General features: G+C 33.4%; 3 protein-coding genes across 4 annotated transcripts; 1 reads left to right on the forward strand and 2 right to left on the reverse strand.

Annotated features, from left to right (window-relative positions):
* Positions 1-314: 314 nt before the first annotated feature.
* On the forward strand, positions 315-55,127 carry LOC114324460 (aromatic-L-amino-acid decarboxylase-like). The gene is made up of 8 exons (XM_028272318.2): positions 315-582; positions 19,362-19,443; positions 21,024-21,144; positions 24,930-25,043; positions 42,879-43,128; positions 46,304-46,452; positions 47,852-47,991; positions 51,267-55,127. The coding sequence occupies exons 2-8, from the start codon at positions 19,364-19,366 to the stop codon at positions 51,844-51,846; spliced, it is 1,434 nt and encodes a 477-aa protein (XP_028128119.1). The 5' UTR covers positions 315-582; positions 19,362-19,363; the 3' UTR covers positions 51,847-55,127.
* On the reverse strand, positions 54,976-69,382 carry LOC114324461 (peroxisomal N(1)-acetyl-spermine/spermidine oxidase-like). The gene is made up of 7 exons (XM_028272319.2): positions 69,216-69,382; positions 68,933-69,160; positions 67,111-67,415; positions 64,475-64,657; positions 64,160-64,423; positions 62,469-62,909; positions 54,976-55,266 (listed from the first exon to the last, which is right to left on the reverse strand). The coding sequence occupies exons 1-7, from the start codon at positions 69,269-69,271 to the stop codon at positions 55,139-55,141; spliced, it is 1,605 nt and encodes a 534-aa protein (XP_028128120.1). The 5' UTR covers positions 69,272-69,382; the 3' UTR covers positions 54,976-55,138.
* Positions 69,383-70,661: 1,279 nt separating this feature from the next.
* Positions 70,662-90,029, reverse strand: LOC114324462 (aromatic-L-amino-acid decarboxylase-like). 2 transcript variants are annotated; one of them, XM_028272320.2, is made up of 5 exons: positions 89,705-90,029; positions 85,610-85,856; positions 76,229-76,348; positions 72,373-72,805; positions 70,662-71,528 (listed from the first exon to the last, which is right to left on the reverse strand). In XM_028272320.2, exons 1-5 carry the CDS (start codon positions 89,782-89,784, stop codon positions 70,861-70,863), a joined length of 1,548 nt encoding a protein of 515 aa, XP_028128121.1. In that variant the 5' UTR covers positions 89,785-90,029; the 3' UTR covers positions 70,662-70,860. The 2 variants fall into 2 exon arrangements, with proteins under 2 accessions (XP_028128121.1, XP_028128123.1); XM_028272322.2 differs by having other exon boundaries at positions 85,622-85,856; positions 89,705-90,028.
* Positions 90,030-113,799: the final 23,770 nt, after the last annotated feature.

Below are 113,799 nucleotides of genomic sequence, written 5' to 3' on the forward strand. Positions count from 1 at the left end.
ATTTTCCGTTCATTTGCTGGGCTACATGTCGTACCTATATTTTTAAACGATACAATATTATGCGATTCAAAAAATTAATAAGATTTAGATTTAACTTCAGTGTTGGTGTTTACTGGTTCTCTTCAAAAATTATAATTTTTTTATTGTTTATTTAATTTAACCAAATTATTGAATGATTTGAACAAATTTGTTAATTCTGAAAAGAGTTCTATAGATAATGAGAACCACTTAGTAATGAATTCGATTAACTACCAAAATTCCCAATTTCGTCTATTATTATTATGGGTGAGCCCAGAGCCCATTGACGGACATTCCAGTGGACCAGCACAGATTGAAAACGGTGGTTTAGCTTGTGATCGATATCAAGAGCACACTTCTCAGAGTAAGAGTTGAATGCTGCTGGCCCCACTCTCCGCGATTTACCGTCAGATTTAAAGCTACTGCCACTAGCAGGAGGACTACTGTTTTTGGCGAGAAACGCGGTAAAACGCAGGGGTAGCACCATAAATTTTAACAAGTGACAAAAGTGACAAGTGGTGGTTTAGAATTTTTTTGGATTAATTCTTATAAACAAATTAAACAGTAAGTTATTCCTTTTAAATTTCACTTATTTTGCGTTTTAAATTAAGAACAAATTAATAACTTTTTCAAAATTTATGATATAAGTATAGTTTTTTAATATAATGTAATAGTCTGTATACTATAAATGTATACTCATAGTCAAAAACATTGCATATTTTATTTTGAGTGTTTTTTGAAGTATATTTTTTTAATTTTTTGAAAATTTTGTACTTTTCATTGTTAAATAAGTTGTGCTGGATTATTCTACATATTTTACTTGTCAAGAAACTTGCACATTGAAGAACTACAACAAATTTGTAGAGAAAATAATAAAATAATCTAATTTTGCTTAGAACATTTAATTAAAAAGTGAAACCATAACGCCAATAGAAAACTTTTGCGGCAGCATTGTCACAATTTAGTGCTTAGTATTTCTTCCTCTAACTCTAGTAATAGCCTGCATCCTTCCAGGCATATTTCGTAGAAAGTCTTGGATGGTTTCCTCTGTCGATTCAATTTCTGCTGTGCAGCAAATTTTTAATTCTGAAATTGAGTGTGGAGCTGGAGTTCTTGCTCGTATACGTCATTTTAGTACGTTCCATATATTTATGTTCTATGGGATTTGCATCAGGACTCATTGGTGGCCAGTCTAGAGCCTCAATCCCAAAATCCTCCAGATATATGACTGTGAATTATCATGCATTGACACAAAGTTATTCGTTCTCCTGGCCAGGGCAACTTTATCCATTAGGCAATATAGGCAGTTGCCTAGGGCGGCACATTATGAGAGGGTGGCAAAAATACTGTACAAAAAATATTTGTACATAAAAATGATTGATCTGGGTTCTGTCATTAAGGAAAATGAAGCTCTTTCAAATTACTTTACCGCAAAGAAGCCAAAAAATTGTACCCAAATAAAACAAAAGAAAAAAGAAATAAAAAAGAGAAAAAGGAAAATTCAATTTGACGAGGGGGCCGATGATGAACTAACCTTTTCAGCTAGTGATGAGGTGAAAATCCACACATTCTATATTATAATCGACACTCTGATAAGAGACCTGAATATACGTCTGGAATCTTATCGACTTATTTATCAACGTTTTCGTGTTATTAACAGATTTGCCAAAATTAAGCAATAAAGAAATTATTACCTAAAGAAGCTGAAAATCTGATATCTACAAAATAAAGACGACCAAGATACATTATTCATACATAAAAGCATTCACTTAAAGGGTCATTTGGATACCACAATAATATCACCAATTGACATATCTTAATATTTAAAGAAGAGTTAGTGCAGTCACTGAAGGTGGATATGAGCTATTACCTCCGATTTCGTTGAACCTCCATCGATTTGCATGAAAATTGGTTAGAGGATTAGGATTGGTTAGAGTGGTTAGAGGATATCTCAAGGAACAAAGGTGACATGGCGTCAACTTGCGCTTTTACCCTGGGGGTGGATGCCATCCCTTCTCGTGGGTGAAAATTATTTTATTAAAAATATCCCCAGAATTCGATAGAGGGACAAATTCTAAGCAATATTTGTTGCATAAAGTTATTAAAAGAAATCAAAACTTTTTGAGTTATCAAAGATCAAAAATTTTAACTTTTCGTTAGAAAAATGCATGTTCTTAACCGATTTTCAATAAATAACTCAAAAACTCTAAGATTTTACAAAAAAGTTATTATTACCAAAATTAAAGCTAATAAAAAATGAAATAAACTTTACTGGAAACACATTTTAATGTTATCTAAAAATGAGTTGTAGGTAATTGAATGTATATTTTTTTCTGCGAGTACCCAAATCTAAGTGTTCAAGTTTAACCCTTACCTAAGTAATAACATCTTAAATCAATGACGTAAACACTAACTAACCGCCTGATAGACGAGTTTAACATTTTAGTGGTAATTTTTGTTTTTGTTAAATATTTTAATGCAAAAAAAATAAAGTATTGATTATCTAAAAAATACAGTAATTAATCTAGTTTTTCTGTATTTATTAAAATAAAAAATATAACAAGAATGGAAGGATTGTTTGTGTACCTCTTCTAATGGCGTATGTTTTATATTTCACTTTTTCCTAAAAAGTTCTAAAGGGTTCTCTTATTTTCATCATAACCTGCTTAATTGTGATGCTATTAACTTCTACTGGAGCTCATTTGATAGGTACTCCGAAGTTCTTTGACAAGTCCTTAGCAGGTATATTTTATAAAATGCATCGTTTTCCCGTTATTAGGGCTTGAATACTTAGATTTGAGTATTCGTCGAAAAATATATACATTCAATTACTCATAACTCACTTTGAATTAACATTAGTTTAGTTCTTAAAGTGAGGAGTGTATTCAGATTTTTATTACCTTCAATTTTGGTAATAATAACTTTTTGTTAAAGCTTATAGTTTTTGAGTAATACGTGAAAACAGCCTTAAAACATGCATTTTTTTATCAAAAAATAAAATCTTTGATATTTAATAACTCAAAAAGTATTGATTTATATTAACTTTATATAACAAATTTTGTTTAGAATTTGTCTCTCTATCGATTTACGGTATTATTTAAAAAAAATTTCACCCTCGAGAAGGGGGGGTGGTATCCACCAGCACGGTAAAAGCTCAAGTTGGCATCATGTCACCTTTGGTTCTTGAGGTATCCTCTAAATACTTACCAATTTTCATGAAAATCGATGGAGGTTCAACGAAATCGAAGGTGAAAACCTTCAGTGACTGCACTAAATGGATTGAAAGATATTTTCCCTAATTTTGACATTGCTTTGCACATTTACTTGTGCATCTCAGTTGCCAACGTGTCCGCTGAAAGGTCATTTTCGAAAATGTCAAGAATTAAAAATAATTTCCCATCAAGTATGACGCAAGAACGTGTTAACAATTTGTCGATTTTGTCAAGAAAAAAAATTTTTTTGAAAAGTTTTTTTTTTGGAAAGAAGTCTCTGATGAGATCGAACTGGAATGACAATTTTTTCTGTTATAGGTATATAAACATCGTAGTTTATATCCATTTTAGTGTATTTTTATTTAAATAAAACTTTCTGCAATTTTTTTTCGCAAAAATGGTACATGTTTGAAGGGCGGCTACCAGAGAATTGCCTAGGGCGTCAATTGACCTAAACGCGGCCCTGCTCCTGGCTCTCGTTCTTTCGCTCCCAAAAAACATGCTCTTCGAGGATGTTGTGCATGTACCAGTCAGCAATCATTCGATGATTCGCCTCAATAAGCTCCGTACGACTCTCTCAACTAATGCCACCCAATAGCATAATAATATTACATTCTGCGAAACCTTCCTTAGACCTTCTGTATAATTGATCATGTCCATCTGGCTTCCATAATTGTATGCTTGTTTTATCTATGAAAATAACTCTTCTGTATTGACCTCCGTTTCAGTTAATATGGGCTACTGCCACCTGCAGAGGGCCTACTGTGCGGCGTTTTCTAGATTATCCTAGCGAGCTCTAATTTTTCTTTTAAGCATGTCCCACAAATACTCTCTAGGGTTCAGGTCGGGTAAGCCAGCAGGTCATTCTAGAACAGTGATATCTTCTGTTCAAGGAAGTCTGTAGTCACTCTGCTAGTGAGTGTATGTGCATTATCATGTACTAAAATGATATTTTCCCCCCTTGCAACTCTCCAGAGCCCAACTATAGGTTTTACAACCAAACCTATAGGTTTAGTTGATTGGATGAAAATTAAACAAGTTTTTCACTCTTCCTCCTTTATATCTGTGAACATATCTGGCAGTTTCCGTTCTTGCTTGTCTTCCTTGTCCTCTAAGTATACGAATTCGTCTATCATTTTCTTCTTCTTAAAGTTCCATCTCCTATCGGAGGTTGGATATCATAATGGCTATGGTCACTTTGTTGGCTGCTGCTCTGAACAGTTATGAACAGTTCTGAACAGTAATGAACTACAGTTAAACCATTCTCTAAGGTTCCTCAGCCAGGAGATGCTTCTTCATCCTATGCTTCTTCTTCCTTGGATCCTTCCTTGCGCAATAATTCTCAGCAACTCATATTTTTCTCCTCTGGTAATGTGACACAAATATTCCAGTTTTCTTGTTTTTATGCTGTTCATAATACTGTCTATCATCTGATTTTACACAAATCCTGGTTTTGTATGAAAATTTCACATTTTACCAGTTCCCAATGTTTCAGTTTTGGTGTTGAAGACATCCATTTAGGCGATCAATCTTGTGCTGCCTGTCTCCTACTTGATAATCCTTGGACACGATCTATTTTCTTACAAATGAAATACTTACACCTGTAACTTCCAAGAGCTGCCTTTGGAGCTCTAGGTGAGAAATGGTTGGGTCTTTTATAGCTCCTTAGACAATGAAACGATCATCGTGGCAAGCCGTTGTTACTTTGTGGCGACTTTATCTTGCTCTTATTCCGAGGATATCAATGTTTAACGTGTTCATTTCTTGGATGGTGTTATGAATTTTGTGTGTCTTAGCTCTCTTTGCGGAGACTCTTAGCACACTCTGAGCATCTAACGTCTGCCGCAGACTGGGAGCCAAGTGTGTGATTATACTTTGCGTAGTCATTGTTCTTGGGAGAGAGTGTAGTAGTTTCCCCTTGATTTTTACACCGCAGTTTTATAGCCGTTGGAATCGATATTTGACTACCGTCTAGGAATCTCTGATATCAAACCTGTGAAGATTATTTTCTTCTGAGTTTAATTGCACCTATCTATTTTAGTATTAAATTTCTCTCGAATTCCTGCTTTTTGTTTCTAACTTTCTGCTTCCACCTATCTTATGTGCCTGCTTTATTTTTTCCAACTACATATTATGTTGTGACCCTCTCTTTTTCTTTCCTTCTTCGAAATCCATGAATTATTTTAGAATTATCTTTTTGAATTTTTGAATTACATTAATGAAATTAACTTAAAAATATATAAGAGATAATTTTCTGTTTATGATTAATGATTAAGCTCTAGAGTTTTTTAGTTTCTTTCTGTATTGCATAATAAATAATCTATATTTTTTTTATTAAAAGCCTGCATTTGGGAATAATCATGGATAGTAAGTATTACTCCTGTAAATATTATTTTATTTTCAATTTTTTGAATTTTTGAAGGAAAATATATTCACTGTATATTTTCAGATGCTAAAACTGTCAACCAATATTTGACAACAGAGTAACCTATATTGAACTTATTTAATGCATTCTTGTTGTATCTTTTTGAATTGTACGAGAGTATGCACTGATCCGTTCCTTCCGTTCTTTCAAATTTTCCGGTTGAATAACATTCACTTTACTTTTAATAAGCCCTACAGAAAAAAGTTTAAGGGCGTAAGATCTGGGCGTAGATTCCGTGCACTGTAGATATCTACAGTCGCTTTCTGTCGATGGCAATTTTCATAAAAATATTTGAATTTTTAGTTTTAATTCAAATATTTTCTTGTTTTACTAAGTGTCACTTCAGCATCAATTAGGGTATAACCTAGCAAAACTAGAAAATAATTCAATTAAAGCTAAAAATTCAAATATTTTCATGACACGTGACATCGATAGAAGGCGACTGTAGATATCTACAGTGCACGGAATCCAGGACCTGGTGGCTTCGCTGGTGAAAACATCAGTTCTTTTCGTCAGATCCAAGAATTAGGAAACAAATAATTTAAATATGTACTGGTGCACTTGAATTGCATAATGTAATGGAGCTCTATCTTGTTGGAACTATAAACAACATTATCGCAAGAACGAAACAGCGGGAAGTTCAATAACATTGCTAATATAAATCAAGGTAAAGATCTAATACGTCATACACGATTTGGCATACGTCATACAGTTATTTATTAGAGAAAAATGTTTTTATTTGTGCCAGTTAGACCATCAATTTCTGCTTATGTGTTCCTTTAGTATTTGACTAAGAGATGGTGCTACATTAGTGCCTAGATTTTTCTGCAATTGTAAATTCGACTTTATATAGGCGGGAAAACGTGATTATATCATAAACGCTGTTTGGCCTCTTGTAGTAAAGTTGTTTGTGTTACGCTCTATTTTCATCTTTACTATTTTATTAGACATGAATAAATTTTAAAAAAATTGGCTACGTCTGGAAATGACAATAATAAAAGGAAAAACAAATTATTTTTTTGATCAGATTGTTGTTATTTTGGGAAACCACAGTGGTCCTCAAAAGTAGGTATATACTTCGGCATTTAAATAGCAAACCTGCAGAAAAAAAAAGGGAAGTCTGTAGAATTCCTTGATAGAAAGCTAAGTTTTCTTCAAATCGACAAGCTCAATATAATATATGTATACAAATAAAATATAAATAAAGCATTGTGTGCCATTGAGTCATAACTTTTTCAAATATTGGTGATAGGCTGACCTAGTTATATATCTCCAATTGCACTAGAAGTGCAATCTGGTGCAACTTAACGTATTATTTATATTTAAATTAATAAATGTTGATAAGAAAAAAATATCAATACAAATATCATTTCTCCTTTTATCATTATTTAATACACGATTTATCTGGGTTTGTTTAAGTATTGAGGGATGCAAAAAGTAAACTTACAAGATTATGGTTTATGAAAATATGTATATGAATATCTGCAAAGACTGTCCAAATTGGTTCACACTACAATTATTATCAATAGCACGAACTTCGAAGTTTTGTAGTGCAAATCCAAGACATATAAATTGTGCTATAAAGCAAAAGACAGCGCAATTTGCATCCAAAAGCTCAGCTATCGAAATGGAGAAAAAAGGAGACAACAAAAATATAACGAAACGCATACCAACTTGGTATTATACACATATATCGCAATCCACATTTAAAACATGAAAAACATAAAGACAACAGTCCTAGTCATTTGCTTCTTCTTCTTATTGTGCCGTCTTCTAACGAAGGTTTCTATCACTCTCTTACTTCTTCTTCTTATGCCACTCCTATCGGAGAATGGAAACCATCAAGGCTACCCTGACCTTGTTTACAGCTGACCTAAAAAGTTCATTAGTGGTGCAGCCAAACCACTCTCTCAAATTCCGCAACTATGACATTCTTCTACGGCCTGGATTCCGTTTTCCTTCTATTTTTCCTTGCATTATATTTTGAAGTAATGTGTATTTATGACCTCTCATCAGGTGACCCAAATACTCGAGTTTTCTTCGTTTTATCGTTAACAAAATTTCTGGGTCTCTTCCTATCCTTCGTATTACTTCAAGATTTGTGATTCTTTCAACCCAACTCATCTTCAGCATTCGACGGTAGCACCACATCTCGAAACTTTCAATATTTTTTATGTTGTTCTGTTTGAGAGTCCAGGCCTCTACACAGTATAATAGCGTGTTAAATACGTAGCCTCTTAGCAGTCTTAATCGTAGAGGGATGCTTATATCTCTGTTGCAGAAGAATTTTCTCATCTTTATGAAGGTGGCCCTGGCAATTTCGACACGTCTTTTTATTTCATTGTTTTGGTCTTCAGTTTCGTTTATTAAAGTTCCCAAGTATTTGTAACTTTATACTTTCTCAATTTGAATGCCGTTTATACTAATATGTGCTGGTTGTGTCATGATTTTACCGAAGACCATATACTTGGTTTTTTTGATATTAATGTTTATGCCATAATTTTGTTGCAAGCAATATTTATGTTTGTAAGTAATCGTTGTAATTCTTCTACTGTTCTTGCAACTAGTACAGTGTCGTCCGCGTATCGAATATTATTTACAACCTCTCCATTGATCACTCCTTTAAACGCTTCCTAGACTTTTGTAACTTAAAAGATCTGTTCAACACTGAGGTTAGTCCAATCTCTGATGTTTATTAGCCAATATTTCTTCTTTCTTCCCAAGCCTGTTCTTCCCTCTACTCTTCCTTGCATGACGAGGTATAGCAAAGAGTATTTATCATTTCGAAGTATGTAGACCTGTCACCCCAAGAAGTATATTTCATTATGATTGCACAATACAAAAAGAAGTATATTTAATTTTCTAATCATCTATTAGTGGAAAAGTTTAATGGCCCTAAAGTTTCAAAGGTTTATATAGAACTGAGATTTGTACTCTTTCGGTTGCTTGGTAAGTTCTCTATATACATTATATGAAACATTACAAGCGGATTAGTGTAATGAAGGTAAGAAAACATTTTCCTAATGAAGAGGAATTTAGACTGTTTAGACAGAACTACACATATGTAGATAATTTCGAGAAATTGAATGAAACTTGGTCACCAAGTAAGGAATACGTTTTCGATAATTTAAAAGGAGACTGATTTCTGACAAAGACTATAAACGAGCTTCTAAAATGTGGACAACTATTCTTAAATGTACTACACTTGGTTCTTAACAGCGCCTTCTCTAATTTGACATGACAGATAAATTAACCAATCTATGGTTCATTTTTTTTAAGAAAGTCGTTCGCGTTGGAGTGAGTCAATGTTTAAAGAGGAAAGTTGTTGTTAATAACCCATTTGTGCCAAAATTCGTCAGATAAAAGAATAAAAATAAAAAGATATCAGAATTATAATACTCATCCAACATAGGAAAACCCGAAAATCACGATATGGAACGAAGATGATTACTGCATGATTTGTCAAGTTATTTGTCCACCTATTCCGGTATATTAAATATTACAAAGTAATTTTATATTTCCTTAAATTATGACATTGTTATGGTTGCAATTATATTCTAATAAGTTTATATTAGTGTAAATTGATATTTTGATATTTTCAATTGATAGGATGACGTTAATGATGAATCACGATATATATAGGGTGTCCCAAAAGTAGCGGAACGGTCGAATATTTCTCGAAATAAACATCGCATCGAAAAACTGAAAAATACGTATTGAATAATTTTCAAAAATCTATCCAATGACACCAAACACCAACCCCCACTCCACTCCCTAGAGGTGGGGTGGGGGGTAACTTTGACATCTTAAATGGTTTCCCCCAGTTTTTATTTCAGATTTGGATTCATTTAAGAAACTTTTGTTCGAAATATTTTTTCGAATTGTGGATGGATGGCGCTATAATCGGAAAAAACAATTTATCGTGATACCATAGGTAAATTATAGAAACGGACTAATATCTCGAGAAATACACTTTCAAATGAAAAACCAAAAAATATGTATTTAATATTTTTTAAAAACCTATCGAATAACGCTAAATATGACCATCCACCACACCCCCAACTTTAAAATCCTAAATAGCAACCTCCATTTTTATTACAAATTTGGATTCGTCATGAAAAAACATTTATTCAAAATTTTTTTTAGAATTGTTGATAGATGGCGCTAATAAATCGTTTTTTTTCCAATTATAGCGCGATCTATTAACAATTCTAAAAAATGTTTCAAATAAATGTTGCTTGGTTTTTCATGACCAATCCAAATCTGCAATAAAAAAATAAAGGTTGCTATTTAAGATTTTAAAGTTATCCCCACCCCACCCCTAGGGGTTGGGGTGAAGGGTCATGTTTAGTGTTATTCGATAGGTTTTTGAAAAATACACATTAAACACGCATTTTCTGGTTTTTTCTTTGGAAGTGTATTTCTCGAGATATTAGACCGCTTCTATATAATTTACCTATTGTATTATAAATGGTTTTTTCCGATTATAGCGCAATCTATCCATAATTCGAAAAAATGTCTCGAATAAAAGTTGCTAACTTTTACACAAGAAATCCAAATCTGCAATAAAACCTGGAGGTTTCTATTTAAGATTTTAAAGTTGCCCCCCACCCCACCTCCAAGGGGTGGAGTGGGGATCGTATTTAATGTCATTGGATAGATTTTTAAAAATTATTGAAAACGTGTTTTTTAGTTTTTCGATCCGATTTTTAGTTCGCGAAATATTCGACCGTTCCGCTACTTTTGGGACACCTTGTATAAGTATAACCACTAGGTAATTTATTAATAAAAATCGAGTTCTAGTAAAATACATTAAATACACTCAATTAGTAGAACCTTCAAATACTTATTAAGTTTAGGTAGGGGTTGAATATACTATGGAATCAACTAAATATCTTCGAAACTAAAAGGATATTCTTCATGAAACTTTCCATGAAAGTTCAATGCATATATTTTTTTACTACTCTACTTCCGGTTTCAACGGAAATTCCCTCAACTTATTTAATCTAGATCAGACACCCTGTATATTTTTAAAGATTTTAGAAGAACTTAAAAGGCCACCTTTAAGAAGTAACCTTAACAGTTACTTATTTACTTAATTTCAGTGTCCGGAACACCTTTTTCTTCATGTGCCGTGCTCGATTATCGAACGTTGGCTATCAAATTAGCTATAGCAATTTTGTTAACGGCAGCTCGGAAAAGGGATGCAGAGGATCTGTTATACATACCATTCTCTCGGGTTTTTAAGCCATGACGTTCTTCTTCGACCTGGCCCGCTTCTTCCGTCTACCTTCATCATCATCATTTGGCTCTACAACTCTATGTGAGTCTTGGCCGCGTTTACTATTTCCCTCCATTGTTGTCGGTCCTGAGCAGCTATTTCCCATTGTTGTACTCCCATTTTGCGTAGGTCGCTGGCTACTGCGTCCTTCCATCTCTTTCTTGGGCGACCAACTGACCTTTTTCCATCGGGCCTTTCCCAGAATGTGGCGTTTAGAAGTCTTTCGTCACTTGATCTTAGTACGTGACCCGCCCATCGTATTCTGTTTGATTTAATGTAGCGTACTATGTTTTCATCTCCGTATATTGTCTGGAGTTCATCATTGTGTCTTCTTCTCCATTCTCCTGTTGTCTCTTCTCTGCAAGGCCCATAGATAGTCCGCAGTATCTTTCTTTCAAGTACCAGTAATTTTGTTGTTTCCCGCTGATTCAGAGTCCATGTTTCGCTTCCATACGTTATTGTGGGACGAATTATTGTCTTATATACTCTTATTTTTGCTGGTCTTGAGAGTATTTTTGATTTAAGTAGGGTCCTTAATGAGTAATATGCCCTGTTTCCTGCAATAATCCTGGCTGCCACGTCCTTTTCATAGTTATTTTCAGATGTTATGATCGCTCCCGGGTACTTAAATTCTTTGACGACTTCAAAATTGTATTCATTAATTGTTACGTTTTGTCTAACCCTTGGTCTTGGGTTCTTCGTAACCACCATGTACTTGGTCTTGTCCTCGTTGACCTTAAGACCAACTTCCTTGGCTCCGTTCTCGAATAGGGTGAAAACTTCTTTTGCATCTCTGGTGGATTGTGCAATTGTGTCCACGTCATCCGCAAAAGCTAATAGTATTTTTGATCCTTGGGCGGCAAATCCGTTTGTCAGTTGTGGCTGAGCTTTCCTTACTGCATGTTCCAGTGCGAAGTTAAACAGCAGGGGGCCGAGAGGATCTCCTTGTCTAAGTCCGGTGTCAATGAGAAATTCCTCCGACGTGGTGCTGCCAATTCTGATTCGTGCGGAAGCGTTCTCCGTCTACCTTGCCTTGTATTATTAAATGGAGTATATTATATCTCACTGGGTGTCGCATAACATGGCCAAATATTCAAGTTTTCGATTTTTAAGTGTTCTGACGACTTCCGTGACTTTTCCCATCCGGTGCAAAACAACTTCGTAACGAACTTTATCCACCCAACTTATTCGTAGGATTCTCCGGTATACCCAAATTTCAAAGGCTTCCAATTTCTTGAGAAGAGTATCTATTAAAGTCCAACCTTCGACACCGTACAAAAGAGTAGAGAACACATAACATCTCACTAATCTAATTTTAAGATTCAAAGTAATGTTGTTTCCACATAAAAGTTCCTTTATCTTAAAGAATGCAGCTCTGGCCTTCTCTATATGTATTCTAATTTTTTGCTCATGTCCCAGTTCTCATTTAGATTACAACCAAGGTAGGTGATACTGTTAGTCCTCTTTAATTGTTCACCATAAGCTGTTACTACTTCCGGTTGTATTGGCGTCTTACTGACAACCATCACCTTGGTCTTTGCGGTGTTTAGCTTGAGTCCATATTCATCACACGTTGTGGTAATCCTATTAATCAGATGTTGAAGTTCTTCATAATTGCTCGCAATTAACACCGTGTCATCCGCATATCTCAAATTATTAATATTGACGCAACTAATTTTGATACCACATTGAGCATTATACACTGCTTTATTGAAAACAAACTCAGAATAGATGTTAAATATTAGTGGGGACAAAATGCAGCCCTGCCTTACTCCTCTTCTTATTTGAAGTTCTTCAGACGTGTCCCGGCCAATCCTGACGTTTGCACGTTGATGCCAGTAAAGATTTTTGATAATGCGTAGGTCTTTATCATCAATACCCACTTTCTGAAGAATAGCAATTATTTCAGTATGGTTTACCCGATCAAAGGTCTTCTCAAAGTCAATGAAACACATATAAACCGGATGTCCGACATCTCTGCATATCTGTACCATAACCTGAATACTAAACAGTGCTTCTCTGGTCCCAAGGTTATTGCGGAATCCAAACTGTGTATCACCAAGCTGTTCTTCTATTTTTTGGTACATCCTAGAGTGCAAAATTCGTAGAAATATATTTAAAACATGACCCATCAAGCTAATGGTTCGGTAGTCACTACATCTTTTCGCGTTTGCCTTTTTAGGTATCGTCACAAAAGTCGACAGCAGCCAATCCGTTGGTATATAGCCAGTTTGATAAACTTTATTAAAAAGATGAAGGAGAGAACTTTTACCTGAACTTTCGAAGAGCTTTATTATTTCATTCGGTATTTCGTCTGGTCCCGTCGCTTTGCTGGTCTTTGCTAATATTATTGTTTGTTCAATTTCGTCCTTAGTTATGTCAGGTCCTGTAACTACTTCGTTAATTTCAAGCTCGGGCCTTTCATCGTTAAACAGTTCCTCAATGTAGTCTTTCCATCGGTCTATTTTATCCAAATCAGTGATAATCAGTTTTCCGTCTATATCAACGATGTTATTTGCATGTTTTTTTAAATTGCAACACCAACAACTTTAAATCCTGTACTTCCAATGTTTGGCCACATAGATGGTTCTGTCATTTGCTAAAATTAGGTCTTCTGTGCAGGTCTCTCTCTTCTCTGTGGATTAGAGTAGATGACTTCCGAACTGCGCAACGGTCGCAAGTATCGTCCTCCTGGTATCCCCGTTTTTCATGTTACTAACAAAACATGAAACACCGTTTCTTAGTCTGTTTAGCGCTTTCCATGTCGGATACGACAAATTGTGTCCAGCAGCCATTTCCTCTGAGAGGACAAAACGTGTTGTGGCAGCTGACGATTGCCATAGGTATATTTGAAACATCTCTGGCGCGTTGGGAATGGATCTCGATTTTTTCAGAAAGCTTTACCGAAATCTTTGGCTGAGTCTGGTTGTCATACAAGCGGTGTCTTCGATTTGTCTCCTGTTTCTTTTGTTCTCTCTCACGTGACCTGTCTTCTGATAGGTGGTGCAGCGATTCCTACCATGGGGTAGACCTCTTCGATAGGTGTTAATTTCAGGCAACTCGACGAGCCACGTCGACTTTTTAGCGTGGGCAGAGTTTGTCCACACTGGTCCTAAAAACACCGCGGCCGAAAAACATAATCCTAAGGCAGAAATGTTCTTCATTTTGTATTAGTTAGGTTGCGGATGATATAGAATAGAATAGAATAGAAATATGCTTTATTGTCACTGAAAATTTTTACAATTTTATGGACAAAGCTTACATACAGTCAAAAGAAAAACATAATATAAATAACAAATAACAACTACAATTTACTAAAATTAGATAAATCGTCAATAATGTACAGTATAAGATATAAAAGCCAAGACAAAAACAATTTATTGCAAAATATATATAAATTGCAAATTGAACATACAACAAATAAAATAAAATAGGTACAACATAAGGAACTGACAAGCTTAGGCTACTGCGCATGGAACCCAATTTACTTAGTTATTCATTAAGAAATTCTTCTATTGAATAATATGATCTTTTGGATAGATAGGCTTTTGTCATTTTACGGAACTTAGGGAAAGATGTTGCAGATTTAAGTTGTAACGGAAGATGATTGTACAGTTTCTTTGCGGAATATAATATAGATTTCTTTACTAACTCAGTGGATGGAATCGGTAAATAAATATCAAAGATTGAATTTCTGGTGGAGTAAAGATGATTGGGCCTTGATGGAAAGATATGAAGGTGTTTACGAATTAAACAAACCGTTTCTAGAATATATAAAGATGGAAGTGTTAAAATTTCGTGATCTCTGAAGTAACTTCTGCAATGTGTAGATCTTCTGAGGCCAAACAAATATCTTATTGCTCTTTTTTGCAATCTAAAAATGACATCAAATTGAGCAGCTGTACTAGAACCCCAAAAAGGAAGACCATATCGAAGATGAGACTCGAACAACGAAAAATATGTTATTTTAGAAGATGCTAAATTGAGTTCCCTTGAGACAGATCGTATTGCATAGCAAGCTGAGGCGAGTTTCTTACTTAACGAATCGATATGAAGGGACCATTTGAGGTTGCTGTCTAAAAAAATACCAAGAAATTTTACAGAATCAACGGTACTGATCTGGCTGTTATGAAGTGGCAAAGGTTGAAGAGCTCCTTTATAGGATAATGCTACTGGTTTATTTACGTTAAAAGAGAGTAAATTAGAGTCAGACCAGGTCTTTATCGTCAGTAGATCCGAAGTTATAATTTCATGAAGAGATGCAATAGTTGAGTTGCTCCAAGTTATACTGGTATCATCAGCAAAAAGAAAAATTTTCCCATTGATTTTTAAGTTAGTGATGTCATTTATAAAGATAAGGAACAGTATAGGACCCAATACTGAACCTTGTGGTACTCCACATACGATGTTTTTGAGACTAGAGTCAGTATCATTTGCTCTAACTAGTTGTTTCCGATTATTCAAGTAGGATTGGAACCAATTCAAAGAAATACCTCCAATTCCATAGAAATTTAGTTTTGTAATCAAGATGTCGTGATTTACACAATCAAAAGCTTTGGCATAGTCGCAGAAAACAGTGGCAGTATAAAGATAATTGTTTAGTGCTAGGTAAACCTCATGTAGTACAGAAAACATGGCATCAGTGGTACATTTATTTGTTAAAAAGCCGAACTGATTTTGTGATAAAATGTTGTTATCAACGATAAAGGACATAAGTCGAGTTTTAATCAGTCTCTCAATAATTTTGGAGAGTACCGGTAGTAAGGCAATAGGTCTTTAGTTGCAGGCATCAGATTTTTCGCCACCCTTATGAAGAGGAATAATAATGGCTGTCTTTAGGCACTTTGGAAATTTACCTTTTTCGAAGGAATCATTAATTAGTGAGAGCAGGATTTCCAACACATTTTCTGTGAGATTAGAGAAAATTTTTAGATAGTCCATCAGTACTACAGGATGATTTGCTTTTGATACAATTGATTGTTTGGATAAGTTCAGAGTTATCGACTGGTCGTAAAAAGAATGAATTCGAGACCTGTCTTGAATTAGGAAGATAGGAAATGGGATCTTGTTGCGGCAAAATTGTTGATGTTATATTTTTACTCACATTAACGAAGTAGTCGTTTAGACTTTCAGGATTTGGAAGGGAAAATGATTGAGCTGTGTGAGTTTTATTTCGAAGATCGTTTATTATAGACCAAGTTTCTTTTGCAACACTTTTAGAGCTTCCCAGACGATTTTGATAATAGGCTTTTTTAGCTGACCTGACAAGTTTTAGATATGTTGTCCTGTACTTCATGATATATTTGTATATCATTATGATATACAAATCATATCATACACATAACATACATACATACATAACATATCACATATATCATGATATATGTGATTATATCATTTCTTACTTTTTGTCTTGACTTTTGGTTTACGCTAACACTAATGACGTGATGTCCAACACATATATAGGGTGTCCCCGAAAATAGTGCGTTCCTTAAAGGTATAGGTAGAAGACACAATGTAGAGCAAAAAAGTCTTATAACATTTTTGAAGTTATACTTCTTTAGGCGCGATTGAGATTGAGGGTGAATTTATATTGATCTGCGCGCATGCGCACACCGACAGTTTGGTATTAGTCTTTATACGGGCTCTGATTGGGTGTTGAAATGATCTGTCAATAATTGTTCAATATGGAGGTTATCGGTAAACAAAAATGTTGTATAATATATTAGTTTTTATTGTTGTGAGGACAGAAATAAAATCAAATTTATAATTATAGTGACTTTTTAAATAGTTTTGAAAAGCCACAGGTACGTAATTATAAATGTTTCAGTTGTATTCCAATAAAAAATTATCTTCATACCTATTTGGAAAATGTAAAAAAAATAATGTACTTACCTAGTACTTGCTATGCTATACCCCTAGTAGGCAATGCTTTAATTTACATAATCTGATTACGAACAAACTTTCTACAAATTTTTATCTAAGGTATCGTTTTCTTACTCTATATATTGTTGTATTTTAATTCGACAGAAATCAAACTAATAAAAATTCATATAAACAAAATGTCAAAAAGTAGTTCAGTTTGTGTATATTCCCACATGACGTATACGCGAAGGTGGTGCAGTTTGAAATCGCTTCGACTCTCGTACGGCGGGATACACGGGAAGTAGGTTCAAGCCCAATGCAAGTTATATCATTTTTTTTTATTTTTTTTATAGATTTTATGATTGTAAGTATATTATTATATAATTTTTTTCAGAAAATACGTATTTAATTAAAATTTTTGGCAACAATTATTGTTCAGAAATCATTTGTGGCATTTTTCAATGTGTTTGTGTGTGTTTTATTCTTTTATTTTTTTAATTTTTGGTATTGTTTTAATAAAAATTTTTGGTAAGTAGTAGAGAAACTGTTTAAAGTATATTGATTTCGTTGAAATCATATAATAGAAGTATAACTTCTTACGTGCGTACAAAGTACACACATTCTTTTTTTTTCTAAATTGATCCGTTTGACCAAAAAACGAAAATACATTTTGATATGCAAATTGAATTCTGGCATCAACGCGCAACTCAAAAATCTAAAGATTAAAAAAGTAGGTTTGTAGGTCAGTTGCATCTGGTAGGTAAAATAATGTAAATATCAACCAAACCCATATTCATTATTTTGAGGTACCTACGATGTCAACAACCCCAAAAATCACACCTCAAAGTAAATAAACAAGGGGTTATTAGGTTAAATTTCCACAGTCACAGCAAGTTCTTCTAGGCTACGTTGCCATGTCATTCAAATTTATGAAAATAAAAATTCACTTATATGGGGAACAATGTATTTTTTTTCTTGGAAACTTGGTATTATATCTTGGTATTATATCCATACCTTAAATGAACGCACTATTTTCGGGGACACCCTGTATATAGCAATTGATGGCCATTCAAAAATTAAAACTAACGTGTTTAAGACTTGTTTTATAAGTCGTCTGTTTCTGAAATAATGAATTGGTTCCATAATTTTTTATCATACTGTATACTTAATTATAATTAACATTTTCTAGCATAAGCTTTATTCTGCTCTCTGAAATTTTTATTTTTATTCTCTTTATATTGACTGACCTTCTAAAATTGATGTATATACATATTTAACTTCCTATATAATTATAATAAATATGAATATAACAAATAATAGTCCATGTGGTGAGACTGCTCCCGTCTGAAAAAAATTCTGATTCGGTTTCTTTGCGGATTCCTATTCAAAAATGTCCCCTTTAAACAAATCTGAAGGGTGCCGGGCCGAATTTTTGGGCAGAAATTGTTTAAACAATTTTTTTAAACAAATACAAAACGTCACCTTTTGTTGCTCTGTAACATATTTTTTTAGGTTTTTTGGGTGGTCATTCTAAACAAGAAAGGTATCTTGTAATTTTTCTCAAAAATGGATAGTTTTCGAGTTATAGGCGATTAAAAATCTAAAAAAATGTAAAAATACCCATTTTCAAGGCTTAAAAACTCATATTCAAGATAGTATTTTTGAGGTTGCCAAGTATGCCAAGTATGCCAAGTATGCCAAGTACTTATATATGGTTTAAACATTCATTTTCAAGATCCTGAAGATTGATCGGGTCTAACTTCAATTTACACCGTTGTTATTTAATTGTTAAATATGCGTCTCCATCCGATTTTTTACCGGTGCGGCGCGCTCTGTTTCAACAATCTCCTATTTTCCTCTGAAAAATACTTCTTTTAGATTCTTTGGGACATTCTAAATAAAATAGGTTTCTTGTCATTTTCGGGGGAAAATAGGAGATTGTTGAAATAGAGCGCGCCGCACCGGCAAAAAAATCGGATGGACACGCATATTTAACAATTAAATAACAACGGTGTAAATTAAAGTTAGACCTGATCACTCTTCAGAATTTTTAAAATGAATGTTTAAACGACAATGTAAGTACTTGGCTACCTCAAAAATACTATTCTAAATATGAGTTTTTAAGCCTCAAAAATGCATATTTTCGCACTTTTTAGATTTGAAATCGCCTATAACTCGAAAACTATCCATTTTTGAGATCGCAAGATACCTTTCTTGTTTAGAATGAACCAGAAACCTAAAAAAATATGTTTCAGTGCAAAAATAGGTGATCTTTTGTATTTGTTTAAAAAAATTGTTTTAACAATTTCTGCCCAAAAATTCCGAGCGGCACCCTTCAGATTTGTTTAAAGGGGACATTTTTGAATAGGAATCCACAAAGAAACCAAATCAGAAATTTTTCAGACGGGAGCGGTTTCACCACATGGACTAAAAGAATCTTCTACTAATATTTTATTATTTCCCCTTAGTAAATCTTAAACTCTCGGCATTGACGCAATCTTCCATCAAAATTAAATTTGAAATCTGCTTTACAGAGCTTAACCGATTTCTATACTTGCAGAAATGGAGGCTAATCAGTTTAGGGAATTCGGAAAGGAGATGATTGACTACGTCGCCAACTACCTCGAGAATATCAGAGAAAGGTAAGTCTTTAAAATATATCTTGATATACTTAAATATTTTAAAGGCAGTTTGTAATAAGTAATTTAAAAAGTAGGTTGAGGGTAAAATATATTATTTCATCCATCTCCCTCTCCAATGGCGCTACAGGCTAAATCGAGCCTTCGCCCCTCCAAACTATGCCTCCAACCTTGCTGGTCCCGGACCGATATCTTCTCCAGCTTCTTACACCTAGCAAATTTTACTCGGCCGCTTACACTTCATCGTCCCACCTTCTCCGAGGTCTTCCTTTTGGTCTTGCGCCCCGCATTTTACTATCAAAGGCTCTTTTCACTTTTCTGCAATCTTTTGGTCTCCATCCTCACTACATGACCAACCAATCGAAGCCTCTGAAGTTTAACGAATTCTGCCATCGGTGTCTCTTTGAACAGTTGATAGAGTTCATGGTTGTACCTAGATCTCCATTTTACGTTCTCTTTAGGGGTTCTAATATCTTCCGTAGGACTTTATTATCAAAAACTTCCAGCCCTGGCCATATCCAAACTATGCCTCCAACTTTGCCGGTCCCGCGCGGATCATCTTTAAGTTCTCAAGCTTAGAAAATATCTTCCTTAGGTTCTACCGTTTGTTTCAAAGACTTCAAGTTTTCTTTTTGTGTTTTCTGTCATCACCCATGTTTCGCATCCATAACATACTATTGGTATGATAATAGTTTTGGAGACCCTGATTTTCGATCTCCAGTGTGTTTTTAGACCGGAATTCATGGGCGAGTAAAAAATAAGCTTCGATTCCCTTTACGATTCTCCTTTGAATATCTGATTCTTCTATTCACTATTCCATTCGTATTTAACGCAACTCCCAAATATGTAAAACTTTCTACAGTTTCAATATCGTCTTCTAATTCAACTCTGCATCCTGTTTCTTCTAGGTCTTACTTGTGCTAGCTTTTTGTGTTTTGAATATTTATTTCTGGTTTCATTTCTTTTGCCATTATTTTTAGTTGAGAATATATTTGTACGGCCACGTCCATTCTCCGAGACATAATACTGATGTCATCGGCATATGCCGCGATCTGTATTGATTTATTTGTTAGGAGATTAGCTCTTCCTATATTCAACCATCTTGTCACATATTCGAGAGTCAGGTTGTTTGTGGTTCCAATGTAATTTTTTGTTCCTCTTTACATAACTTTAGACAGTCAATCTATGCAGCCTTTTCAATGTGTCTATTAATTCCTTCACATCCGGTCTTTGACCTCATATACAATGCTATATTTCTTATTGTAAACCATAAAAATCATGCTCCTGTTCTATTAAGAGGCGTTCCGCTTCTTACAAATGCATTTAATGTTTTATTCCGTTGTAATCTTCGTACGCTTATTGAGTCTTGTTTTACAGGAACTTCAAGTGACCTTTCTCTTGTCATTGCATTTTTACTTCACCTGTGTATAGAACCACAGATCTCTATTTGTTATTACAATTTTGTCCTGAGTAGGCTAGTGAATTTCTATGTGAATGTAATAGCAGTAGTATTCTGTATATTGTAGCAAAGGTGGGGGGTACAATTTTTCAGTACTTTTACTTATATCGATATTTTATTTCAGGCGTGTACTACCCACGGTTGAACCAGGATATTTAAGACCACTTATACCAGAAACAGCACCAGAAAAACCCGACAAATGGGAAGACATCATGAAGGATATTGAAAGAGTTATTATGCCAGGAGTAAGTATATCAACATATCATAAAGTCTCCTTATTAATCTATTATTAATATATTATATATCTATTTTAACATAGTGATCTCTAGTCCCCAGTTAGATAGATAGATTCAAAGAGGTGACCTTTTGGCCTATTGCACTGAGACCTTTTCAGATCTATTGTGGTCCTCTTGTCCTAGATGACATTCTCCAGCCTGACCCTTTTTAAAAAATCCAATAGATTTGAGACTGCACCTTCCATGCAGCTCTGTACAGGCGGATTTTCTTCTAATGTGAAGAACCACACATTTGCCAGACTATGACACTGACGTTTAATGTGCTCTGCTGTTTCTTCTTCTAGGTGACAGAATCTGCACAGGTCTTCATCTGACAATCCCAGCACCTTCAAGTGCCTATTCAGCTTAGAGTACCCCGTTAGCAGACCTACTATGGCTTTGACTGTTTTGCTTATTAGGTCTGCTGTAAATTTTGGTGAATGTTCTCTAATGAACTGTTTCGGCTATAGTTAAAATGGAGGTCAACATAAATGCAACGGATTTCATTGTAAACCAGAAAGCGAACTCCCTTTTTTAATTCTTTAATTACTGTTTGATTGACTACTGACAAACCTTAACACAAAAAAGACCTGAAAAAGAGATACCATTATTAGACCATATTTTTGGAATAGAACCATAACAGGTGAAGAATACTGGGCATTTTTAGAATTGGAGTTAATTCTAGAATTAGCCAGACTCTTGGATGATTATATACAACCTCATCTCGTGAATAGATCAATTTGGTTTCAACAAGGTGGAGCACCTCCTCAATGTATTCGAGGCGTTCTTGAGTTTTTAACAATACATTTTCAATTTGTTGGATTGGAAGAAGAGGAGCTATAGAGTGGACAACAAGATCTCCGGATTTGACACCTCTAGATTATTTTTTTTGGTTTATTCAAAAAGCGTGTGTAAATACGCCACAGAATACCCAAGAACTGAAAAGACAGAATTACAGAAGAAATAGCACTAATTATAGCACTTCGAAGACGATTAGAAAAGTCTTTAATATAAATTTTCATTCAGAATGGCTTTTCTGATTCCAAAGGCAAGGTACCCTTAATTTATTTCTTTAGGTGCTTTCGGTTTATACAATAATATTAATTAAAAAATAAAAATGTTTTTCTTAATTTCTGCATATTAATGATTAATATTGGTCATTAACAAATTATATGTTGCATCGGCAATAAAAAACTTTAACAAAAGATTTTAAAATAAACGGGTGGTCCCGTTTAAAAATACGCATATTATTCGTAACCTCAGAAACTAATACATTTTGCAACATCGAACATATAAAATTTTAAATAACTTGTCTATCTAATATACATAACTAACATTTTGTTATTATATCATACGGGGTGTCATCATCATTAAATCTTCGCTTCTCCTCTGCTGGACATAGATCTCCCTCATAATTTTCCATCTATTTCGATTTTGTGCTTCTTGAATCCAATTTCTATGACAACGTTTTAGATCATCAGTCCAACGTGTTGGTGGACGACCTCTACTTTGGTAGGCATCATTTCTTTTCCAGTATCCACTTTATCCATCTGTTATCTGTCATTCGACCCACTCGACCTTTGCCTTTTTACATACATATTCCAAAAGCGCAGTGAACAGTTTCGGTGATATGGTGTCTCCCTGACGTACTCCACGTTGTATCGGGAATTTCTGAGTTTCTGAGTTACGGGGTGTCACAGATATCTTTATGTTTCCATACTTTACGCATACGTCGCGCTGTATTATTGTGCCAATGCTTTTACTCCTTAATCCTCCTATAATAGTCCAGGAACTTTTCACCTCGCAATTTTTACAGAATGGATCGATTTGCTTGAAAATTTGAGAATAAGTAGGGGATAGTCCAAGGATCAAAATCTATATGATACTGAAAGGCGCTTTTACCATGGGGGTGATTACCACCCCATCTCGGTGGTGGAAATTTTATTATTATTATATTTTATTATATTTTGAAAGTAAAAGTTGATAAAAACAGTCATTCTAAGCAAAAAATGTTTTATATATTTTTTTGATAAAATTAATAGTTTTCGATTTATTTGTTATCGAAGGTGTTGGTTTTATATCGAAAAAATCAATGTTTTTCGAAAATACTAATTTACGATTCACTCAATTTTGCCGTAGAAAATACTTTTTCAAACCAAGTTCTTGGGAATTAAATAACCTACAATTTCATATTTAAAGATTTTTCCGTATCTCTGATGCTAATCTTTCTATTCTGAAGAAAAAGGGATTTTTTACCAAACTACAAAAATTCGTTATTTGCTTTTAACTCCAGTTATTTAAAAACTAATCATTCTAAGCCAGTTAAACTTCTAGAATCTATTATTAATACATAATTAAATAAGCATGAATAAGGCCAATGACTAAAAACACCGCTAACTTACATTATTATGCTTCCAATTGGATTTCTCCTTTTTTCTTTCAAAAAATATATTGATTTTTTACCCGCAACTTTTTTATTTTTTACCCTAGAAAGTTTATTAAAAAAGAATTTTGTAGGTTTTTACAAGATCTATAAGCTTATTAATATTAAATATTTTTAAAATCCTCAGTCGCAAAGATCGGTGACTTTGAAAGGGTTGGTAAACGTGGTCTTTGCATGTTATTACAAGTTTTAATTGTCAATAGCTCACTCAATTTTTGCTCTAGAAAAAAATTTTGCAAACCAGTTTCTTGGGAATTAAATAAGCTAGAATTTCATATCTAAACGTTTTTTCCTATCTCTGATGCTAATCTTTCTATTCTGGAGAAAATTTTATTTTTTTCCAAATTACAAAAATTCGTTATTCGCTTTTAACCCCATTTTTTTAAAAACTCAATAATCTAAGCCGGTCAAACTTCTAGAACCTATTAATAATACATAAATAAAGAAGACCAAAATAAGGTTAATGACTAATTTTAATACGGGTGGTGATTAGGGTGTTGCTTCCGATCACTTTTTCGCTGAAAAAAAATAGGGACTGACATTCTTTTCATTATAAGTCACTTTAGTTTTTGAGCTAGAGACTTTTCTTTATTTCTGGAGATAGATATTCTTAAATACTTTAAATTAGTTTTACAAGTTATCCTCGAAAAATGCATAGTTTTCCCGTCTTTTGACTTTGAAATTACAATATTTAGCATTTGACGAAGAAGGGCTAACATATAATAAAGTATAGCTCGATTACTATTGGCCTTAAAGAAAATTTAAAGAAATGGTTTTGTTTATTTTTTTAAAAGGTACATTTTTGTTAAGTAAAATTGCTTTGATAAAACGAAAACTTTTGGAGTTATTAGCAGAAAACTTATTAAAAACATTGATTTTTTCGATATAAAATTAACACTGTCGATAGCGAATAAATCGAAAACTATTATTTTATCAAAAAAAAATGCATAGAACGTTTTTTGCTTAGAATGAAGTTTTTACCAACTTTTGCGGTCAAAATATAATAAAAAATTTCCACCCCCGAGATGGGATGGCAACCACCCCCATGGTAAAAGCGCCTTTCGGCATCATATAGATTTTGATCCTTGGACTATCTACTACTTCTTCTTAAATTTTCAAGCGATCCATTCTGTAAAAATTGCGAGGTTTTGTCCCATTTTAAGCTTCATTACTTGGACTATAATTTTTATTGATATTAAAATGTTTGGCTACATTTACAATATTACTTAATATGAACCTATAAAATTTAAACAATATTTAAGTACCTAAAAACCGTGAAAATGTTCTAATACTTTTAATATTGTTATTACAGGTAACTCACTGGCATTCACCCAGATTTCACGCTTATTATCCGACGGCCAATTCTTATCCTGCGATTGTTGCCGACATACTCAGCGGTGCAATCGCCTGCATAGGTTTCACTTGGGTAAGTATATCAACCTCGATATTTGCATTTTGCTAGGTATCAAACCTTTTTAATCATAAAAACAACTAAAACAAATTTTTTAATTGCAACTACACGACCAAGGTTACTTTAGTCGATTCTGTATATTTTTCCACCAATGCAACCACATGCACAATTAGTCAGGGATCCACCTATTTTTTGCCATTTACTACTAACAAGGCAATTTTTACGTGAGTAGCTTCGTTTTGACGAGACGCCTAACTTTTTTCGTTACAACAATTTCCGTATGTGGTAGATAACAAAGATAATAGCAGGGATAGTCCAGTCGGGTTAGACTGTAGTACATTCTTTCACAGTTTTTGCTCTAAATTTTAAAGAACCGCTTGGATTGACATGAAATTTATCATACGTATAGCTTACATGTCAAAGAAAAAAAGTGATATTGTGCCGATGTGTGCTTTTGCCCTGGGGGTGACTTTCACCCCCTCTTGATGGTAAAAAAGTATATGTCCAAAATAAGTCCGGAAATGGGTAAACTGACTAATTTTAAGTAACTTTTGTTCTATAGAGCTTTTTCGCCAAGTCAAGAATTTTCGAGTTATTTGCGAGTGAATGTGTTAATTGTTCAACAAAATAACCACATTTTTAGACGGTTTTGCGCAAATAAATCAAAAAGTATGTATTTTGTCGAAAAAACGTTCTTAGCAAAGATATACCCTATAAAAAAGTAAAAAAATGGTGTACGCGTTATGTCTCTGGATCTCGTAGAACCAGAGTTATAGCCAATGAAAAATAGATTCATATTCACCAAATTTCAAATAGAATATTTCGACGTACAATATCCAAAAAATTAAGCACTTTTTGGGGAAAACCCATTATAACTTTTTTAAAGTGTTTAAAAAATCTTTATTTATGTTTTTACAAAAAGTTTCTAGCATTAAATTTAAGCAAGTTACGCTCAAAATAAAGTTGGTCTCTTTTGTTTTGGCAAAAAAATAATCGGGAAGACCACCCCCTAATTAGCAACTTAAATGAAATTAATCGTTACCGCTCCACAAATTATTTTACTTATGTTGTGTTTATATGATCTGTAAGTTTCATCAATTCAAAGTGCTTATTTTTGAAAAAATTTGGTTTCAAAGTAATATTTTAAAAAATTTAAATTTTGAGAAATATGCTTTTTTTTCAAAATCGCTTAAAAATTGTTAGAGATACCAAAAATCTCGAAAAACAAAAAAAAGTCAGCATTGCTTTTCTGAATATCATGTATTTTTTGTTTTTCCGTTAGACAAACATTGATTAAGATTTGGTGTTTCTAAATTTGCATACATTCGTGATCAGTGACTCGTTCAACCCCTTTTTAACTACAGCCCTTTCAATAATAAGGACTTTGAACCGATGAAACTTACAGATCATATAAACAATACATACACGAGTCAAGAAACTTGTGAAGTCGTAACGATTAGGTTCATTTAAGATACTAATTAGGGGGTCATTTTCTCGATTTTTTTACCAAAACAAAAAGGGACTAACTTTATTTTGAGCGTAACTTGTTTACTTTTGATGCTAGAATTTTTTTTATAAAACAAAAATGAAGCTTTTTTTAAACAGTTTAAATAAGTTGTAATGAGTTTCCCCGAAATGTGCTTCATTTTTGGTTATTTCACGTTAAAATATTCCATTTGGAATTTGACGAATATGAACCTATTTTTCATTAGCTATAACTCTGCTTCTACTAGGTATAGAGACGTGATATATACACCATTTTTTTAAATTTTTTACAGGCTATATTTTTGCTCAGAATGTTTTTTCGACAAAATACTTACTATTTGAGTTATTTGAGAAAAACCGTCTAAAAGCGCGGTTATTTTGTTGAAAAAATGAACATATTCACTGCCAAATAACTCGAAAAGTATTGACTTAGTGAAAAAACTCTATAGAACAAAAGTTACTTAAAATTAGCCAGTTTATCCACTTTCTGACTTACTTTGGACGAATATTTTTCACCCCCAAGAGCAGGGCAAAAGCACATATCGGCACAATATCACTTTTTTCTTTGACTTGTTAGCTATGTTTGTGCCACATTTTATGTCAATCCAAGCGGTTCTTTAAAATTTAGAGGTTTTGCAATATTTTACCGTTAAAGAACGGACTATGTTGGACCTAACCTTGCATGCCGAGCTGCCCAGAAATTTTATTTTTCTAATCTTTAGGGAGGGTCAATAGTAGTGTACATTTAAAATCTCGACTGAATTCCACCGTTGCGTTATTCGTCATTTTGATTTTAAACGGGAACCGTTTTTACTCAATATCTTCGCCATTTTCAACTTCTCGACAAAAAGTATGACAGCTTAAATTGTTGAAAATGTGATTTTCTATAATTTATTTCATTGCAATTTTTTTTGTCCGGTCGATATTTTCAGAGTTATGGAGGAAAATAATGACAGTTATTATTTTCCCAAACAGTTTCTTGCAAGGAAAATGAAGCTACTCACAAAAAATTAGCTTGTTAGTAGCAAATGGTGAAAATAGGCCTAGGATCCCTGACTAGATAGTTTATTTTTGTGTTGTGATATAGCTACATTGGATGTTTTACATTTTTTTACTATTATAATTTTTTGGGAACTAGTAATCCAAGTAAAAATCGGTAATAAAACTAATCTATTATTACCTGTGATCAATTTAGACAAACAATAGACCGGATTCTTATACTAGTCTAGTCGTCAGATTTCTAAAAAGAAGATACCAAGCTGAATTTCGCTGAGAATATCAATTTTGGGATGTCAATTTTGGGATGACACTTCTGTTGACCAATAATTGTGGAACTTCCATTGTTGAGCCTAATCTTCAAAATTTATAACGTGAAATTTCGATTTTGAGTTTCGACAATGAATGAGACATTCGAAATACGCCTAAAACACGCTGAATTTAAACTTTCAAATTACAAACCATCTTACGTAACTGGAGATGGTTCCACGAAGACGGTATTAGGTGGAAATTGTAGCTGAGGTTGTACAGTTTCCAAAAATATACTTGTGCAATTAGAAAGAAGCTGTTTTAAACGTATTCGATCACCTATTTTTTAATTGAATTTTAGAATTTTGCTCCCTACTCCTATATCCAAAAGAAACGTCTATTATACAGGGTGTCTGCGTAACTTGGAACCATATGGGAAACTTTTTTAATATCAATTTTACGAAAAAAAGTCATTCCTTATAAAGTGCTCTGAGTCCAAAAGTCCTCTTCTAGAAAGAGTCCAAAACCTAAGATGCAATCATCAGATATCAAATTTTGTCAACAGTATACGAGGTATGTCAAAAAATATGAATTTCGCTCAAGAGCAAACTGCCTTTATATTTCAAAATATCAAAAAATTTTATTATGAAAAGGTATTTGTAATTAAAAACCATATTCAAACATGCAATAACAGCCTTCGACTTAAAAAAAATTTCTGAAATTTTCCTAAATTACCGATTCCGAACATCATTTTTATTTATTAGACATGTAATAGCTCTTTTATTAATAACTTTAGGAAAAAAAGTTTTTCTTCATAAAAATCTGTGCATAGTCTAAACCTCAAGATGCAACCATCAGCTATCCAAGTTTGTTAATTGTATACGAGTTGTGTCAAAAAATATGAATTTAGAAAGAATTCTTTTTAAATTCATATTGACACACCTCGTATAAAATTAACAAACTTGGATAACTGATGGTTGCATCTTGAGGTTTAGACCATGCACAGATTTTTATGAAGAATAACTTTTTTTCCTAAAAATATTAATAAAAGAGTTATTACATGTCTAATAAATAAAAGTGATGTTCGGAATCGGTAATTTAGGAAAATTTCAGAATTTTTTTTTTTCAAGAAAAAGGCTGTTATTTCATATTTGAATATGGTTTTTAATTACAAATAACTTTTCATAATGAAATTTTTTGATATTTTGAAATATAAAGGTAGCTTGCTCTTGAACGAAATTCATATTTTTTGTCATACCTCGTATACTGTTGAAAAAATTTGATATCTGATGATTGCATCTTATGTTTTAGACTATGCAGAGCACTTTATAAAGAATGACTTTTTTTCGTAAAATTGATATTAAAAAAGTTTCCCATATGGTTCCAAGTTACGCAGACACCCTGTATATAGTCGTCTCGGAAATCCGTTAAAAAAATTAAACCGAATATAAGAAATTCACTTTGGCAACATTGTATTCTCGGATATCAATAGAACCGTAATTTAGTTGATGATGTGCAGAATAAGTTTGAATTCAGTTCCGCTAATTTTTTGGGCTCTTTTTGTCCTAAAAAGTAGAAAAAAAATTAATTTCTCTTGCTTAATATTTTATCGCCTAATAATTTTTACTGTACTAATATGCAAGTTAACTACTAATGACTAATTTACGTGATTAATGAGATATTATCATCAGCAAGAGACGTATCGAATTTCTTAAACATTTATACCAAACATTGATACCGCCAGTTTCTTGCGCATTCTGACCAAGTTTCATTTCTACTAAACTACGAAATTAAACTAGATGGCATAACACGACTTTACTTAAGGCAACCAGAAATGAACACATACACGCACCATAAGACAAACGTAGAAAAAAGCTCATCTGAAAATCTCTTCATGGACGGCATTCAAGTGAAATCAGCCAAGACTAGATATGTAAACAATAAATATAATGTCCAATTATTGATTGACCAATCAGGGAAGATGTTGCCCGAAACAGAAGGTTTCGGTCAGACAATTGGAAAGCTTGCGAATTTGGCAATTAACTAATTCAGCCTTGATAGCTATATAACAATTAAAATGCACTGCCACAATTTTCTTAATCAAATTCAGTTTTTTACTCTCCAATAAAACTTTAAATTTGGTTTTTACTGGCGTTAGTCCTGTCGCCAGGGGGAGAACAACGGCCTCCTTTATTCAGATGAACTTACCCAAGTTTTTTTTATGTATTTTGATCCGTAGAACACGAATTTTTTGGGTAACAGTTGATCCGGATGTCGATAAGATTGTTATAAACAAAGAACTTACATAACAGCGATTTTTCGCAAAAAAAATATTTTTTTTTATTTCTTGGGTAATTCTAAGCAAAAAATGTTCTTACAAGTTTTTTCATAGGATGCATAGTTTTCGATATAAACGCGGTTGAACTTTCAAAAAATCGAAAAATTGCAATTTTTGAACGCGAATAACTTTTGATTAAAAAATAAAATAGCAATTCTGCTGACCGCATTTGAAAGTTGAAGTCAAATTATACCAGTTTTGATTATTTGCATTGCTAAAAATAATATTTTTATTGTTAAACAAAGCTATAAACACATAGTGCGTGAGTGATGTTTTCAATGAATCTCTCATTTAAAATCGACCGACTAGGCGCGCCTACAAACAGGCAATTTCTACGTAGCATGCCTTAAAATGCATTAAAACACTATTTATTTATAGCTTTGTTCGACAATAAAAAAAATAATTTTTGGCAATGCAAGTAATCAAAACCGATATAACTTGGCTTGAACTTTCAAATGCCGTATGGAGAATTGCTATTTTATTTTTTAAGCAAAATTTATTCGGGTTCAAAAATTGCAAATTTCCGATTTTTTTAAAGTTCAATCGCGTTCATCTCGAAAATTATGCATCCTACGAAAAAACTTAAGACCAAACTACGTAAGAACATTTTTTGCTTAGAATGACCCAAAAAATTCAAAAAAATGTTTGCGAAAAATCGCTGTTATGTAATTCCTCAAGTTCTTTGTTTATAACAATCTTATCGACATCCGGATTAACTGTTACATAAAAAATTCGTATTCTACGGGTCAAAATACATAAAAACAATTTGGATAAGTCCATCCAAGGAGGCCGTTGTATCCCCCTGGAGACAGCACTACGTGTTTTCTTAGGTTGTCACATTTTTTTTCTATTTTAGTTCTAAGAACTATTACCCGATTATTTTATTTGCTGTATTAAATTTGGTTGTTTAATTTTACTGCACTTAAAGGGCATTTTAATCTGTTTAATTTGTGCACTCATGAGTATATTATTCATACATTTAATTTACCTTGTTACTTTTTATTTGACATTAGACTTTCAAATCGGTATTAGAATTAACCTTGACTGCAATAAGATCTAAATCGCAAGTATTTGTAAGTTGCTCCAACCTCGAAAATTGCAAAACCACTGGTCATTTACGAGTCTTACCGGTCAACAACTCATTGCAACATAGGTTTATGTTATTTACAATGTCAGTACTAAAATAAGAAAAATGTTTTATTATGTTTTCTTTACTACAAAAATAGGCTTACGTCATTCAAGTTATCTGATAGTAGATCAGGGTAATAAGACAAAAATATACCCTGTTCGTGACACTTCAGCAGCCAGGGTACTGAAGCGTTTTTTCGACAAGTAATACCTATAGGAACAAATTGTAACTATTTCCTGCGTAGGATCTGGCGGCCATTTTTATTTATAAACAATTAACTGTCAAAAAATGGCATTTTCCCCTTTTTTTTCAAATCGATTGAAAACAATGAAACTTATGATTTTTTTAGTACAAATATCTTTGAGATTATGGAAAGAGCTTTAAAATGACATATTGCAAAGTTTGATATACTCATTTATTGTTAATATAATTGAGAAAAAAGGTCGGAATTGCAAAAAAAATTACTTCGCAATAACTGCTGTAAAAATTAGTGTACAGGTTTGAAATTTTTGTCAAGTGAGGGTTCTTTGGTGCTTAATATGTGATAAAAAGTTCAAAGCGATTCATTCAATTGTTTAAATTTTATTCGAATTGTTTATCTCAGAGAGCATTTTTTTGCAATAACATAAGTCAGAAAAAAATGACGTTAGGACCATTCCACAGGTGTCAAATGGAAGAGCGTGAGCTATGTTTTCAAATTGGTTTAGAGAAAGCGAATAAAAAATGCATTTATTAGTAATAAATAATTATGCAAAAGTATGTAAATCTTCCCTTATAAACTTTTTGAATAACTTTTCCAAAAAAAAATAACTTTTTTTACCCTGTTTTAAGTGCACAACTACCAAGTAATGTTATTTATATCATACTTGATTAAAAATTGTAATAAATATATATAATTTCTTATATAACAAAATAAAAAGTTTATAAGGAAAGATTTACGATACTTTTGCATAATTATTTATTACTAATAAATGCATTTTTTATTCACTTGTTTTAAACCAAGTTGAAAATATAGCTCATGCTCTTTCATTTGACACCTGTGGAATGGTTCTAACTTAATTTTTTTCTGACTTATGTTATTGCAAAAAAATGCTCTCTGGGATAAACAATTTGAATAAAATTTAAACAATTGAATGAATCGCTTTGCTTACCAGCAATGAAGAGCATTATCATTATATAAAAACATGTCTTCAGGAAGCAGCAACAGAGGCCCTCGGACTCCAAATAAAAAACCACAGAAAAACTCCGTATTGGTGGGACGAAGAAATAGAACAAGAGATTAAAAATAAAAGAGAGAAGTATAAAAAATTTCTGAACACAAGGACCGACGCCGATAAGGTAGAATACAGGAGGGTCCAAGCTAAAGTGCGAAAAATGATATGCCAAAAGAAGAATGAGGCTTGGGAGCAAAAGTGTAACATGATTAACACACATTTAGGAGGACGGAGAAGTACAGAAAGTTGGAAAGTATTAAAATCGCTACGACAGGAAAAGAAAAGAGATATAATATCAGCAATCACACCGGATCAATGGGACGAATATTTTGGAAAACTCCTAAATGAGGACAGAGCGGAATTTTTAAATAACAGTGATACCAGCAATGTAAATATCTTAGCCTCACCATTACGGGTAACAACAAAAGAAGTAGAAGAAGTATGTAAGTTTTTAAAAAATAACAAAGCACCAGGACCAGGGAACATACCAGCTGAACTAATAAAATATGGCACAACAAAATTATATGAGAACCTGGCTAAACTCTTTCAAAGATGCATCAACGGAGCGGAAATCCCAGAAGAATGGAAGACATCATGGATATCCACCATACATAAAAAAGGCAGACGGGATCAATGTGACAACTACAGAGGCATCGCTGTAACGAACTCGATCAGCCGAATATACGGAAAACTGATTAAAAATAAAATCGAAAACGAATATAAAGATATAGAAGCTGAAGAACAGGCAGGATTCAGGGCAGGGAGATCAACGGTTGACCATCTGTTTTGTATTACACAGATTATTGAGAAGAAACTGGCCGTTAACCAGGAGGTGCATATGTTATATGTGGACTTAAGAAAAGCGTATGATAGCATCCCACAAAACAAACTATGGGAAGCATTAGAGAAAACCAATATAAGCGCAAATTTAATAACAGCGACGAAACAATTGTATACCAAAACTGCATCACGGGTGAAAGTTGGAAGCAGGCTATCGAGAGGATTCCAAATTAGCAAAGGCCTAAAACAAGGGTGCTGCCTTTCACCGACATTATTTAAGATCTACCTCGAACAAACTCTAAAACTTTGGAAACGCAAATGCAAAAACATGGGATTACCGATCAGCAACAATACAATATACACTTTGTCATTTGCAGACGACCAACTTGTACTAGCGCAAGACTACGATGATATAGAATATATGACAAGGAAATTAATAGAGGAGTACACAAAAGGTGGTTTGGAAATAAACATAAAGAAGACCGAATATATGTGTATCGGTGGGACACAGCAGGACCTTACACTGGGGAATGGCGAAATTATTAAACATTGCGACGCATATAAATACCTTGGTATGACCATCACACAAGAAGGAAGCGTAGACCGGACGATAGAAGAAAGAAACAACCAGGGAAGAAAAGCAATTACCCTTCTCAATAGCATCCTCTGGGACCAGTCAATATCAAACAACAACAAACATAGAATATACAATACAATTGTTAAGAGTATAATCACTTACAGCAGTGAAGTATGGCAAATAAAAGAAAGATACAAGAGAAAACTTGAAGCAACAGAAATGGATTTCTGGAGGCGCTCAGCAGGAAAATCAAGATTAGAAAGGGTAACCAACAACAGAATTAGGGAAATAATGAAAGTGAAACACACAATAGTAGATGACATTAGTACCAAACAGCTTAGATGGTATGGACACGTACAAAGAATGTCCGAAGAACGACTCCCGAAACAAATCCTAACGTGGACCCCTCATGGTAGACGAAAAAGAGGAAGACCCCGCCTGAGTTGGAGAGAAGGCATAAATCGAGAAATGAGAGAAAGAGAATTGGATGAAGACCTTTGGATGGACCGAAGTGAATGGCGACTAGGCATCGGAAGACGTAGGAGAACGTTTTAAAACCGATATATATATATATATATATATATATATATATATATGAATCGCTTTGAAAGTTTTATCACATATTAAACACCAAAGAACCCTTATATGACAAAAATTTCAAAGCTGTACACTAATTTTTATAATAGATATTGCGAAATTAATTTTTTTTGCAATTCCGACCTTTTTTCTCAATTATATTAACAATAAATGAGTATATCAAACTTTGTAATACGTCATTTTTAAGCTTTTTCCATAATCTCAAAGATATTTGTACTAAAAAAACCATAAGTTTCACCGTTTTCCATTGATTTGAAAAAATAAGGAAAAATGCCATTTTTTGACAGTTAATTGTTTATAAATAAAAATGGCCGCCAGATACTACGCAGGAAATAGTTACAATTTGTTCTTATAGGTATTACCTGTCGAAAAAACGCTTCAGTACCCTGGCTGCTCGAGTGTCATGGAAAAAACCTTATTACCCTGGACTATAGCAGAGCCCCACAGCGTTGAGAAAACATGAATATGATAGTTATTTTATAAATGTCAAGTTGACATTTTTACGTTTGTGAGTTTTGACAACGCTGTGGAGTTCTGACATCAGAAATCTTGAATAACGTAAGAGTAGTTTTGTAGTAAAAAAACTATACTTATTATCGATGTGGTCAAATGCTCTTTCGTTGTTTTCCAGCAGCCCAATTATACATCCTTATTGTACATTACTAATTTAGTTGTCATATCTAATAGATGATTGATTACTGGCAATGTAAGATTGCTATTCAACAGTCGGCTCCTACATTTATTCATTGGTAAAAACACAGGCCATGTAAGTAACGAGGTGTATAATTTCGCCCTTTATCTCTCAAGTGATTCATGAAAGGAGAACAAAGCACGTGAGAACAATCGTTATCCAACATTTTCTCCAGCCAAAGAAGTTAGATTTCAGGGTTGGTTCACGAAAAATATTGTCATTAAGCTGTGTTGACGATTATACCTAAAAGACTTATTAAAGCAAGGTTGTATAAATGTATTTATTTTTAATAATATTTAAAGAAATTTATATAGGGAGTTTCAGAAAAAGGTAACACGGTCTCTAGGGTAGGTAAAAACTGATAACTAATTGGGGCTTAGTAAAAATTTTTTGTAACGCCATCCGTTTTCAAGATACAAGGCGTTGAAGAACAAAACATTTTACACATTTTTAACGATTTTGCCGAAACTACTGGCAACATTGTAATGAAATTTGGTGGGTTTTAAGAGGTAGTTATTATGCATTTTTGACATATAATTAAGAATTTTATTATCATCATGCGAACGCATACGGGTACTGCTCACATTTATAAATTATAAAGATAAAAAATAGTACGCCACTGAGATATTTCAAATCAAAAATAATTTTTGAATTTTTCGTTAAATTTGTGACGAAAAATCTATCATCCCCTTTTTTCCTACGACGCGCCATTTTCATGCAAAAAATGAAACATCTTAACCCTTAAGTCGGAATAAGTTTCTAGAGGGTGTTTAAAAAAAGGTTATACCATCTCTGGGTAAGTAAAAAAATGAAAAATAATTTAATAACGAGTTTTCTTAGTAAAACATTTTTGTAACGCCATCCGTTCTCAAGATACAGGGCGTTGAAGAAACAAAATTTTTTTCAAATGTTTTATATTATGAATTTATAGAAACTTATTTCGAATACTTTGTAAAAGTTAAGATTTTTTATTTTTGGCATGAAAACAACTCATCGTAGGAAAAAAAGAAAAGACAGATTTTTTGTCACAAATTGAACAAGAAATTCAAAAATGATTTGTAATTATCAAAGTGACTATTTTTTCTTTAAAAAATTCAGACCATTACCCGTATGCGCGCCAATGATGAATATAAAGTTCTTAGTTATATGTCAAAAAATGCAAAATACCTACTTCTTAACACTCACTAAATTTCATTAGAATGTTGTCAGAAGTTTAGGCAAAATCGTAAAAATAGAGAGTTATTGCCAACGTCTTTTAAGTCGACCTGTAATAAAAGATCCTTTATTTTGACATATAAGCATGCGCAGTATTGCGTCTTTTATTTTTGTCTTTTAATAAAATACAGGCCGCCTGTATTTAAGGAAAATTAGAGGACACCTTTATTTTAATCAAAGTTCCTTTATTTTGACATAACGTGTCAAAAATGTGAAGAAAGGTCTAACTTCACTTGTATTTTGAATTTATCTTGTCGCTTCTTTGGATTGATAATTTATGTATTGTGGGATTGATATTTGATTAAACTTTCATCATTAAAGTTGTATGTTGGGTTTTATTTATTAAAAACAACTCTAAGTAATATTCTGAGATATAGATTATTGATGTTTTGACCCAAACGAATATAGAAAAGAACATTTTATTGAAGCTTGAGTTATTACAAGAAGTTGTAAAAAGGAATATTATGTAAATAATTTTAAATTGTTACTAATTACAATGATCAGACTTAAAATATCAGTAACTCATTTATTAAACTCAATATATTTTACATTTTTCTATAGAAATAAATATTTATTGAAGATATAAGATCAATAAATTTTAATGAAAGTTAGGATTTGTTAAAATTCTAGATTCAAAATAGAGTTCTATTCAACAGATATATAACAACAGGTTAACAAAATAAAACAAAGGTTCAAGTATTTATTTTTGAAAATTTAATCTTTTATAGATTAGAATCTATTAAGTTTTTAATCAAAAGTATTAATACACTTTCATTTTCATGCCATCTTCTTCTTTTGGTTCTTATCCGTTTCGAATGTTGGAAATCATATAGCAATCGTAACCTTGCTAGCTGCTATTCGAAACAGTTCCATTGATATTCTCCCTCTACCAGGTCTTCGCTTACCTTTGACTGTACCTTGCAATATGTACTGCAGCAGGGAGTAACAGTGCTGATTTATCATATGTGTCCCAGATACTGCAGTTTTATGCGTTTAATGGTAAACACAATCTCCAATTCCTTCTTCATTCCTCCTTGTTCGTGATCCATTTCATGCCATCAGTATTTGTTTATTTAAACATTGCCAAAAAAATTAATAAAAACCAGCATAAAGCTTAATTCTTCTATTATCTTTTTGTATATCGGGAAGTTTATCTGACAGATTAGAGGTCTTTTTATTTTCAGATAACTAATTATTGGGAAGTTTATATAACAGTATCCTTAGTATCTGTCTTTTCAGCTCCGGATAACTAGTTAACGGGAAGTTTTTCTCTGTCAGATATCTATTAGTATCTAATCTGTCAGATAAACTTCCTGATAACTAGTTATCCAGAGGTGAAAAGAAAGAAAGAGAGAGCCATAATGGATAAAAGATCAAACGCCAATAGCGTGTATGTATATATTTATAAATTTATTATTTAAAACCTGCTAATGATCATAAAATACTTAAAATCAGTCACCAATATAATATTTATATAAATTTATTAACAAACTGCAGTCCAATAAAAATAAAATTAGTTTAAGCGCTAGCTTTAAATGTCGAACAATAATTTTAAACAAACACACACACAATTTAGTCGCATTAGATTAGCTCCTGGTTGAAAATGTACTGCCACAGCTTCTATATCAATATCAACAGCACACTCATTTGCCAGTATTTCAACGTTTTCTCTATTATGTACTACTGCAATATGTAAAACTGAACAAGCTGATATTATTCTTTGAATAAAAGGTAACTTGCATCTCATTACATATGGTAAAATGGGAAATCTCTTCACAATACCAAATGTTCTTTCAATAACAATTCTTGAAGGGATTTGTGATGGATTATAAAAACACAACTTCTGTCTGAAAATTCTGGAATGGTGTCATTCGGTAGTTGTAGTTGAGGAATGGATATCCACTATTCCCTAATAATATATTCTCCAGAAATTCCCCATTACATATACCCATAATGCAAAAGTATTTAAAAACTCCTAAAATAGTATTTCCAATTTATTGCACTTCCATATTATTGAACGATGAGTATTATGGGATATATTATGTTGTTCTCTAAACATCTTTAAATGACAAAATAATTAAATTTAACGTTTTACTCTTCAATTATCTTATTTTAATTTATATCGACAAATGGAATTTTATAGGTTATTTTTATATTTACAAAAATATTTCATGTCATTTGTCAAAATAAAAGATTCTTTAACTGCGTTTGCAATACCACTCTTTTAGACCCGTCCTGTATTTGTCCTTTATTAAAGTATCCTGTAATAAAGGATCCTTTATTTGCCGGTGGCAATAACTCTCTAATGTTTAAAACGTTTTGTTCTTCAATGCCCTGTATCTTGAAAACGGATGGTGTTACAAACATTTTTTAATAAGCATACCCCAATTATTTTTCAGTTTTTAACCTATCCTAGAGATGGTGTTACCTTTTTCTGAATTATTATAGCATGAAAATGTGTTAATAGCTTAACGGAGTCTAGTCGGACAAACTTTGATGTATGGTAACACTGGAACAGGAGAAGTTTTAATTATGGAACGTGTCATATTGACAAGTATATGATTGTGAAAACTAGTACGTTGTTTTAAGTTTATTCAATAGCAAACTTTAAATAATATATGAAAAAATGTTTGTCCGACAAATGTTGGGCATTTTAATAAGTCCGACACGTAGAACATGTCAAATGACAGGAATTATATTGGTTGTAAATAACAGTCTGATTTTTGCATGAGAGTTTAATGAAAGGGTAACAAATCAATTGGAAGTTCTGTCCGACAAAATACGTGGGACGTTTTAGTAGTCTGACGTTCGAAAGCTGTAACCTGTTCCACGATTAAGACTTCCCCTGTTCCAGTGTTCCCGTACATCAAAGTTTGTCCGACTATACACCGTTAAGCTATTAACAAATTTTCAACTTGCTATTAATAAACTTTTTTTGGTACGCGGCATCCAGGTCTATTGCATTATATCAATTTGTTACCCACGAATGGATCTCAAAAATAGAGTCAAATAATTTTGAATCGATATTATTAAATTTATATAGAAGTGTCCGAATAGGGAAAATAGGGTAAACCACCCCTGCCTGTGTTCTACATTTCCTGTTGCTAGACTCAAGATCTCAGTCCTCGAAGCTTTGAAAAGGTTCATTTCCTCTTTTGTATTAGTTAAAACGATTAACTCAAGCATACACTTGCCCAAGAAATTGAATCTGGCAAGGCTTTTATGTCAAAACGATTTATTAGATTTTTGATTTATAAAGCTTTTAAAATTCTCCAATGTATGTACAATTACGTTTTTAAAATGTGCGGTTCAAATACTTAACAATAATAGAAAAACATGCTAATAAGAATCAAAGGTAAAAAACAATAATGGATGACCAACGAAATTTTTGAATTGATAGAGCAAAGAAGAGCACATAAAGAACAGGTAAACAACAGGGAGGAATATAAGAAAAAATAGAAACTAATAAAAAAAAGGTAAAGATCGCGAAAGAAAAGTGGATATAGGATAAATGCGTACAAATACGACACATTCAATATGTTGAATAGCTGGCTTCGATCATAAGAAAGCTCCTCATACAATTGTAGATTAAACAGGAAAAATGATGATAAATGAAGAAGAAATTGGCGCAACTTGGTATAGTACATGAAAAAACTATTTAATGACGTCAGAAGAACAACAGACATTAGGCGAATACGAAGAACCAGAAATACTGAATGTAGAAGTACTGCATGCTATAAAGTTAGCAACGAACGGAATCCTCTTGGCCCTGATAACATCCAGGTAGATATGTTAAATTAACGAAGAAGCTAATTAATATAGAAAAATATTGGTGAAGCTTTTTAATCATGTATACTCAACTAGTAAAATCCCAGAAGACTGGTTGAGGTCTGAATTCATAACAATACAAAAAACAACAATATCTGAAACAATGTAGCAACTATAGACTTATAAGTCAATGAATCACAATTTGAAGTTATTCCTACGTACTTATCATCCACAGTAAAATAAAGAATAAGTGTAAAGAAGATCAATATGAAACGGAGTTTGGTTTTGGATCGGATGGATCTATCTCTGGATCAATTCAGAGACCGATTGGTAACTAAACAAGCACTTGCACTGAATGTATTACTACAGGAATATCGGTATCAACATAAAGATGTCTTTAAATACCATCAGATATGCAGATGAGTAATATCGAGCGATTGATTAAATGGATTGCAATGTCTTTTAAAGTCCATTAAGACGATAGGACGAGAGATAACATTCCCTGGTAGTTAATGTATGTAGATGATATTATAGTGTTAGTAGGATAAAGACAGAGTATTTGGAAAGTTCATCAACATCATCATCATTTTGGTGCTACAGACCTTAGAGGAAGTCGACCTTCTCAAGCTTTCTACGCCATTCTGTTCTGCCCCTTGCTTGCATTTTCCAGTTGCCGATTCCGATCTTCTCGGCATCTTGTGTTATTTGGAATCTTTGGAAAGTTTATTATCATAAATAAAATGATAACTTTGAATAGTGAATTGATTCTGAAAAGTATAAATTTTAAATACTTAGCATCGGTATGTTATGTGTCAGGAAGATTGCAGTTAATATGAGAGATTTTATAAATTTGTTTATAACCCGAACTCTGATATACGGTACTGAATTTTAGGCAGTGATTACCCAATATGATATAAAGAAATGCTCCTGGACACTTGCGTTTCTCCATAAGATAAAAACTTATGGAGAAATGTTATAAGGAAAGCCGAACCCTAATGTAACCTAATCTAGAGTGGAAAGGAAGACTGACTGACCCACACTACAAGATCTGGGTGAACACGTGGAGCTAAACTAGAAGATACTACAGATCATATTTTGATTGTAGGCAATGCGAGATCTGATTGAGAGAAAGACGGAAATACGAGAGGAGAGTAGAAGATAACTGATGCTATTTAGCCAGATATATTCTTTATCTATGGCCAGAAGGATTAATATATCGGAAATTATATGATTACTATGGTGCTAAAAGAGTAAGAGGTGATGGAGAGGACGAAGTTTCTCGAGGTTTTTTTTAAATAATTTTTTTCATGACGTATTAAGAATCGAAATGTATTAGTCTCCAATAATAATATGTAGTTTAACAATAATACTTAATAATAATAATAATTGTAGTTGAACTGATATAACATCTTCTGCTTAAGACACTTTCAAGTCGAAATTTCACTAAACATTAGGTAAACTAGTATGTCATAGAAACTTTTTTAAGAGGATAGGCGCCTACTTTCGGCTCCAATGCTATTTAAATGCATTAATTTTTTTCGAATCCTGAGAAAACTAATAAGAATTTTTGAAAAATTTAAACGCAGAATGAAAGATTACGTTATTACCGAGGGCCGAAAGTCCCTGAAAACTTATATATTCATTTTAATTAGTTACAGGGGTGAAAAACAGAGAGAAAATTTAGTGTGATTTTTAATTTTAAATATCTCATTCAAAATAAACTTTATAATTATTCTTAGGGACTTTCGGCTTTCGGTAATAATTTAGTATTTCATTATGCGTTTAAATTTGTCAAAAATACTTATTAGTTTTCTCAGGATTCGAAACAAATTAAAACATTTTAAACACATTGTAAATTTTGGCATGCCTCAAAATTTTGCATTTTGCTCCGTTCCCCTTAAATATTTTTGATAAGTTTAAACGCAGAATGAAAGATTATATTATTACCGAGGGCCAATAGTCCCTGAAAACTTCTATAATGTTTATTTTAACAAGTTACAGGGGTGAAAATAAAAGAGAAAATTTAGTGTCATTTTTAATTGCAAATATCTCCGTTAAATTTTTCAAAAATATTGATTAGTTTTTTCAGTATTCGAAAAAAATGATATTTTCCAAATTGAACATTCGCTATCTTTGTCATACAATGCACTCAGTCGAACAGAATGTGGTGATAAGATAGTGACAAACAAGGCTACTAAATATTTGACGTGGCTTCAGGAATATTTTGAGTTTTTAATTCAACAATATTGATAGTGTATTTGGATAAATAATAATTGATTTAAAACTTAAAATTAATCAAAAGTTATTGACTGTTTATTATTTATGGAAGATTCAAGCAGAGAATACATCAGGATATCTTCTCTGATCCAAGTATTTTGTTGTTAAATATATTCCAAATTTGTGTAAGCGTTCCATAGTAACAACATATTATTAAAAACAACTTTATCACTTTTCCTCTTTTCTTGATTATTAATTTTTGTTGTATAATATATAAATTATTTTAATCACTCAATACATAGTTAGTGAAAAAATAATCGTATTAAATAACTGAATTAATAATTTAAGCGATTATACGAGTAACGGTTATCCAAGAACATTCAAAAGCCATATCTAAGTTAATGATGACAATGTCATTGTCAACTAATGGTTACATCTCCATACCAGTGAGAATTATACTAAACGTAATTTGCCGTATAAAGAAAGAAAAAATAGGGATAGCCGTAAAATATTTGCTCGTACGCTCTTTTATATTATAACCGAAATATATATTATCATTATGACCTATATTTTATTTTATCTTTATTTTTTTAGATTGCCAGTCCAGCGTGCACGGAACTTGAAGTTGTTACGTTAGATTGGCTTGGAAAGATGTTGGGGCTTCCAGAAGCTTTCCTCGCTTGTTCCGGTGGCAAAGGAGGAGGCGTTATCCAGGGCACCGCTAGTGAAGCCACTTTAGTTGCGCTGCTTGGAGCTAAAGCACGAACGATTGACAGAGTTAAGAAAGAACGTCCTGAATTATCCGAGACGGAAATCGTCGGGAAATTAGTTGGATACACGTCGAGTGAGTTTATTTTAAATTTTAGCTTTTTTCTGAACGTTTGACATGATTTAAAGAAATATAAAACAATAAAAACCATTAGATCAATTTCGTACAAAAATATATAAACATTCATAAAATTTATAATATTATAAAAATTAAAAGTAAAGATGATTCAGACTCAGTCCAGAGATTCAGATGGATTACAGTACAGAGCCTCAACTATATGCTTATGCGTATTTCGGATTTACCTTATCCTCATCAGAGCACCTGTGTAGAAGAAATGAACTGGAATCAAATATTTTCATCTTTTCGGTGTAATTATTCAAATAATTACCAGAAATGCAGCTAGCACCATCTACGAGTCGTAAGTCAAATGGGACTGGAACTAAATTCGAATTATTTATCGTCTGAGCTTTTTAAGATGGAAAAATAAAGCACAACAGAGTAGTCAAATTCTCGACAAGGGAATCTATAATTGCATTCACGACCTGTTGTTCACCGTGAAAATAATCTTATTATCCGGATTATTAATATTTAAATAATGAAATATTCACTATAATAACGTATAACAAAAAATTGCTATATATGTTATAGTCAAAGCCCGAATTTCAGGCACTCCTAGGTTTGACTAGGCAATCCTCAGGTCTCACTGATGGTCTTAGTCAAAGCCCGACATAAATTACAGTTTCGGCCTTTGACTAGTCAAACCTAGGAGATACTAAGTTGCTCAGGCAAAGGTCGAAATTTAATTTTTTGAAATCGGGGATTGACTAGTCAAAACCCGATCAGCTATTAAAATGTAATTTGTTAGATTAAGTTTAATAAAACGGCATTTTTTTATTGTAATGTTTATTATTTTTATGTTGTCGTAATTAGAAATATAAAAATTAGTGTTTATTCTCGCATGTTGAGGCATTATCAGTTTGGCATTTAGAGTTGCACAATACGTTAGACCTTTTACACTTACAAGGTTTTGAAGAGCATTTCTTATTGCAGTGGTATTTTATAAATCCTTGTCCTCCAAATTTAGAATATTTTGTACTAATTTCTCTTAGAGACAGCTTAACGTCTGGAACATCTTCGATATTAGGAAAATTCTCTCTCTTTGCATTATCTTTTCTCTTATTTGATTTGACAATTATTGTTTTATCTTGTACGATTTGGCATGCGTTCGAGCATGCGTTGTGTACAGACAGAAAAAGATTAAAATAAATAAAGGAAATGCGATTGAAGGTTTTCATGCCCAGACTAATGCTATGAAACAATCAAGTGAAAAAAGATTTCCTCCAATTTCAATTGGAAAAACTGTAACAATTCCTATCCCCAGCTTTGATAGAGCCAAAGGAGATGCTTGAAATATTTTGGGTATCATAATAGATAAAACAATTGACGGTTTATTTAGAGTTGGTACGAAATACGGAACAATAAACACACGTTTTTCAAAAAATCAAATAAGAGAATGCAAAGAGAAATTTCCTAATTTCGAAGATGTTCCAGACGTTAAGCTGTCTCTGAGAGAAATTAGTACAAAAGATTATAAATTTGGAGGACAAGGATTTATAAAATGCTACTGCAATAAGAAATAATGCTCTTCCAAATTACGTAAGTGTAAAAGGTTTAACGTATTGAATGCCTCAAAATGTGAGAATAAACACTAATTTTTTTATTTTAATTACGACAATATAAAAATAATAAACATTAAAATTAAAAAATGACGTTTTATTAAACATAATCTAACAAATTACGACATTTTAATAGCTGATCGGGGTTTGACTAGTCAAACCCCGATTTCATAAAATTCGATTTCGACCTTTGCCTGACCAACTTAGTCTCTCCTAGGTTTGACTAGTCAAAGGCCGAAACTGTAATTTATTTCGGGCTTTGACTAAGAGTCAGACCTGAGGATTAACGCACAACCTTAAAAATGGGACATGTTTGATGTCTCGTATTTCCTGAACCTGTTGTCCGATTTTAGTGATTTTTTTAGTATGTTATAGCCTAATTCTTTAAGAATATCTTTGTAATAATATTGTTTGCTAAACAGGTAAGTGTCATTGTATACCAGGTGTAACGCTGATAGTGTGTTTTTTCCTCAAAGTTCGAAACACCCTGTGGACTATTCTAGCATATATAAAATATTGAAATTAAAACTCGACTGTAGCCTTAGGCTTTCTTAATATTTTAGTTTTTGACTCATTCGCTTATGTTAAATAATAAAAAAGTTAGGTACTTTAACAACTAAGACAAACTTTAAAGGGTAATTCTACATGAAAATAATGACCGTTTGATTTATAGACATATGTCCGCAAATGTTTCGTTTCCAAAATACGGGATGTTGATTTTTTTTACAAACTGACTATTTATTTACTGTTTTAAAACCGGTTGAGATATGCAAATTAAATTTGGTAGGTTTTAAGAGGTAGTTATTGCGCATTTTTGACATTCAATTAAGAACTTTATATTCACCATTGGCGTGCATACGGGTCACATTACCCAGTCATATTTCCCGTGTGCACGCCAATGGTGAATATAAAATTATTATTTGGATGCCAAAAAATGCGCAATAAGCACCTCTTAAAACCTACCAAATTTCATTTGCATATCTCAACCGGTTTGAGAGCAGTAAATAAATCGTCAGTTTGTAAGAAAAAATTTAACATACCGTATCTAGGAACTATATGATTTGAGGACATATGTTTATAAATCAAACGGTCATTATTTTTCATGCAGAATTACCCCTTAAAGTTTGTCGCACTTATTTAGAATCACCCTGTATTGATGAAAAAATTTGCTAGTTGTTAAAGTACCTAACTTTTTTATTATCCAACATAAGCGAATTAATAAAAAAGAAAAATGTTAAGAAAGCCTAAGGCTACAGTTGAGTTTTAATTTTAATATTTATATACGCCAGAATATTCCACAGGGTGTTCCGAACTTTGAGGAAAAAACACACTATCATTGTTACACCCGGTATACAATGACACTTACCTATTTAGCAGCAATATTATTACAACGATATTCTTGAAGAATAAAGTTATAACATACTTAAAAAAATCACTAAAATCGGACAAGTTTAGGAAATACGATACATCAAAAATGTCCCATTTTTAAGGTGGTGCGTTAATTTTGATGCTTAGTGTATTATTATTGTATTGTACGTTGGTGATAATTTTGTAACTTTATTATTAATTTTTAGGTCAAAGCCACTCTTCTGTAGAACGTGCAGGTCTTTTAGGAGGAGTGAAACTTAGATCAGTTCAGCCAGATGAATCAAACAGACTGAGTGGGGCATTATTAGAAAAAGCTATTCAAGAAGACATAGAGGCTGGACTCATACCGTTTTATGTAAGTAAAATCAAAAATATAACGAACATTTTTGTTTTCGTTTATATATTAACTGTAATACTTGGAGCCAATCTACTTGAATCTACTGATGGATTCTTATGCAGTTTTGTCTCCTGAATCCAAATCTTACAAGGACATTTCGATATCTCAAACCATATTCGAGATAACCGACATCAAAGTCGAAAACTGTGACGTCACAATCCTTCGAGTATATTCGTTTCGACGATCGTTATACATCATCATCATCATCAATGGTGTTACAACTCGCAATGTTCGTGAGTATTTGCCGCGTTTACTATTGCCTTCCATGTTTGTCGGTCCTTTGCCACTAATTCCCATTGTCTCATTCCCATTTTTCTCCAGATCTTCTTTGAGTGCATCTCTCTACCTTTTTCTAGGCCGTCCTATAGACCTTCTTTCGTGTGACTTTTCCCAGAACACATTGTTTGTAAGGCGATTGTTACAGCGTATCACGTACCGTGCCCATCTGAGTCTAAGGGCCGGTATTTCCAACCTCACTTAAGCCAAAGCTTACTTTAAGCTTTTGCTTAAGCTTAGATGCCTGTATTTCCACTTCAATTTGAGGCTTAAGCCTAGGCTTAAACCAAATAATTTTAAGCTCACGCAGGAGTTGGTTTAAGCCTTTGCTTAAAATTTGTTTTCTGTTCTTTGAGGTTATTTCTATAGATTATTAATTAGAGAGTTATTTTGAAAACCAACTTTTGAGTAATAACGTTATTATTAGATTATTAAATATTCTATTAATCTATTAATTTATTAATCGTAATAACGATTATTAAAATTCTTACTACTTTTGAAGGTGTAGATGAAAATTATTTATTTCTACAATGCTTGGTAGTTGGTAGGTATATTTATTTTACAAAAATAAACTTACATTCGAATTTGACATTTTAAGGAATATATCCAATAGACAAAATAACAATAACAATATAACCAGAGAAAATATCGACAGTAAAATAAACTAACAACACATGCACCATGTACAGAAAATTAAGTGAAGTAAATGACATTGATACCGATGTCAAGATAAAATTAAACGTCAACAGTAGTGTTTTTTACCTCAGAACAGTTAGTTTTGGCATTTTGACGTATTCAGAGGTACCAAACCAATTAAATTTACAGTTGAGCATCAGTTTAGTTAAGGAAATGATGGAAATACGGCACTTGGCTTAAGCTTCTCCTTAACTTTTGACACAGGCTTCGCTAAGCAAAAGCTTAAGTAGCTATTGAAATACCGGCCCTATGTCTATGTCTATGACGATCGTTATACAACGTATTTTATTTCATGACGTACTTTATGTACTATTACATAAGTAAAATACCATAAGAAACGTAATTTCACAACATTTTAATAATGATATTCTTAATAAAATTTTAGGCTGTAGCAACACTTGGAACAACGTCTTCATGCACCTTTGATCGATTGGACGAAATGGGCCCAGTTTGCAACAACAATAACGTTTGGCTTCACGTTGACGCAGCGTATGCTGGTTCTGCCTTTATTTGTCCTGAGTACAGGTAAGATTTATTATAATGCATACAAACAAGAAAACAATAATTCACTTCCTTTTCCGGATGTGCTAATTAGAAAAGAAGGTACAGGATATAGAATAGAATAGAAATATGCTTTATTGTCACTGAAAATTATACAAATTTTATGGACAAAGCTTAATATAAAGTGAGAAAAAAAAATAATAACAATAACGATAACAAATACAATTTTCTGAAATTGGATAAATCGACACTATAAAATAAAATACAAAAATACAAAATATAAGTTAATAAAGTAAAGAAAAAAAAAACAAAATCGATATATTGCAACAATTAATAGAAATTGCAAAGTGAACATACAACAAAGTAAACTATAGACATAGGAACTAGTAAGTTTAAGCTGCTGCATGTGACACCCAAATATAGATAAGTTTGGTTACTTGTACATTACTGTAATTTCTTAGTTAGTCATTAAGAAACTCTTCTACTGAATAATATGGTCTTTTAGATAGATGACTTTTGTCGTTTTACGGAACTTGGGGAAAGATGTTGCAGATTTGAGTTGTAAAGGAAGATGGTTGTATAGTTTTTTTTTGCGGAATATAATATAGATTTCTTTACTAACTCAGAAGACGGGATCGGTAAATAGACATCAAAAATTGAATTTCTGGTGGAGTAGTCATGATGAGGCCTTGCTGGAAAGACATTCATGTGTTTACGAATTAAGCAAACAGTTTCTAAAATATATAAAGATGGAAGGGTCAAAATCCCGTGAACTTTGAAGTAACTTCTGCAATGTGTTGTTCTTCTGAGGCCAAACAGATACCTTATTGCCCTTTTTTGTAATTTAAAAATAACATCTAATTGGGCAGCTGTACTAGAACCCCAAAAAGGAAGACCATATAGAAGATGAGACTCGAACAAGGAAAAATATGTTAGTTTAGAAGATGGTAAATTGAGTTCTTTCGAAACAAATCTTATAGCATAGCAGGCTGAGGCGAGTTTATTACTTAACAAATCGATATGAAGGCACCATTTGAGTTTGCTGTCTAAAAAATACCAAGAAATTTTACAGAATCAACGGTATAGATCTGGCTGTTATTAACAAGCAGGGGTTGAAGAGCACTTTTATAGGATCATGCTACTATCTTATCCACGTTAAAAGAGAGTAAATTAGAGTCAGACCAGGTTTTTATCGTAAGCAAATCAGAAGTTATAGTTGCATGAAGAGATGCAATAGTTGAGTTGCTCCAAGTGATACTGGTATCATCAGCAAAAAGAAAAATTTTTCCATCGATTTTTAAATTAGTGATGTCATTTATAAAGATAAGGAACAGTAGAGGACCCAATACTGAACTTTGTGGTACTCCACATACAATGTTTTTGAGACTAGAGTCAGTATCATTTGCTCTAAGTAGTTGTTTCCTATTATTCAAGTAAGATTGGAAGCAATTCGAAGAAATACCTCGAATTCCATATAAATTTAGTTTTTTTATTCAAAATGTCGTGATTTGCACAACAATAAAAAGCTTTGGCATAGTCACAGAAAACAGTGGCAGTATAAAGATTATTGTTTAGTGCTTGGCAAACCTCATGAAGCACAGAAAACGTGGCATCAGTGGTACATTTATTAGTTAAAAAGCCGAGCTGATTTTGGGAATAGAAGCTGTTATCAACGAGAAAGGACATTAGTCGGTTTTTTATGAGTCTCTCAATAATTTTGGAGAATACCGGTAGTAAGGCAATAGGTCGATAGTTGCAAGCATTAAATTTTTCACCACCCTTATGAAGAGGAATAATAATGGCTATCTTTAGGCACTCTGGGAATTTGCCTCTTTCAAAGGAATCATTAACTAGTGAGACGAGGATTTCCAACACATTTTCTGTGAGATTTGAGAAGATTTTTATGGATAGTCCATCAGTACTACAGGATGATTTGTTTTTGATACTATTGATCGTTTGGATCAGATCAGATTTATCGATTGGTCTTATAAAGAATGAATTCGAGAACACTCCTGAATTAGGGAAATAGGAAATGGGATCTTTTTGCGGAAAAATAGTAGAAGATATATTTTTACTCACATTAACGAAGTATTCGTTTAGATTTTCAGGGTCTGGAAGCGCAAATGTTTGAAGTGCGTGAGTTCTATTTCGAAGATCATTTATTATGGACCAAGTTTCTTTTGCAACACTTTTACAGCTTCCCAGACGATTTTGATAGTCGGCTTTTTTAGCTGATTTGATGAGTTTTAGATAGGTTACCCTGTGATATGCAACAAAATTCTACAGAAAGCAACCTGCACCAACAGATATTTAAATTACACTTCAATCACAATGTAAACATCAAAAAAGGAATTCCTAAATTCCTATCTATACGGAAGAAGCGGGCCAGGTCGGAGAAGAACGTCATGGCTTAGAAACCTGAGAGAATGGTTTAACAGATCCTCTGCATCCGTCTTCCGAGCTGCCGTCAACAAAATTACTATAGCCAATTTGATAGCCAACGCTCGATAATCGAGCACGGCACATGAAGAAGAAGAAATTCCTATATGATAGAGCCCGAACCACCTGCTGCACCCAATGAAAATGCATTTCAGGAAAAAACTCGCTAACAAAGGTTTTGCCTAAAAATGACTATTAACTATCCGATTTTATAAACAAGGAATTCCAAACGATTGAAGAAAAGGAACAACAAATCACAAGCATGCCAGACACTCACAAGAAGGTATTCAAAGATGACAACAATACCATATGTAAAGGGCTTCTAAAACAACCAACAATCTGAGATCTGTCCAAAACTAAACCCAACAACATCCATAATCATCAATCATGAAAGAAAAAAGACATGAAAAAGGGAAAAGTCAAAAAGTTTTTTAACCACACACTTGCGATGGCTTCTAAAATCTAGGCCAAATATGTAAATTTTTGATAAGACATATTGTAACCTCATAAAACTAAAGAAGCCAAAGAAATATGTCTAAAGAGAAAACTGTGAAAAAATAGAAAAATAAGAGTAAGCACGATACACGATCTCGTTACTTTCAAGCTACATGAAATAATAAAGCTGCAGTAGGTCTTTACAGACCTAAAAACGCTGAAATATAGTTGAAGAAATCTTGAAGTATCTGTCGATTTTAGTGCTTTTCTTATAATCTTCGTGATATTTTGGTTTACCCTCTTATTATTCGTATGAATCTGGTGGGATCAAGACATACACTGCTTTCTAGATACTACTGCTACTATTACAACCAATTCGTTTAAATAAGCTACTCCTATTACACTTATCAATGTTTTCATTTTAGGTATCTCATGAATGGTGTCGAAAAAGCCGATTCTTTCAATTTCAACCCCCACAAATGGATGTTAGTTAATTTCGACTGCTCTGCTATGTGGCTCAAAGACCCATCCTGGCTGGTAAACGCATTCAACGTGGATCCACTGTACTTAAAACACGACCAACAAGGCTCAGCTCCCGATTACCGCCACTGGCAAATTCCTCTAGGAAGAAGATTTAGATCTCTTAAATTATGGTTCGTATTAAGATTATATGGTGTAGAAAACATTCAAGCGCATATTAGAAAGCAGATCGGTTTAGCCCACGACTTCGAGGCTTTGGTTAGAAAAGACGATAGATTCGAAATCACAGAGGAAGTTTTGATGGGCTTAGTCTGCTTTAGACTGAAAGGTTCCAACGAGACAAACGAAACATTGTTGAAGAGGATCAATGGTAGAGGATTCATTCATTTAGTACCTTCCAAAATTAGGGATACGTACTTCTTAAGATTGGCCATTTGTTCCAGGATGACTGAGAAGTCCGATATCGAGGGGTCATGGAAAGAAATTAGGGCAGCCGCGGATGAAGTTTTGACCAAAAAAGAATAAATTGTATATTGACAAAGCCTAGATTGAAAAAAAGTGATCTGTACATTTAATTTATTATATAATTTATAATTTAGTATTACTATTTATTAAGACATGCTTAATTTAGTCAAAAGAATGCAAATATCCTGCCAGCAGTTACTCAAGCCCATGGAAGAAAGACATGACACTATTGAAGCGTTTATTGTGGCCCATTTATGTTTAAATATAATTTTTGATGACCAGTTTATAATACTCTTTTAATTTTTTACAATTTTATGTCATTGTTTTGGCTATAATATGACCTTTGACTTGAACAATCATCGAATATATTTATACACCTAGTATGAAAATTAAGTTTAAGAGTACGCTTAGTAAAGTTATAGTATTTATTTTTGAAAAATTTCAACTGCTTAAAGAATATTGTTATCATATTTTCTAATAAAAATATTTATTATTTCTGGAGTCCATTGTTATAATTTTTGAAGATAAAAATTTTACAGCAGAAAATAATTTGTAAAAAATTTAATACAAGAAGAATACTACTAAATTCGACCATAATTTTTAACAGAATAACGTTTTCTTCTGATCAGACTACTATTATACAATCCTAGTCCTTTTTAATTTAGCTATATACAGTGCTAGTCAAAAGTCCGTACCCCCCCTCGTAACTTTTGAACGGTTATACTTATAATAGTGAAATTTGGAGGAAGGAAATGAACTGACGTATGCTTCTTAACTAGTCATGACAGGTGACGTAAAAGTGACAGCTGACTTTACAGCGCCACTGTGACAGATAATTTTAAATGGTACCCTATGGTAAGCGATACCTCGTTTGATAGGTATTGAAAATACCCATTCAGCTATACTAATTTTGTTTGAGTTTAAACTCATTTGTATGAATAAATGAAATAATATAAAATTGTAGTTTCGCATTTAATTAATAAAAATTCAAACCTCCGCCTATGGTTACTTGTCAAAAAGGTTGACGTTGACGTAAAAACTACTAGAGAGCTGAAAAATGTCAACTTTTTTGACAAAATAACCATGGGCGGACATTTGAATTTTTAATAATTAAATGCGAAACTACAAAGTTATATTTATTTCATTTATTCACCAAAATCAAAATCAAATTAAACCCAAAAAAATTAGTATGACTGAATAGGTATTATCAATACCTTTCAAATGAGGTGTCACTTGCCATAAGGTCCCATTTAAAATGATCTGTCACAGTGGCGCTGTAAAGTCATCTGTCACTATTACGTCACCTGTCATGACTAGTTAAGAAGCGTACGTCCGTTTATTTCCTCCCTCCAAATTTCACTATTATATGTATAACCGTTCAAAAGATACCAGGGGGGGTACGGACTTTTGACTAGCACTGTATAATTGATTCATGATTTATTCGTTCAGTCATGATTCATTTTCAAACAAATTAAGTCAAAACATAAAGTGAAACGTATGTTGATATGTATAGTATATAATATACTAAATATAGTATTCGCGGTGTGCAAGTACTTGGAAAGGGAAACGAGAAACGACCGTGCGCGAGTCGCGGAGAAATATTGCAACTATCTTAAATAATTCATATTGTCAATTGAAATTGTCAAATTGACGTATATTTCATACCTTCTGTCATTGACTTAGAAAAATTATATATTGCTCCACAATATTGATATGATATGCAATTATTATATAAAGGTAAATTTAATTAATTGTATTTTGCTTGCAATACTGCATTTTAATAACGGATTTTATTTACTACATACAATTGTTTACGTTTGCTAAACATAACCTGCATCTTATTTTTTTCTTCTTATTATTTTTTTGGACTATGGTCTTGACAATTATCCAGCAACCAGGACTAATATAATTGGCCAATATAATTAAAAGTGCGAATAAAAGTACAGAGCGTAGAAATAGAGGTCGCTTTGCCGAACTTGCACGGTCCCAATACAGTTTACACAGTGATGTATATACACATTGATGTACGTTTCACTTTATGTTTTGACATAATTTGTTTGAAAATGAATCGTGACGAATGGGCAAAGGTAAAATGCAACAATTTTATCTTTTTGTCCTTTTAATACTCAGTTAATCGGAATATTTAACCTTTAGTCCATTTCTTAGGTCTGAAAATCTGCTCTGTAATATTTAATATTTCACAATATTTTGTTCATCTGATCTCTTTACTATTGTCTCCGTTATCTATTCTTCAGCTAAAAATCATTCCACTGGTAGTGCCCGAACAGAGACCTGTTAAAAGCAAGGAAAGATTTATTAAATCTATGGGTGGAATATTTAAGTCAGACACTTAATATGGATATAAAGAAAGAAGGAAAACATTCAAGACGAAAGGAATGAAGTTAGCGAAATGTTTGGTACACCTGGTAGAAACGTAACGGGCGATATACCATTAAATTTCCTGTTGAGAAACAATTTATATTTAATGACTAGTTTCTTCTATAAGAAGATCCATAGAAGATGGACTTGGAGGAGCCCCGATGGTAAGACCAAAAACGAGTTAGTTCCTGCAGCTTTTACAATATCGTCATTCCATCGCATCTCAGGTCTTCCTTTTCCTCTTCTTCCTGTCCACGGTCTGCAGTTTTGTATTTCAGCATTCCATCTTTTATCTTCCTGTCTGGCATTGTGGCCCGCAAATCTCCATTTTAACCCTGTTATATGTTCAGTTACATTTTTTACTTTTGTTTTCTCTCTTATCCATTTGTTTGATTTTCTGTCTTGTAGTTTTATTCCCAACCATATCTTTTCATTTTTCTTTGAGTTATTTCAATTTTGTTTATGTTGGTCTTTGTTAATGTTCATGTTTATGAGCCATACATCAGAACAGGAAGGATGCACTGGTCAAATACACGGGTTTTTAGGTACTAATGATGCTGGATTGATGATGATGATGCTGGAATGTCATCGCAAATTTATATTTTCTTTGAGTAGTGGGGTGCTCCTATTATTTTCCTAGTGTGTCCTCTGGAAAATTCGAAAACCTTAGCTATTTATAAGATAATTCGTTGCCAACTGATAATCAAAGATTGTTAACTTTAGTAGAATGTTATGTTTTGATCTTGTTGTCTATATGGAAATGATTGTTTATATTTATTAAATAATTTCTTCTTTTATAAAGATAATATGTACAAATGTACTATATACTTTATTAAACAAATTTCAGTAACGTTACAAATTTCAAGACGGTTAATATACACCATACTTAATTTATTTTCTTTTTAGTGTAAGATATATATCGAAAATGTTGTTAAGTATAATAAAACGCATTTGAAAAACTATGCTATTTGTTTCACTGGCGTTCGTACGGTGGTGGGCCGCCATACTGTTTCGTAAGTTGAATGATCCGTTCGGCTTCCCGTATTCCACTTAACCTAGCTCCATGAACGGTTGAGTGGTGGCCAGCACACGTTGCTTCACCTAAAACACACAACTTTTAAAAACCAAATACAGAGAAAAGGATACATGGATTATGAATTGTCTATCTAATGTAGGGGAAGAACAAATGATGCTAGAACCGGAAAGACCAGAAATTACCACAAATGAAGAGGTGTAATACAAAACATCTACCAAAACAACAAAATGGAAGTCCGAATAGATGGACAACTTACAGAACATATAAACATAGGCAGCGGAATAAGACAGAGGGACTCATTGGTCTCTATGCTCTTCAATGAGAAACAAAGAAGTAAAAATACTGTTTACACAGACAACGCAATATTGATAGCCCATGTTAAAATTGTGTGCAAAGACAAGTCCACGGATTTAACATAACAGCAACTTACTTACTTACTTACATAGTCCTAAGCCTTTCTACCTTTAGGTGTAAGGCTGGTGGAGTTGAGTTTGGCATTGTAGTCTCCATGCTTTCCGATCTTGCGTTAGGTTTCTTGCACTTTCCAATGTCAATCCCTTCTTCTCGACTTCTTTCCTGATTTCATCTACCCACATAACTCTTGGTCTTCCTCTTTTGTTTTTCCCCTGCACTCTCGTTTCGAACACTCGTTTTGTAAGCCTCTTGTTCGACATTCTACACACATGCCCGAACCATCTAAGTCCCTCCACTATTTTTTCATTGATTAGTTCCAGTTTTAGGTGTTGTCTAATTGTTTCGTTTCGTATTTTGTCTGTCCTCTTTCTGTTTGCTATTTTCCTCAGGAACCTCATTTCCATAGCATTGACTCTGGATTTTTGTCTCCCCGTCAATGTCCATGTCTCGCTGGTATACATGATTGTTTTTACTTTCTCCGGTATCTCTTTTTTCCCCAAAAATGTTGTTTTCATAGCGTTAAATAAGCTTCCTGTTCGTCCCATTCTCTCGTTTATTTCCATGTCTTGTTTGCCATTTGCTTCGATTATTACTCCTAGGTATTTAAAATATTCCACTTGCTCTAGTTGTTTCCCGTCTAATTCTATTGAGTGTGTCTTCTTCGTATTTAAAATTATCATTGTTTTTGTTTTCTCTGTATTAATTTTCATATTTAGGTTTGATAGTTCTTCTTCTAGGATTTCAAGATTGTTCTGTAGGTCTTCTCTGTTTTCTGCTATCAATACCATGTCGTCTGCGAATAGTAGCTCCGATAGTTGAGTCCGTTTCATTTGCCAGTGTCCTAATGTCAGTTTTCTCATTCTTCTCTTGGCTTTCTTTATCGCTTCATCCAGTACCACTGAGAATAGCAGTGGACTCAGCACGCATCCCTGTTTGACGCCTTGACTTGTAGTAAATTCTCTGGATTCCTCGCTATTGGTTCTTATTGTATTTGTATTATTTTTGTACATATCCTTTATTACTTCTATTATGTGTCTGTCAACTCCCCTTTCTTTTAGTGTCTTCCATACGTCCTTTCTTCGGATTCTGTCAAACGCCTTTTCCAGGTGAATGAAGCACATATGTATCTCTCTATTCTTCTTCATTACCTTCTCACTTACTTGTCTTAATGTGAATATTAGTTCTTGCGTGCTTCTGTCCTTGCTGAATCCACACTGTGTGTCTTCCATAGTTGTTTCTATTTGGGTTTTTATTCTTGTCTCTATTATTCTTGCGAATACCTTCCCACATAACAGCAAATTAATTTAAAATGACATTTTCATACCTTTGAGATTGAGAAGAATTATAGGAAATACGTTGAGAGAGCGAAGATGCCGATTAAAGCTACTCCGCATGATACACAAAATGTTTGAGTGAACACTGAATGGAGAAGACTTATCGGCAGAATGGACTCAAGCGTACCTACATGACGTCAATATATAACAAAGGAAATAGAAAAAAGTGCGAAAATTAACGAGGAATCAGCTATATCGTCTATGGGCAGATTGAACCATGAAGGAAATACGTAAACTATACGTTTCCTTCATACCATGAAGGAAAAATAATTAGAAATACGTAAAGGAGAAAATTGGAGAAGACCAGGCAGAGTTCACAGTGGGGAAATCATACTTAGATCACATTTATACGGTCGAATAACTAATAGAAAAAAGAATGGCCAAAATAGATCCATCAGTCTGGCTTTTGTAGATCTTAAGAAGGCCTTGATACCTAAACCAAGCTGTGGGAAGCAATAAAAACATCGAAGTTCCACGATTATTAATAAAATCAGTAAAAGCACTCTACAAGAATAACAAAGTAGCTATCAAAACGGTCAATAGAATATGCAGTCCATTTAAGAAGACAAAGAGACTACTACAGAAATGTTCCACATCCCCTACCCTGTTCAAAATATTCCTAGAAAAAACCTTGAAACAATAGAAAAGAAAGTGCGAAGAATGCAGGGTGAGGCAAATAAAGGGCCATTAGAAATATCTCGAGAACTAAAGGCAACAGAATCATGAAAATTGGAATAACGGGGTTTTGAAGGATGATCTATTAAATGAAAATATTTTTATCTCTTTGCAACTTCCGGTTATACCGGAAGTTGCTTATAACTTGGTTTTTTTAAATGGGACACCCTGTATATTTTTACATTTTTGGATTCTCTTCGATGTCTTCTTTCTTAAAATATGAGGTTTTGTAATATTATACAAGGTATTTTAAAAGATAATTACGTCTTTTTTTTATTAATTTCGTAGCAAAATTAACACCCTGTAGAATTGTAGTAGTTTGACATCTAAAACTCTACTTACGTTCAAATGATTTTTAATATACTTTACTATTGTTAAGAATCATTAGAATAGCTAAATTTTTAATTTTAGTATACAGGGTTGGTCGAAACTCGGAATGAGTATTTTCTGAGTTTTCTTAAATGAAACACCCTGTATTTTAGTATTGTAATGAAATGATATTTTACGGTACTTTTTTATTTCTTAAGCATTCCCTATACCTAACTGCTTTAATTTGTGCTTAATTGTTAATCGCACCAACAATCTTAACTACGTAGGTATTTTGATAGCTAAACCATTATTGGTAATTTTAAGGACCAGTCTGGATTAATATGTATTTATTTCTGAAAAATTATTTGGGATTGGGTATTTTCACGGCCAACCTAATAAAATTTTACGTATTTTTTGTTGGAATTAATGTATAGCTTGAATCACCAATAACTCACAAATTAAAGCAGTTAGGTATAGCCCACATAACAATTTCATGTTCTTAGTAGATTCATAGAACATACTTTTCAGAAAAAGTATATACTAAGAATATGCGTAATTACCATTGCGAATGTGCAGAGCACATACTGAGTATATACTACATTACAGTACTTAAACGTTCTATGTATATATTTAGAATGTACTACCGCACTTCTTCTCAGTATATACCAAGAATATACTTTTTAGGATATTCTAAGAAGGTGCTATAAACCTTCTATTTATATACTTAGAATGTACTACCTCACATCTTTTAGTATATAGGAAGAATGTACTTTTTAGTATATGGGAAGAATATTACAAGGAAGTGCTATATTGCTCAGAAGCATGTTTTCAGCATCACCGAATCTCATCCTAGGTTCTACTTTCTACTAAATTTACATATTACATATGAGAATGTAGTTAGTACATTCTACAATATTACTTAAAAAGTAAATATAAAATATTATATAAATTTTAGTTAGTTATATCAATATTATATAGGTAAGTAGGTATATATATTTAGTTATTATGTGCATATAAAAATAAAAATGCTGAATATATAAATTTATATATTCATATTCATATACCTATCGTACCCAAATAAATATTATGTAACATATGTATGTAAATAACTAAAATTTATATGTTGCTTATATGTACCTATATACATACTTACTATTTAAGTAATATTGAAGTACCAAAATGAATTTTTTATTTGTAAGTTGACCGCAAACAAAATAAAACGTTTAATTATGCATGTTCCTATTCCTGGTTGAAATACTTGGTCTTCCTCACAACACAGCATAGACATTGTTAGTGTTAAGTGTAGACACAAATGCCAAATGCCTATTCAGTAACTATTTTCATATTTTGTATTTTTCCTTTGTTCCCAACCCCCTACCCGCTAACCCCTATGCAGGTATGCAGCGGTCGTTTCCGCTTTGTTTGTGCCGGTTGTGGGTTTTGGCTCAGCCACACAGCTTACCTGAATGTCAATTCCATGTAAAAATAAAATTCTTCATAAGAATACTCAATAAACTTAATCAAAATAGTAAATGCATTTCAGTTATGAAAGCGAAACGACAATTTCTCCTTTTTCGTTAATACAATTAATTCTTAAACATTTTTACCATACAATTAAAACAATTTTAAATAATGAATTCGGTAGTTTAATTAATAGTACCTACATACATAAATTTTTAAATTTCATTAATTATTCTTAACAAAGTTGATAATCTATAGGCTAACATTATTCTTCCTATACATACATATATATTATTTTTAAGATATTTTAAAAGTATCTACTTATAAGTATGTGTTAAGTATGTACTTATAAGTATGTGCTAAGAATATTCGGTAAAAGTATATTCTGAGAATAGTATCTACTTATAAGTATGTGTTAAGAATGTACTTATAAGTATGTGCTAAGAATATTCGGTAAAGGTACATTCTAAGAATAAACTTTTACGAATATTCCGAGTTACTACGTACACGAATGTACTCAGTCTATTCGGTACGAGAATATACTTTAAAGTATGTGCAAAGAACATGAAATTTAGAATGTTTTTTAAGGTACATGCTATGCTTGTACTACGCATATACTAAAAAGAATATACTCTGACGAATGTTGGTAGTATATGCTTAGAACATGATACGAACATCATTGTTATGTGGGAGGGAATGCTTAAGAAATAAAAAAGTACTATAAAATATCATTTCACTACAATACAAAAATACAGGGTGTTCCATTTAAGAAAACTCAGAAAATACTCATTCCGAGTTTCGACCAACCATGTATACTAAAATTAAAAATTTAGCTATACTAATGATTCTTAACAATAGTAGAGTATATTAAAAATCATTTGAACGTAAGTAGAGTTTTGGATGTCAAACTACTACAATTCTACAGGGTGTGAATATTGCTACGAAATTAATAAAAAAACGTAATTATCTTTTAAAATACCCTGTACAATATTACAAAACCTCATATTTTAAGAAAGAAGAAATCGAAGAGAATCCAAAAATGTAAAAATATACAGGGTGTCCCATTAAAAAAAACGAAGTTATAAGCAACTTCCGGTATAACCGGAAGTTGCAAAGAGATGAAAATATTTTCATTTAATAGATCATCCCTCAAAACCCCTTTATTCCAATTTTCATGATTCTGTTGCCTTTACTTCTCGAGATATTTCTAATAGGCCAGTTATCTGCCTCACCCTATATACTAGTAAGAAACGAATACCTATATACCGGGTGGTGAGTTGGAAAACGGGCCATAGGAAACTCAATGTAAAATTCTAAACTGTTGAATTCCTGCTTCCCTATTTATTTTACATCAAAAGTCATAAGAAACTATTTGTAGAGGATTGAAATCTGTATTGAAAATAACTGTTAAAATTGTTCTACGAACAATAATTATTCAAAATTTTGTAAAAATATAATACAATTTTTAGAGTAATACGCCAAAATTATGCCACACACAGTGCAATAATGTGTATAAGGTTGCATTTGGTGACAATGAAGTTACTATATTAACAATTTGAACTGTCAATTTTTTATTTCTTTTATAATTTATTGTTTAAAACACAATAAAGTTGATAAAATACCCTCAGTTAAGGAGAATGTATTAATAATAAAGATATTTTCTTCAGTCAATAGTGTGCACACTGTCAGTTAAATAGTAACGTGTGGCCTAACATGCCCACACATACCTACTGCAGTAAATACATTATATTTTTCAAAATTTTGGAATGTGTTTAAATCGTAGAACAATTGTAACTTTTGTTTTTAATACATATTTCAATCCTCTACAAATAAGTTCTCATGACTTTTGATGTAAAGTAATTAGGGAAGCAAGAATTCAACAGTTTAGAATTTTACATTGAGTTTCCTATGGCCCGTTTTACGATTCACCCTGTTACGATACCCTGTATAGGTACCATAAGTTTTGCTGATGACCAAATTGTGATTGCATAAGACGAAGATGACCTCAGTTTTATGATGAGAAAACTACAACAGGAATATACAAAGAATGGGATGGAAATAAACTTAAAGAAATATAATACAGAAATAAAACAGCACAAAATAGGCTTAATAGACGAAGGTAAACAAATCAAAGGAACAGACAAGTACCAATATCCAGGTTTCATAATATCAAACAAAGGAACAACTGAAGAAGATATAAAAAAATAGACTAAGACCAACAAAATACTGCATACGAAAATTGAACCCGATACTGTGGGATAAGAACATCAGTATGAAAACAAAAAGAACACCATGACAAGAAGTATCCTCACTTATGGGTGTGAAAATTGGACAATAAAAAATAAGAAAACCAAAAACTAAAAAAGAGAAACAGAGATGAAATTCCTAAGGAGAAGCTGTAAAATAACAAGAAGAGATATAATAAATAACATAGAGATTAACAAAAGAATTGGAATGAACTTATAGATATATGTAATATAATAGACTACATCGAACAGAAGAGACTAACCTGGTACTAACATGTCAGAAGAGCAGACCAAAATCGTTGAATAAACAGAATAACAGAGTGGAGTCAGATAGGAAAAAGGAAGAGAAGCAGATACAAAAGATCTTTCATAGATGAAGTGTACCAAATAATGGAAAGAAGAAATGGAGAACTAGAATAAAGAGCTAGAGAGAACGGTTAAGTGAAGGAATACAGTGAAAACTGTGGAAATCCTTAGTATACATACATATATACATTGAAAATGTCTCGGAGAGTGAAAAAAAAACTAGAAGAAAATTTAATGTACAGTAGATTTTATACGAGTGAAACGAATATATAGAACCATAAACGAATGGACACTAAATAGAAAATAACCACAGAAGTAGAATGGCGAAGACCCGTGTGGTCAAAATAGCAAGAGATAAATCACCACTGAGAGGAAGAACTATCGGACGATCGCGCAAAAGTTGGAGTGACAAAATTCATAAAGTTATCAATCCATCAATGAACAAGCAAAATTGATTACAAAGATAATTTTATCATGTTTATCAGTTTTTTCATAAAATCTATGAGCCCAAAATGTACTTACCAGCAAACAATAATATAGGCGGTACTGGCTCACAGGATCCTGGAACAGGACTGCTTAAATCACACTGGTGCCCAATATTCGATTTTACGTTCATGTAACTGTAAGCTCCACAAAAGTAAGGATCTGATGACCATTTGGATCTTAATATCGTAGAGGGATAAGGCAAAGAAGGGTCACCAGTGAATTGGCGTAACAGTTTCGTGATACCCTCTGCGACTTCTTCGTCAGTTGCGTGTTCCATAACAACAGCCTCTGGACCACTAACGTATGCACAGAGTACGTGCTTACTGCCTTCTACCTCTTCAATGGCACTGATACCTTTAGTCCAATCTGTTCGATCCGCTAATTCTTTTTGTGACCAAGCTAATTTGATCGATCCGTTTGACCATATCCAAAACGGTCTCTCGTAATCCAAGAAAATTTTATCTACACTACCATATCCTAGAAAACAAAAAACGTTTTTAATATAAATACAAAAATAAAGATTAAAAAATTCCTTTAAAAGCCTTTAAAAAATACATTCTTCTTATTTTAGTCTTCAATATATTTTTTATTGAAAATGTTTTGAAAACTTAAATACAGAAAGAGGTAGAGGATACATGAAGATAAATGAGACGTGAGACTTTGATATAACCCTTAACGTTATGACATTATGACGTTATGCTACGTAACGTTTACGCGAAACGTGAAATTTTGACTTAATACGTCATGTTTTGACATAATTCGTGACATGTTACTTGACATTCAACGTAAGCCGTAACATAAACTTGACATTTGACTGATGTTTATTAAAAGTCACAACCCCCTTTTTGAATGACACCCCATATGTTTTGATCCGTCGAGTTTTTCAGATGCGACATGAAAACATTTAAAAAGAATCAGAATGGACCTTAACATGGTAAAGCCATGGTTTTCCTATGGGATTTTACTTAAGGATTTGAGAAAGTGAATTGAAAAATAGAAAACCAGAGAGATAATCTTCTTGAAACCTTATTGGAAGTTAAGTGAAAAATAATGCGAGCTGTTAATGAATATCTTATGAATAAGAGAAGAGGACCACAACAGAGTCCTAAAGCCCTAAAGTCTAAAGAAACTATTAAGGCTGGTTGCACCAACAAATCTTAAGCTCCAGCTTAGCTCAGTCAGCTTCTAGATAGAGCGATCACTTACGTTGCACCATAATTTTCGATTCTTATTTAAGCACGTCGTAACTGAGACGAAGTTTAAGATGCAATCCACGTGGCAATCCATTTTGGTAAGCTGAAAAAATTGATCTAATACTAAATAGTGCAACCAGAGACATGTTAACAATAGACCTGGCTAGTTATATGCCACTCAATGCATCGGTGTGTAACGCCAATATCAAGTACAGTGGTCTAGCTATCTTTGTCTGTCGTGCGAGTGTGAGCGTATCTACCAAGAGGTGGGGGTAATGGAACGGCACAGACACAGAGGCGGCGGCCATCATATGCTAGAGAGAGAAAGCTAAGCGCCGATAGAGAGAGATAGATGGACCACCGACCCGAACTGCTCCGCGTTACGCTATTTTTCGGACCTGGCCTAATCTACGTGTTATTATATCTATGGGTGCAACGCGTATGCTTCGTAAGCTGAGCTTAAGGCACGTCTTAAGCTTAAGATTTGTTGGTGCAACCAGACATTAGTTAAATGTCTTTTGATATATTGCTTACCTAAACATTTTATTGCCTCCAATTTACAGGAAGGCAAAGCAGGACAAAACAGTTTGTCCCCGTGTTCTTTTAAAACGCCCAACGACACTGTAATTATAACATAGTCTGCACAAAACTCTTCGCTATCACAACACTGTACTATAGCTCTGGATGATTGCCCTCTTCCTTGAACCGCTCCCCACCGAATAAGACCAACTGGTTTGTTAAATTCTATACTGCATTTTGGAAGGTCGCGTAAAAGAGGAGATAGTACACTAACAAATCCTAAAAAATATTGGTTATAGTTATTTGACAAAAATGTTCTTATACTGTTACCATCAGGCACTGTCACATTACCGCCAGGTATTTTAATGAGACTTCCTACATTGTCCGCACTTACATTGTCCAAATCGTCTCCTACTTTGTACCTCAAACCATTTGTTAAGCCGTAAAGTATTCGGGAAATATCGTAGCGTTGATCTTCTGGGAATTTTTGAATTTCTTGTTGAATTCTCAAATCTAAAGAAAATAGTTATCTTTTGAAAAATACTAAACAGAATCCTTAATACAAAGAGAAAAATGGTAAAATTTACAATAAGGAAGGGGCATTATTCTTAAATGACAAGAAATAAACAGGATCTCCTAAATTATTGATTTCTTCAATGTCAAACGAGTGGATAAATATACCTACATACAGTGGCGTACTGAGCATGGTTCCGCGGAACTAGGGCCCGCTTTAATGCGTTTTTTGCTTTTTTCGTTTCTAATTTGAAGGGGACATTTTGAACTACACAAGTACACACATAGGAAATGTACCTGCTTAATAGATTTTAATTTTTGTGTAGGTACTTTTAAATAAAAACGAAGAATAACTATTCCTCACAAAATCCGAAAACAAAATTTATTGAAATGCCGGGTTCCTTACACATTTTACCTGCTTTCCAAAGCCCATGTTTCAACACTTATAAAGACTAACGCCAGGGCCAGCCTGCACGTGATAACTCAAACACTTGTATATTAGCAAGAAACATGAATAAGATGTAGGTAGGTAAACTACAAAGTTGTAAATATGCATTGCAAGTTTTATTGCAATACTCCCATATAATAGGCTCGATACTGGTGTTTATAGAACCGTCATCATTCAGCCTGTACTTTTATGTAGGTAGATAATTCTTAAAAATTTAAATTAAATTCTAAATATAGACAATAGTGATAGTGGTAAGGATAACTAGACACTAGACACTATATATAGAAACTAATTTATTTTTAAGAAAATCTCGTCGTTTGATAAAAGATATCAGCCCTACCGCTATCCAAGGTTTTTTTCATATTTTTTTATTTAAGCGTTTTATCTCCCTAGCTAGAGGTTTGTATGTAATTATTTAACTTATTTATAAATGTATCATATTATGCAATTTGAGAATCTATTTTGTTGATATAAATTTTATTCCAATGTTCATTTTTTAAAAGCTGTGTTAGTTTTCCGATATTAAGGTTTTTAATTATGACTGGAATTTCGGATGTAGAAAATTTTTGAGTTTCATTATTTATAAAAATGGCTGGCGTAAAATGATCAATCATGCGACTATGAAAAACGATAGAATTAATATTAATTTACTCTTTTAATAGTCTATTGTTTTTTTAAAAAGTTTCTAACGTCAAAAGTAAGTAAATTTCGATGAAAATAATATTGGTATCTTTTTTTTGGTTGGTAAAAAAGTCGTGAAAATCACCTTCTAATATTAGCATCCGAAATGATATTAATCGTTACCGCTTCACAAATTACTGTACTTATTTTAGTTTATTTTTGAAAAAGCTGTAGTCAAATGGGCTTAAACGAGTCACTAATCACGCATGTAGGTACTGGGTTTAAAGACTTCGTATATACACCATATTTTTCACTTTTTTTATAAGCTATATTTTTACTAAGAATATTTTTTTCGATAACATATTTACTTTTTGAGGTATTTGCGAGAAACCGTCTCAAAACGTGTTTTTTTTTTGAAAAATGAATATATTCACTCACAATTAACTCGAAAAGTATTGACTTAGTGAAAAAACTCTCTAGAACTTAAAGGTTGCTTAGAATTAGTCAGTTTATTAAATTCCGGACTTATCTTGAACGTATTTTTTTCACCCGAGAAGGGATGAAACACCCCTAGGGCAGAAGCTCACATCGGTACAATAGGTATAACTTTTTTTTTGTTTGACATGTTAGCTATTTGTATGCCAAATTTCATCTTAATCCGAGCAGTTCTTTAAAATTTACAGCAAAAACCGTGAGTAAATGTACTATAAATTAGTTTGAGTTTTTATAATATATTTTATGATATATGATGATTTATATTTAATGTTTTGGGCGGGGGCCCGCATCCTAAATGGAACCAGGGCCCGCTGATCTATCAGTACGCCACTGCCTACATATGTTGGAACAATGATTGAGTCCCCAAATGATTACTTCCAGGAAATCTGGAAATCAAAAGCAGAATAGAAAAGACTAGAGCAAACTGTATTAAAATAAGAAGAGTACTCTGCACAAGATTTTTAAAGTTGGAGCTAAGAGTTGGGTTCACGAGGTGCTACGTGTTTTTGACTTTGTTTTGTGGAATTGAAGCTTGGAATCATTTGAGTTGTGGATGTGTCTAAAAGAAGAAGGAACATGTGGAGAGACATACAACTTGTTCCAACTAATGATGAAGGGAAAAATCCACAGAAAAGAAGCATAGGGACCCGTAGAATATCATGGGTGTGCAATGGTATTGATGTACATCAAATAAACTTTTCAGAGAATCCGTCTCTAAAGTCTGAATAGCTATGATGATTGCCGACCTCAGTCGCGAAGATAGAACAGAAGAAGAAGAGTGGAGTTCGTTATAAAGGGTGTGTATATTAATCTAGGAATACCTACAGAATTAACCACTGATAATGAGACAAAATATGTAACTTATAGGTTATTAGTAAAAAATGCTTACACACAAATTTTTTCAACGAACCATGATCTTGTCTACATCCCATGTTGAATAATGTAAATGCTTCCTTTTCTATACACTTAAATATGTGGAATGCCATCGTCGAAGTTGGGTAATCTATTGCTCGTCCATCGCTGGTGCAATACAAACCTTTTAGTGGATCATCTGCGTGTAATGGTGCTTTCAGAAGACCTTCTTGAGCTGCTAAGTTAAAAACAGGATTTGCCACGCATGCGCCTTTGATGTAGTGGCAACCCATTTCGGTTACTATGTTTGACAGCATGCAGGAATGTATTCTCCCGCCGGGCCTTAAAAAGAAAATTAATACAGATCAATGAGTAATAACACGCTCTCATGCAATAAAAGCCATAAAATCATCAAACAATGGCAAGTGAGAGGTCCTGATGAAATTCCAAATGAAAAATACAAGCATAAATGATAGCAATGTTTTTAGAGGCTATCGCTTCGTTTTTAAATACCATCTATACCAGCGGACACCTACCTATGGTTCATAGTTCTACCTAAAAAGACAACAGCAAAAACCTGTGCTGATTATAGAACCAGTTTGTTAAGCCATTTATTGAAAATTTTTCTAAAGCTAATACATGGCCGTATCTATAATAATTGCGACGAATACCTATGTAACACACATTTTGGTCTCTGTTACGGGTTTGGAATGAGAGAAGCCTTGTTTGGGATGAAGATACTTGTACGAATATATTGTGATATGTCTGTAGATATGTAGTTATTTTATTGACTTCCAAAAGGCATTTGATCGTGTTAAGTACTCTATATTGATCGGCGTTCTAAGAGACATTGGCTTGGATGCAGATACGTTCGCATAATTGCAAATTTGTATTAGAACCAAACAATGTCAGCTTTAGTAGACGGTTTGGAACCACAGGCTCTTAATATTATAAGAGGAGTACGGCAGAAATGCCTCTTATCGCCCTTGAGTTCAACGTTTACTTCCAAAAAAATTTCAGAAATGCACTTTCTGAGAAACAAAAAGGAATAATAATTGTGAACGGTGATGTCATTGAGAGCTGTTAGGGAAGCAGGTTTTGATCTGAACGAAGGTTTTGATACGAAAAGCCAAAGTAAACAACAGTATATTAATCCATCTATATGTAAATAGTATCAAACTTGAGCAAGTTGATAAAATTACCTAGGTAAACACCTTGGGCATCAGTTAAATTGTAACGTATAGAATCACGATGAAATTAGATCCAGAAATGAGCAGACCAGAGTCACTTTTAGAAAGGATTTTCAAGGTCCAAAAGAGACCTAAAATTGGTATTGTGGATCCGCCTACTTCGCTACGTATTCTAGGTCTTAATTTATGGTGTTGAGCCATGAGCCTTGGACTGTGAACAAAAGTGTTAAATCGCCTTGAGGTTTTCGAAATGTAGTGCTAGAAGAATTAGAAGAATTTTAAAAGTATCTTGGGGAGAAGATTTGAAACTCCACAATTCTAGAACGTCTCAGCAAGACTACTGAGAATATAAAAAGCACCAAGAAGACAAACTTTGGACATGTAATGAGAGGTCCCAAATATAGGGTGCTACAAAATATTATTCAAGGAAAAATAGCAGGTTAATGCAGCCCGGGACGAAGAACGACTTCATTGTTGAAAAACCTGCGAGATTTTTATGGTTTTGATACAAGCATGCTAGCTTTGTAAAAATATATACCTTCTCATAGTTTTGTTAATTGTTCAACAGTTGTTGAACAGTTCTTTTATGGCTTCTAAGCTGTCACACATAAGTGGTATTTTAGTATTATATATAAAAGTAGTAATAAAATAGTACTAGCTATTATTTACCTTTCAGTAGCTTCTAGTATTTTGAAGTTACTTATACCACATTGTAGAAGCCGTTGAGCGGCAGATAGTCCAGCGATACCAGCGCCAATTATGATAACAGATGGTTCTGGTTTACAAGGATCCACCATGCATTCCGATATGGTACAAACACGTACCTCCGGTGGTGGTTTTTTGCATTCTTCTGCTGCTTTACTATATCTTCGTTTACACACAATTCTTAGCGTTTTCCTACAAACATAAACCTTCACATTTCTGTTGGAGATGGTTAGAAATTATCGCTTACCTGTTGTGCCTTAATACAAATCGGGACAGTATCGGTAAAACGGTTAATGGGTGCATATTTTAACAGGAATTTGGTTCTTGGTAAAGTTTGACGATTAATGTGACGTTTGATTATGCACATAATCAGTTTCGACTAATAATGTAGTGGTAGTTGCTGTCATTGATACAAATATGTAGACACTTTTCACTTTTGCCATTTGTATTGAAAATGTCATATTTTGGGTAATGACGTCAAAATTATTTCCGCATTAAGTTCGAATAATTCTAATCTTAAGTTCTAATCCTAAAGCCAATAAAAAAAGTTCTAATATAATAGTTAGCCATGATCATCCACATACCAGCAGTATTATTTAAGGGCGTAGGCGCAAAATGTCGCGCCAATGTGTTTTAAAAGCATTCATTTTTTTTTCGAACACATACTGAGAAACTAATAATGTTTTCATTATGCAGACATAAATTAAAAAGTGTTTGGATTCATGGCATCAAAAATCCTTATTTAATTGATTCAATAACTACACCATCTTCGCCCAGATCTCTATTAGTTTTCATATTTTTGAAGGCATGTTGAATTTCATCCCGTGATATATCTAGTATAATATGCTCCGATGCTACATTCTGTACCTTTTGTATTGGCTGTTCGATGAGCTCTGGAATAGCTTGACTTTTATATACTGGTTCGTAGAAACTTTCCAAGGTCAGCTTTCTCTTGAAGGAGAGGAGTTAGAACGGGTAAATCATTTCAAGTACCTTGGCAGCTGGTTAAATGTAAATTGTGACTCTGATGAAGAGATAATAACTAGGATCGAAATATCACGGAAGGCTTTTATGACCTGGAAACCAGTTTTATGCAACAGAAACCTGTCGATGAATATTCGAAAGAAGGTGCTGAAATGTTATGTGTGGTCTATCCTATTGTATGGTTGTGAGACATGGACGTTAAAAACCACAATGCTAAACAAAATAGAAGCATTCGAATTGTGGTGCTATCGACGAATCCTAAAGATATCGTGGGTTTCGCACACTTCCAATGAAGATGCTCTTCAAATGCTGAATTGAGAACGTCTGCTCATAAGCATCATAAAGAGGAGAAAAACAGAATAATACTTCGGTCATATAATTAGAGGACCTAAATATAGTGAAACATATTTCCTTGAAAATACAGATTTCCAAGGAAAAGTGGAGGGAAAGAGATGGATTGGTCGAGAGAGACTTTCATGGCTGCGTAATATTAGACAATGGTGTGGCTGCACAGTAGAAGAATTATTTCGCGCAGCAGCCAATAGAGAGAGATTTCAGGAAATTGTAAACATGATGACGGCCAACGTCTGAATACAGACACGACACCTAAAGAAAAAGAAGAAGAAACTTTCCACTTTGTAATATGCCTGGTCTGTCTGAGACTTTATTTCCATTTTTGTGTTTAAGTTGGACAATAAAGGTAATTAAAAACAATTTATACAATATATTTAAATATCGTTTTTTTAACAATTGATATATTTATCTGCTTCTAAGTATTAAAAATTATACTGCAAATATAACATAAAAACTAAAATCTTGTAGTTTGATTAAGTTATTTTGAATACTACATAGTTGTCATAATCTTACATTTATTTAAGACAAAAAAATCTAAAACAACTCTACACAATTTATAAAAATAATCCTACATTGAGTTTATCATTAAAATCTGTAGGAAAGGTTGTTGTAGCAACTTTCGTTAGAATGGCTGTTTCAATATCTTTCTTTTTCCTATTATTTTTTCTGGACTTTTTATTGAACATAGCTGCTACAATTGCTGTGATTTCTTTCCAAGCGAAATCTATATCTTCCTTTTCAGTTAGTCGACTACAGACGACAAACCGGACCATTAGCTTGTTCTGGTAATAATAAGGCATTATATACAAATTTTTTCGTTCTGTAATTTTATCCAGTAACTTTTGAGTGGCACTATCGTCACCATTAAGTCTGAATCCCACGACTCCTAAACTTGAAATTAACAGTTCGAATCGTTTATCTGACGTTACAAGGTCCTCTAGGTATTTAGCAAGAGACACCTGATGACGAATATGCTTCTGAATACCTTGCACACCGTATATTCTCATCACAAACCACAGTTTTAAGGCTCTGAATCGTCTAGAAGAGGGAATTTGCCAATGTTCAAGTTCTGGTTCAAATATTGGATCTGATGGAATAGCTGCTTTCAATTTGAATGCTGCCTCTGCATCTTTGGTGTTTTTAAACCACATTGCTGAGCAATCTGAGTTGGTAAGGAACCACTTATGAGGATTGAAGTTAAAAGAATCCACGTGATCAATGCCTGAAAATAAAAACATATTTAATATTTTTATATGAATTCTTGAAATATTATAAAGAAGGAAACAAACAAGATCAAAAGAAAATGCTTGAAAACTTTATGTGAAGCACTAGAACAAGACATCTGGGGTGACACATTCAAGATGATCGTAAAAACAATAAAGACAGAAATGTTTTATAGATTAGAGGAAAATAGAAGATGGTGGGTGGAGATAAATGTGTTTCCTTCTCAGAACAAAGTGGCACTAAAACAAACCACGTTAGAAGAGACATCAATAGATTTCACAATGGAGGAATCAAGAGAGACAGGAGTAGTTTTAAAACCCAAAAAGGCACCGGGTCCAGATAGGATACCACCGCAGTTAATAAAAATATTACTCAAACATAAATCAGAAGTGTTATTGCGTATCTGTAACAATTTGCTAAAAAGACAAACATTTCAAGATGAACTAAAAGTAGCCAAACTACTACATCCTACATATTATTAACAACCTATATATTATTAAAGCCGGGAAGGCCAATGGAGGAGATAAATTTGTTTAGATATCGAATATAGAAAAAAAAATTGGATTCCAAAAAGGAAAATCAGTAGCTGACTCAATAAAATGGGTAACAGAACAAGTTAAAAACGACAAAAGAAAATGAAATGGGTAGTTATAGCAATGCTAGATATTAAAAACTTTTAATACAGAAAATTGGGCCATGATAATCGAAAGAATAAAAAAATGGATATTCCTACATGCCTAAAAGCATCATGTGTTCGCATCCACCTTAAAACGGAAGAACAGGCGCTAGGGTGAGCATAAGAGTCACCTCTTAAAAAAATATGAATTCTTGTAGACACTTACCATTTAATAGATACCGATATTCTGGACAAACCAAAGCTGCTCCGGCATATGCAGCATCAACATGTAACCAAATATTCTCTTTCTGACATATCTGTCCAATTTCTTCCAAGTCATCAAACGCGCAGGTTCCAGTAGTACCTAGACTAGCTACAACACAACACGGAATCAGGCCTTCTGCCTTATCTTTCTGGATAGCTTCCTGTAAAGTATCTCCACGTAAACGGCAATCTGAGTCTGTAGGCAGTAGTCTCATTGGAACTGAGGCTAGTAAACTGGCTTTTTCTACGGAAGAGTTTGATTCTTTTGAGGTATAAGCTATCAGTTTTCCTTTTACGTCTTCTGGAGTTAGGTTAGGGTTTTTATCGAGGATGTGTTTTACTGTTCTCTGCTTTCCAGATAACAAGCCTACCAATGTTGACTCGCTCGCTGCGTTCTAAAATAAATGGATTTTTATAATTTTCAATAGAACTAGTAATTACTGTAGGAAGATGTAAATACATCATTGTATTTGTAAATGATCAACTTCGTTTGTAAATTTCACGTTTTAAAACTGGTCACAAATAAACTGGGTCCTCCATAACACTGTACCGCTTCCGATATCGTAACAAGTTCAAGACCCTGTATAATTGGAAACTGTTACAAAAGCAACAACCTGTTGAAGTCATAGTTTTATACTGTCAAAAATTATAAAAATAATCAAGTTTGATAACTTTCATTAAATCGAATACAGTGCAAATCAAAACGCAAGTACATTATTTTCTTGGAAATTTTAAATGGATCACCGTATATTTTATGTCACTATCCATATAAAATATAGGGATACTATAGTAGGGGAGTCCAAGCGGGGATTTTTGCAGTTACTCGAGCGCGTCAGATTGTCATATGGCGAGAAACCTGGTACTCTGCAGATGTACCTTTACCATATATTGGCTCTTAACACAGGGGAGTCGTTAAGGGGAGCCCGAAAAAAAAATCTATCCTTAAAAAAACTCGAAATTGTCAGATTAAGTTAAGGTAAGTTAAGTACAGGCAATTTTTCCAGAGCATCTACATAGGATTGGAATCTATGAAACTTCCTTCTGTTCGTGTAATCATGAGTCCATCGGGGATCTGAACCATGTATTCTTTGATTGTCTTAATCATAGGGATCAGACTCGAAACTTATATTTAGGTTTAATTAACCTTAACATTAGCCTTCCAGTCAGCATCAGCAATCTTTTATCATATTCTGACCAATCTATATTTAATAACAAAAGATGTAGATCTTTAAAACACACTCAGTGATCAAAAGATCCAAGGTTAATGGTTTAACGACCACTCGTACGAATGTGTCTAAAGATATTCAACCTCTCATCTTTACTGATGAGCCCAGAGAGGTTGAAGAGGGCGAAACACATTTCTAAGAACTGGTGTTTGGATCTTTGATTCTATTCAAAAAATTTTTCTCAGCCCGAAATAGTGGATGTGTGAATTGTTCGTAAGGGGATTTTTCCACATTCTCTATTCTATATTTAATACCTTAATCAAGTTTATAAATGATTCTAAGATAAAAATTTAAACATATTTATAACAAAATTCTGTGGCAAAAAGACTCTTTGTCTAATGCCATCTCTTTCTCTTCACACACACACACACACACACACACAAGTACAGGCAAGAGAGTGTATATTTCAAAAATCTGACGATTTGGAACGGGCGTAAGGAAATAGATAAAAGCGAATATTTCGCGAAATGAATGACAGATCGAAAAACTAAAAAATATGTGCTCAATATTTTTTAAAAATCTGTCGAATGATACCAAACACGACTTCCCACGGAGAGGGGTGGGGGGTAAATTTAATATTTTAAATACGAATCCCGCGATATTTCGCGAAATAAACATCAAATCGAAAAACTGTAAAATACACTTATTCAATATTTTTAAAAAATCTATCGAATGGCACCAAATACGACCCCCCACGGAGGTGGGGTGGGGGGTTACTTTAAAATCTTAAAGAGGAGCCCCCATTTTTGATTGCAGATTTATATTTCTTACGTAAAAATAAGTAAATTTTATTCGAAATATTTTTTCGAATTATGGATAGATGGCGTTATAATCGGAAAAAACGATTGTTGGAAATGGAAAATTAAATTAAAAAATGGCAAGAGCCCACTAAAATTAAAAACTTTACTTAACTTTTTTTGGTTTTAGGACCTACTCTACATAACCCAATAGGTCCGTATAACGCTCGAGTGACTGCACATTTAGCATACTTTGCTCCCCTATTATATTACCATACTTTAATTTGTATGAAGCATTCCCTACTAGGCTATTGATTATGTCCTATAGAAAGGAACTACAACGTTAACGGGGTTTTATTAATTCATATGGTCAATGAATCTCTATATATGAAAAAACCGCGGAGTGCTACCATTTAGAGGGGTGCGTTTTTAAGAAATGGGTGAATTAGTCCCTGGGCACAGGTTACATTAGGGTGAGTTCTATGCACTTTTGGTACAAACACGTCTACATAAAAATTGGTCCTGGTTAAATTTCCTATCTAAATATAACTTTTTAAAGTCAAAGATACTTTTTTTTACAAAAATATATTCAAAAGAAAAAGCACAAAGAAACTCAAAAGAAAGAAATTTTGTTTTTTGTCCCATAACTTTTGTCCACGGAGATATAGATATTGCTTTACAGAAAAAAAAACTTACATATTTTGTCTTTAAAATGATGTTTAGCAGAGGTAATAAGGATTTACAGTTTTCGAAATATGATTTTTCAAAATGTGCCACTCAGAGCAATTTTGGGCAATTTTCCTTGTTATTTCGCAAATATTGTTCTGTAACTTTTTGCTACGTAACTTTAGGAATATGAAATGGTACATGTAACAGGAATAGAAATCAATTACCTTTAAAATGTTCTACTGTATAATGTAGTACGACTTCTTTTAAAGAGTTTATCTTTTTCAAGACTTCATTTATACTTTTAACGAGTTTTCATATTTTTTACGATTATTTTTTAAATTTCCCATTATAACTTTTTTTTTACATTTAGGTATATATTATGTAATAAAAAAGAAAGCCTACTTTGTTTACTTTAAAACGGTGTATTATAAACAATTCTAGGATTATTTTTGAATAAGATATGCTTTTTCAAAATGTGTGGCAAACTTTGAAAAATCATATTTTGAAAACTATAAATCCTAATAACCTCTACAAACATCATTTTAAAGACAAAGTATGTAATTTTTTTTCTGTGAAGCAATTTCTATACCTATATCCCCGTGGACAAAAGTTATGGGACAAAAAACAAAATTTCTTTCTTTTGGGTTTCTTTGTGCTTTTTCTTTTGAATATATTTTTGTAAAAAAAAGTATCTTTGACTTTAAAAAGTTATATTTAGATAGGAAATTTAACCAGGACCAATTTTTATGTAGACGTGTTTGTACCAAAAGTGCATAGAACTCACCCTAATGTAACCTGTGCCCAGGGACTAATTCACCCATTTCTCAAAAACGCACCCCTTTAAATGGTAGCACTTCGCGGTTTTTTCATATATAGATGTCCATTGATCATATGAAATAATAAAACCCCGTTAACGTTGTAGTTCCTTTTAGCTATCTTATTTTGAATATAATCAATAGCCTATACGACAAATTTTGAGTTTGCCATAGTTTAATGACAGTTTTCTATTATTGTTTATTACTACTATTCTGGTACGCCCTAAATTAGGAGCTTAAATTAGCAATAATGCAATAATTTTCATGATGAAAAGATGAAAAGATACATTATTAAACGTTATTATCATCTAGAATTTATCAAGATTGGTTTTCTGATAGGCAGAAGTATTTTAAATAAATCAGAATATTACCTGTATTACACCTCCTCCGGGACCTTCTGATTCGTTAAGAAAATGTTCTGGTAGTCCAAGCATTTTAGCTAACCAGTCCATCATTCTTACTTCCAGTTCAACACAAGCGGGATTGGATTGCTAAAATGTAACACAAATTACTATTTAAAAATATTAAATTCCAAATTACCTACATATTTACAAAACTAAAATTTACCCCATATACAAAGTCGGAAAAATGAAAGAATAGGGCTTTTCACTGATTGTCACTTGTTTCGAGCTTTTGTCATATGTTGTATAATCTGTGTATACAAAAATATTATGAAATTATACAACATATGACAGTAGCTCGAAACAAATGACTGTGAATGAAAAGCCCATGAACTATCACATCAATCACTTATTTTGTATTTGCTGTCTTTGTCTATAACCGTTGATTGAATATTACGGACGCTATAACAAACGTTTATTATTAGCAAAAATACAGCAAATATAAAATAAGTGATTGATGTGATCGTTCATGGGTATTCTTTCATTTTTCCGACTGTATGTATTGGAAACAAAATAACTATCAGCTGCGACTTTTAATTAATACAGGGTGGGCAATATTCTTGTTTGAGTGACAGGAATGACATTTTTCCCTATTTCGAGCGTCATAAGACAGTTTGGTTTTGATAAAGGTTTCCTCTTCTTGTTCGTCTTTATAAGCAATTTTCTTTGTTCACTGGCGGATTGGTATCTTTATGGATGATTGTCACCTCATCTTTTGCGCGATACCTACCTAATTCTTCTGCATATTTTCTGCAGAATAAGTAGATATCGGACGGATTTTTCTTGCTATTTTGACCACACGGGTCTCCCTCATTCTGCTTATGTAGTTATTCTATTTAGTGTCTATTCTTTAGTGTCCATTTAGTATACGTTATATTCTCTTCTAATCTCTTCACTCCTCTTTCGATCTCTCAGAGTATTTCCTGTAATTCTTCTCAGTACTCGGATCTCTGACTTTGTGACTCTACTTCCAGTAGTCTTTGGGTTGTGTATGTATCGGGTCTTGTGTCTGATGCATATGTCATTATAGTCCAGGGTAATAAGGTTTTTTCCAAGCAAGCAAGCAAGCAAGCAATTTGATTTAACCCGACCTGTGGGATTTGTTCACCCTCTCGAAGGAGTACATTCGGGTGTAACAAGTCATTGGGGCGAGGTGTTTTGACCCGAGTTATACAGGGATCACCCCACCTCGCTCCAATGCCCCAGGCCATCCCTTTCCCCCCCATAGCACGCTGATGCGCGATGGAGGCACAACTATCGTAGCCAAATGCTCTTCACAATGGAACCCTGGGTAATAAGATTCCACTGTGGTATCCTAATCGAATGCAAAAAACTAGGCCCAGCGTGATGCGCTCTATGCCTTTATCTTCTTAATAACTTATCCGCGGTACTAAAAATTGCTTGCTTGGGCCCCGAGTCATCGTGCCGAGCCCCACTGAGCCCTGTTGGGCCCTGCTGGGCCCCGCCCGATGACTCGATGCTCTAATTTTTTTTGTGTTTTTGGTTTTTTTAATTTTTTTGGGGGCTTTCGCCATTTTTTTATTTTATATGAATTTTTTTGGGGGCTTAAGGCCCTTCTAATTTTCTAATATTTGCTTACCTTGGAGGTGGTCGTGGTACTTGGACTTCGTGGGTAACGCTATCTTCGGCACTTGTTTCGAGCTACGAACACACTACTATCACTTATCACTTTTAGTTTATCCTATAATTTGTTGTTTCGGGCGTCTGTGCTTCCATCGGTGGAACTCGTCGTATCTTAGCGTCTCTCGCAGTATGTAATTTGGGTGATGTTCTAATTCTGCGAATTTGACCCTTGCCTTGTCTGTCATGGTTTCTGTGACTCTCACCTGTTGGAGTTCTCTGAACAGGAATCTTTCAGCTACATATCTTGGGACTCTGACGGCCTCCCTCAAGCTGTTGTTATGGACTGCTTGGATCTTCTTCTTGTGTGTATTACATACGTGTCCCCATGCGAGAGACGCATAAGTTAATACCGGTAGGATTATACTATTTATCAATCTTAACCTTGTTTTGAGTGTTAGTTTACTTTTTCTGCCTGTGAGTCCTCTTAGATTCGCTCTTGCTATGTTGGCCTTCTGGACTGTGGCTTCTACGTGTTTTTGGAAGGTTAATCCTTTATCCATAATGACTCCTAGGTATTTGGCTTCGTTTTTCCACTCGATGGGCCTGTTCTGCACCCTCAATTGTTCCTCTGGCTGCTGTCTCCCTTTCTTGTATAGAACCGCTTGTGTTTTCTCTGAATTTATGGCTATCTTCCATTTGATACACCATGCTTCAATTTCTTCTAGTGCAGTTTGTAGGTTGGTCACTGCTATATCTGCGTTTCTATGCTTGGCCGCTATTGCTGTATCGTCGGCGTAGAGGCTCATGAGGGTACCTGGTGTTCTAGGTACATCTGCGGTGTATATCGTGTACAGCAGGGGTGACAAGACCGCTCCCTGTGGTACTCCAGCCTCCGGGATTCCGAGTTCGGACAGGACTTGTCCTATCCGAATCCTGAACCTCCGGCCGCCCAAGTACGACGAGATTAGCCTCGTCATCGCTCCGCTGTACCCGTAATCCCGCATTTTGAATAGGAGCCCCTTGTGCCAGACTCTGTCGAATGCCTTGCTTACATCCAGGAACGCTGCTCCAGTGTACTGCTTATCATTGAAACCGGCTGCTATGTATTCGGTTAGCCTGAGGACTTGTAGTTCGCTGGAGTGCTCTGCTCTAAATCCGAATTGAGCCTCTGGGATGATATTTAGTCGGGTTGTTTCCGCTTGCAGTCTGCTGAGGATGACTCTTTCCACTATCTTGCTGATCGCTGGAAGTAAGCTGATTGGCCTGTAGTTCTGTGGGAATGTGTGATTCTTGCCAGGTTTTGGAATCATGATGACACGGGCCTCTTTCCATCTGTTTGGGAATGTCTTGAATCTTAATATTGCGTTTATAATATTTGTGAAATACACTATAGCTTTTCTGGGCAAATATTTTAGGGCTCTGTTGGTTATTTCGTCGAGGCCAGGCGCTTTTCTCGGTGAACTATTTTTGATATGTTCATTGATTTCTTCCGGTGATGTTGGGGGGATGAAGTCCTCTGGGTCTTCTGGTCCTTCTTCTTGTTCTTCGACTTCTTCCAGGAAGTCGTCGTCTTCATCTTGGTGGAAGTTCAGTCTGCATTCATCTTCGAGTGTAGTCCTCATTGCCTCTGCTTTGTCTTCTATGGTGTATACCATGCCGTATCTTCCATGTAGTGGGGGGATGGGTTTCCTGTCGCTTCTCAACATTTTCTGGAGCTTCCAGACATTTCTCATGTTTGAGTCTTGTTCTTCCATCTCTTGTACAAAGTTGTCCCATTTTTCGCTACGGTGGAGTTTTAGGGCCGTTTGGACCTCCCTATTTAAAGTATTTGCCCAGGATTTATCTACTCTGTTTCTTGTTCTTTTTGCTGTTTTCTTTGCTCTATTTTTTTCCCTTATCAACTCTTGTGTTTCTTGTGGTATGTCTTTGAACCTTCCCATGAATATCTCGACATCTTCCTCTGTTGTGCTGTTTCTAATTGCCTCTTGGATGATATTTTCGAACTCTAGGACTTTTCCTTCTATTTCTTCTGGATTGTTTATTACTGGCACTATGTTTATTCCTTCACTTACTAACCTTTTGTAGTTAGTCCACTTTATTTTCTTTTTTGTTCTTTTTGGCGGGTTTGTCTCTTCCCATGTTCCGATTTCTAATAGGATGGGGTGGTGGTCAGTTGATCCTTCGTCCAGCGTGATTAATTCTGATTGCAGTCCTAGGTTTTTGGCTACAACTAAGTCGATGTGTGTCGGAAGTGCGTTTCCTGGGTAGTGGGTAGGTTCTTCTGGGCCCATTGCTATTGTGTCTTCGTTATTTTCTATGTATCTGTTTAGTAGTCGTCCATTCCTGTTCGTAGCTCTGTCGTTCCAGTTGGGGGATCTTGCATTCAGGTCTCCTATTATGATGGATGGTTCGGCGATGTTTAGGAACGCATCTAGGTCATCGTCCATTAAAGGGTCTTGTGGTCTTACGTAGGCTGATGTGATCCTTATTGCGCCTTGCCTCATGTTAACTTCTATTGTTGTGGCTTCCATGTTGACCAGTGGTGGAGTAGTGTAACTGGTGTGTCTAATACCCTTCTTTACTAGGATGGCCGTTCCTCCTGATCTTCTAGTGAGGTCGTTCCTATATACGTCGTATCCAGGAAACTTTAGGTTGAAGTTGTTGGTCAGTTTTGTTTCCTGAATTGCTACGATGTCCATCTCGTATCTGTTGGCGAGTTCATCTAGTATGTTCTGATTTGTGGTTATGCCGCCCGGGTTCCAGGAGCCTATCCTCAAGTATCCCCTCTCTGCCATTAGTTCTGTGCCTGCCTGGTGCTGAGTATCACCTCTTGGACTACCTTAGTCACGATGTTTGTGACCATCCTGACTAGGTACTCTTCGTCTGGGAGGGTTGGTCGGTTGGACGGTGTGTTGTTCTGCGCTGGTTGGTCTCCCTGCGTGGCTTGCGCGTAGGATACCCCGGTTGCCTGCTGTCTTCGGTTTGGTGGTGGTCGCTGTTGTGACCTCTGTGGTGGAGGCCTCCCCCAGGTTGGGCACCTAGGACATCCTCTGTAGTTGGCTGGGTGGCTCCCATTGCAGTTGGCACACGTTGCCTTGACTTCTCTGGCTCTCTGGCACTGCTTTGAGTGGTGTTCTTCGCCGCACTTCACACATCTCGGGTCCTTGTGACACGAGTTCTGGGCGTGATGGTACCCTTGGCAGTTGAAGCACTGCGTCGGTCCTGCTGCCTTGTGTAGGTCCTCTACCACAACTTTCATGTGGCACAGGTTCGTTACCCGCTTTGCTTTTTCCACGTCTTCCTGATCCAGTGTCATGACAAACATGGGTAGTGGCCTCCTTTTCCCTACTCTCGTAGACATGTTACGTGCTGTGTGGCAGGTTATTCCATATTGGTTTGCCATGTCTTCTTGGATTGCCTTCTCGGTGGTATTCGTGGGCAATCCTCGTAACACTAATTTTGGTTTCCTGTCTTCGTCGAGTGGAAAGGCTATCCATTGTAGCCTCTTTTTCTCTTTGGCGGCGTATGCTTCTGCATATTCCTCCACTATCCTTGTCATCTTTCTGTAGTCATCCGGGCTTTTAGCCTGGATGAGCGTCTCTCTGCCACTTCTGGAGATTTTGTTTGTGGTGATGATGCCTTTGCCCTGGGCTATGGTAAGAATAGCCCCTGTCTCGCTGACACTCTGTAACTTAATTACAGGCGGTTTTCTGTATGGTGTTACCTGGTTTTCAGGTAACACGGCTTCTTCGGCGTCTTCTTCGTTTTGGTTTGTTTCCATTGACACTGTATCAGTTTGACTGGAAGCGGCAAGCGCGTCCCTATCTGTGCTCGTGGATGGAACTGGTTCTTCGGGGAGGGGTAGCTGTACCTGGGGAGCTAGTTTCATGGCTTTTTCTTGGTTGGACGTCCATGTGGCGTCTTCCTCGTCGGTTAGTGTCACCAGGGGTGGAAACTCTTCCTTTCTCTTTTTCCTCTGTTGGGTGGACGCCTCCTTCGTCGAGGTGGTAGCCTTCTGGCTGGGTGGTCGAGTCTGCTCGGTGGTCATCTTTTTGGTGGCAGGCTGCTCTACTGGTGGTTTTTTGTCCGTCTTTTCGGGGTTTTTCTTCTCCGGTTTCTTTGCGAGTTGTTTCTGGAGAGCTATCAACTCGTCGAATCTGGCATCCATCTTTTCGCTCATTCGTCGAATCTCCGTATTCAGCTCTTTGATCTCTGCCTTCTGTTGTGCGATCACCTCTTCATATTTTTTGTTGTTTGCATCAACGTTTGCTGCAAATTCTTTCATCAGGGTTCTGAGTCGGTTGATTTCTTCGTTGGCCCTTGTCAGCTCGTCTTCGCTGGCGGCATCCTCTTCAACCCGCTGACGTTTGGTAGTGCCCCCGCCTTCGGCGCCTGGGACGTCTTCGTCCATGTCCTCGACTTCCTGGGTGGCCTCGATGTTCTGGGAATCCTCGACTTCCTGGGTGGCTTCGGTGACGTTCTCGGTGGTCTCGACGTTCTGCGTGGAGTCCTTGCCTTTTGACTTCTTTTTCTTTTTTCTTGTTCTACGATTTTGGATCGTAAAACCGTCTTTTCCATCTTCCTGGTCGCTCGAGTGGTCATCGCTGCTCTCTTCAGGGTGCTGTAACAGGAGGGACTCTTTAGAGTCTGCATATCTTGGCGGGGAAAGCGCCTTGGATCTGGGGGGTGACCGAGATCTGACTCGTGTCATCTTTGGTTGGGAGCGGTAACCTAACTTTTAGAAGAAGCCTTTTTTTCAGCCGATTGGCCCGACACCACATCGACTTCAGGGTTGGCTCCCTGCACAACAGCGCGGTAGTTCTCGTACCTAGACAGAACTAGGTACGGGATCCTCTTGATTTTCTCAACTCTCTGACCTTAGGGGCCGGGGCTGCAAGATGTATTCTAAATAACTACACCTTGCAGTGTCGAGGCACAGTGTTTTAAACTGTACCCATTCCTAACGGAGGCACAGAGAGTATCCCGTAGCGGGCTCACGTCGAGCCCGCTATTGCTTATTCTGCTTTCCAACCCTTGTTTGCAATGTCTCAGAAAATTCAATGAAATCAAACTTCCTGAGTTTCACCACATCCAAGAGGTTGGCTTTTGCCTCTGCTTCCACGTCTTCGCGTCTAGCGAGAGCGAGCGCTCTAGTGTTGCTGTGCTTACATTCACAGCCGTACTAAGAAGTACGTTACACCAAAGCACTTCCCTCTCCTCGACTTGTTGCGCTGCTGCTGCTGCTCGTCCGCACTCTGCACGTCTTGTCTCTTCGGCGGCTACCGAGAGACTACTGATAAGGTTTTTTCCATGACACTATAACAGCCAGCGTACTGAAGCGTTTTTTCAAACAGGTAATACAGTTGAGTCTACGAGTCTTTACCCGTGCGTCATCATTTAAAGCATACGAAATAAGTCGATGATAAGTCGAAAATTGAAATTTACTAAACGCAACAGCAAGTGATAGTAAGTAGCTAATGCTTCTATTACGGGTTAAAATTTGAGTTATCAAATATGTGTTTTATCTCGCCAGGTATTAATGACGCACGGGTAAAGACTCGTGGACTCAACTGTACCTATAAGAACAAATTGTAACTATTTCCTGGGTAGGATCTGCCGGCCATTTTTATTTATAAACAATTTAGTGTCAAAAACGGCCTTTTTTCCTTTTTTTCAAATAAATGCCAAACAATGAAACTTATGTTTTTTTAGTACCTACACACTTCTTCGAGAGCATGGAAAAATCTTTAAAATGGCGTATTACAGAGTTTGATATATCAATTATTGTTAATATAAATGCGAAAAAAGGTCGAAATTGCAAAAAAATTTATTTCGAAATAAATATTGTAAAAATTAGTGTACAGCTTTGAAATTCTTGACAAATGGGGGTTCTTTGATGCTTAATATGGGACAAAAATTTTAAAGCGATTCATTCAATTGTTTAAATTTTATTCAAATTGTTTATCCCCGAGAGCTTTTTTTGAAATAACATAAGTCAGAAAAATATAATGTTAGAACCATTCTACAGGTGTCAAATGAAAGAGCATGAGCTAAATTTTCAAATTCGTTTAAAAAAGTGAATAAAAAAATGCATTTATTAGTAATAAATAATTATGCAAAAGTATCGTCAATTTTTCCTTATAAACTGTTTAATTTTTATATAATAAATTATATATATTTATTACAATTTTTTATCAATTATTATATACATAACACTACTTAGTAGTTGTGCACCTAAAACACGGCAAAAAAGTAGATTTTTTTGAAAAAAAAAATTATTTAAAACGTTTATAAGAAAAAATTGACGATACCTTTGCATAATTATTTATTACTAATAAATGCATTTTTATTCACTTTTTTAAACCAATTTGAAAACTTAGCTCATACTCTTTCATTTGACACCTGTAGAATGGCTCTAACATAATTTTTTCTGAGTTATGTTATTGCAAAGAAGAGCTCTCTGGGATAAATAATTTGAATAAAATTTAAACAATTGAATGAATCGCTTTGAAATTTTTGTCACATAGTAAGCACCAAAGAACCCGCATTTGATAAAAATTTCAAAGCTGTATACTAATTTTTACAATAGTTATTGCGAAATTAGTTTCTTTGCAATTTAGACTTTTTTCGCAATTATATTAACAATAAATGAGTATATAAAACTCTGTAATACGCCATTTTAAAGCTTTTTCCATGCTCTCAAAGATGTTTGTACTAAGAAAACCATAAGTACTAAGAAAAAAAAAGGAAAAAGGCTGTTTAGGACACTCAATTATTTATAAATAAAAATTACCGACAGATCCTACGCAGGAAATAGTTACAATTTTTTCTTATAGGTATTACCTGTCGAAAAAACGCTTCAGTACCCTGGCTGTTGAAGTGTCACGAACAGGGTATATGTTTGCCTTATAACCCTGTCCTATTATTATATTACACTGGCTTCATCTCAGTGTTCATGTGTCGTTTTTGCCATGTAGTGTTATTAAGTCATCCTGCCAGTCTATTTGCTTTTTGTACTTGCTCTCTCATTTCTTTGCCCAGTTTTCTATCGCTGGACAGTATAATTCCAAGGTATTCTATTTTCATAACTTGTTCAATACCAATGCTATCAATTTCTGTTTTACATCTGATTGGTTCTTTGCTTATTACTATTGTTTTAGTTTTCTGAGATGAGATTGTCATATTAAATTCTTTTGCTCTTACTATTTTTGCTTTTTTGTCTTCCATTCTATATCCTTCCTAGAATCTTCCTTTGTTGACACTTTCGATGATTTTTAATATTTGATTTTGAAAAACGTATTGTTTATCTGCTAAATTGATCGTATAATCCATTAGTTCCGAGGTATAATCAATCCTGTTTCTATGAGCTGTATGGTTTTAAAGCCTATTAATAGGGTGCTAAGCTTTGTATAGACCCCCTTCTCCTTTATTCTGGCTTGGGACCGGCAGTAGTTCTCTCTGGCTACTCAATCCACCCAACAAAACTGCAGGAGGAAATTGCCTGATCTAAGTTTAAATTGTGCAAATGAAATTCTAAAGAAAATAACGTTGGATAGAAGAATATTCTAGGAACACATAAAAATTATTAAAATAGAAGAAGATTTAAAAAAATGGAACTGTTTATCCTTGTTAAAAAAATATGTCATAGTATTATATAAAACTTATATCATATATAAAACTTATTTTTTAAATAAAAGTTTAATTTTAAACTTTTTTTATCCAAAAACTTTTATATTTTATAAATATTAATATTAATTATTTTCTCACTTGTATTCTTACCCAATCAGTAGAGATCGAACCCAATCCGGACAAAAACAGCTCTCCAACAACTCCTGGGAACGAATTCGCTGTTGGAAAGTAAGCATGGAAATGCGGAGAGTGCCAGTGGGTTAATCCTGGAAGAATGACTCTGTCGACGTCGGGAAGGATATTTTGCCATGGTTCTCCAGAAAGAGGAGCTAGTTCCGGAATTTCGTTTTGTAGGTACCCTGGCTCTACGGACGGTAGAACCTTTCTGTAAAAAGAAATGCGAAATTAATTATTAAAAATATTGTGTATTCCGCAAAATAAAACAATTATTATACAGCGCGCACGTAAAGTATGGAAACGTAAAGGTACCTATGATACCATGTATGATATATTGTAGTAACAAAATATTGGTTATGTATGTTAGGTTGACCAGTGACTTAAACTTTTATATTTTCGACCTGAAAATTTCCTTATAGAGGATGATTGCTTAATAGTAGAACTCACTAGTGAAGGAGAGAATAAAAGTATAGTCAATGGACTCGAAAATAACAAAAGAACGGAAGACAATGTAATAGCTTCGGAAACGCTAAAGAATGGAGAGGAAGGACTACAAAAAAAGGATGTATATAGCCTTATCAAGAGGATATGGAAAGAGGAAAAAAATGCACAAAGATTGAACTAAAACTTTATTATGCTCCATATAAAAAATGGGAGATACATTGGCATGTAAAAATTACAGAGGCGTTGCTCCGTTGGATATTTGTTACAAGGTATTAGCCAGGATGCTGAAAGAGAGACTGGAAGGTTAGCTACGACAAACAAACAGGGAACTAGAGAAGTTGTAACGAACCAATTATCAGTCGCTTCATACAGGCACAGAGAATGAGATGAATGGGGTACGTGATGAGAATGGAAAGGAAGAGGATGCTAAAGATGATCCTAAAATTACTCCCAATCACGAAAAGAAGGAAATAGCGACCCAGCCAAAGATGGTTTGATAGCATACGATAGAAATCTCAAAAAATAGAATTGATGGTTGGGAAGAAAGAGCAATAATTAGGGACAAATGAAAAAAAAAATAGGAAATAAATTTAGTAGGCAAGGAGCATGATTGAGAGATTGCATGCAAGAAGCAACCCCGCTTGATACAATTTTTGTAATGTATTAGTATTATATTAATTGTATTGTAGCCCTAGGCCTTCAACACCTGTTAAGATTTGTAAATAAATAATAACACATAGCTCTTAATTTAATATTTTATGATTTATGGAACACGTTTTCTAATAAGAACTAGTAAAAAAAGTTTACTTTTTATTTTTAATAAAAATCAAAATATTATATACAAATATTATTTATTATTAATATTGTTAATGTCCGACTGGTCTATTATTTGACAAATAATGACATTATTTCGAAGTCTGTCAAGTACGATATAACGCTCAAGGGCGTGTTATTGAAAAATAACGCCCTATGAAAAATAACGCCCTAGGGTCTATTAAATTTAAATACCGAGTTAAATACTGTCAAGTTGACAAATAAAACTCTTAAAACTATGGTTACCACAATTACGTTACGACTATTTCTGGTAAATGTACTTATTTGAAAACTAATGAATTCAAAATTCATTTAAATTTTTTGCATATAAAGAATAATTTAGTCGGACATTAAACGTTGAGGGCACCACGGGTATTATAATAATAACGCTTTCTGTCAACGTATATTCCTCGGGCCTAAGGCCCTCGGTCTATACACCACTGACCTCAAGCGTTATTATCCTTGTAATACCCTTGGTACCTTAATAACTATAAAATTTAAATATTTTTTCTACGAGCGTGCAAAAATGTCTACTTTCGCGCACGCATTTTAGTTTAGAAAGTTACACTTTTCCGCACGCGTGTTAATTTTCCGCACGCGTGTTACTTTTCCGCACGCGGTTTTTACTTTTCCGCGCGCGTGTTAATTTAGATATGTTAATATGGCCTTAAAGTAATTATAATACATCCAATAAACTAATATTTAGATATTATTTACTAATTTATTTCAAATATATCTTATTGTGTTCCTGTTTTAATGAAATTAACGCGACAATTCGATGAAATAAAATTATTTTGACATAATATTCGAAAGTCAAATCGGTAGACAATAACAGTCGTTTTGAATCATCGTCATAGAAACCAAGATCGTCGTCATGCTAACTAATTATATTGAAAGTTTGGTTTTGACAACATTGTTAAAGAATTAATTTGTGTATGTATTTTCATATTAATTAAATTAATTGATTAAGATTTGGTAATTTTTTTAAAGACTCTTAGAAAAAATATTGTTCCTAACTCTTGCAGAAAGTCTCTTTTCAGCACTCGACTGCTTGCCGAACTCCCGCTTCGCGTCGTTCGGCAAACTGCAGTCGCGTGCGGAAAAGAATGACTTTCTGCACTTGTTAGGAAAATAACTATTTCCACCTACCTCTACCGAAAGTATACTTTTCCGGACCTGTTTGTAGGGAGCAAAGTTGTACTTTTCCTCCCTAGGGAGGAAAATATTTTTCCTCCCTAGGGAGGAAAAGTAAAAGTGACGTCATGGTATTTCATTCATGAAATGTAACTTATTGACGCCCTGTACAATATCTATTTTTTATTACGTAAGTTTCTATACATTTTAACGTTTATTTATAAAACACTCTGTATTTTGCATAATGGTAAAAAACAGTAAATTGTTATTTTGATTTAACAATGTTTACATTATTTATTTGACTTATATTTGACAGTTGACAGTTATATTGTACGTACTTGTTAGTTTTAGTTTTAATAAATTTTGTTGGTTAGTTACATAAATAAACTAAGTAAAAATGAAAAAATGACTTGTTATTTGAGGAAGGTGGAAAAACCATATGTATAACATGGGAGTAAAGTGCCTTTTCCTCCCTTGAATGATTACTGCCCTCCGCTACGCGTCGGGCAGTAAACTTCATTCTCGGGAGGAAAAGTAGCACTTTCCTCCCTTGTTATACAAATAGCTATTTCACCATTCATATATAATCTGTCTAAAAAACACTTGATCCCTAACATATGTAGTAAAAATCAACTCTATCAATCCAACAACGAGGAAATAAAACTAAATAAAAAAAATAATTGCGTAAACAAATTAAAAATTTTATAAGTAAAACAAAAAACAGTATCCATAACTTTTATAAAAATATTTCTGTTCATTTATAAAAATAAATTGATCAGTTTGAACACAATTTGACTTAAAGAAACATGGTTGGTTTATACATTGAATGTCCGACTGGTATATTATTTGAAAAATAATGACATTATTTCGAAGTCTGTTAAGTACGATATAACGCCCTAGGGCGTTATTTTGATTATTTCATTCATAGGAGATTCTGACCAATAGAAAGCTACAGAAATCTAAATTAAACTGATAATTTTTGATAATTTCCCGTCGTCAAGTATATATTACGTCAGATGCCCTTCGTTGCTACGAAAAAATATATTCAGTGACATTAATGATAATAATGTTTTAAAAATTATAAAAATTATTGACTTTCAACCGTCAAATATGTATAACTGTGTGTTCAATTGTACTAATTTGTATTTACATAAATAAATTACAATAAAATTTTGGTTTTGAACAGTTTTGTTCATGAAATAATCGCAACAAATTGCACTCGATCTCTAAAATTAATATAGAATTTTAGAGCTCTTGTGCAATTACTACTGAAATTTTTTGAAAAATAACGCCCTTGGGTATTAAATTTAAATGAGGACTTAGATACTGCCAAGTTGACAAATGTCAACCTAAGTAAAACTATGGTTACCACAATTACGTTACGACTATTTCTGGTAAATGTACTTATTTGAACACTAATTAATTCAAAATTAATTCAAATTTTTTGCATATAAAGAATAATTTAGTCGGACATTAAACGTTGAAGGCACCACGGGATTATAATAATAACAACGCTTTCGGTCAACGTATATCCCTCAGGACGAAGGCCCTCGGTAAATACACCATTGACCTCAAGCGTTATTATCCTTATAATACCCTTGGTACCTACCTTAAGAACTATTACGAGATTGAGAAACTAAGAAAATATAAATATTATGTACTTACTTCTTACGGATATTTTCAATATAATCCGCAATATAGTCAACACTAGCTTTACCGAACTCTCGGAACGATTCAACATCCATCTTATCTTATATTTCGCAGTTCATATGATACTGAATGTGAATGCTGATCGTAAAATCTCTTCTTGTTCTTAGTACATTAATAAACTTTCTCTGGTTAAGTCATCCTTAAAAATTCGTGCTGGGCAGGCCACTATAAACTAACTCAACGTAAGAATTAGTCGATTACGTAAAGAATTTCTTAAAAAAATTGCTAAATTATGTGTATGTTACTTAAACTTGTTTATTCTAGGAGTATAATGTTGTTATTGTTTACGTATTTAAATGTTCTTATGAAAATTATTTAATTTGAGCAGTCCCGGTGCTAGTGTTTACGGTTTCGCCCAAAATTGACATAGGCGCCCCTCAGTTTTTTAAATCTAATTATATTTAATAAAATATAAAATAATTTGGAAATATGGATTTAATCTTGGAGATAAGACCTACATGCCAAACTTTGTCTAATGCCTGTGAGACATCTAGGAATGCAGCTGTACAGTAATTTTTGTGTTCGAGCGAATTTCTGATAGTTTTTATTACCCTATGAATTTGCTCGATGGTACCATGTTGTTTCCTAAAGCCAAACTGATAATTAGGTAAAACATTGTTGCTGTCTAATGTAGGCTCTAGTCTTCTCAGGAAAAGCTGCTCGAACACTTTGGATATAATAGGCAACAAGCTTATTGGACGATAGGAAGATACTTCCGCGTGATCCTTATTAGGTTTTGGGATTAGAACAATTTGAGCTACTTTCCATTGGAGTGGAAAGTAACCTGTTTTTAATATTGAATTAAATATATAAGTAATTAAGCTTACACCTTCGTTGGGTAGATTTTTTAGTACCAAACTAGATATTATATCATACCCAGGTGACTTCTTATTCTCCATATTATCAATTACTTCTTCTACTTCAGATTTCTTGAAAATTTTAATAGGCGGAGCCATTTGATATGGTGCGTTTATGACTTCATGAATATCTTCTTCTTCTTCAGCTGAGACTTCCCTCTGATGCGGTTTGTCAGTTTTAGCCCATGTGCCATTTGGTTTCCTGATTGGCATATTCATTTGTTCGTTGTCTTTAAGTTTTTTTGTTAGTTTCCACAGAGAATAATTTGTATCATCTGAAGGTGAGAGGTTCTTTAAATAATTGTTGATTCCCTTGTCTTTATGTTGGATCAAGTTTCTTTTGAGTAATCTGCAAGCGCTCTATTAAAATTTTAAAAGTTTAGGTTAATGCATCATTTTATTTCGTCTCTATACATATCCCAGTTTGTTCTTTTATTACACAGTGTTAGAAGTTTAGGACAATTGTGAATTTGGCTTAGTAGGTCTATGAAGAAAGGGGAATGATCCGATGATAGGTCGAAAGAAGGAGAAATTTGGATATGGGTGTGTGTTATTCCTTTTAATATAGCGAAATCAATAAGATCAGGAATTTTTTGTCTATCAATGGGCCAATAAGTAGGCTGTCCAGTAGAGAGAGAAGTTAAATGATTCTCATTAATACTTTTTAATAATTCTCGCCCTCGTGAGGTTATGATTCTGGAGCTCCATTTGTGATGTTTGGCATTGTAATCTCCAGCAGCAATGAAACGGTGTCCGAGTATCTCAAAGTATTCAGTAAAATGATCAGCTTTAATTATTTTATTCGGTGGACAGTAAACAGCAGATAAAATAATCGAGCCTTGTGAATCTTCTACCCACACTGATGTGGCTTAAATGTTAACTCTGCTAATTTTGTTTATTTCATGATGCTTAATATTATTTCTTATAATAATTGCCGTACCTCCATGGGCCTTTCCTAATGGATGTTGAGTTACATAGGTTGAATATTTGGGAATATTAAAATAACTCTTAATAGTCATGTGTGCTTCGGAAATAAACATAACATCTAGATTATGAGAATAAATAAAAGCTTTTACTTCATGAAAATGATTAGTTAAGCCATTGGCATTCCAACAGCACATCTTAAGTTTAGTGTTGAAGGTTAAGCTTAGATATCAGAGACATTATTAGATCAAACATCTTATCCATTCTTTCCATTAGTTTATGTACCACAAGTTCTAAATTGTTTTGTATATGTTGGGGAGTTGCTGTTTCTATTTCATGAGTAGTCTCATTTGTGTTAGTTGTATTTTTATTATCTTTTCCTGCAGCAATGTTTGCATAACTGATATTTGGTTGAGTGATTGACGAATGTGCAACACGAGGTGGTTGACTTGCGTTTTTTTCTCGAAGCGATGGAAATTTTTTCTTTTGCAGTTCTTTGTATACAGAACATCCCTTGTAGCTTGCAGGATGATTTTCTCGACAATTTACACATTGGACATCTTTTATATTCTTTTCTTTTGGACATTTAGACGATAGGTGATCTCCTACGCATTTTACGCAGCGCGGATTCCTGTGGCAATAATTGTGTGTGTTATAAATATAATAAAGAAGAGGTATGTTGGTACCGTTTAGTATAGAAGAGTTTTTATATTTTGTTTTTGTGTTATCATAAATGATCTTATACTTTTTATATATTCTTTTATATTTACATAATTTTAAAAAAGTATTCAGGAGATGGCTCCTAAGGCTTATTATTCGATAGGCTTCACATTTTTTCGCATTGGGTTCTTTAGGTGTTTTTATGAAAGTTAATCTAAGCCGCTGATCGAATATTTTTCCACTTGGTATAATATATCGTACCAATTAATTACTATAGTATCAATAATTTTTTATTTTTTTTTGCCAACTTCCTGTGGTTGCAGCGAACAATAAATAAAAAATAATAAATGGTTTAATAGGAAATAAGGTAATATAAAAATTACTTTTTCCACCTACCTCTACCGAAAGTATACTTTTCCGGACCTGATTGTAGGGAGCGAAGTTGTACTTTTCCTCCCTAGGGAGGAAAATATTTTTCCTCCCTAGGGAGGAAAAGTAAAAGTGACGTCATGGTATTTCATTCATGAAATATAACTTATTGACGCCCTGTATAATATCTATTTTCTATTACGTAAGTTTCTGTACGTTTTAACGTTTATTTATAAAACACTCTGTATTTTGCAGAATGGTAAAAAACAGTAAATTGTTATTTTGATTTAACAATGTTTACATTATTAATTTGACAGTTGACAGTTATATTGTACGTACTTGTTAGTTTTAGTTCTAATAAATTTTGTTGGTTAGTTACATAAATAAATTAAGTTAAAATGAAAAAATGACTTGTTATTTGAGGAAGGTGGAAAAACCATATGTATAACATGGGAGTAAAGTGCCTTTTCCTCCCTTGAATGATTACTGCCCTCCGCTACGCGTCGGGCAGTAAACTTCATTCTCGGGAGGAAAAGTAGCACTTTCCTCCCTTGTTATACAAATAGCTATATTGGCATTGCTTTTTCGTAGAATCTTTATTACGTCTTCGATACATAAATTAAGGTCTAATTTATTTGTTTATCTCGCGATTTTGTACACGCTGTCCAAAAAAGACGCTAAAAAAGTAATATGTATTCATAAACAAGACCCTGTTTCCATATTTATAATGCTGATATTTTTTCTATTATTCTACGTTTGCAAATTATTTTATATATTTATCGAAAATATAGGAAGGTAGAAAGGGTACCTCCGTTAAGATAGGCAAAATGCCCTCACTCCCAGAATTCAATTTTTTTAATTTTTTTACGTTCTATGCAATTAAAAAATGAGATAACCCGGATTCTTAGCTCGCCACCCCCCTTACCCCTCCCCCCACAGCCAAAAAGGTAGATTTTTAGATTTAATTTTTTTTAGTTGGGTTGCAACCGATTTAAAAACTTTAAAAAATTCACACGTATAGCTGAGGCTTTTACAAAACATGTCCATTTTTTATGGACCCGTAGGTCAAGTGAACATAAACTCAAATTTTTTTTTAACTTTTTAAAGCTTATAACTTTTTCTTGGAGGGGGCTGCAGGTCCAATTTTTTTTGCATTTTGTGTATTTTATCAAAAGCTATCTCCATCATCTTTTTTTAGATTTTCCGTCACCTGCGCCATCTTGAAAAATCCGGAAAACTGTTTATTTAGGGGGTTTTGGGGATTTTCTCCATTTTATAGATTGCAATATAGATCAACTCAAAATTTTGTTAATAGATTATGTATATTTTAAATTACTGAGTATTTTAGGACTATTAAAAATTGGGCTTTAAACTTTAAACACTTTACGACACTTTAAACTCCCCAAAAACCATGTTTTTTAAGTTATATAAGGGTTTTTGCGGGCTTAATGATATTTTTTGAGATCGATACAACCTTAATATTTTTTTTCATTTTTTTACGTTATATGTGATTAAAAAATAAGACTCATCGCATTTTTAGCCCACCACCCCCTCTCTCTGCCCCCACAAAAACGTCCATTCTTTTATTTTTTTATTTAGTTAAAGTTTTGTAAGGGTTTTTGCGGGTTTAATCATATTTTTGAGGTCGATACAGCCTGAATATTTTTTTATTTTTTTACGTCTATGTCATTAAAAAATTAGGACTCACCGCATTTTGAGCCCACTTCCCCTATTACCCCTCCCCCACAGCGAAATAAGTAAATTTTTCGATTTTATTTTTTTTTAAGTTGGCTTTGCAATTAAATCGCAAATGTTGTTCTAAAGCAGAACAACATAAAAAATATTGAAAGTTTCGAGATGTGGTGCTACCATCGAATGCTGAAGATAAGTTGGGTTGAAAGAATCATAAATCTTGAAGTAATACGAAGGATAGGAAGAGACCCAGAAATTTTGTTAACGATAAAACGAAGAAAACTCGGGTATTTGGGTCACCTGATGAGAGGTCATAAATCGCATTACTTCAAAATATAATGCAAGGAAAAATAGAAGGAAAACGGAATCCAGGCCGTAGAAGAATGTTATGGATGCGAAATTTGAGAGAGTGGTTTGGCTGCACCACTAATGAACTTTTTAGGTCAGCTGTAAACAAAGTCAGGGTAGCCTTGATGATTTCCAATCTCCGATAGGAGTGGCACAAGAAGAAGAAGAAGTTCTAAAGCTATTTCTTTGTGGCATTTTTGTAATTAACCATTCTAAATGGGAAATAAGCCACAATTTAACTAAAAAATGATTTTATTTTCCATCTTTAATGCGTTAGAGAGAATTCGATAATCGGTGACGCACTGAAAAAAGGGTTTGGGGCGATCTATATAAATAAGTCAGATTAAATTAAATTATTAGATATTTTTAAGATAAGATTTTTTTAATGTTGTTCTGAAGCTATTTCCTTGTGGCATTTTTATGATTAATTATTTATATGGGAAATAAGCCACAATTAAAATGAAAAAAATAATTTTATTAACGTTTCGACGCCCAAATCGGGTGCCGTTGTCAAAATACAAAATATTACTAAAATAAACTAAAGTGTTGTTGCTAAGCAAAAAAATTCTTCTAATAATTTATTTAATCTCACTCATTTATATTGGCAATTCAGACATATATTGTACATTTTAAAGTAGAAGACTTTAAAATGATATTGCCAATATTTATGAGTTGCGTTCCTGGGACGACTTACTGAAAGATAGTTCATTCGATTACATGAAATTAACCCCAACTCAAGAATATCCGTCATAAAAAATTATAGCATGTGATATGTCTTTAAAAAGACAACCAAATGCAACGACAGTAAAATTCTCGCGTTAGAGACTTCATAGTAAATCACAAGGGAAAACCAGGAAAAACCTGTGATACTATCCCGACATCGTAAGTATTTGGTCTTACATTAATTTACTCTCAAGATTTTTTTACTAAGCAACATTTTTGTTTAATTTATTAATATTTTGTATTTTGACAAAGACGTCCGTGGTGGACGTCGAAACGTTAATAAAATCCTTTTTTAGTTAGATTGTGGCTTATTTCCGATTTAGAATAGTTAATAATTATTAAATTATAAATTACAAAACGTACATTTTAATATATTATACTTCTTGTAGTTTTGTGAATCAAAACATTTTGTTCTTTGTTCATTAGTTTGTATTTAGTAGGTACCCTAATATTACCTTACATTATACATATTCTAATTATTCAAACATGTGCGTGTACCATCTACATAACCTATATGTATCTCTGCCTATAATGTCATTTTGCTTCACGTTTACTGCCACATAAAACACCATAAAAAGAATGAAGAAAATATTACCAAACAATATATAGCTCCGTATAGGTATATTCATAGAGTATTCGGAGAGTTATATTCGTTGGTATTACACTTAACAGTTCTAAAGTCTTCATCGCTGTCTTCGTCTATTACAGGTATAACATCTGTATTGTCAAAGAGTTTTGCAAGATATTCTGCTGGCTTGATGATTTTTGTAGAATATCTTCCACGCCATAAATATTATATTATGGCAGCTACATGCGAACAAGAGAACAGCCTATGATTATGTTGCCGTTTGCGCAACTCGCATCTACAAGATATATACAAGACATAGATATCTATCGTTTAATGTTTTCCAAACCATCTACATTTGGCTCATAATGCAAATAGTCCACGATGTATGCTTGTCCCCGTTAGGTAAATTATTCCGATTCGTTTTTTTGCACAAACTTACTCAAAAACAGGTCCTTTAAACAAATTCACAAGGTGCCGCTGTACCGCGGTCGGAAAATTGTTTAAACAATTTTTTAAACGAATTCAAAAAATAAGTTTTTTCACTTCGGACAAATCTGTTTTAGATTCTCTGGATCAACCTGATCAAAAAAGGTCTTTTGTGATCTTGCTCTAAAATTAACTGTTGTCAAGTTACACGCGATTTAAAATTTGAAAAACACGAAAATGGCCATTTTCAAGGCTTAATAACTCGATTAAAAATTATTATTAGGAAAGTCAGAAAGTGACCAAATCAAAGTTTAAAGCCCCCCTACAAGAGTCTGAAGAAATTTTTGTCATTACTTTATTACTAACTATTAATTTTAATAATCAAAAATGAGCGCTAAGCACGTATTGAGGCGGCGGCCGTCCGCGAGAGAGATGTACAATTCATTGGACGTTTTAAAAAATATCGATAAAACAAGTATCGATCGAAGTCAAAAATACGTTTTAAAAAAATAAAAAAGAAATTTTGAGGTATTATGTGTACACTTGACCTACGGGTCTATAAAAAATGGATATGTTTTGTAGAAGCCTCATAAAATTTTTAAATTAATTGCAACTAAACTAAGTAAAAAAATAGAAGAATTGACGTTTTTGTGGAGGCAGGGGGAGAGGGTGGTGGGCTAAAAATGCGACGAGTCTTATTTTTTAATCACATATAAAGTAAAAAATGAATAAAAAATATTTAGGCTGTATCGATCTCAAAAAATATCATTAAGCCGGCAAAAACCCTTATTTAACTTTAAAAAAACATGGTTTTTGTGGGGTTTAATCGTGTTTTGCCCAATTTTTGATAGTCCTAGAATACTCACTTATTTCAAATTATACATAATCTATTAACAAAACCTTGAGCTGATCTATGTTGCAGTCTATTATATGGAGAAAATCCCCCAAAACCCCCTAAAAAAACAGTTTTCCGGATTTTTCAAGACGTCGCAGGTGATGGAAAAATCTAAAAAAAATTATAGAGATAGCTTTTGATAAAATACACGAAATGCAAAAAAATTATACCTGCAGCTCCTTGAAGAAAAGTTATGAGCTTTAAAAAAGTTAAAAAAAATTTTGAGGTTATGCACACTCGACCTACGGGTCCATAAAAAATGGACATGTTTTGTAAAATCTCAGATACATGTGTAAATTTTTTGAAATTTTTAAATCAATTGCAACCCAACTAAAAAAAATTAATGATTCCTCAAAATCATTTAATGATTCCTTAGTGATCCTCAAAAAAGTTACAGCCCTTTGAAGTTACAAAATGAAAATCGATTTTTTTCATATATCGAAAACTCTTAGATATTTTTTATTAAAAATGGACATGTATCATTCTTATGTCAGGAACATCTTAAAACAAAATTATAGTGAAATTTGTGCACCCCATAAAAATTTTATGGCGGTTTTGTTCCATTAAACCCCCCCCCCCCCAAACGTTTGTGTACGTTCCAATTAATTCATTATTGTGGCACCATTAGTTAAACACAAAGTTTTCAAAACTTTTTTGCCTCTTATTATTTTTCAAATAAGCCAGTTTTTATCGTGACGTGGCTTCTTTTTTAATATATTTACATAAAAATTTTGTGGGGATTTTATTCCTTTAAGCCCCCAAATGTATGTGTACGTTCCAATTAAACTATTATTGTGGTACCATTAGTTAAACAGTGTTTTTAAAACTTTTTTGCCTCTTATTATTTTTTTGATAAGTCACCTTTTATCGAGATGTGGCTTCTTTTTCAAAATATACCTAAAAATGTAAATTATAATAGTTATTTATGAAACAGTTCGTGAAGTATACTTTTTGCGAACTCACGCGATATTTAGAGCACGAGCGACAACGGAGCGAGTGCTATACATCGCGTAAGTTCGCAGAAAGTACTTCACGCACAGTTTCATACCATATTTTATTTACGATAAAAAAAAATAAAAAAAATTTAACTCTTCGTCACTGGAATTCATTTCTATTCTACAATTTTTAGAACTTTGACATTTAAAAATCCTAACTACTTTCAAACCACAAAACTGTCAAAAATTTTGTTATAAGTCATTGCTCATATTGTCATCACCATGACAACGAGAAAGTTAAGGATATTTGATTATATGAAAGTGTGCCAAAAAACCCATTGAAAGTGTGCGAAAAAGTAAATCCCATTTAAAATACTTTGTTACTTCACGCACACTTTAAATCCTTCACGCACTGCTATCTATAATGACAGTTTTCACAAACTAAAAACTTATACATAATATGACATAGAGTAGATAAATACATTTTAAGATTATTAACAGGTGTCTATAATCGTACTTCGAAAATTATTCAAAATTTCTCGATAAACACTGGCTTATCGAAAAAGTACTAAGAGGCAAAAAAGTTTTAAAAACATTGTGTTTAACGAATGGTGCCACAATAATAATTTAATTGGAACGTACACAAACGAAAACAAGTTTGGGGGGGTCTAATGGAACAAAACCGCCATAAACTTTTTATGGGGTGCACAAATTTCATTTTATTTTTTTTTTAATGTTGCTGCCATAAAAATGCCACATGTCCATTTTCAATAAAAAATATCTAAGAGTTTTCGATATATGAAAAAAAAATCGATTTTCAGTTTGTAACTTCAAAGGGCTGTACCTTTTTTTTGAGTGCACTATTGTATATAGGTAAGTGAGGTCCAATCAACCTATTATTGACACCGGAATCTGTGGTATAATTTATGACCAATCTTTTCGGGACACCCTGTATAAAGTCGAACAATTCCAGCAAAATCTAGGCACTAATATATTGTCTCCTATTGGTCAAATAGGGAGTGAAAACGTAAAAAATAAAAAATTGTGTAACTGACAGATGCTGCAACTAAAAACATGTTCGTCTATTAAACAACTGTACCTATGCTGTACTAAATTAGGTCTTAAATTAAAACTTGGCTTCTTCTTCTTCTTTCTAGTATGATCGATTATGCAAATAGGCTACTGCCGGTTCATTGCTATCAAGTCTTCCCCGGACGATGAGGTCCAGAATTCTCGCCATCGTTTTGGTGGCCTACCCTAGGTGTTTTACCCTAGGTGGTCTACCCTCTGGTGGTCTTTTACCTACTGGGTTATTCGTTTTTGCGCTTTTAACGATTCTGCTGTCCTTCATCCTCTTTATTTTGTTCCAATATCTTCGTGACATGATAACTTAAACCTTCATAAGAAAATTAGAGAAATAACAGGCACTAATATTAAGAAAAAATCAAATACACTGCTGGATAAAAACGGAAAAATAATTATAGACGTCGGTGAAAGGCTTAAAAGATGGCAGGAATATATTCAAGAGATATTTAAAGACGAACGGACTGATATAGTACTAGAGTAGGAAAAGTTCGACAACGGCCCAGGCATAACAGAAGATGAGGTATTAGAGGCGATAAAGCGAACAAAGAACAACAAGGCAACATGTCCTGACCAAATACCTGTAGACATAATACGGTTAATAGAAGAACAGCAAATTGGAATATTAGTCGACTTATTTAATACAATATACAGTACAGGAATCATTCCCAGAGATTGGTTGCTGTCAACGTTCATAACACTGCCAAAAAAACCAAATGCAAAAGAATGCCAAGACCACCGGATAATAAGTTTAATGAGTCATACACTCAAAATATTTTTAAGAATTATACACCGGAGAATACATAACAAACTTGAGCAGGACATAAGCGACACGCAATTTGGATTTAAAAATGCAATAGGAACGAGGGAAGCCCTGCTCGCTGTAAACGTACTTGTGCAAAGGTGCATGGATGTTAATCAGCCAGTATATATGTGTTTCTTGGATTACAACAAAGCCTTCGAAAAGGTCAGACATAACCGCCTTATCGAATTACTTGAAAAGAAGGTGCTACATCAGGATCATTAGTGCTATCTATTATACTCAGATCGCTGTGGTAAAAAAGAACAACGCCTTTTCAAATGAAATAGAGATTGAGAGGGGCGTCAGGCAGGGCTGTGTCCTGTCTCCTACTTTGTTCAATTTGTATTCAGAGGAAATAATCCAGGAAGTACTAGAAGACCTAACCACGGGAATAAAAGTAAATGGCCGACCAATCAATAATATACGGTTTGCCGACGACACTATTTTATTAGCCGAATATCTTGAGGATTTACAACAAATGGTTGACAGAGTGGTAGAAGTCAGCCAAGAAAACGGACTGTTCCTAAACACAAAAAAGACACAATTTACGGTAATCACAAAAGCTCAACAGCACCAAGAAAGCATAACAGTACATGGAGAACAAATGAAAAAGGTTGAAAAATATAAATATGTGGGTACAATAATTAATGAAACTAATGAGTACACACAAGAGATTAAAGCACGAATAGGACAGGCAAGAAATGCTTTCAACAAACTGAAAAAAGTACTCTGTAGCAGGGACATTACAATTTCTTTAAAGATAAGACTTCTGAGATGCTAAGTGTTCTCCGTATTATTCTATGGGTTGGGGGCTTGGACATTAAAGAAGGATGTTTCGGACAGATTAGAAGACTTCGAGTTATGGGCCTACAGAAGAATATTAAGAATAAGTTGGGTGGATAGAGTCACGAATATCGAGGTATTGAGAAGAATGGGAAAAGGTAAAGAGGTTTTAAATACAATTAAAGTCAGAAAACTGCAATATCTGGGACATGTTATGAGGGGCGAGCGTTATAACTTGTTACAATTAATAATACAAGGAAGAATACAGTGTAGAAGGAGTCGCGGAAGAAGACGCATCTCCTGGTTAAACAATTTGAGAGCTTGGTTTAATTGCACTTCTGCTGATCTCTTTAGAGCAGCGGTATCGAAAGTGCGAATTGCCGTGATGGTTGCCAACCTTCTTAGAGGAGATGGCACATGAAGAAGAAGAATATCTTCGTCTTTGTCTGACCCACCTTCCTATGGTATGACCCACCTTCCTGTATTCCACAGTTTTGTTTGACGTTTTTCACTTCTTATTCTGTCACGTGACAGCTTTTGACGTCTTTGCCTTGTATACTTTTTAGTGTTCTCATTTCAAATGTTCTCATCATTTGTAACGTTCTATTTGTGTTTGGTCTTCTTTTTGCCGCATATGTTATGTTATAATACGCTTACCTATTGCTGTTTTATATAAGTATTTTGACTTTGCTTTCAGTATTTAGATATTTGTTCTTCCATACGATTTCTTTTCAAGCTTTCAGGCAGTTTTGGAGTCAATTTCTAATTTGCATCTTATCGGTTTTTTGGAAATTACTATGCACTTAGTCTTCTCGGTGTTGATGAGCATATTTAGTTCCTTAGCTTTAGTATTAAGTGCATACAGTAGCCTTTGGAGATTGTCTTAAGAATCGGCGATAACCACAGCATCGTCAGCGTAACAAACGACTCTAAACAATGTGTTATTCATAAATCCAGATGTTCTGGCAAGGTTTTCTATTATTTTGTCCATTAAAATTCAATATGAAAGGACTTAGTAGAACCGGTCAATGCTATTAATTCGCAAATGAACTGGGTATGACAAAACAATGGAGGCGCCAACTACTTTTTGAAGTTATAATTCTTTAGGCACGAGGGTGAATTTTTACATTCCCTGGCGCATGCGCACGCCGACAGTATGGTATTAGTCGCTACATCTTTTAAGTTATGTAGCGCAAATGAGGTGTGCGTGAAAAGAATATATTATTAGTGTTTTTAGTAAATATATTTATTATAATTTTTATGTCTGTGGATTTGCCTTCATCCTAATAAATATTGTTGAAAATGTTTAATTTCAATTGGATGTAGATATAGAACAGGGAACCAACCGCCAAATTTTGAAATATTGGTTTCTGTCGTTAAATAGATTTACACAATACCCCTGCACCCAGCTACAGAATATAAATCTTAAATAATACCCCTAGCGCCATCTATTGACGAAAGGTCTATGTTCTTGTACAGGTTCGCGAAATAGTAATTTTAGAACAAAGATCCACAGTTTTTAGACTACGATTTAGTGATTTCGAAATATGTAATCTGAAAGTTTATAAGAATGTCGCGTGGAAACAAATATGTAAATCTTTTAAAAGCCAATTCACATAATAAACAGCAGGTAAGTTTACAAATTTTTACATTTTTATATGGATTTTATAACCTCGAATATGTTACCTGATTCTTTTTTCAATAATGAAGTTAAGTGAAATGTGGGGGTTTGGTACTTTTTATTGTTGTTTGGTTCCATGTTCTAAAATGTCTAGTAGGAATAATATGGATTTTTTTCTTTTTGGTTCTTTGTTCAGAAATATGATATTTATGGAATCCGAAGTGATGTGCATATAGGGATGTACCTAAATGTTTCCGTATTTTCTAAGATATTTTTTGAAGTACGATTTGCACGATAATATTTCTAATCATCTTATTCGATGAACACAAATTAAAATTAGGTAGTCAGACATAATTACTTTGGTGTTTTGTAATAAATCAAAATATATTTAGATACCGTTTTTTATAGTCAGTTTGAAAAAAATACTGGTTACCGTATAACGAGCAAAATTTTTTACATCATTGCTTGCTAATGACGCTATTATAGATGATGTAGATGGTTATGATGGTGACGTTGATTTTGAGTTTGAAACTGAAACTGAATAATGAGGCAGATTTTGTTAAAGTTCTATCAAAAATAATAATTATCATTTTTTTATTTTCTTTTGCCTTTATTGATACCTGTTTGTAGCATTAAATATTGTTTTTACGATTTTGTACAAGGAACCACATTACTTTGTTGGAAAATAAATCTGTTTTATTTGGTGACTTGACATTTTCTTGTGTTCATTGAAACCCATTCGTTTCAATATATTTTATGTTTCTTTATAAAAAGAAATAATCCTATTTATGCATGGAACCAAGTGACTGGTTCTTTTTAAAATTGTATAAAAAATATTGAAATTTAATTTTTTTTAAAAGAAACCAAGTAGCATATTTATTTTATGAATGATATTTTTTAAACTACCTTCAGACAACAAAAGTATAAATTACCTATGCTAACATTGGGCGTAACCTAAAATATCTTAAAATAACCGATGTACAAAATAATCGATTCTAACTGAGGACAATCAATTTTGTTGATTTTCTCAGTTGTTAATTGATGATGCTTGGTTCCATGTTCTATATCTACATACAATTAATGTTTCTGTCACCGTGATTGTAATTATGTCCGAGAAATGCTCGACTGAATAGAAAAGCGGTGGTAGCTGATCGGTAGAGCATTCGCTTAGGGATCGAGAGGTCCACTGTGGACAAAATCTTTTTTTGGTATTCTTTTTGTTTTTTTTAATTAGATTAATATTTAAATACAATACAAAAAAACTGTTTAAAGTAGATAGGTATATTGATTTAGTTGAAATCATAATATGAAGTTAGATTATATTATAATAGAAGTGAAACTTCTTACGTGCGTACAAAGTACTCATACATTCTGTTTTTTTTTTTCATCAAAAGGGTCACCGATCGAAGAAAGTTTGGGAAACGCTGGTTTTAAGTATTTATTTTTCCGTTCGCCAAATTGATATTTCCACGTATCGTCAAAATTATGAACCGGTTAAAATCATTAATAATTTTTTATTTAAAATTTTTTGCGAAAATGTTCCAGTTTGGAAATAGAAACATCAAAACAAATACAAAAAATAATTCTCATAACAATAAATTGTGGTTTAATGCCATTTATAATAATATTTAATATGATAATTATTTGCTAATTTAAAATATTGAAAAAACATAATTATAACATTTATAATATATATAATAAATAATAAAAAATATAGCTAATGTTATAAACACTGAAACATACATTTATTTATGAATACCACTTCTTGTGTGCAAAATTATTGCGAGATAAACAAATAAACTAGATTTAAATGAATTTCGATGTGATAACAAATAATATTAATAAAAACACAATTCCAATTAATTGATTTTTATATTTCCTGGTTTTAAATATTTATTACTTGTTGATATTAGTTAAATAATAACTAAATTTATTAAGATATTTTTTTTAAATAAAGATTATAACATGTTTCCAGTTTCTTCTAGTCTACGTACATGCCTACAACAACTAATTCACGCATATAATCCAGAAAAAGGTAACTGAACCCCCGGCAAAATAATTCCCAGCTTACTTTTTGACCCGAGCTATCTTCTAGAATTCTTCTTTAAATGCAGTGTCCCAATCGGACATCGTGATATCATCATAACTATCTTTACTCTATCTACCGCTGCTCTGAAGGGTTCTATTGAACTGAATTTATTTCAGTCCCTTAAATTTTTCAGTCATGACACTCTCATCTTTCCGACACTCCTTCCTCCTCTTAGCTTTCCCTGTATTATTAGGTTTTCAGATTTCATATAGTTGTCCCCTCATTACGTGTCCCAGATATTGTAACTTTCTTATTTTTATTGTGTTTATTATTTTGTATTCTTTGCCGAATTCTCGCAATACTCCCATGTTCGTTTTCATCTGTGTTCATTCTATTTTAAGTATCGTTCTGTAACATCACTTTTCAAATGATTGTAGCTTTTCAGCTTTTAAGTCAATATTGTAGTATCGAAATCAAGTATCATCTCAGAGCTTTTACTCTCAGCTCTAATTTAAAGTATTTTTTGCAGATAATTGTTTTCATTTTTACAAACGCATTTCTTGCTATTTCTATTAAGTAGTCTAGGACGCATCTGTTTTGAGATGGACGTTGAGAGGTGACTCAAATGACGTTTTTGCATAAATTGCTTGAAAATAACTTAAATAATAATATTTGAGTTATCCTCCCACTCAAAATGGTCCGAAACATTGTTTAAATAATCAAAATGTCAAAATATGAAGGAAAAATTCGATTTTTTTATTGGTTTTTTGATTATAACTTTAAAACTATTCATTTCTGAGAAAAGTTGTACTAAAATAAAAGTGGCGTAATTAAACTTCCTATAATATAGAAGTGATTAAAAATTTAGAAAATAGTCACCCTTGTTGCAAAATAGCAATAATTGCGACAAAAACCATACAAAAGTAAGTATTCGCATTTTACGTTTTTCAACCATTTATGCTGCACTTAGGACCTTCATATTTTACCCAGAAAAACTTTATGATATAGTAAAACAAAACTGTTAATTTCATTAAGATCGGTTTAACAGATTTTGCAAAATAAATTTTGCAATCCAGCTTTCGCAAAAAAATGCATTTTTTTTAAATATTGCAGGACTGAAAATAAAGCAGATAGCAAGCTGAATTTTTTTTTGCTTATAATAGTGTACTATACCTTTCATTTGAAATTTGCAAAATTAAAATCGATTAATTACCACGGCGTCAGTAATTTTTTAAAAAAACATGAATTTTTGGTGCTACGCGCAGGACAGCGGTGTTTGATTCACACAAGTTGATTTCCACCAAAATTTTTCCAATCTTTATCTAATATATTATTTTCTTACTCTATATTTTGTTGCATTTTAATATTTTAATTCCACAAAAGTCAAACTAATTTTATTATTGTTTGTGAAATACTGTTTAAACAATTGCATATGTTTAAAAATAATAAACTTTTATTCTCTTAGTTAAAATATATGAAGAAAGAAAATTTTTGCTAAAAAAAGTGTTATTTCAAAGGATAGAATATGTGTTTTTATTTTGCAATTAACAAATTTATTTATTTATATCGAAATGTAGTAAAAATTAAAATGTATCAATCATTATCAAAGGTCACTGGAATGCCCAATCAGAGCAAACTATCCGCTGTCCTGCGCGTAGCACCAATAATTAATGTTTATTTAAAAAAATTCCTGGCGCCGTGGTAGTTAATCAATTTTAATTTTGCAAATTGCAAATGAAAGGTACAGTACACTTCTCTACGCAAAAAAATTTCAACTTGCTATCTGCTTTATTTTCAGTCCTGTAACATTTTGAAAAATTTTTTGCGAAAATTGAATTTTTTTTGCGAAAGCTGGATTGCAAAATTTATTTTGCAAAATCTATTGCACCGATCTTAATGAAATTTACAGTATTGTTTTACTGTATCATAAAGTTTTTCTGGGTGAAACATGAAGGTCGTAAGTGTAGCATAAATGGTTGAAAAATGTAAAATGCTAATACTTGTTTTTGTATGGTTTTTTCGCAATTATTGCTATTTTGCAACAAGGGTGACAATTTTTTAAAATTTTTACCAATTCTATATTGTAGTAAATTTAATTACGCAACTTTTATCTTAGTACAACTTTTCTTAGAAATTAATAGTTTTAAAGTTATAATCAAAAAACGAAGAAAAAAATCGAATTTTTCCTTCATTTTTTGACATTTTGATTATTTAAACAATGTTCCGGACCTTTTTGAGAGGGAGGATAACTCAAATATTATTATTTAAGTTATTTTCAAGCAATTTCTGCAAAAAAAAATTTGAGTCACCTCTCAACGTCCAAATGTACTAATATTTTTACAGATGCGCCCTGGTCTATATCGTGGTGGTGAATGTGAATAATATCAATCGTCACATGTTGAATCAAATCTTTTTGTCCAGGCTTAGTTTTTGCCAGGTAATCTGAAATATTATCTCAATGCTTCCGCTTGTTTATTCTTCCATTTCTCTCTTTTTTGAATCATGTACCGTTTAGAGACCTCTTTGGTTTATAAGGTGGAAAAATATTTTTTATGGCAACTGTCATGTATTCTGGGGTAGATACAGTAATCTACAATGATAGGCAACAGAATTCTTCGTACCCTAACAATGTTTAGGGAGTATTTTTGGGGTGAGCAATTTCTGTACCGAACAGAATTCTACATTTTTGTCGATCGATAATGGTTACCCTTATCGTGAAGAGATGTCAGGCCGACATACTACAGTCGAACCCGCTTATTAGAATCCCTGTTATAGGAATATCCCGGTTTATGGAATATAAATTCAAGTTCCCGAAACATTTCCATTTACACCTTAATAAATTTATCTGTTTATTGGAATAGGATCTAACTAGATAATACCGCTTATTAGCATATTTTGCAGGTCAAAGAATATTTTTTTTTACAATTTACTAAAAATTTAAATTATGTTTGGTATTATGGTTTGTCGTCAACGGCCTGTAGTGCTGGATTAGATATTATTAGGGTAATAAATATTTATTACTTTGTTACGAATACCAATTCGATCTTTAGCATGGCCGACAAATGCATGGGTCATAAAATAATTTTTATTTGTCTACACAAAGGCACTGTTGCCTGTTATAAAATTGTTAGAAGCAGTTTATTTAGAATTCACTCAGAGAGTACCTACTTGTTTGCAAGATGTGAATTATGGCTTTGTTAAATTCGAAAAGAAGGGAAAAGAACAAGAATGTAACAATCCATTTCTTGACGCCAATAAAACTTCTATTCAACCAATGGATTAAGGATGACCACACGGATTAACAACGAAAAAGCTATAATTACCAATAATTTCTCAAGAAAAAAAAGTAATTTTGTTATATATGCATTTTAATAAGAAAATATTTACATATCTACATATTGCATACATTTCATATTAATGACCTAATGTATTCATTCACATACATGTAATGTAATTTTGGATTTAACACATACATAGATAAGTACTAGTTACACTACTGTATTATTGACGTAAAAAGACCTAAAACCATTTACATACACTGATTATATATGATTATTACATATATGATATACATATTGGCATAGTATGTAATAAAACTACATATTGGCATAGTATGTAAAACTACACATTGGCATAGTATGTAAATAATATTAGTACGTATATTCGGTAACACTTATTTCGACTAGCCACCAATGATCGGTTATTAGAATATCCCGGTTATAAGAATATTTTTGCCTTGCACAAAGGCTATTCCAATAAGCGGGTTCGACTGTAATATAAATTTGTTAATGCCTAATGTATGAATTTGTTATATTGTATGCAATTTATATTTCATATACAAATATACCTATTGTCTGTGTATCTACTAGCTATACGTACTATATCAATCTACACTACATTTAGATACATTTTTCAAATTATGTTTCCTGTTTTTGAAAGCCAGAGAAATAATTATGCTTGGGTTTTTGAACTTTTATCGGGTTAATTCCTCAAAAAACTTTAGGTAGAATTCTTTTACTTATCACTTTTTACATTGTTCATTGTTAGCTTTTCTGAATTAGTATTTAGAACACTGTTAAAACAGGACGTTGCATGGCCAATACATTTTCCCATTTAATCTTACTTGCAGCCACCCTGAATAGTTCTATGGAGGTTATATTCGTCCATTGTCGTAGATTTTTAAGCCACGAGTTGCGTCTTCTTCCTGGTCCCCGTTTGCTATTGATTTTACCTTCGATTATAAGTTGGAGCAGTTCATACTTTTAATTTCTTACGATGTGTGACCAAAATATGCTGTTTTCCGTTCTTTTATATACAAGCTCTCTCTCCTTTTCATCATCGGCAAGACTTCCGCATTTGTCGTATGGCTCATGTAGGATATTCTGAGCATAATATGGTAGCATCAGATTTCGAATGCTTGGATTCTTTTTTATGTGGCTTCTGTCATTGTCAGGCTTTAACACCATAGAGCAAGGTGGAGAAAACATAGCACTCAAGTATTCTAGTTCTCAATGAGATATCCAGCTGGCGGTTGTATAGAACTTTTTGCATTTTGTAAAACACTGTCTTTTCCAGACGTGACAAAATTACTTCCAAGGTACGTAATTCTTGTTACTCTTTCCACATCTGTTCCGTCGATATTGACCTTCACCTTTCTGTTTTGGTGCTTGCTGATGACCATCGTTTTTGTCTTGTTTGTGTTTGTATTCAATTTCATTACAAGTTCTCTACTGGCTGTCGTTACTCGGTCCATTATCGTTACAGTCCTTCAGCATTATCTGCCAGAATGACCGTGTCATCAGCATATCGCAGGTTTATTATACATTGCCCGTTTATAATTATATCATCCGAGGTGTCTTCCAAAGCTTTCTTAAATATCTTCTCAGAGTAAACGTTATAAGTATTATAACCTTGCCTTCGATGTTTGATGGTGGTTAGTACCTCTCGGTTCTTCTTCATTCTTACGAGGACCTCGGCATTTCTAACTCGGTCAGTATACGGATTCTTAAGTATCCTCTATTATAGGCAAATCTCAAATACTTTCAATCTTCTGCATATACCTTCCTTCAAGGTCTACGATTCATCACCATAAAAAGGGTACATGGCAGCATTCTTACTTTTTACCAAGAGAGAGGTTTTAGCTCTCGAAGAAGGCCCCCATCCAGTTGAAGGTAAATCTAGCTTTTAAGATGAGCTCTCTTATTTCCTGATTATTGGCCATTCTTCATTTACCGGGTGTCCACTTATATTTTCCCCCATTTTAACTGCCTATAACTTCTAAACGGCCCAAGATAGAAATATGCGGTTTTCGCTGAAATGTTTTATTTTAGTAAAAGTTTTGTCTGAATGGATTGAATTTTTTATATCGCTTTCAAATACGAAAAAAAAAAATTGCGGATTTTTGAAAAAAACGTTGTTGACTTTTTTTAATGGAACACTCAGTATATTTTTCTGTAAATTGAAAGAAATATCATTCACCTATCCAACGATGTAACGTTTTTAACGAAAGGTGCAATGTGGATATCACATACCTAAATAACATAACTAAGCAAAATGATATTGTTATGTGATTTCCACATTGCATCTCTCATTTTAAAAATTAATTACTGTCATTTGACAACCTATTTTAAATATTTTATATCGCTGGATAGGTAAATGACCGTTTTTTCAAGTTATAAAAAATATACTGAGTGTTTTAATAACAAGAGTCAACAAAGTTTTTTTTCAAAAATCCGCCATTTTTTTATTTAAAAGCGACATAAAAAATGGTCATTTAGCTAAAAACTTGAAAAAACGGTCATTTATCTATCCAGCGATATAAACATTTTTAAAATCGGTTGTCAAATGACTGAGCAATTAATTTTTAAAATGAGAGATGCAATGTGGAACTCGCATAATATAATATTAATTTGCTTAGTTATGTTATTTAGGTATGAGATATCCACGTTGCACCTCTCATTTTAAAAATTAATTACTCAGTGATTTGACAACCGATCTTTCTTTCAATTTACAAAAAAATATACTGGGTGTTCCACTAAAAATTTTCAACCAAGTTTTTTCAAAAATCCGCCATTTTTTTTCGTATTTGAAAGCGATATAAAAAATTCAATCCATTGAGACAAAACTTTTAGTAAAATAAAACATTTCAGCGATAACCGCATATTTGTATCTTGAGCCGTTTAGAAGGTATAGGCAGTTAAAATGGGGGAAAATATAAGTGGACACCCGGTATTATGGTGCCGAGGTAGTTGTAGTGCGTCACTGGTTCTACTGGGTATGGGTATTGGTTGACGTAGAGTTGACCTTCTAATATCTTTTTCTTGACAATTAACATGAGCTTTGACTTCTTTAAATTATAGAGTCCATATTTTCAGTTTTGTGCAAAGTTTCGATAAATATTTTTTTGAGTAGAGATTGACGATTAGAGGAAGCAAAATACAGCCTTGCCTCATTCCACGCATGATTTTCCCATATTTGGTGTATTTACTTCAACTCTGCTACACCACCTAAGCTACGCAGACGATATAGTCCTGATGGCAGACGATTTGGGACAGATAAAGAAAATGTTGGAAGAACTTAGTACAACATGTCATAAAATAGGCTTAAAAATGAATATAACAAAAACAAAATATATGACCAACCTAGTACCAAGTAAACAGCTTGAAATACAAAATGAACAAATAGAACTGGTAGACAAATATACAGAGAGAGTCTGTAATTTGGAATAAATTCAATATCTCAAATACTAATTGTTTTTTTGAAAAATGCTCAGACCCGTCGATTAGTATTTCAAATTGTCATTTTTGACATACAATAATAATGTATACCGGGTGTCCCAATTTAGAGATATGACGTCATAGTTGATTTTCTTAAATGGCAACACTATCATTTTGATAGCTATTTTGATACTGTGTGTAAAGTTATACACAAATGCAAAATTTCAAATAATTATTCCCTACCATTTACAAGACAATAAAAAATAATAAAGTTATGAAAAACAAGTAATGAAATAATAATTGAATTTAATTATTTCAATTAAGCAGATACTCATAATATTGTCCTCAATTATTTTCAAATTGTCAATGGGCAACGTTATGAGCATATGCTTATTTGAAATAATTAAACTCATGGTAGGGAAGCAAAGTATGCTAAATGTGCAGTCACTCGAGCGCTTTGGGGACCTATTGGGTTGTGATTATTAGGTCCTAAAACCAAAAACAGTTAAGTAAAATTGTCCATTTTAGCGGGCGCTTGCCATTTTTTAATTTAATTTTCCATTTCCATTAATGGTTTTTCCGATTATAGCGCCATCTATCCATAATGCGAAAAAATGTTTCGAATAAAAGTTGCTTATTTTTATACAGAGAATCCAAATCTGCAGTAAAAATGGAGGCTCCCATTCAAGATTTTAAAGTAACCCCACACCCCACCTCCGTGGGGGGTCGCGTTTGGTACCTTTCGATATATTTTTCAAAAATATTAAATAAGTGTATTTTGCAGTTTTTAGATCTGATGTTTATTTTGCTAAATATCGCGGGATTTGTATTTAAAATTTTAAATTTACCCCCCACACCTCTCTGTGAGGGGTCATGTTTGATACCTTTCGATAGATTTTTGAAAAATATTGAACGTGTAGTTTTTCGATCTGACGTTCATTTCGCGAAATATTCGCTTTTTTCTTGTGAAACTTGGTGACTCACCAATTTCTTTACGCCCCGCTCAAATCGTCATATTTTTTAAATATACCTACACTGTTTTGCATGTACTTAACTTACCTTATCTTAATCTGACAATTTCGAGTATTTTTAAGGATATATTTTTTTTTTCGGGCCCCCCTAAACGAACTCCCTTGTGTTAAGAGCCAATATATGGCAGAGGTACATCTGCAGGGTACCATGTTTCTCCCCATATGATAATGTGCCGCGCTCGAGTAACTGCAAAAATCCCCGCTTGGGCTCCCCTACCATCAATTATTATTTGATTATTTGTTCGTAACTTTGTTATTTTTTTATTATCTTGTATATAGTAGGAAATAAAAATTTGAAATTTTGCAGTTGTGTATAATTTTACACACCCTATCAAAATAGCTATCAAAATGACAGTGTTTCCAATTAAGAAAATCAATGATGACTTCATATCTCTAAATTGGGACACCCTGTATACATTATTGTTGTATGTCAAAAATGAAAATTTGAAATAATAATCGACGGGTCCAAGCATTTTTCAAAAAAACAATTAGTATTATAATTATTGAATTTATTCCAAATTACAGACATAACTTTGTTATTTTCTATTATCTTGTAAATGGTAGAGAATAAAAATTTAATATTTTGCAGTTGTGTATAACTTTACACACCCTATCAAAATAGCTATCAAAATGACAGTGTTGCCATTTAAGAAAATCAACGATGACGTCATATCTCTAAATTGGGACACCCTGTATACATTATTGTTGTATGTCATAAAGGACAATTTGAAATACTAATCGACGGGTCTGAGCATTTTTCAAAAAACAATTAATATTTGAGATATTGAATTTATTCCAAATTACAGACTCTCTCTGTATAATATACAGGGTGTCTGAGTAACTTTGCACCATATGGGAAACTTCTTTAATATCAATTTTACGAAAAAAAGTCATTCTTTATAAAGTGCTCTGCATAGTCTAAAACCTAAGGTGCAATCATCAGATATCAAATGTTGTCAACAGTATACGAGGTATGTCAAAAAATATTAATTTCGCTCAAGAGCAAACTACCTTTATATTTCAAAATATCAAAAAAATTTATAATGAAAAGTTATTTGTAATTAAAAAGCATATTCAAATATGCAATAACAGCCATCTACGAGAAAAAAAATTTCTGAGATTTTCCTTAATTACTGATTCCGAACATAATTTTTATTTATTAGACCTGTAATAACTCTTTTATTAATAATTTTAGGAAAAAAAGGTATTCTTCATAAAAATCTGTGCATGGTCTAAACCTCAAGATGCAACCATCACTTATCCAAGTTTGTTAATTTTATACGAGGTGTATCAAATAATATGAATTTAGAAAGAATTCTTTCTATATTCTTTCTAAATTCATATTATTTGACACACCTCGTATAAAATTAACAAACTTGGATAACTGATGGTTGCATCTTAAGGTTTAGATCATGCACAGATTTTTATGAAGAATACCTTTTTTTCATAAAATTATTAATAAAAGAGTTATTACAGGTCTAATAAATAAAAATGATGTTCGGAATCAGTAATTTAGGAAAATCTCAGAAATTTTTTTTCTCGTAGATGGCTGTTATTGCATATTTGAATATGGTTTTTAATTAAAAAT

This window comes from Diabrotica virgifera, chromosome 1, assembly GCF_917563875.1.
Source record: "Diabrotica virgifera virgifera chromosome 1, PGI_DIABVI_V3a".
In the NCBI taxonomy this organism is placed as follows: Eukaryota; Metazoa; Arthropoda; class Insecta; order Coleoptera; family Chrysomelidae; genus Diabrotica; species Diabrotica virgifera.

What these genes read in the sequence shown, in the direction of transcription:
- LOC114324460 (XM_028272318.2), top strand. Translation starts at nt 19,364, where the DNA reads ATGGAGGCTAATCAGTTTAGGGAATTCGGAAAGGAGATGATTGACTAC. An exon ending in CCTGCATAGGTTTCACTTGG is followed by an intron (nt 25,044 to 42,878) that starts GTAAGTATATCA and finishes TTATTTTTTTAG; the next exon opens with ATTGCCAGTCCAGCGTGCAC. An exon ending in ATTAGTTGGATACACGTCGA is followed by an intron (nt 43,129 to 46,303) that starts GTGAGTTTATTT and finishes ATTAATTTTTAG; the next exon opens with GTCAAAGCCACTCTTCTGTA.
- LOC114324461 (XM_028272319.2), bottom strand. Translation starts at nt 69,271, where the DNA reads ATGCACCCATTAACCGTTTTACCGATACTGTCCCGATTTGTATTAAGG. An exon ending in TTTGTATTAAGGCACAACAG is followed by an intron (nt 69,161 to 69,215) that starts GTAAGCGATAAT and finishes TTATGTTTGTAG; the next exon opens with GAAAACGCTAAGAATTGTGT. An exon ending in TTCGTTGAAAAAATTTGTGT is followed by an intron (nt 64,658 to 67,110) that starts GTAAGCATTTTT and finishes TATTTTCTTTAG; the next exon opens with ATTTGAGAATTCAACAAGAA.
- LOC114324462 (XM_028272320.2), bottom strand. Translation starts at nt 89,784, where the DNA reads ATGGATGTTGAATCGTTCCGAGAGTTCGGTAAAGCTAGTGTTGACTAT. An exon ending in CTGATTGGGTAAGAATACAA is followed by an intron (nt 76,349 to 85,609) that starts GTGAGAAAATAA and finishes GTTACATTTTAG; the next exon opens with CAATCCAATCCCGCTTGTGT. An exon ending in CCGGAGGAGGTGTAATACAG is followed by an intron (nt 72,806 to 76,228) that starts GTAATATTCTGA and finishes CATTTATTTTAG; the next exon opens with AACGCAGCGAGCGAGTCAAC.